At 36.5% G+C, this 103667-nt stretch overlaps 8 protein-coding genes, 1 long non-coding RNA gene and 1 other non-coding gene across 15 annotated transcripts; 4 read left to right on the plus strand and 6 right to left on the minus strand.

Annotated features, from left to right (window-relative positions):
• The first annotated feature begins 418 nt into the window (after positions 1-418).
• On the plus strand, positions 419-2632 carry LOC119991770 (exocyst complex component EXO70H1-like). The gene has a single exon (XM_038838218.1). It carries the CDS (start codon positions 542-544, stop codon positions 2456-2458), a length of 1917 nt encoding a protein of 638 aa, XP_038694146.1. The 5' UTR covers positions 419-541; the 3' UTR covers positions 2459-2632.
• Positions 2633-24306: 21674 nt separating this feature from the next.
• On the plus strand, positions 24307-26491 carry LOC119991065 (3-ketoacyl-CoA synthase 12-like). Its single transcript, XM_038837251.1, has one exon. The coding sequence runs from the start codon at positions 24483-24485 to the stop codon at positions 25878-25880; it is 1398 nt and encodes a 465-aa protein (XP_038693179.1). The 5' UTR covers positions 24307-24482; the 3' UTR covers positions 25881-26491.
• Positions 26492-32245: 5754 nt separating this feature from the next.
• Positions 32246-40009, minus strand: LOC119991843 (probable NOT transcription complex subunit VIP2). 2 transcript variants are annotated; one of them, XM_038838333.1, is made up of 15 exons: positions 39876-40009; positions 38586-38728; positions 37885-37993; positions 37633-37811; positions 37408-37456; positions 37075-37293; positions 35225-35437; positions 35037-35138; positions 34441-34529; positions 34111-34296; positions 33223-33648; positions 33078-33130; positions 32951-32992; positions 32658-32796; positions 32246-32543 (listed from the first exon to the last, which is right to left on the minus strand). In XM_038838333.1, exons 2-15 carry the CDS (start codon positions 38601-38603, stop codon positions 32484-32486), a joined length of 1884 nt encoding a protein of 627 aa, XP_038694261.1. In that variant the 5' UTR covers positions 38604-38728; positions 39876-40009; the 3' UTR covers positions 32246-32483. The 2 variants fall into 2 exon arrangements, with proteins under 2 accessions (XP_038694261.1, XP_038694260.1); XM_038838332.1 differs by having other exon boundaries at positions 37075-37456.
• On the plus strand, positions 37885-37965 carry LOC119992366. Its single transcript, XR_005466368.1, has one exon. It is a non-coding gene; the product is annotated as a small nucleolar RNA snoR35 (small nucleolar RNA).
• A 257-nt stretch (positions 40010-40266) lies between the features above and the next one.
• LOC119990910 lies at positions 40267-44620 on the minus strand. 2 transcript variants are annotated; one of them, XM_038837049.1, is made up of 4 exons: positions 44100-44620; positions 41539-43346; positions 41322-41440; positions 40267-41240 (listed from the first exon to the last, which is right to left on the minus strand). In XM_038837049.1, the coding sequence occupies exons 2-4, from the start codon at positions 43340-43342 to the stop codon at positions 40830-40832; spliced, it is 2334 nt and encodes a 777-aa protein (XP_038692977.1). In that variant the 5' UTR covers positions 43343-43346; positions 44100-44620; the 3' UTR covers positions 40267-40829. The 2 variants fall into 2 exon arrangements, with proteins under 2 accessions (XP_038692977.1, XP_038692976.1); XM_038837048.1 differs by lacking the exon at positions 44100-44620 and having other exon boundaries at positions 41539-43776.
• A 7074-nt stretch (positions 44621-51694) lies between these two features.
• On the minus strand, positions 51695-52135 carry LOC119991537. The gene has a single exon (XM_038837884.1). The coding sequence runs from the start codon at positions 52133-52135 to the stop codon at positions 51695-51697; it is 441 nt and encodes a 146-aa protein (XP_038693812.1).
• A 13124-nt stretch (positions 52136-65259) lies between these two features.
• Positions 65260-77168, plus strand: LOC119992162 (phototropin-1). 2 transcript variants are annotated; one of them, XM_038838826.1, is made up of 23 exons: positions 65260-65779; positions 66533-67259; positions 67371-67553; positions 68040-68131; positions 68755-69031; positions 69137-69368; positions 69471-69541; positions 69888-69994; positions 70189-70238; positions 70345-70449; positions 70805-70864; positions 70954-71043; positions 71286-71362; positions 71714-71798; positions 72342-72422; positions 72773-72876; positions 73310-73359; positions 74042-74148; positions 74254-74376; positions 75254-75305; positions 75912-76024; positions 76212-76352; positions 76614-77168. In XM_038838826.1, the coding sequence occupies exons 2-23, from the start codon at positions 66538-66540 to the stop codon at positions 76713-76715; spliced, it is 3024 nt and encodes a 1007-aa protein (XP_038694754.1). In that variant the 5' UTR covers positions 65260-65779; positions 66533-66537; the 3' UTR covers positions 76716-77168. The 2 variants fall into 2 exon arrangements, with proteins under 2 accessions (XP_038694754.1, XP_038694753.1); XM_038838825.1 differs by having other exon boundaries at positions 66536-67259.
• A 709-nt stretch (positions 77169-77877) lies between these two features.
• Positions 77878-96708, minus strand: LOC119991609 (DNA-directed RNA polymerase III subunit 1). 3 transcript variants are annotated; one of them, XM_038837967.1, is made up of 28 exons: positions 96565-96708; positions 96337-96431; positions 96097-96223; positions 95244-95423; positions 94365-94524; positions 93023-93204; positions 92618-92727; positions 92384-92483; positions 91114-91329; positions 90866-91017; positions 90637-90778; positions 90406-90546; positions 89935-90123; positions 88021-88234; positions 87404-87497; positions 85641-85875; positions 85305-85496; positions 84514-84612; positions 83176-83379; positions 82831-83097; positions 80970-81117; positions 80736-80887; positions 80180-80335; positions 79965-80087; positions 79754-79842; positions 78935-79139; positions 78614-78816; positions 77878-78361 (listed from the first exon to the last, which is right to left on the minus strand). In XM_038837967.1, the coding sequence occupies exons 2-28, from the start codon at positions 96414-96416 to the stop codon at positions 78310-78312; spliced, it is 4212 nt and encodes a 1403-aa protein (XP_038693895.1). In that variant the 5' UTR covers positions 96417-96431; positions 96565-96708; the 3' UTR covers positions 77878-78309. The 3 variants fall into 3 exon arrangements, with proteins under 3 accessions (XP_038693895.1, XP_038693896.1, XP_038693894.1); XM_038837968.1 differs by having other exon boundaries at positions 96514-96630; XM_038837966.1 differs by having other exon boundaries at positions 96337-96649.
• A 2946-nt stretch (positions 96709-99654) lies between these two features.
• On the minus strand, positions 99655-101796 carry LOC119991830. Its single transcript, XR_005466277.1, has 2 exons — positions 101737-101796; positions 99655-100482 (listed from the first exon to the last, which is right to left on the minus strand). It is a non-coding gene; the product is annotated as an uncharacterized LOC119991830 (long non-coding RNA).
• Positions 101797-101825: 29 nt separating this feature from the next.
• Positions 101826-103096, minus strand: LOC119991829. Its single transcript, XM_038838314.1, has 2 exons — positions 102844-103096; positions 101826-102378 (listed from the first exon to the last, which is right to left on the minus strand). Exon 2 carries the CDS (start codon positions 102369-102371, stop codon positions 101826-101828), a length of 546 nt encoding a protein of 181 aa, XP_038694242.1. The 5' UTR covers positions 102372-102378; positions 102844-103096.
• Between the last annotated feature and the right edge of the window lie 571 nt (positions 103097-103667).

A 103667-nucleotide genomic window follows, 5' to 3' on the forward strand; every position in this document is an offset into this window, starting at 1 on the left:
ACACGATGACGTTGACACATTTGAACTGGTTTACAGCATTCTCAGCGGTGACGCAAATGCACCAACTGATACAATAATAAAATTTACATTAATATATTGGACACTTTATAAAGAAAATTCAACATTGTGAGGAAGTTTCTTGCGCCCACACTACACAAACAACGACTCCATCAACAAACATAAACAAACACAAAAATTGACCTCACAATCTCCTTATTTGCTAGGCAAAGTCGTCATCCTTCCAATAACAGAATATAAAAAACTCTCCCTCCAACGAACGTAGTATCCAAACAACAAAAACAAAGCGAAAGTAATACCGCGTAGACTCCTCTTTACACGGTCAAACAAATTGTGTTCCTTAGAGGCTGCTCTCGCATAGTCCGGAGCTCAATCCTCCCTCTATAAATACCCCCATAACACTCTCACTCCCTCCCAAAACCGAAGCCCAAAATCACAAAGGCAGTAAAATCCAATCTTTCTCAAATCCCCGAAGCTTTCAACTTTTTTGTTATCCAAAAATTATCAAAGCCCAGAAAACGACATGCCGATGAAGGGAATGAGGAGCATGTTCTTCAAATCAACGTCTCCTTTCAACTCACCAGCGAGATCACCATTGCGCTTTAACTCTCCGGCTTTATCACCGGCGCGGCTCACCTTCTCCGAGACCTTAGTGGACGAGAACATCGAGAATGCACAAACGTTGATTAATAAATGGGAGTCGGATGCTTCTAGTTATGCAGACCACACCTCTCTCTTCTCCATGAACCGCCAAGAGTCTAGGCAGTATCTCGACTCCGTCAAGAACATTCAGTCCGCCATGAAATATATTGTTACGGAGAATTCCAACTCCGAGAAGCTTGTTCGGGCTCAGAATCTTATGCAGATTGGGATGAAACGGTTAGAGAAGGAGTTTTATTATATATTGAAAAACAATCGAGAGTATTTGGACCCAGAATCTGTTTCGACCAGATCATCGCTGACGCCGAGATCTAGTCTTTCTGAATTCGATGATGATTCAGAGGATGAGTTCAAATTCGCTACAAATTCGGTATCGGAGGATGTTGCTGGAGATTCGGTATCGGAGTTCGACCAAGTTTCGATGGCTGCCGCAACGGACTTGAAAGCCATTGCCAATTGCATGATTTCTTCTGGTTATGGTATGGAGTGTGTGAAGATTTACAAAATCGTTCGTAAATCAATTGTGGATGAGGCTATGTATCATCTTGGAGTTGAGATATTGACTTTCTCGCAACTTCAAAAGATGGACTGGGAGGTTGTGGAGATTAAGATCAAGACCTGGTTAAACGCAGTGAAATTTGCAGTCAAAACTATCTTCACCGGCGAGAGAATCCTCTGTGATCAAGTGTTCTCTGCTTCTCCGTCAGTCGCGGAGTCCGTCTTCATGGACATTTCACGTGAGGGAGCTATGGCTTTGTTTGTATTCCCTGAACATGTGGCCAAATGCAAGAAAAGTCCCGAGAAAATGTTCCGTACATTGGACCTATATGAAGCCATAGCAGATGTCTGGCCTGAGATTGAATCAATTTTTGCTTTCGAATCAACCTCTGCCATTCGATCACAGGCGGTTAATTCCCTGGTAAAGCTCGGTGAGGCGGTCCGCATGATGCTAACAGACTTCGAAGCAGCGATTCAGAAGGACAACTCCAGGAAGCCGGTCCCAAGCGGTGGCGTCCACCCTCTGACGCGCTACGTAATGAACTACCTCACCTTCCTTACAGATTACAGCGGAATCCTCACCGATATACTAGCCGATTGGCCGTTAACGGTGCAGTCTCCACTACCGGAAGCCTACTTTGGGAGTCCGGTGGCTGATGACAATATTTCGTCTCCAATCTCAATGAGACTGAGCTGGCTCGTACTCGTCTTGCTCTGCAAACTTGACGGGAAAGCAGAGCTCTACAAGGATGTAGCACTCTCGTATCTGTTTCTAGCCAATAATCTACAATACGTCGTCGTTAAGGTCCGAACATCGAACCTGAAGTTCCTATTGGGAGACGAATGGATTGGAAAGCACGAAGCGAAAGTGAAGCAATACGGAGCAAATTACGAGCGAATGGGGTGGAGCAAAGTATTAGCTTCATTACCGGAAAATCCAACGGCCGATATTTCGCTTCCGCAAGTCAAAGATCATTTCCGGAGATTCAATTTTGCATTTGAAGAGACCTACAAGAAGCAGAGCTCGTGGGTGGTTCCGGACTCTAAACTCCGAGACGAGATCAAAGTATCGGTGGCGAAGAAGCTTGTGCCGGCATATCGGGAATTTTACGCCAAGTATCGGACGGTGGTAAGGAAGGAAATTGGAAAAGAAGCATTGGTCAGATTTGCCCCTGATGATTTGGGAAATTACTTATCGGATCTATTCTATGGTACCGGGGGACCGGGGAGTGTTTCGTCGAATTCCAGTACTTCATCGTTTTCCTCCAAGGGCGGCCATTGAGCCGGTTTTTTGGAAGAATTGAATTGCCGGCTTAACGAATCTAAGAAGAACAATGAACACGTGCGTGTAAACAACTTTGACCGTTGAATCGGGTGTAAAGACATGGAATCACAACAGCTATTCTTTGATTATTCAATGTTTCAAATAAAATAAATGGCAATTCTTTTTCTCTAACATAACTGTCGCCAAGTTTTTTGGATATTCCGAAGTTGCCAAATCAAATGGTTGGAGGAGAATTGTAAAACATGCATTATACAATGAAATAGAAAAGTCCGCCTTAACAAAATGACAAAATGGAAAGGCCCAAAACCTTCTAGCATGAGCTTAGTAAACCCAGATTTTTTATTTTTTTAATGGAAAATAATTGAAGTATAATTAGCATAAGAAAATTAATGGTCATAAGAAATATCATTAGCATAAAACAAGATGAAGCTGAGGAGAAGTGATGAAGACTTTTCGTCTTCGAAGAAGTTGGGTTCAACTCTAAACAAATTTGAAGCAACCCAAACACATTAAGATTTGTTTGCTCTAGGTCAAGGCTCACACGGATTTGATCTTCCAAGTTAAATATCCTTGCTTAAGCATAGAAAATTAATGTTAATGTGTTAAGCTATGAGTTATATTTATCTATTGTGACTTCTCCCATTTTTGACGATGTGAGATCTTATCAAGCATAGGGCACACTTGAAGAAGAAGGGAAAAAAAAACCTCATCCATGGAGCTATCTTGTGAGCCCAAGGATTCGGGCAACTTTAGCCTTGTATTGCACTAGGCCTAAAAAGGTTGGCTGTGGACCTATACTCACTTTTGTGTGTTCTCCGCCCATCGGCAATGCTGTGGGCCTTCTAGTTTATGTTCCAAGTGATCTGTGTTTGTTATCGGATCGGATGACTTGCGTTGCGTTTGATCATCCGTGTTAGGTTTAGATTACGCGTTGGATTGTTTTGAATGTTGTGGGGAAATTGGGCCCATTGGACTTGGATGTACCATAAGTATTTTCTTTATGGAGGCCCTATAGGGTTTATTTTGAGTCTTTTCACATGACTGACCCCCTTACGAATTGGGCCTTAATTGAGGTGTTTTGTTGGAAATTGTTGTAGGAATTGGTAATTACACAATTTTAGAGCATCCACACAATGGGGGACACTTGAGAATACATCCTAAAATATCTCAAACTTTGTGCAATAATGGTATTCTCAAGCACTCCAATCCTATATATACCCACAATGAGACATGTTCTCAAGCACTCCAAAATACCTAAACTTACCTTCCTCTCTTTCATTTACGTAAGCGCTTCTCACTCAATAAAAGGAATGATGAATTAAGCCATTCTCCACAAATGGAGTGTGGACAAATGGTGTTTGAAGCATTTGAAATGCCTCCCATTGTGGATGCTCTTAGGTACGGGGATCGATTTTAGTTTCCTTCTCTCTCTATCCTTCTCTCTACAACAGTTTCCAACTCCTTTTGCATTGTTGGGGAGGAGGAGACAGAGATCTCTCAGATAAAAATATTAAAGTAAATGATTGCTAAGTCGAATAATAAAATAATCAAATTAAAAATGTTAAAGCAAACTTGTGGAAAAAAGTCAAAACGTGGATCCCATCTCTTTTTACACTTTATCAACTATCATGAGGGATCCACATGAATTTTTTTTTTTAAAAAAAAAATGGCAAACGCCATCCCAGAAAAATGATATCCTCTGTTTGGGAGAGCTATCCGTCTGTTTGGTGCAGCGAAAGCGAATCCGCTTCCATCTTCTGCTGCACCAAACGAGGTGCCCATGCCAGCTGATAAGCTTCTGGGATGGCGTTTGCCATTTATTTATTTTTTTTCAAAAAATTCACGTGGATCCCACATGATAGCTGATAAAGTGTAAACAGAGATGAGACCCACGTTTTGACTTTGTCCCACAAGTTTTACATTTTTTATTTTATTATTTTATTATTCGATTTAGAAGTCATTTACTTAATATTTTTATTAATTTAATGTATATTATTATTCTTCTTAACGTTTTTTAATTAAAAAATAATTTATATGATTATTAATATTTAAAATAATCATTTTAATTTTGATATAAAAACCTTTAATAATTTATACCTAAAATTAATTTTAATAAAAAAATATTTATTAGATTAAATTTAATATTAAATTTACTAAAAAATTTAATATAAAAATAATAAATCTAATATTATAATCCTTTTATTCCACAGCTTTTCCGCTAAAGTCAGTTTTTAGTTCACCAAACACCTCACAACATATTACACACCTTTAAGCTCAGTTTTTTTCCACAGCTTTTTCGCTAATATTGAAAATCAATCTTCCTGTTCTACCAAACGGACCCCATTGATAAGAACTAAGAAATATTGAATATCTTGCTGAACCGTAGACTTCAGATGTTGTGAATGCCTTATATCAATAGATGAGAACCATAGACTTCAATTGTTGTCAAAGCTCTATCTCAATAGATGAGAACCGTGTGCCTCCAGTTGTTGTCAAAGCTTGATGTTATCTCCAATGGTGATCTTATCTCAGACTTGTCTTGATAACAGCATGAGTGCATGGTTTTTCCACTAACCGAATCTAGTTGTTGAGCAAAGATTGTTTTATGTGAACCATCTTGCTTGCATGGTGTCGCAACCGGGGTCACGACGCGGACCGGCGTTGGAGGATGAAAAATGTTTAGAGTCGCCACCAATTGATTTAAGGTGCAATTGGACACCGTAAAAACCTGCGAACCAGAGAAAAGGGTACGGGGATCGATTGAGTGTGGGGAAGGTGTTAGGCACCCCACAACTCCCGTTTGAAAAACGGTTACCCGGATTAATCTAATGGCTATCTTATGGAAACTTGCTCTTTGCAAGATATAATTGTTTTGAGAAAAAGGTTGGTATGAAAAATACTATCAACTTATGATAGCTTTGAAAAAGGGTTTGAAATAACACTTATCAACTTATGATAGTGTTTGAAAAAAGGTTTGGAATATTACTATCAACTTATGATAGTTTTTATTTGGAGATACACTACCCACTTTTGGTAGATTTAATTTTAAACATCAATTTATGGTATAAATGATAAAATGCCCTACCAACTTTTGGTAAGTTTGATTTTAAATACCAACTTATGGTATAAATGATTATATGTACTACCAACTTTTGGTAGGTTTAATTTTCAATACCAACTTATGATGTAAATGATAAAATACTCTACCAACTTTTGGTAGGTTTAATTTTGAACACCAACTTATGGTATAAATGATTATTTGGAAAAAATGTCATTTGCCAATTTAATCCATTATTGCCAACTTATGGCAAATTCATAAATGAAATCAAATATGGTCCATAATCCAGATAAGTGAAATCAACTTATGATTTCCTTAATTGAAATGACAACATATCAAAGAATCAAGATTTGCACAAAACAGATTTTCAAACCACACATTGCGCACAGATTTTTCAACTCTGATTTCACCTATCAAATGAGGTCGAAATGCAACGAAATTTTATATACAATGTCACAACACCTCAATAAACACTATATCAAAATTTCAGAGCAAAATTCAAAGTTTAAAGCAGTCTGCTAATCTCGGACAGATTAGGGTCTTGAAAATCCTGCAGTTTGAAGTCCTTGATTGTAGAGGCTCGCATTGGAGAAGATTGTTGTAGCAAAAAAAAATAACAGGAAAGCTTGATGATTGATGAACTTGATAGCAAGAAGTTTCTCCCCTTTTCTTTCTCTCTTTTTCTTTCTCTCCCCCTAGCTCTCTATTTTTGCTCTCTTCCCTTAGCTCTCTCCCCTAGCTCTCTATCTTGCTCTCCTCCTTTAGCTCTCTCCCTTAGCTCTCTCCCTTAGCTCTCTCCCCTAGCTCTCTATCTTGCTCTCCTCCTTTAGCTCTCTCCCTTAGCTCTCTCCCTTAGCTCTCTCCCCTAGCTCTCTATCTTGCTCTCCTCCTTTAGCTCTCTCCCTTAGCTCTCTATTTATAGGAAATTAGGAGCTACCCATCCATTGAATGACCAACCATGGCAACCTAAGTGGAGTCACCACCATTGAATAACCAATTTGCACTAAGTAAGTGGATTCACCACCATTGAATGTAAATGGAGTCACCACCATTGAATTTAAGTGGAGTTGCACATCAATTTGCACTAAAATGATGGTGATGCATGGAATGATGTCAAGAGAGATATACATATATGTGTATATATGTATAGGTGGAAATAGTAATGGGTTTGACAAATCATGTGGTGGGCTTTCAAATGATAATCAAGACATTGGTCAAGATGGTAGTGGTCACAAGCAAATTAGTTCTTCATGAAATGGGCCAACAAATGTTGAATATAGGTTGGTATAAATTGGGCTAAGATATGAGTATTTGTGGGCTTAAGAATCCAAGAAAGAGAATATTTATGGGCTTATAGGTACAACAAATGTGTTTTTTGCATTTTTGTGTTTTTTCTCATTTTTGTATTTTTTGTATTTTAGCCGGACGAAAATCGGGTACTACAGCTGCCCCCCTTTGTATGTCTTTTATGAAATAAAAGGCAAACAAAGGTATAGTCAACCGAGCTTCGTACGAGAATTGAAATGCACGGGATCACTATGGCCATTCCCGGCTTGGCCAAATATTTGTGCAAGAAAATAAAGGGGCACGGGATCACAAGGCCATTCCCGGCTTGGCCAAATATTGGTGCAGGAAAATAAAGGGGCACGGGATCACAAGGCCATTCCCAGCTTGGCCAAATATTGGTGCAGGAAAATAAAGGGGCACGGGATCACAAGGCCATTCCCGGCTTGGCCAAATATTTGTGCAGGAAAATAAAGGGGCACGGGATCACAAGGCCATTCCCGGCTTGGCCAAATATTGGTGCAGGAAAATAAAGGGGCACGGGATCACAAGGCCATTCTCGGCTTGGCCAAATCTTTGTGCAAGAAAATAAAGGGGCACGGGATCACAAGGCCATTCCCGGCTTGGCCAAATATTTGTGCAAGAGAATAAAGGGGCACGGGATCACAAGGCCATTCCCGGCTTGGCCAAATATTTGTGCAAGAAAATAAAGGGGCACGGGATCACAAGGCCATTCCCGGCTTGGCCAAATATTGGTGCAGGAAAATAAAGGGGCACGGGATCACAAGGCCATTCCCGGCTTGGCCAAATATTGGTGCAGGAAAATAAAGGGGCACGGGATCACAAGGCCATTCCCGGCTTGGCCAAATATTTGTGCAAGAGAATAAAGGGGCACGGGATCACAAGGCCATTCCCGGCTTGGCCAATGTTTTTTTTAATCTTTGATTTTTTTTTTTGGTGAAAAGGTGCTCGGGATCACTGTAGCCATTCCCGGCTTGGCTGAAAATTTTTTATTTTTGATTTTTTTTATTGTGAAAAAGGTGCTCGGGATCATTGTAGCCATTCCCGACTTGGCTGGAAAAGAGTTTTTTGATTTTTTGAGAAAAAGGTGCTCGGGATCATTGTAGCCATTCCCGAATTGGCTGGAAAAGATTTTTTGATTTTTTTGATTTTTTGATTTTTTTTTTTTGAGAAAAAGATGCTTGGGATCATTATAGTCATTCCCGGCTTGCCTGGAAAATTTTTATTTATGCAGCGATGATGCATGCACTGACCTATTTTGCTCAATTATGAATGTCTCATGAATGAATGAATGCATGTTTTCTCAAGGCTTTGCCATCCTCCAACAAGCGCACAATTACGAATTGCTAAACCAAATTTGTTTCTCTGTTAGGGTTGACCTTCTGACTCACTGAGCTTTCAATGTATCTTCTCTAATCTGATTAGTGAAGGCCTTTTTCCATTCTGGATTCTAGCTCTTGGGCTATCTCTTTTCCTTTCCCAATGTGCATTCCCATAATCAAATGATTTTCCCTGAAATTTGCATGTTCGTACGCATCTGAGTTCAAAGCTACCCATTTATCTGAATTTCTTTATTCAATTTAATATTTTTTTTTTGCACGGCTTAGGAATGTGAGCTTCTCTTTCCTGCTAACACCTGCTTCAGCTTCAGGCTTTTCACTCAGATCCTTTCCAGCTTAGGATGCCAAAATCCATCAACTTCCTATCAAAAGTATTGTCCTGATGCACTCATTATATTTCCTGTCAAAACTTTGTCAGTGATAAATTCAAAAGTATAGCCATGCTTGTCAATTATTGAAAGCAAATGATAAATTTTTGGAGTATGAAATGAGAATTGAATTGGGATGTGGAAAAGGAGACAACAAGCAACAAAATTGAAGAAATGAATTTCCTCACAATTTGTTTCTTGGAGTATCAAATGAGAATTGAATTGAGATATGTAAAAGGAGACTACAAACCACAAAATTGAAGAAATGAATTTCCTCACAATTTTTATTGAAAAGGATGGGTGGTAATAAAATATTTTAGAATGAAATATGTACAAGAAATTAGGGAGGTCAAAGGCAAGAAGGACAAACCGAACTTATTCAAGATGAAATATGTGATAATTCAAAGATTGTACCAAAATTGCCCCAATTTTGGTGTGCACCCAATTAACAATAATCAAAACTGACTTGTATGAGGCTATCTCTGAACCTTCCATTTCTGCCAAACTAACACCTTAGCAAGGTAAAATATCTGATGGTATCAAGAGCACCCCAAAATCTACCCCAGTTTTGGGTGCATGTCCAATTAACTGATCTCCAACCCTTCAATTACGAAATTAATTTTGCACTCCCACCTATGTCAATGTGAGACAAGTTAACAGTCAACTCAGGCAATACTCATCAATTCAACAGATTCGTGATCCAACCATCTTGCAGCCCAAACTAAAATGCCCATAAGGGTTTTTTTTTCACTTTAGCAGAATTCTTCCTTTTTTTTCTTTTTTTTTTCCTATTTTTGCCTAGAGCGCCCTTGCGGGTTTTCACTCTAGCGGGAATTTTTTTTTTTTTTTTTTTCTACCAATAAAACTTAACAACTTTCTTGAAATTGTCCCGAATGTGCATTTTGAGGGGTTCAACTTCAACTAGCGTCTTCTCAACCTCTTGAACAAACTTTTCCAAGTTAATCATGTGATCTTCATCCTCACTTGGCTTGGCAATTATGTTATCCCCATGCACTTCAATCTCTTTATGCATCATATCATGAAACAGAATGACCTTGGTTTGCTGATAAGTATCTCCTGCATTTTTAGACCAAATGGCATGACTTCATAGCAAAAGGTATCACATAAAGTGATGAAAGTAATTTCCTCTTTATCTTCTAGTGCCATCGTGATCTGATTACAATCATCCTTCTTCAGTACTGGTGCAATATTTCCATATCATTCGGGGTATTTTACCACAGCAAGACATCCCGCATCAAATTGCTTCTTTATTTCATCTCTAATCTTCCAAGTTTGCACCAATTCAAATTTCCAACCCCAAATTAACAACCTCATCCATTTGAATTATCTTTTCTTTTTGATTAAACTTGTTTCAACATTTCTGACTATATCTCAGATTCATCCTCAATGTTCAAGTCAAACTCGACATTGTTAATGGGTGCCCCAAAATCTGGTTCATTCGGTTCATCTTTTCATTATCATCAATTTCAATCCTGTCAAAATGGAATTTGCAAGATTTGGAATTTGCAAGTGATAGACAAATAAAGGCAAATAAATGTGGGATGATGAATGTAACAAAGGCATCAAAAACACGGGAATTGGGCAAATAAATGTAGGAATGATGAGTGTAACAGAGCATCAAAAACATGAGAACTGGAAGCATTGAACATGCAAAAGCTGTACTAGAGAAATTTATCAAAGTAAAGTAAAGACATGCTCATTATTAAAACCCAATCAATGGCCGTGAGCTGGACCACAGATGGTAGTGCAGATGGATTTTACTCTTGAAGGCTGCTGACAGAATCTGGCAATTCCAAATTGGTCCAGTTACTGAGTTTAAAACATAACTCCCCAAAATTTCTAGTGTTTGGACTTCCGTACCATATCCATGACTGCGGCCAACATGTGCTCCAGCTTTTGCTGTCCCTCTTCTAGTGTTTGTAGCCCCATCTCTAGCCGGGCTATCGCTGCACGCATGCGATCTGATTGTGGAGATGCTGCAACTGCTGATGAGGAATCACTAGGTGGTGATACTGAGTGACCTTCTTGGGTCTGCTTCTTTCCAGCAGAAGTTGTTTTCAAATGGCTGATGCTCTGACGCCATGTCCTTCTTTCCAGCATGGTGACTTGATATCCCAAAGAGGCTCGAGGCCGAGGAGGTCGAATGCTTTTGAACAAAAGCAACCTTGTGATAAGCCGTGGGAAAAATAACTTCCCCACCTTTGTTGGCTTCTTCTCGACAAAATCCTTGGCTTTGAAGATCGTGGCCAGATAGATCTTCCCAATATCAAACCACTGCCCTTTATACATAGTAATAATCATACTGTTGGACAGGAATTTTATTCTAGGGTATAAAGAACACTGTCTATTCCATCTGCAACAGATCCAAGTTGTACTGTGATCTCAGTGATTGCTTCGTGCAATTTATCTGGGTCATGAGTACTTGCTTGTCTGCCCCATGACATATATCGAACACCTTGTATGGCATGCTTTGAAACCATAAGTTGCCTTTTGTAGTCTTGAACTTTGTCGGTTGCTTTTTTAAGTCTTCTTTTGATTTCCCTCAAAGCTTCTTGTAGAGATTCGATAGTTTCCTGGGGATCGTCTTCGTATTCGTCTTCCCTTATAGGGGAGAGGTTGAATCTGAGATCATTTCCACCTTCATCTTCTTTAGAAGTAGAACCTTCATCAGTTCTAGACCTTTTTGCAGGTGGAGAGTTAGGAGTATCCATCCTTGAAGATTTCTTGAGGAAGAAATTGGTTTCTGCTGATTCTTACTTTTGAATATTTATACGAATGGAATATGAAGGAAGTGTTGGACCAAGACTTAGCGTCTAGGTCAACATTGTGTTTTTGATGATTGTGAAGATGGAGACAGAGATGAAGATGGCTCAGAGAGAAAACACGCTTTTGCCAGAAATGATTGAGATTGAGATGAAGAAGAAGATGGCTCTGCATATGCGAAGACATTCGCGGTGCCTGTCACATCAGTACTCACTTTACTGTCACCTTCCACTGTTATTTTCCCGCTTGAGGACGAATTTTTTTCTTCCTACTTCTCTTTTCAACTAGATAATAATCAAAAAAACAAAACTGTCACACTCAACTGTTCATTTCCCCGCTTGAGAACGACTCTTTTCTCTTTTTTTCTTTTTTTTTTCTTTCCTTTTTTTCAACTAGATAAAATAAAAATAATAAAAGAATAAAAAAAAAACTGTCACACTCCCCGGGAAATTACGAATATCTGCACGGTGAGCTAGGGTACATAACGGACGGTCAGGATCTAATCCAAGCAGGATCTTTTAAACCGTCTGGTAAGAGATTCCAGCGATGGTGGAGAACATGGCTCTGATGGTGATGGTGGTAATGACCATAGATCACAAGTCTCCGGAAGCTTTCTCTTGTTGTTGATGCATCTCTCTTGGTTTCCATCTCTGGTCATGTAACCTTTCAAGCGCTTCACATCTGACAACTTCACTGGCTTTACAATAAAATCCTTTGCTCCTTCTCTCAAGCATCTGTTGATCGAGTCACTACGTTCTCAGATGACATGATTACCACTGGAATCTCTCTCAAGGCAGACGATCTCTTGATTTTCTTCAACAACTTGTATCTTGTCATTCCAGGAATACAGTAGTCGGTGATAATCAAATCCATCTTCAAACTATCAAACCCAACAGAACAATTATTCTCCTCGTGTAATCCCAGAAACTGAAGTACTATTTATTCCACTATCCACCGCAGTCACTTTACAGGAAGTAATCTTGAGCAACCTTTCAATGACCGTTCTATCAACAAGGTTGTCATCGATAGCCAAAACATGAATCTCCTCAGAATCAGACAAAGAATGATCCATTCCAACTCGATCAACAAGAAAATTAAGAGTCAATTTTCTCAAAACTGCCCCAGTATTTTTTGCTGTTCATTTTTCATTGTTTTATCAATTCACAACTGTAATCTTGTACTATAAGGATGGCAATGACATGAGTGAATTGGTATTTTTCTTTTTTCTTTCTTTTTTGTTTCTCATGCATGACTATGAACTTATTTAGTTTGACAATGACTGTGCCTACGTGAATGCATGAGAAGAAACCAATAATGGAAATTACAATTAAAAATGTGTAAAACAAAACATCAACGACAAATGAATAAATCACACAAAAATAGAATATGCCATTACACGGGGTAACCTAAATTTCTGGAGGTTTCGGACATGGATCTAGGGCTTTATAAAGTGCTTGGGTAAGTTTTTCTAACTATTCCGCGAGGTCCCAGATCATGTTGCTTTTAAAATCCCAACTATTGGGACAAAAGCTCCTCCCTTAACTTTTAAGGGAAGTCGATCCGGTGAGGATATCTTCCACTACCCATGCGGAGACGGAATCTCACGAGAATAGTGGTCAACCCTCTCTAATACTAAAGGTAGAGCCCAGCTGGTAGGCTACAGTGAGTGTAAATGTATGAGATGACAAATACTTTACCACAACAAAATAAATCAACATATCTGCCATATAAAGGAAACAAACAATTAATCATACAAAAAGAAGTAACCGTAGCCAATCAGTTTAATCATATGGGCTTGACCCTCTTAGGTTTAAAAACCTGGTGTCCCCAGCAGAGTCGCCAGTTGTCGCAACCGGGGTCACGACGCGGACCGGCGTTGGAGGATGAAAAATGTTTAGAGTCGCCACCAATTGATTTAAGGTGCAATTGGACACCGTAAAAACCTGCGAACCAGAGAAAAGGGTACGGGGATCGATTGAGTGTGGGGAAGGTGTTAGGCACCCCACAACTCCCGTTTGAAAAACGGTTACCCGGATTAATCTAATGGCTATCTTATGGAAACTTGCTCTTTGCAAGATATAATTGTTTTGAGAAAAAGGTTGGTATGAAAAATACTATCAACTTATGATAGCTTTGAAAAAGGGTTTGAAATAACACTTATCAACTTATGATAGTGTTTGAAAAAAGGTTTGGAATATTACTATCAACTTATGATAGTTTTTATTTGGAGATACACTACCCACTTTTGGTAGATTTAATTTTAAACATCAATTTATGGTATAAATGATAAAATGCCCTACCAACTTTTGGTAAGTTTGATTTTAAATACCAACTTATGGTATAAATGATTATATGTACTACCAACTTTTGGTAGGTTTAATTTTCAATACCAACTTATGATGTAAATGATAAAATACTCTACCAACTTTTGGTAGGTTTAATTTTGAACACCAACTTATGGTATAAATGATTATTTGGAAAAAATGTCATTTGCCAATTTAATCCATTATTGCCAACTTATGGCAAATTCATAAATGAAATCAAATATGGTCCATAATCCAGATAAGTGAAATCAACTTATGATTTCCTTAATTGAAATGACAACATATCAAAGAATCAAGATTTGCACAAAACAGATTTTCAAACCACACATTGCGCACAGATTTTTCAACTCTGATTTCACCTATCAAATGAGGTCGAAATGCAACGAAATTTTATATACAATGTCACAACACCTCAATAAACACTATATCAAAATTTCAGAGCAAAATTCAAAGTTTAAAGCAGTCTGCTAATCTCGGACAGATTAGGGTCTTGAAAATCCTGCAGTTTGAAGTCCTTGATTGTAGAGGCTCGCATTGGAGAAGATTGTTGTAGCAAAAAAAAATAACAGGAAAGCTTGATGATTGATGAACTTGATAGCAAGAAGTTTCTCCCCTTTTCTTTCTCTCTTTTTCTTTCTCTCCCCCTAGCTCTCTATTTTTGCTCTCTTCCCTTAGCTCTCTCCCCTAGCTCTCTATCTTGCTCTCCTCCTTTAGCTCTCTCCCTTAGCTCTCTCCCTTAGCTCTCTCCCCTAGCTCTCTATCTTGCTCTCCTCCTTTAGCTCTCTCCCTTAGCTCTCTCCCTTAGCTCTCTCCCCTAGCTCTCTATCTTGCTCTCCTCCTTTAGCTCTCTCCCTTAGCTCTCTATTTATAGGAAATTAGGAGCTACCCATCCATTGAATGACCAACCATGGCAACCTAAGTGGAGTCACCACCATTGAATAACCAATTTGCACTAAGTAAGTGGATTCACCACCATTGAATGTAAATGGAGTCACCACCATTGAATTTAAGTGGAGTTGCACATCAATTTGCACTAAAATGATGGTGATGCATGGAATGATGTCAAGAGAGATATACATATATGTGTATATATGTATAGGTGGAAATAGTAATGGGTTTGACAAATCATGTGGTGGGCTTTCAAATGATAATCAAGACATTGGTCAAGATGGTAGTGGTCACAAGCAAATTAGTTCTTCATGAAATGGGCCAACAAATGTTGAATATAGGTTGGTATAAATTGGGCTAAGATATGAGTATTTGTGGGCTTAAGAATCCAAGAAAGAGAATATTTATGGGCTTATAGGTACAACAAATGTGTTTTTTGCATTTTTGTGTTTTTTCTCATTTTTGTATTTTTTGTATTTTAGCCGGACGAAAATCGGGTACTACACATGGACTTATCACTTGACATAAGAGAGTCTCACTTGAACCCAACCTCTCACTAGGATTGCTTGACCTGACCATGTGTGTGGTAAATTCCTCCTTATCTCTCCTATCATCCTTATCACTCCTATAGTCTTCACACATTGCTTGTAGCATGGTACCATTATGACCATCTTGATTAATACTCTCACTCCATCTCCTACTTGATCTACTAGTTTATCTAAATAATGGCTTTTTTTAGTATTTATTTTTAGTTTTCTCATCCGAGTGCACAAAAAATCTTTTGATGGAGTTATTCCAGAGGCATTTGGCTTTGTGGATGCAGAATTCGGATTTTCTTACACTGATATATGACAGTCCATCTAAGATATTGTGCCTTTGGATGACCCTCCTTGGACCCACACACATTTATTTCAGAAAATAATCTCACTTCCCCCACTCGAACACATAACCCCATTCGACCCTCCTTGAACCCAGACTCGACATTGGCCTGAGGCTCCGATAACATGATAGAAATTATCATCCTCATTCGAGCCTTTATTTCAAAAGTTTGGGATCGGCTACACGAGTGTATGAGAATAAATGAATAATATAATTGACATAAATGAAGAATAAATAATAAAGTAGACAGAACACAAGACATAAAGTGATTCCGTCTCATGAAAGACCTACATCCACTACATCCATTGTAAAATCCTTTAGGCTAGATTTTCATTATATGTATTTAACTTATAAATCTCTATTTATAGCTAAATACAAAACAAACTTAAACTCATATATCTCAAATAGTCAACTAGTTTGATTGTCATCTTATCTCTAACATCCCCTTTAAACTCAAGATGTTCAAAATAACCACAATAGATTAAAAATTATGATTTTTGTTTCTGCAATCCCAATAGATTGAGAAATGGGAATACACTGCAACATCTCATCTCTCTTTCTTTTTCTTTTTTGGAGCGGTTAAATACACCATAATTTTTGTTAAATACAATATCATGTGTTAAATACAGTACCACAACATCATGCAGTTTTTATAAACACTAAGAACCGCATGAGTTGTTTCATGTGATTCTTGCCGACAGTTTATTGGACTTGGGTGGGATCTCTTTGTTTCCCTTCAGCAAAAGGTAACTATTGTGAGCTATTCACAGCAACCAAGCACCTGCTTTGATACTTTTGAACCATTAGATGAGTTCATACAATGGTTGAAACCAATGAATCTCATTCTCTGTAATTAGATCTTAAAGATGAATACAAAGAATAGGCATCTTTGAATTTTTACGTTTTTCCCCTTTGGTGTATCAACTTGTGAAGAATGAAAATTGCCAAGACAAATTTATGCAATCGGATGAATAACCGATTTTTCTTTTGTCAAGCATGCATTCTCATTTCTCAATCCGTGGATTTTTCTTTTAATTGTTTGGTCACCCGTTCCATATTTTTTTCATTCGGTATATTATTGAAACCCTATACGGCGAGGTCTGATTCTAGGTGAGAGGAACCGGACTTTATTCCCGGATTGGCTTGAGTTTGGGTTAGATTTGAGTTTCTTGATCACGTCTCAGTTGTCCTATACTTGTTTTATTATTAATGTAACTTTTTCTTTAAAAGAAGGTGATCATCTGATCCACGGCATGTAAAAGAAAGTTTCTTTAAAACACTCAAACCAACCAACTCCTTCCAATTTTGTTTAAACTTCTTAAGTAGATTAACTAGAAGAAATAAATTCGATGACCAAAATGTATAGTACCCTACACCATCGACATAACTATTGTATTAATGATCATTGCTGACTTTGTTATTAACCGCCCCTATATTTAATTAATAATGTTTATCCTCTTTAGAAGAAGAATCCTAGCTACATATATCTAATATCAACATGGTTCACTGCATATGTAATGTACGTAACATCCAACCAATTTTTACTGCTCATATTGTCCATGCAATTAAAAAGCGAAAATAATAAAGATTCTAGTAGTTGGTATCTCAGTTATCTCAACTATTGATTTGGATGCACATAATCTAAGTGAATTCGTGGGTTCTACAAGTCCCACATGATGCATATAAAATATTGTGCGTACAACTAAACAGTTGGGATCACTGTGATACTAGCTGCTGGGATCCCGATCATAACTGCCAACTAAACGAAAATGATAAATATCTCAACTGTTAGTATCTCAGTTATCTCTGCTGTTGATTTGGATGCACATAATCTAAGTGAATTCGTGGTTCCACATGTCCTACATGATGCATATGAAATCTTATGCGTAGAATTCAACAACTGAGATAACTGGGATATCCGCTGTTAGGATACTTATCATAACTGCAAACTAAGGGCGTGTTATGTATCAGTGGTTGAGCTATTAAGTGAAGACTTGACTCTCCGAACTTGGAAAATGAATATGGTCGATGATTTTGTATTGCTACTCATGACTTTCATTCTTCTCCTTATCTGACATACCTGAACCCTAAGGCATTAAGTTTGAAGACTTAGCAATTGGTCGATGGAGCGTTGGAGCTGTCTGTGGTTTTCAGCAGAATTGATTATGGTTGGTCTTGATTCTTAGACCATTCATGAACGTCATTGTAAATATTTTCAACATATATATTGTAACAAGGACTTGATCAACGACAATAATAACAAAGTAGTATTTCACGACCAAAGTTTTAAGTCAAAACAAGGTATTTATGATGAAAGCCACAAGTTGCTACTTTGCTTGCAAGTTAATCCTCCAACCATTAGTGCTAGCCAGATGTCAACGATGAGATATATGGTATCCGATTCTCCCTGACATTGTCATGAATGCTTAACGTACTACAGAGGCTAAACACTGTTATCATTAATTAGTAGGTGCACCATATAATTAACGCGCAATTTGACTATTAGGATTGTATATATATAGATAAGGCATATGTTGTTATCATGAAACAAACAGTAAGCATATAATTTTCAGAAATCCAAATCCAAATCCAAACATATATTGTCCGTTATGGATCATGAACTTACACAAATTTGTTCTTCATGAATTGTCATCAATGATTCTTAGACCTAGAAAACGCGTCCATGTGTGAGAGTTGCAAGTATATATCACTCGGTTGGAATTATGCGAATGCAATGTGAGATATCAGTATTGAGAATAATATTTCACATGCAAGTTGCATTGTTAGGCAAATGAACTGATCAAATGCGATCCATCTGCTTCAACAAGTCAACCAACTTGCCGTTGAAGTTCGGTCTAACATGCGTGTTGTGGGTCATTAGTATAGACAATACAATTAGCTAGATAGATTAGCATTAAAAACGACCTTACCATGCATGCATGGGAGTGTAAACAGTCAATTTTGATAATTTTTTCGGTATTTTAACAAGAATTTAACTGTTTTCTCAAATGGTTATTTCAGTTATTCGGTCGTTCTCACTAAATATTTGTTGAAAATAATCGATCATTTGATTTGATTTTTCGGGTAACTTTTTTACTGCCATAACCATGCATGATGAAGACACACAATCAATTTGCTCCTAAAATGTTGCCTTGCATTGTGAATATGAACTCATGATAACATTATAAGATCGTAAATAGTGAGTCCAATACATGCCCTCTCTCTTCCTCTATTACCTGATCATGATACTGTAAAACTATGTTGTATATTTAGTAGTAATATACACTAATAATACTGTGTTTTATTCATTATCTAAAACAGTAACACTTAAGGTAGCAATACAAACTAGTTGTAGTAATGGACTATACGAGAGAATTAAAAGTCAATATGTCCAAAAATGATGACCGTGACCGCGTGAAATTTATTTTGGGTACTTGATCAGACCGAATAGGTGGGCTCATACTAATATAGTCAACGTCTGCCAGACTGCCACAGTACTGTCGAATGTGATGGGCCCAATAATGTTGATGTAATTAGTCAAATTGAGACGTCCAAATGGATATGAGTTGGGAGGGTTACAATTCTTTTAGTTTTAATGGATTGTAATTCCCACTCAAAACTCTTTAAATCATGAATTTTTTTTGCCACAAATCTCATATTAAAGTTGAAGAGAGAGAATTTCGTATTTATAATTTAGGGTTTACGTTTTAAGGAGCAATGGGTCGTTGGTTGAGAATTGAGATGGTAAACTTGACTCTGATAATTTTTAGTCCAAATAGGAGGTCATGAGTTCAAATTTCATAAATGTTTTCATTATTGCAATTTACAAGATGAGTCCTTGTGCAGCTCAACGTGTGTGAATATCACCTTACGTTATCTTCTCACATAAAGCCTCGGCCCATGTCTCAATTGATCTATGATGAGAGTTATGAGATTTTTTCATGTGGTCCGGAATTTTTCAGTCTTTTATCTAATATTTATGTCAAATCACATTTAAGTCATTACCTAATTGAAAAGGGGAAAAGTCAAGATATTAGATACACAGATTTAAAGGGGGAGATGTGAGATAATTTTCTGAAATAAATTTATGTAGCAGTTCAAAGTGCATAAGTTCCTGTCAAAAAGATTGTGTGATCCTATATGTTGAGGCCAATTAAAAGTCAAGTTGAAGCATGCATGATGAGAATTCGTACGAGTAGGATCACAATTCACACCAACTGCTCTTATTAATTAGCCGATAAGGAGGTTGTGAAAGCAAATCAATAGCACTCTAAAAATCCAATTTTATTTTATTTTTTTTCAATCAAAGCCATTCGTCACTTCATTTATTGGTACTTAAACTCTCTCTCAATCCAATGTACTTTCTATGTCCCCAAGCCACGACGAGAGGCTATCTTTTCTCCATTGCAGATCTCGAAAGTGTCAAGTTGCACGTCACTGCTTTATGGGATAATGGCATGTCTAATCAAAAGAGGCAAATTATAATCAATCAGCTTAATGTAGTTAAGCTGATTGATTATAATGGCATGCCATAAGTGCACAATGCATGTTTAGTTGATATTCAACACTAAAAATTTACTTTTGTGGCATATTTTTTTTTAATTTATGTTGTATGTTCTTTAAACGACTAAAGCGAGACAACATAATTAGTAATGTGGTACAACCGAATTAATGTGACCATATATCCTGTTAAAAGTCTCACATAGATAAAAAGATGTGTGATATTCCTCTTTATAAGGACAAACTCATCCTTAACAATCAATTAAACATTTTCCTTCGTTTTGTGAGTTGAGCTTAGCCAACTTTTAGACTTACAAGAAACAAAATTGTGCGGACCCGATGTATTCACAGAAACTAGACAATCCCAAATGGATAATATACTTGATTGTATAGGGTGTGGTATATGTTTATTCTTTGGATATCTTTTGTGTTAATCAACAATGATAACATATAAACTTCATCTGTCGATATTTTTTGTGTTAACCGAGCACGATGCCGTATAAACATGTTGTTTTGACATTGGGTATAAACATAGACTATCAGGCCCGTGCGCCACCTAGATAAGATAATGTATACAACTGCCTTAAATTCCAAGTTGGGCACCCAAATATCATGTCACATGGGTTGGTCTTACCTCCAATTAAATTGCTTGCATGAATTTGAGAAAAGTGATTGATTAAAATTAAATAGCGGTGTTGCCACAAAACGCCGTCGTTTGAATATCTGACCTACTTAGTTGTACATATATTATATCGCCTTTAATCATATTGCATTATCTTGGCCGTCCTAAGATTTGGTAGAGCAACCACCATGAGTTGCTCTGTTACTGTCAAGCATATATTTATATATCTATATATTGCAAATTGTATTAATGTGTCATGAATGATTTGCATGTGTGAGTGTTACATCTCTTGTTTAATTCTTCATAGCCGGCCAATAAATAAGTGCAAAAACTTAGATGGGTATATATCGTAGCTCGTTATGGTGGATTTCGGTGCAATAGATACAAGTTACTCTTTCAAATTATGTATTATAGATAGAAGTTGCTTTTTCTAGTTTTGTGCCGTGAAAGGGGTTTTAATTTTACACACAAAAAATGATAACAGACAGAGGTCATAGAGCTTTACTAATTTATATATGAATAACGAAAACTAGAAATTTATACATATAAAGTACAAGATATCTTTATACAAAAAATTAATTTATATATCATATATAATGTTATCTTAATGAAAAAGAAGAAAAAACAAACATACGCTTTAAAATACATTTTAATTTGGAGCTTATTAGAGCTTTTAAGCTAACTTATAAACTAGCTTACTTGAGATGTTTGGTAGCGCTTATGCCCTCCGCTTATAAGTTTTGCCAAACAAGCACCTAGTCTTGTAGTTAGAACCGTTTTATTGGTCCTCTCATGGAAGCAAGGTTCTCAAAATCGATCTCTCGTGATCGAGGAGACAATTCATCGGATTTTGAATACGAATTGTAGTAGTTATCCATAGACTCACAAAGTATTGGGTTTGGTTGTGTTTAGTATTCTATGGAATAAGAGCGGGAATTAGAGAAGACATGTTATGAGGATCCGATTCCAAATTCAACACCAAACCACTCTAATCTATCCAAAGTATCCTGAACAAGAACAACAATTCCAAATAAGAACAAGACATGAGCAATACTCGAGTATAGTGACTGAAAAATGGATATATATTTGATTGAATAGAAGTTGCACGAAGAAGCCTTAATACAATCTCTAGATCAAAACCTGTGGTTAGGTTCCTCACTAGCCCAATTTGTTCAAAACAAGAGTACAATAAATCACTGAAATCTAAACAAAAACCTATGGTAGGATTCAAGTCTAGCCCAAGAAAATCAAAGCAAAAATACTCTGAAGTTCCGATTGAAACAATAGGTTTCCCCTGATGGTTGTGCCGTTTCTCAAATCTATTATCTGGATAAACCCCAAATCCTATTAGTCATGTTTTATTTATACTAACATAAGTTGCCCTAAAAATTGGTAGAACCGGTCATGAACTGACGCATGTCCATCTCACTTGGCCTTCTGCCTTGCCACCTCAATGCTTAGCCCGCTGATGAATACCCATCACACTGGATGAGGGCCCAAGTCTAGCATCACAAGTTTGAACCTAACTCTCTATTGAAAATCCAGGTTGACAATAGGAGCTTCCCCCCTTATAAGTTAGACTTCAAACCCACCATCTTCTAATGTGGGATTCTCATCACTCGCCCCTTGCTCCCTCCCGCCAAGGATATTCTTTCATTGGCATGGTCAGCTCCACACAAAGGAATCTTGGCGTCTAGCGACAGAAAGACTTTTCCTCTACTTACCTTGTCTGACAGGCTCTTGGGTTCTTCTGATAAGATTTCCCTCGTCAAGCCCAAAGGTTCGGTTGCTCACCAATCACCACTCAAGCTCAGAGGCGCCAAACTATTTCTGGGGTCCATCTTGACATGTGTATTTTGGTCATGACTCCCTATACCCGCCAAAGGATTATCATTAATGTGATAATATCTTTATTTTGGGACAAATATGTGTATTTTAAAAAGTCAATCCAACGATAGATACCTCTGTCGATATTGTTGTTTTTGGGGAAAATGCTAAACTTCCATAGATAACTTTGTCCATAAAGCTCCATAATCTAGTTGGCAGTACAAGTCAGATGCTAACTAGATCAGTTATCAGAAGCCAAACTATTTTTGGGATCCATCTTGACATGTGTATTTTGGTCATCACTCCCTATACCCGCCAAAGGATTATCATTAATGTGATAATATCTTTATTTTGGGACAAATATGTGTATTTTAAAAAGTCAATCCAACGGTAGATACCTTTGTCGATATTGTTGTTTTTGGGGAAAATGCTAAACTTCCATAGATAACTTTGTCCATAAAGCTCCATAATCTAGTTGGCAGTACAAGTCAGATGCCAACTAGATCAGTTGTCAGAAATAAGCTAGGTTTTCAAGCTTATTTTTCCCGCTTCTCTCTCATCTCTCACGTATTTCAAGACTTTATCTAAGATTTGCTTTTTTCTCTCTCCTACTTATCTTCATCTCATATATACTTTTTCTCTCTCATACTTATTTTTTTATCTCTCCTCCATGAGAGCCAAGACAACGCTTAAATCAATATGTAAGTATGACCACAATAATGTAATTAGAAATTATCAATGTGTAATTCCGAATTAAAATAATGTAATTATCCACTGTTGTATTGTAATCATTCTGTTTATGAGATATAATTAAGATAATATAATGTGTTAGTTATAAATTTGTCCAGTGTAATTGGACTTGCAAACAATGTAATTGCATATATATTGTCAAGAGCATCGAAAGAGGAAACAAATTTGATTCACACTAATATTTGTATGTTTTGAACGCAGTCTTTTTAATGATTCCATAGATTGTTATATAATTTTGAGAATACAATTTTTAATTATGACGTTAGAGCAATATATTGTGAACTGTGTAAGTATGATCATAATAATGTAATTAAAAATATCAATGTGTAATTACGCATTGGAATAACGTAATTAAAAATTGTTGTTTTATAATTAAAAGTTATCAATGTAATTACACATTGGAATAATGTAATTAAAACTATCAATGTGTAATATCAATTGGAATAATGTAATTATTCACTTCGAATAGAGTTTTGAACGTCCAAAGAAAGAGGAGAGCATCACAACTAGCTCTGAGGCAAAAATAACAAAAGTAGCAAAGACAAACATACCTACAACATGAAAGACCCTAAACACCAAAGCCACAAACCCACAACATGGAAGACCCCAAATAAACAAACCTACGACATGGGAGATCGACAACTCTTTGTTCCGTGATGAGATCCGCAACAACTGTCGTGAACGGAATACCGATTTCTCTGAGTAAATGAGTTTCATCATCTAGGGAGGCTGCGTAAATGGGTCTGAGTAAAGATTTATGAGAGTGAGAGATCAATATATGCTAGACAATCGAAAAAGAAGTGCTACCGCGATGGCCACCGTGAATGGAAGACCGATATGTATTGATGGTTTATGAGACAACTACAAAATGGGTTTCGTTGTTTGTTTGAGAGAAAGAGAGAGAGCGTGAAGAAAAATGACAGAGATTTGTTTTTTGAGAGAGAGAGTGTGTGAGAGAAAGAGAAAGATCTTTTATCTCATATTTTTTTTTTAAAATTGACACATCACTTGACCCATGTGACATGACAGGTGTATTATAGACAATTAGGGATGTTTGGTTATGTATAATTAGTACTACCATTTTTTTGTCCATCTGTCACATGCCTAAGGTGTGACGAAGTTGAATTTGTAATTAAGATTGACACGAAAGTCGCACAAAATTCAGTTGGTGGGGGTTGAGCGATTGAAATGGGTCTTAGCAAAATTCACTCTCTCTCTCACACACACCCTCCTCTTATAAATCTAAGCTTTTATGATTTTCCATCCAACCAAACAAAAGTTGTACACTTGTTGCAGAGCCATATAAACCTCTGCCTCTGTTTTTTTTCCCTTCTCTCACTCTCTCTGTCTCCTCATCTTCTTTTCTCTGATTTCAAATGGGGTTTCTGATGTTAATCTATGCATTCTTGGTCTTTCACTTCCTGTTCATGATCTGGAAGTGGGTTGATAGAAAAAGAGACCAAGAATGTTACATATTGGACTACGAATGCTATAAACCAAGTGATGATAGAATGGTCGATACAGAGTTCTCTGGAGACGTTATAAAGAGGAACAAAGCTCTGGGTCTCATTGAGTACAAGTTCCTCTTGAAAGCCATTGTGAGTTCTGGTATTGGAGAGCAAACCTACGCACCAAGAATCATGTTCGATGGCAGAGAAGAAAACCCAACTCTTCAAGATGGGATTATCGAGATGGAGGAATTCTTCCAAGATAGCATTCAAAAGCTTCTGACCAGGTCAGGCATTTCTGCTCAAGAAATCGATGTTCTTGTCGTTAATGTGTCAATGCTATCAGCAGTTCCTTCTTTATCTGCCATGATCGTGAATCACTACAAGATGAGAGACGACATCAAGGTGTTTAATCTCACCGGAATGGGTTGTAGTGCGAGTTTGATTTCTGTCAATATTGTTCAAAGCATTTTCAAATCTTACAAGAACAAGTACGCACTTGTTGTGACTTCAGAGTCTTTAAGTCCAAATTGGTATTCAGGGAACGACAGATCAATGATTCTTTCAAATTGTCTGTTTCGGACTGGTGGGTGTGCAGTTCTTTTGACAAACAATCGAGCTCTGAACCACAAACCCATGTTGAAGCTCAAGTGTCTGGTCAGAACCCACCACGGAGCCAAAGATGATTCTTACAACTGTTGCATTCAAACAGAGGATGAACAAGGAAGACAAGGGTTTCATCTCGGCAAGTCCCTCCCCAAATCCGCAACGCGAGCCCTCGTCGACAATCTGAGAGTCATAGCTCCCAAAATCCTGCCAATCTCGGAGCTGATTCGGTTCATGGTGGTCTCACTTGTTCGAAAATTGAGCACCATTAGCTCATCAACCAAAGGAGGGTCTAATTCTCCTAGGCCAGTGATTAATTTCAGAACTGGCGTTGACCACTTCTGTCTTCACACTGGCGGCAAGGCAGTGATCGATGGACTTGGTATGAGTCTTGAATTATGCGAGTATGATTTAGAGCCAGCAAGAATGACTCTGCATCGATTCGGGAACACATCGGCTAGCAGTCTGTGGTATGTTTTGGGGTACATGGAGGCGAAGAAGAGGATGAAGAAGGGAGATAGAGTGTTGATGATAAGCTTTGGTGCAGGGTTTAAATGCAACAGCTGTTTGTGGGAGGTGGTGAGAGACGACATGGGTGATGGACCAAATGTGTGGAAAGACAGCATTGATTGCTACCCACCAAAGACACTGGCTAACCCATTCATGCAGAAGTATGGCTGGATTAATGACGAAGACCCTTCAACATTCGTCATGCGTTAAATAAAATTCAAAAAAATAAACTGTGGAGTTGTTTTTTTTTTCCCTCGCTTTCTAAGAAGGTATTTTCTGTACACTATTATTCTCTTGTTCTTTCTTGGTATTATTGTTTCAAAAATGTTAGGGATCCCAATATATGAGATTTCAGTCATCCCAGTAATCAATCTTGGTCATTGATTGATGTAAGCGTAGGGGTCCACAAAACCTGATGCATATCAATCAAGGGACATAATTAATTACTGGGATGATTGAGATTCCATTTACTGGAATCCCTATCACTTCTGTTATTGTTTAGTCCCTTTGTGGATTTCATAGCCCAATAAGGTGAGAACGTATTGGAAGTCTAGATGTATTTTTTTTTAACAAATTCCGTCTCTTTTTTTTTAAATTAATTTTTTTTTGGGGTTTACAGATTTGATATTGGTATTGTTAATTCTTGAAGGAGGTATAAAGAATTCTAGTTGTTTGATAAAATTTCCTTTCTTTTGCTGCGTTTAAAAAAAAAGAAAGAAAGGAGATGACTTGGCATCACATAACTCATGAGATGAAAATGTTAAGACTTGTGAAATTCAAGGAGAATTGTAGAGTCCGGAATCGCGATTTTAGTGTTTTACACCCTGTACACAGCCCAAGTTGTTTATAAACCTCTCAATTGCAAAGCCGTGTTTGAAAAAATCGATATCAAAATCATATTGGTCAGTTGATTGATATACAGTATAATCGGTTCAATTGTTTCAACCGGCTTAGCGCCATAAAAATCATATATATGTATTGCAAAGGATACACATAAGAAAAATCAAAGTTGTTTTAGTGGTTAAACACACTGGTGCCAGCCTAGCTGGTTATCATTTGTGTATTTCTATCCGATGGACAGGGTTTGAATTCTTTGGGTAGAATTTGTGTGCAATTATGTGAGTGTCTGATGTGCCAGACAAAATAAAGTTGATTTAGTGGTTAAGACTTATGATATCCTATTCGAGTGTCCAAGTTCAATTATTACTAATTGTATTTTTAAAATATTTTTTCTACTCATACAACAAACATCTGACATCGAAAAATTGCAAGAATTTTACAACCATGACTCTTATAAATAAAGTATTAGGTTCTTGTAAAAGCCATTATTAAAAAAATCCTACTCATTTTGGAGATTTCGGATATTAATTAAATTTTTATTTTATTCGTCTATAAACTCAAAAATATATTTCAAAAAAATATATGTAAAACCAATTTAACACTGATTCAATATCGGTAAAATCGGCCCGTTAGACTGGTATTTGACCGGCACCATTTAGCTTGGTATTTTAAACCAGTATTTGACAGGCACGGTTCAACCTAGTACTTTAAGTTGAATCTTACTGGTGAGAGGTTGGATACCCGATTTAACCAATAATCCGATATTTAAAAAATTATTGTAAATGTCATTTTAAGAATAAAATCGTGTGCGCCTTGAGACTCAAAGTTGACAATACCTCTACAAATTAAAATCATGTAGGCCTCGAGGCCCAAAGTGCACTATAGTGTTATGAATTTTTTTGGGTTGGAGTTTCTTACCGTGAGCGAGACTCGCTTTTACACCCTGTATATAGCCTTGTTTTATGATATGCGTTAAATAATGGCTTATTTTAAAAGAATTACTTAACACCTAAAAGCTCTAAAGAAAGGAGAAGTTGTGTGAGCTAGAGGAGAGCATAGTGTACCAGTCGAGCTGGTATAATTGTATTTTTTTGGTACTTAGATAGTGGGTATATAAGGGTATAATCCCTGGCCAAATGTACTATTGAAATTCCTATATTGAAAACAACCGCAGACTTTGTGGACGTAGTCTTCTTGTCAAATCACGTAATTCCTTATGTTCTTCTTCATTCTCTTTATTGTTTTGTTGTTTTGTGTGTTGCTCTATTATATGATTGTTTGCGAAGACCAATTTTACAATAATGGACAATGTTAGAGACTTCCAAAATTTGACCCCCAAAAGTCCCCCAAATCTATGTGACATTAAAATAGTCATTGATTAAAAACACACATGTAGGATTCACTGGACATCTAACCCTTCACTTTAAATGTGGGTCTTTTGAAGGTCACTTTTTAAGGGTCTCAAGCATTATTTATGTTGTGCTTTGTATATAAATGCACGCATAACTGTACTATTTCTGTATGTGAATATATGTGGATTGATCCATATATAATTGTGTCTGGCTCCTACTTTCCAGACCAATGTGGTCCATGAAATCGCACTTCATTTTCATTGTTCAATATCAAAGCAGGCATAGAAAAACGGCTTCGTTTCTTTCTTGTGAATGGTGTTTGCGCAACTGGACTCTTAAAGTTGATTCCATTGGTGCATTGATTCGGACAAGAACTACACAGAAAATGAAACTATAAGAGAGAGGAGTTAATGCCTTGTTTGTCTCCGTTGCAATTGTTGTTGTCAAGACCAAAAAAAAAAAAAAAACAAAAGACAATAACGCCTGACCAGCTTTGCAGCTAAATTAAGAAGAGAACCTTCCATGAGTAATCTTTTTTCTTACATTTTCTAAGAAAATATTATCTTTCAAACGGACAATGTTAGAGATCTTCAAAATTTGACCTCCAAAAATTTCTCAAATTTATGTGATATTAAAATAACCATTGATTAAAAATATATATGTAAGATCCACTTCACATCCAACACTCCATATTAAATTAGGGTCTTTTAGAATGTCACTTTTCGAGGGTCTCAAACATTATCCCTTTTCAAATCCAATATATAGTAACTACAACTATGTATAGATATAAAAAGAAGCTATTATCATTATATAACTGTATTATAAGTCTTCTCAAAAAAAAACTGTATTATAAGAAGAAGCAGTAATTTTTATTTCAAAAAATTGTATTTATATTTTCATCGTTTTTATGAAACCAATCATATATTTTTGTCTAAAAAAAAATCAAATTCACCGTGAAAATTCTGGACCGTTAGAGCATCATTGTCATCAAAGCCTTTATCCCAAAAGTTTAGGATCGGCTAGATGAGTTTTTGAGAACATCAATAGGCATCTACCAACTGTATTCATTTTCTCTATTCATTTCTATCATAGACCATATATTCATCCGCTCCTACTAATTTAATATAATTTCTTATTACTTCACGTCATTTTTTTAGGTCTTCCTCGTCGCTCCATACTTTCTCCAATACAAATTCTCTCATTTCTTCTCACCATCGCACCGGTATCTCTATGTTGAACATGTTCATACCATCTCAAACGACTTGATACAAATTTGATTTTTGTTTGGGTCAAAAAATATACCGTTGGAATCGTAAATTCGATCAAAACAGTCATAATTGTTTTTTAAAAAAATAAATAAATAAATAAATATGGCTGTAATTTAAAGCCCTGACCCCGCAGACTCCACTCTCTATGTGCTTCAAGTGTTTGTTTGGAATCATTTAAGGATTTGAGCCACTTGCTGCAAAAGTCTGCAAAAAAATTTTCATGTCAAAGTGCAGTAAGGGCCCACTCTCTCTTAAACGATGTTTTTAGGTTTTGGGTAATAGTCATGGGATAATTCTACTTCCAATGTCAACCGACACCACATCTCAAATACATGCTCAAGCAAACGGCAATATTTGGACAGGTCATTTTAAAGTTCAAAGTCATTGGGTTGGTTTGAAAGTAAAATGGTAGCATATATGCTGTCTAAAATGTTGATATATATATGTATGTATGTATATTGAAATTCTATTTATCCACTAATTATATATTCCATGAGCTCTAGTTTTTGCTGTTTGTAATAAATTTTAAAAAGTTTGTCTTGAGTGAGCAAGATAGCAACTAGTGTTCAACATCCACCAAACACCAAAATAATGCGTTTCCATCTGTGACTGAAAAGACTGAAAATAGTAAGTTGAGTTGTGCCATTAATGAACGACCATTACAGGCTTGAAAGGACAACTAACAACCACCCTATAAACATCTCTTTGTCAATCATTAATGTCAGAAATCTGAACTCAAACACACCAATATCATTCGCTTTGGAGTTATTGGTTCACTTTGAATACATCAAGCCTGCATGATTTTATTCTTCTAAACCATCTCGCTTAACAATACTTGAGCCTAGAAAAAGACATTGGTTGGAGATGGGAGTTTTCCTCTCACACAACTCAATATTGTCCTCTTTGAGCTCCGATTCACTATGGATACATTGATTTTCCCTCAAGATTTTGTCATTTTTATGGGGTCATGTTGATGTATAAGGAGTAGAGTTTTGCTTATAAATCACTCAGTTGAGTTGGACTATAAATCGATGTAGGATTTAAGTCTTGCGCTCCCCACACTTGTGGGCTGAGTTATGTCAGATTCAACAAGTGGAGTAGATGTTACGTCCAATTGCACTGATTGTCCTAATACTATGTTAGAAATCTCAATCCTAACATTTTTTTGATAGGGAAGCGGGAGCGGGGACTCGAACTTGATACCATCCAATTTGAGTATATGTCTTAATCACCTCAGCCGAGGATAAATGGGTGGGAATTTCCCACACTGATAGGTATCAGGACAAATCTTCAAATACCCAACAGATATTTAGCGAGAACGGATAAGGAATTGTCTAACGAGTATGGGGTGGACAAAGAGGTCCTCACCCTGTGGACATCCCTAGGTAAGATGTACGAAGTAAATATTAGTTTTTGATTGTGTTTGGATTTGTGTCTTGGTTTTAAAGCCCGCTAACCCAATCAAGACAAAGCCAGCCTGACTATAACTTTTTTTTGAAAAATAACATGTTAATACCACTTTCAAAATTGTTGGACATCTAGATGCACTACAAAAACCTTTATCCCTTATAAGTCTAATTTTTAAAAAAATTCTTAAAATTTTTTTAATTTTTTATGATGCCACATTTACTCTTTTTTAAATTAGATTTACATATCATATCTCTCTTTCTCTCTCATTACTCATCTTTCTCTCTCTACTGCATCTCTGTCACAAAATCAAGTCTTTCTTTTTGGTGATCATTTTGGCCCTAATATGACTGGGCATTTTGCACCTCTGTCAAGGGAGTCCAACGATGGTGATGGTGTGGCGAACCGTCGTCAGAATCGGTCAGATCTAAAGCTTTTCCTCTCGGTGACAGCAGTTTTTCAAAACAGTAACATTAGTTAATGTTACTTTTTAAAACAATGGAATACAATATTAATGTTACTGTTAATGCTAATTGTGTTAATGTTAATAATGTTACTGTTACTGTTACTGTTAATATAATACTGTTAACGTTAACATTGTAATGTTTCTATTTCAAAACAGTAACATTAGTTTTATTGTGTGAAATTGCATTCACAAGAACTTGTTGATAACTCTTATTGTGTGAAATTGCATTCATGATACAGTAACATTAGTTTTAAATCCTAGTGTTAATGTTAATATTTCATGGCTAGCGTTAATGTTACTGTCTTAACATTACGCGACCAAAACGTGTCAACTTCGGATCTTGCTTTTTGGGTGGATTTGGACTGAGAGTGCTTGGGCCTTGTGCGTCTCGATGAGGAGAGTCCAACGGTGGTGGTGGTGTGGCGAACCATCACCGGAATCGACTGAATCTGAGACTTTTTCCTCTAGGTGGCTGTGACTTTCCGATTGTTTTTCGAACAAACGGATGGTTGTTGGTGGTGATGGAGGGTCAAAATATGTTCATGGTTTTGTGGCCTTCATTTTAGGTTAGATTCCAACAGGTTACGGCAAGGAGAGAGAGAGAGAGACGTAGTTGTTGTGGGAGGAAGAAGACATAGTAAGGGAAATAAAGTAATTAGCATACTAATGATACCTTAGAGAGAAAATTTTTTTGACTAAAGTTTCAAAAGTGGACCGACTTGGAATTTTCAGTAACTTTTTAAGCATTTCTTTAGTGTTTAATCATGGGCCGGGCCTGCGGAAAAAGGTGGGCTGGATCATTCAAGTTGCGCATGTAGCTGCCTAGCCAGAACGGGCTTGAAATGGGCCCAATGGAACTTTGGGCTGGATTTTTATTACCTAAGCATTAAAGCCCGGACTGGAAAATCAATATAAAGCCAGCCCAACCTGGGGAAAAATTTTCAAGCATATCTTTGTAGGTTGTTTATACAAGGGCCGGGGACTACATGTAAACCGGCCCTAAACCTTTTCTCATCGAATTATTGGTTGTATACCACCATCACCCACCATCAATCGGGTCCGATTCCGAAGATTCCAGCAACATGGAGTTTACCAAGTAGTTCAATTAACTTCTGATGCGCAACAAAAGGCGTACTTTTGATTAATCTACTGGCCGCCGTTTTTAGTATGCACTAATAGCTCACTGTTTGACAAGGGGCGCGGCAACCATACCGCCTAGATTACTCATTGGACACAACAATCTAGCTGTTGCAACAAGTTACATTTATTTTTCCTAGCCTGTAATCAGCCAGTAATCCAAATAAGATGCTTAGATGCATGAAATAAGAATGCTTGATTGACAATGACCACTATATGATAAGGGGGGGACAACTGCTAACAATCGACAAATTTCTGGAAAATATTAATGGTGCATGCTGACTTACGTTCTAATCAATGTTCAACAACCGAAAATGTACATTGTGAACTAGGAAAAAAATTGTTAATGCTGAGGTAGAGCCGGTCTCTTTTCCATCATCTCGTAATGGAGCACAAAATTATCCTGCATCCATGTTGCAAAACACCACAAACAAATGTAAAAACATAGGGAAAACGATTAAACTTGATAGAAATGTCAAATGAATGCAAAGGTAAGCGACAGGTATGAAGTCCAGACCTTGCGGACTATTTCAAACGCAATGGGATCAAAACAGTGGTAAGATCCCCTCTCGTAAGTGTTTGTCTTGACAAGTGGTTCGGCAACCCGTGAAAACCACAAATGATGCTCTTTGTGATATAACCATCCTCGATTTTGACTGCCAAACACAGGTAAAATGCAGAATAAATGATGCCACAATTCTTACTAATAAAATCAAGAATATTCATAATCATTGAAAATAAATGTGCATAAAGAAAGTTCAAAAGAAAACTAATAAATCATTTGTGAGGCCGGTGAGAAGTGAAGCATACAGTTCATTGGCAGCATACAGTTGCGCTTCATCTTTCGGCATGCTGCACCAAGGGGCAAGAGAATTAAGTTTTAAAAATCATAAAATGTGCACTATACAAACAAAAGTTATCAAAAAGAGAAACTAACCTGTAAAATATATAAAACAATGTATCATGAGAAAATTTTGTAAAATAGACTTGCTGCAACCACACAATAAAAAAAAATGAGCAATAAAAAAAATTGATAGTTAAATAGAAACTAAGAGGAAAGGAAAATATACGACAGAACACACATGTACAGGGGGTGGCTGCTTAGCATAATAACATTGAGGGACGGTGAACTCTGGATCACCCTTGGCCGGTTCATCAGACCATGGTGAACCAAAATTCTTGTGGAGATTCTCCGTTGAATTTAAGTTCAACCCAAGAGTTGTCAAATCAATTCCAAGAGCTAGTGAGGTTAGATCAGGATCGCTCATCCTGATAACACTCAACAGGCCAAGCAAACCAAAGGGATCCGGAATAGATTGCGCTGCCTGCATTGGTTTCATGCCTCCCTGGTCCCTAAAGGATCGACTTACGGCCGACATTTGTTGTAATCTGAACTGGGATGGATTCTGTTGTTGATACTGCTGAATAAGATGGTCATATGTACCAATACCGGAAACAGTGTTAGGAGAATTCAGAGGTCTTAGTCCCATTCCTGGAGGTCCACTGGCCTGAAACAAAGACGATAACAGACTAATATATTAACAGAAAGTTGTTAACACCAAAAGCCATAAATATCTTCAGTTTTGCAGCTTCTTTTTTTTTCCTTTAGAAAAAGTCAACTCCTGTGCACAAGGCTTATGCACTAAAGGCATGCTCGGGGAAGGGTAAGATATAGAGAGTCTTAGCCATGCATAGCAGAGACGCTAATTTAGGAAGTAAACCCAAGACCTCGAGGTTGCAGTGCAGCAACTTTACCACTAGGCCAACTGTTCACCCTTTCCCCTTCTCCTTTTAAAGCCAAAAATAATTTAGCCAGCAAAAGTTCCTTTAACAAAAACACAGATTTTAGCCAGCACAAGAGTTGAAAAGGCTCCAGCAATGTTATAAAGGTTAAGAAAAATTAAACAATAAAGCCTCTAGAAACAACCTCATTTAACTTGGAAGACATGTTCAAAACACCATATTTTCACCTGCGAATGATATGTCGAATTCGAAGATGGGAATATATCTGAGTTGTGGAGATGATCTTGATTGTTTACAGACGAAAAAGAGACACCACCACCACTGACAGACGGAGTATGTTGCTGTTGTTGTTGCTGCTGTGGACGATATGATGAAAAAGATCCTCCCAAGTTGAAGCCAGTAGATCTCCCCATCTGCAAATGGAGCATAGTGAGACAAGGCGCACACATAACCATAGCATCAGCACCTATACGTGCATTGAGTCCATGTAAATCCATAGCTTAGCAATGGATTATATGTATGGAGCTTCTTTTGTTCTTTCAAATTTAAAGACTTACAGAGAAATGTTGAGGTTGCATCATTGACATGGCATTATCATGAAGTTGTTCTTTCTGGTGCAAATCCATACCATAATCGGCATTACCACCTGAAAAAATCTAATGATATCGTAAAATGATGATTGGCTGAATTTTTTGAAAAGAGGCAACAGAACAATAGTTTATATGTAGAGCAAAAAGATCAGCATCCAAGGAAAGAATGCATTGGGCTTCAGCAATCATGATTGAAAGCATTTTAAATTCTAAGCCATCAAATTTAATAATATTGTGAAAACTTCTTTGCTTAGGCCAATGAGCTTTTTTTATTAAAAGATGCACTATTTGAAACTTCATAGAATGTTTATCAGACAACATTAAACAACACAGAAAAATAATTGTTTTTGTAATTCATTTCATAGATGTGAGCAAATATGTATAAACCTCAAAACTAAATGTAAACTTGTCAATATCCTCCAGCAAATACCTACTCAATACACACTCAAAAGTTTTCTCTGCTTGCTGGAAATAGATATGGAAAAGCGTAAACACACAAACACAAAAGAAAAAAAGTAAAAGTTGTATCATATCACCCACTACGTTAGTTGCCAAATGCGCACCTTTAAATCCAGGTAAAGCTGGGAAATCTTCATTTTGGATGCTGAACTCTTGGTTTTGTTGAACAATGCTACTGACTCCGAGACCCTGCTTTCTTAAAGAACCTGAAATTTTTCGTTTTCCAAATTACTTATGGTCAAACGAAAGAGTGGATTAACCAAAACCAAATCGCAAAATCTTTCTGAATTACCCAATTGTCCTTGAGGACCGCCTGCGGAATTAGGACGACTTGTCAACTGAGGAAAATCATTATTTATGTCAAAGGGTGAATTGTCATTAGAGTTCACATCATTCAACATGCCCATAGAGCTCAGATTGTTCACCGCTTGAACATGGCTTTGAGAGAGTGGCCCTCCAGCGCCGGAATAAGAATTGCCTAACATAGAAATTACCTGCGGAGATCCTGAGCGAAGAAAATCTCATTTACAAACATATGCAAATCATCACTTTAACCATATTATATGTGGGAACCTAATGTGCATGAATGTATGACACACCAAGAGTTCAGCATATAGGAAACACACATAAAAGACAGAAGTTAAATTACACTATCTCCACCATGATTGGTGATTGTAAGTAAACTCGTTGTATAGGAAACATAAAATTGTTGTGTCATCCCACTAGGATATCGATGATCCTGTATCAGCATATAAAATTCATGGCACCAAAATGATAAAATGCAACCCATAGGAATGTAAATATAGCTGATAGCAGTCAATAGAATAGCACATGAAATGCAAACAGTTTTAACAAGCCAAAAAGCAGTTGATCATCCATAATCCAACATGGCTTGACACCATGAGTCCAAAAACTACCATATAAGATGTAAATCATGGAGCACTCGTGTGACAAACACACTTTCTGTAATAGGGTTTGTGACGGATCCACATAGTCATCTGGTCACATGTTTCAACAGAATTTAAGCATGTGCTTTTCAGAGTAATATTTGATTGCATTGTTCCATCTAAAACAGGATATTCAGCACAACATATGACATACTCTAACTTCTAAGTCAACCAAATGGCCACAAACTTCTTCTTGTAAACTGGGCTCGAGAGGGGAGCGCCTAGCAGCGCTTTCTTGAAGCCACCTCACATGGAGGTTTGCTAGGCGCCCAGGTGCCTAAACACTCGTCTGAGATTCTAAGTTAACTAGAAGACCACATATAACAAAATGTGCTGGAATCATTCACTCATGACTCATGAGTCATAACAGAAACAAAAAATGATGTGCATTGTGGTTCAAAGCAAATGAATCCCAGAAGGCTTAAACCATTACATCCAGGACCTACTACGCCAAAAAAGAGAGACATTGACTATAAAGAAATCATTTATAAGTAATATCTCAAAATGTCGACAGTCCAATAAAGCCCAAGGAAGAGAGCAAGTTCATTACAAGAAAACAAACACAGCATTGTACAAAAAAAATTTAAAAACTATCACTTGATGATTTATGTCAACTGGCATAAGGAGAGAGATGAGAAGGTGGATGCAAAAGACACACATTTAATTGTATATAGAAGTGAAGTAGAGCTATAAGTGTTATCGAAATTAGTAAAAACATAAAACCAAATGCACTAAACTAGAAACAGGATAAAAGTCTACTTTTAAAAAACACAGATATAAAGCAGTGACATTTAGAATCCCGTAACAATATGTGGATTCTGAGAAAACAAGCATTGAGTATTAACAACCAAAAAGCCTCCTTTGAGAATCTTCAAGCCATTTATCCAGCACAACATCCCACTAACGTCTACAAAGACCTCATAAGAACTTTAAAGACTACATTGTACATGTCTTTTCCTCAAACATTCATAGAATTCATTAATTCAGCTGCTGTAAGGGTACACTAACTATGACCAAATGCTACCATGTTCAGTTTTCAAGAAGCACACTGAAAATTCTACAGTTAGAAAAAATTAAATTCATTTGCAAGCAAAGCACCCTCGAGCAAACGTCACATAATTTAAAATCCATGCAGTACAAGAGCATATATCTAACAATCCACATAGAATATAGCCACCAATTCAACCTAATATACCTTGTGGAAGCACTCCACTCATCAATCGATTTTGTCCTTGCATGCTTAAGCTTCCAGATCCGCTATTTGCACTGAGATTTAGGCGAGAAGTAAGTCCAGGAATAGATAATCCCCCACCAGAGCTTATGTTCCTCCCGATGTTGCCCCCACCAACCATGTTTCCCATTGAACTCGTAATCCTAGGACCTGCATTTCCCAAAATTGGGGAAACTCCCAATCCTGGAACAGCATTCCGGTTACCAATAGCAGCAGAGGTTGGAAGAATCCCAGGAATAGAAACACCAACTCCATTTGTGTTACTACTAAATCCAGGGTTTCCTACAACACTAATACCTCCTCTATTCGTGACTCCTGAATGTCCATGGGAGCTTCCATGAGATAACTGCTAGGTGGGAAAGAAAAAAAGAGTTGAGGACACAAAACAGAAATGCAACAAAGACAACAAACAATCACATCAATGATGCTGGAAAGCAATTAAATACACCAAAGCAAGACTACAAGTCAAACATTCCGTGTCAATCAAGCTGTGATAGTTACAAGGTATGAAGATCATGATACCTGAGAAAGAGCAACAGGAAGATTGTTGGACCCAAACCTTCCACTAGAGAGGCTCCCAGCAGGTTGTTGAACCCCACCAGAAGGCATGTTATTCATTGTTGAGTTTCTCGATGTAAGTGTACCTGGCATGCTTGGAACATTGAAGCTCCCATGAATGTTTTGCAACCCTTGAATGGGTCCTGCATAAGAAATCCACACATCCAATAAAATTTGAACAATAACCAAATAAGAACTGCAGCACAACCAACCCACCGCTATGGTGAAAAATAGGAGTGGCTGCACCAGACTGTCCAGAAAAGGATGTAGCAAAAGATCGTCCATTACTGTCCGGAAGATTTGAAGCTGATCCGTTTAGAGAAGACTACAATCAAAGGTGAATATCATATTGCAATTAAATGGATCAAAGCAGCAAGATGATTACAGTCAAGTAATCAATCTATAAATTTTAAGGACAAACGCCCAGGGAAAAAAAAACATAGCACACCCTTTATCAAATTATGAAGCGGGGCAATCACAATAAACTTATCATGTATTCATTGCAGAAATGTAAGCAGATGCTTCTAATGTTCTACATGTATCAAAGATAAGTCTGGTAGTTGTCTTGAAAATAGCAGTATCAGAGTGGTGCAATGTGCCATTATCGTTTAGGAAACATTACCACTTAGGAAAATCTAAATCAAAACATAAAATGCCACATCAGCCTCCAGATGAAATGATTCAAAGTTTACATATATTACCTCACGTTCACTAACACTACATGCAGACCCAAAGAAAAAAGACAAACAGGACATACACTAAAAAATACACAGCAAGATACGAAGGCTATTTTTATCTTCAGTCATCAGTATAAATAACTCGATACGACATCAACATTTTAACAACTAACAAAAGACAAGCGCATATTCAACCAATGGTTCTATACTCTAATAAAAGTTATAGATAAGTGACAATACATTAATTAACCCAGACATTGCACCAAGGTCAAAAGGTCATGCAAACAATCATTCCTCACTGAGAAGTAACCCTTCCTTGTCTTGACAGTCAATAAACAGAAGAAGACTGATTTGAAAAGCTTTTACTCAGTAACTTTTATAGCCTGAAAAAGGACAACACTATTATCAGAGATAAACTCTAAACACATTGGAAATAATGGAATAAAAAGCAGTAAGTCAAGTATATAACTAAACTTGAATGCGGCAAGCAACAAAAAAAACAAGAATTAAAGATTTATGATTATGATTTTAAAAGGAAGAAATGCATCCTTTTTAAATTACAAGAAGCAGAAATTGTAATATGATTTAAACAGCCAATTTATATACACCAGAACATGATTTCAGAGTCTGAAGTGGGTTTCCTATCATTTCCTCATAAATACGCATGGGAGAGACAGTCAACATACAGTTAAAAACTACTAACATGTTGGTAAAACAAAATTGGAGATACAATGATTACAGCTTGGATTCAAATACATGTTCCTTGATTGTTTCTCACTTATTTTATCTATGTAAAACTATTCGAATGAAAGGAATATAATTGAAGAATATAGCAAATACACCAGTAAATCCTAAAAAAAATGCCAGTACCAGTCCAAAGACAATATTGCTCGTTGGCAAAAGGGCCGTTAAACAAATGTCTCCATTAGACCACATAAATAACTATTCTTTCCAAAGAAATTCGCTTCACCACAAAAGCAATTATGATAAGATAAATCAAAAGTAGCAGAGATCATGTCTTATAATGTGCCAAACTAACTGAACTATCATTCAAACTTCCAATGGACTAGTCTCCAATTGTTACTAAAATCGAGTGAAACTCATTAACCTCTAGATTTCTCGATTGCTAAAGCAACAAATAAACAGATACACAGCAAGCCTCCAAAACAAACACTATTGAGCTTACTCCAGGTGAACTTTCGATTTTTATGAAAACATCAGGAACATGAAACGTCCGATTTTCTTTCTATGCTTCTCAGGTTTCTCAGCAACCAATCACAGTTTAAACGCATGATCACCACTGCCTAGGTCGGGGAAAAAATCCTAGATAAAAGCTCGTTATACTGTTAAATCAAAGAGTCCTCCAAAAACCCTAAACCATGGTAAAAACCCAAAATCGGCAGCAAACAATAAATGCGGCATGTTTAAGAGTGACAGGAACGAGAATCAATATATAAACCGGGAGCGAATTGAGATCGAACTTAGGATTAGCCGGAGATCAACTCGGGCGAGAGGAGAGAGCGATAGTACCTTGAAGGAGAGATCAGAGAGAGCTTGTTCGTGTGCGAGTCTGTGTGCCCTAGCGAGAAGTGAGAAGAGGGAAGAAGATGGGACAGACAGCCCCTTTGATGGAATTTATTAGTCGGATAATTTTTTTGTAAGAGTTGTGGGTCATGTATGTATGCGGCGCTACATATCGTCTTTATGGTGGTACCGCATATTTTTCCTTTTTATTTTACTTTACGAAGTGATAAAATTTTGTGCATGCGCATGATGACCCGAGCTTAACGAACATCAAATGTCAAAAAAAAAGTTTATATGGTGTAATTTTTGATTGGCAGGGAAAAAATGTTTGTAGGTTGGTCCAAGGCTCCAAGCTACTAGAGGCTAACACAAACAGAAATCAATGTTGTAAAAATCGTTAGTCGGACGCTAGGCGGTTCACGGGGACTAGGGATTAATCGGATTAATCGGGGACTAGTCGGGGATTAATCGTATTAATCGTTTTTGAGTTTTTTTAATTTAAAATATATATATATATAATCATATATATCCAATACCTATCATATTATCATATATAAATGTGTAAAAAAACAAAAAAAAACACTAAAACACAATATAAATGAATCAACCAAGACGCCAAGTGCTTTTCACTATTTCAGTTTTCTATATAATTAAATTTACATATAATAAAATGCATCAAAGCAACCAATTGGCAGCTAGCTTAGCCATGCAATCCAAGCAAAAATCCATTCATCGGACTCAAAAATCATCATAAATAAACTGCAATCCAATCAAAAATAAACTGCATCAAAGTAAAAATCCATTAAATCAATATAAGACTAAATCATAATCAAAAGTCCATTCAATACAATCAATATATCATTTAAGCTCAAAAGATCATCATAAATTATAATCATAAATCCATTCAAATCCAATAGTACACACACAAATTGCAAAAAACAAAAGAAGCAACATCACTCATCAGTCATCATTCTCAAATATATCATCTTGCTCCTCCACTAGAGGCACATCTCTTTCTTCATCGGACTCAAAGTCATATCCATCATCTTCTTCGGACGACTCCTCCGACACAAACTCTTCCTCATCAATTTCTCTTATATTCCTAGTGCTCCTTCTAGGTTGAAGCATTTCATCCGCTCCCACCGCTTGATCAAGTACCTCCCATGTTGCTCCGGTCACGGGATCAACATCACTCTCGTCATCAACACCATCAACCAACCAATGTTGAGCTTTAGTACAATCATCCGCTTGAAGGACATCTTTATCATTACTCACTCTTTGCTTCTTGTAAAGAAGTTTTGCATTGAATTGAACATACACCAAGTTGTTCAATCTTTCCGAGTCAAGTCTATTCCTCTTTTTAGTGTGCACCTACAAAATATTGTGATTGCCAATTAGATGAAAAAAAATACCAAAAACAATTATATAAAAAAAAAGGTCAAAGTCGCTTACCCCTTCGAATGTACTCCAATTCCTCTCACAACCCGATGAACTTGTGGTTAATGAGAGAATCCTAATTGCCATCTTCTTCAAATTTGGTGTACTACCACCATAGTTACTCCACCACCCAGCTAACATTCATTATGATAAAAAAAATAATACTAATCAATTCCCATTTATGAATAAAAAATTTAAAAAATGATCTAGGAGTTTAGAAGTTAAGACTTACCTGGATTGAACTCATTGACACCTTTACTTTCATAAGAAAAAATGGCTTGTTTTCTTCCAAACATTCCCTCCAATTTCTTATACTTGATCAATTCATCATCAGACACTATCCCCTGAGTGGTCAAATCATCGGGGAAGAACTTCTCCACACAATCAAGAAATGCTTCCATTATAGTTGCATCATCTCCTATATTTACCCTATTCTTTGCAAAGTAGTACGGATTAAGCAAGTAACCCACCAAGTGCAAAGAGGAATCAAGTCTTCCTTTGGATTTACTGTCAATTATGTCAAGTATCGGTTTATAATTCTTTTCAAGTCCACTACATACGTCTTCCTTGATCTCTCTTATCGCCGCTTGAAGTTCTCCATACAACCATGGCATAGATGGTCTGTCACTATCAACAAGACGAAGTACTTTCACCAATGGATGAAAAACAAGCAAACAAGAGTTCACAGACTTCCAAAAGGAAATGCTGACAACTGTCGCATATGCCAATTTTCCCTTTGCACTCTTAGAATGTGAATTCCGGGCCCATTCTTCTGAAGTAAACATATGTCGTAGTTGCTCCTTTTTCTCCACCAAACTTTGCAAACAAAGGTAATTAGTAGCAAAGCGTGTCACACCCGGTCGTACTATGTCACGTTTCTTTGTCATCTTTCTCATCATGCTTAGGGTTGAGTGATGTGCATATATGAATATGGTTAAGGCCCTTGCCTTATCAATTGCACTCTTGAACCTTGGAAGTTTACCAATTGCTTCAAGCATAAGATTCACAGTATGTGCGGCACAAGAAGTCCAAAATAAATTGGGTCTCTTCTTTTCCATCAAACTTGCAGCTGCCATGTTATTAGAAGCGTTATCCGTGACAACTTGCACCACCTTTTCCTGCCCTACATCTTCAATGCATTTGTCGACATAATCAAATATGTAGGTTCCCGTATGGGATGCATCGGAATCCTCCCTTGAGGAAATAAAAGAGATCATTTCCCTACAATGAACACACAAGTTCATAATGCTCCTTCTTTTACGGTCGGTCCAAGCATCAGTCATAATGGAACAACCGGAGATGCCCCACTCATCTTCATGCTTCTTTAGGGAGTTCTTAACTCTCGCAACCTCCGCTTTCAAACATGGACCACTCAATCGATATCGACTCGGCGTAGGTAGTCCTGGACCAAATTGCCCAATAGCCTCAGTCATTAGTTTGAAACTATCACTTTGAATGGCATTGAAAGCAATACCATTCTCAATGGCCCACCGTGCTATATATTGTTGCGTATCGATCACTTTCTTCTTGTCCATCAAGGCAACCAAACTAGCTTGCTTTGTAAATTTTGTAGAATCAGTGTTTGCTTGTGAATTAGTCTCCACAAATCTACCCATAGGCCCGTGATCAATTCTTCTCTTTGATCCCGTGACTTCCATATCCTCATCCATCTCCGTAGCACCACCGGATATTGAAACTTCATTTCTAAGTTCAGACTCTTCAATTTGCTTCTCTGTCTTTTTCTTATTCTTAACATCTAGTGCCTCAACACATGCCTTTATTGCCTCTTTACTGGCCTTATGACAAGCCCTCACATTGCCTGACCTACCGGCTACATGACATTTGAGCCGGTAGATGCCTCCGGACATAACTTTCGAGCATAACTTGCATTTGATTTTATCTAATGCACTAGCATCAACAAGTTCGCCAAACTCCCAACCAATATCACCGGATGCACGTTTCAATGCATTTTGAATGTTCACATCACTTGTGGCTTCACCAGCATTGGAATTAGAAGCAGCTGATGAAGTAGCCATATCCCTAAAAATACACAACAATAACATACTAAACTACGCGTAGGTCTCAACAGATCAAACAGAGAGAATTATAGAACTAAATCAATGATAATAAAGATTAAAAAAAAATCACAAGCAGAGTCACGAGTCTAACTGAACCAATGCATTGCACTAATAATTAATAAAAAAAAATCAAAGTATTCTTTCTTCATTGGCATTAAGCAAAAATTTTCATTTTCTGATATAGCAAGAGTTGGCCTAGTGGTGGCCTGCCCCTTATAACTTACACGAGGTGCAATGGTTCAATTTCCTCCTCTACAAAAAATTAATAACATAGCCCCACAATTTATCTCAAAAAAATTATGATGATTAACCAGATAAATTTCTAAATGAGCCAAGGAAAAAAAAACACAATCAACAGCAAAAATACATGGAAATGAAGCAATAAAGCAACTTTCAAGTCCTTAACTTCCATCACCACACAATTAAGTGAATTAACAAAGATCAGAGTATGCATAAATGTATAATATACAGAATGGAGTGGAACTAAGCAGGCCAAGATCACAAAGCACCAAGTAAAGTGAAGTTTAAAATTTAAATATTGGAGATTTGGAGTAAGTGCATTCAGAGCAGCGTTATAGACATTGAACATGATTGTGTATTTGTGTTTTCTAGTTTCTAGTTTCTACAATAATAAACTAACGTTAATGTCTTAATGATCACAAAATACTACAACTAACATTAAACTATTAAAGAGGGTAGAGCAATCTTGACTTACCTAGTTACCTATGGTGGTCCGGTGGAAGACCGGAAGGATTGTCGGATTGAAGATTCAAACAACTAACGAGCACCGGCTTGAAGTTTCAGTCAAGCACCGTGACCTTGCTGACCGGGTTGAAGATGCCGTGAGCGACTGAGCAGTGAGCCTGTGACCTAGGGTTGCAGACTGCCGTTTGATGCTGAAGAGCTGATGTCGGGGATGAACTGCGACATTTAATTTTTTTTCAAACAAATCTCCCCAAAACGACGTCGTTTTGGGGAGAAACATTTTTTTTTTAAAACAGATCTCCCCAAAACGACGTTGTTTTGGGGAGAAATTTTTAAAAAAAAATATCTTCCACCAAAACGACGTCGTTTTGGTGGAGTGGAGGCAAAAAAAAAATTACCTAATCGCCGATTAGGCCGATTAATCGGTGCCTAATCGGGTCACCGATTATGTGACCCGATTAGGCCATAATCGAGGCGGCGGTGGCCGCCTAGCGACTAGTCGGCCGATTAGTCGCCGACTAGGCCGCTTTTTGCAACAGTGACAGAAATAGGGCCTTTATTTGGAAAGGAAAGGAAAGGACAGGAAATGAAAGGGCTTACGTATAATATGAGGCTCAAATCTAAGGTGAACTTTATTTACACCATACTAATCACTCCCCAACTTTGGTCAATGTACCTTTGATCATATTTTTTTTAAGTATAAGATTAATACACCCCACTCTAAATCTGACTTGTAACCTATCTCTGGTATCCAATTCTTAATCTCCAAAATCCTCCCAACGTCCTTCGTCTGTCCCCATCGTTCTCAAGTAGCTCATGTGGATTCTCTCAAAATTTTGGAGCTGCTTTGGTGCAGATTTTGGAGTTGTTTTGTGCATATTTTTGGAGCTGATTATGAAGATTTTAGAGCTGTTTTGTGCTTAATTTTGGGGTTGCTTTGGTGTAGATTTTGGAGTTGTTTTGTGCACATTTTGGAGCTGATTTATGCAGATTTTGGATATGTTTTGGTACAATTTTTTTTGGAGTTGTTCAGTTTTTATTTACTTACTTACCCAAAAGAAGATCATTGTTTGCTATGTTTTTTGTCATTGGGATGTATTTAATAAATGTGTTAGCTTTTGATTATTTGGGGTGTGATTAGTTATTTTTTAATTTATATGGGATGTAGATATATTGAGGTGTAATTGGTAAAAACTGGGGTGTGAATAAAGCTCACCCAAATCTAAAGCAACAACATCACATCACTAGCCCAATCAATAGTAAGACCAAGCCTAACAACTAAGCGGGCCCAAACCCTTGATTTTTAGTCCTATTTTCTATGGAAACATGATGGGATATGAGGCCCAAGCATCTGTTGGCAAAATGAAGTCTGAATATGGAGTTAGAAGCAAAACTAGAGGCCTAGAAGACTGATTTAGAGGCATTTCATTTGGAATTAGGACAACACAAGAATTACATTGGATAGGGAAGATCGAGATTAATGGAGGAGTGGTTTCTGATAGAGACAATTCTGTTGTTAACAGAGACAATCAAGGTGGTGCAGTTATCACACCTTGATACGAATATCTCTTGATTTATTCTATGTAATATTTGTAATTATTCCTTCATTACTGTGATTTAGTTTCCATGTGTGTTAAGGAAACTCTTCACATGTACATGTATAGATGATTGACTCATATCATCAATACAATTACACAAGATTCAAACGAACCATTGAATTTTTCATGGTATCGGAGCTTGCTGTCTAGAACAGCCGATCCTCTCTTCTTTCTTCTTTTTTTTTTCTTCTCTACCTCCTTTAACTCTTTCTATCTCACCTTCAAGATGTCCAGCCCTTCATCACCCAAGTCTGGGTCAGAAACTTCTCACGGTAATACTGTTATTCCTACTATAATCACCAACTCTTCAATGTCCGAACCCTCTACTCCTCTTACCGGAAACTTAATCTCCCTCAATGCTTCATCTCAAATACAATTTAAGCTTAACAAAGATGGTGGAAACTATTCCTCCTGGAAGTCTCAGATGACCAATCTCCTATTTGGATACGGTCTCATCGGATATGTTGACGGATCCCTGGTGTGTCCAGACTCTGAACCGGATCGCCAACTATGGCTTCGCCAAGATCGACTGGCACTACTAGGTATGCAAGCCATGGTACACAGTTCTATTGGGCCAATGATTAACAATTGCAATAGTTCTTCTGAAGCATGGAACAAATTGGCGTCAAGCTATTCCAATCGATCCAATACTCGCATGCTTACACTCCTCTCAACATTAATGAACACAAAGAAAGAAGGCAAGTCGGTGACTGAATATATGAATCGCATCAAAGGCTTAGTTGAAGACTTAGCTCAAATTGGCCACTCTTTAAGTGATGCTGAAATAATGGTTCACACTCTCAATGGTCTGAGTGGTGAGTTCAAGGAACTAACGACTGCGGTTCGCATTCGTGACACTCCAATCACGTTTGAAGATTTGTTTGACAAGATGATAGATGAGGAACTTGTTCAAAAGCCCAATAACAAGGCTAGTGATGATATTCAAGTGACAGCCAATTTCACATCCAAAAGAGGCAACTTTAAGCCTCGTGGTGGGAGGAACAATCGAGGTGGCTACCATGGTGGCAATTCCCAATATTTTTCTGGTCACCAGATCCTTTCTCGCTATGGACAAAATCCTTACAAAGGCAACCATACACAAGGTAATCAGTCTTACTCGGGTTCATCTACTAATCAATCTTTTTCCTCTTCATGGCGCCCAAACAGTTATTTTTGCCAATCCCGAGTGGTATGCCAGTTGTATGACAAACCGGGACATACAGCAAAAACTTGTCGATCCAAGCCAAAGTCGTCTGCTCACTCTCAAGCTGGCAGCCCCAAGCCAACTATCTCGATGGTGACCAGAATTCATCATCAAACAATTGGGTTCTTGATTCTGGGGCTACTCATCACATAACATCTGATCTTCAAAGTCTTACCATGCCGTTTGATTATACTGGTGACAAAAGCGTAATGGTTGGCAATGGTAACAGTATCCCTATCTCTCATATTGGTTCTTCCATACTTCATTCACCCACAACCACATTTACACTCAACAAAAATACACACTGGATCTTCTTGCCAAAGCTCACATGCATCAAGCTAAAGCAATCTCTACTCCTATGTCCTCATATGAGTCTTTGTGTCTAAATGATGGATCCTCTCCTCATGATCCTACTGAATATCGTCGGGTCCTCGGCTCTCTTCAATATTTGTCACTCACTCGCCCGGATATCTCATATGCAGTCAACAAATTGGCACGGTTCATGCATCGACTCACTGCTCAACATTGGATTGCGGTAAAACGGGTACTACGCTATCTGCAAGGTACTCCTCACTATGGGTTGTTTCTCTCCAAAACCAAGCATTTGCGGATGCTGACTGGGCTGGCGATATTGACTCCTATGTGTCTACATCCGCCTATGTTGTTTACTTTGGGACTCACCCGATCAGTTGGAGCTCCAAGAAACAAACTACCGTTGCCCGGTCCTCCACGGAAGCTGAATATCGGGCCATAGCCTCCGCAACAGCTGAACTTAACTGGCTCACTCATCTGCTCACTGAACTTGGTCTTTCTCTGGCCAAGACGCCTATAGTTTATTGTGACAATGTTGGAGCCACTTATTTGTGTTCTAATCCAGTGTTTCACTCTCGTATGAAGCATATAGCACTTGATTTTCATTTTGTACGAGACCAGGTGGCCCAACGCACTCTTCGGGTTTCTCATGTGCATTCTGCGGATCAACTTGCTGATTCTCTTACCAAGCCACTTGCTCGCAAACTTTTTCTTGATCATTGGTTCAAGCTTCGCGTCCTACCAGGACAGCTACGCTTGCGGGGGCATGATAGAGACAATTCTGTTGTTAACAGAGACAATCAAGGTGGTGCAGTTATCACACCTTGATACGAATATCTCTTGATTTATTCTATGTAATATTTGTAATTATTCCTTCATTACCGTGATTTAGTTTCCATGTGTGTTAAGGAAACTCTTCACATGTACATGTATATATGATTGACTCATATCATCAATACAATTACACAAGATTCATACGAACTACTAAATTTTTTAGTTTCATGTATTGTTAATTTACTGGTGATGTGGTTGGTTGTCTTGTGATTTTCATTTTACTTTATAATTGGGTTTGCTATGCAAACTGAATCATCTGTTAGCAAATGCAATGCAAAATAGGGGAATTTTTCTTGATGAAAACAGTAACTACGATTACAGATGCAATGAAAATAATGGATTCTTAATGGAATTCGATTATAATGAGAAATATATTTCTCAGTGGTATTTCAAAAAAAAATGAAGTTATGGCCTATACATATACATTTATTTTTTTTGGTTTTTTGGTTTAAAACTACAAATAAAATTTCCACACCCAACGAGGAAACTAAAAACCGATGTTTATAAAATTCAGAAACAGAAACCACACACACAAAAAAAAATCCAAACCAAACCAAATAATTGTTTTTTTTTAGTTTGGTTGGTTTTTAACACCCCTAATCGGAGAGAGACCTCTTTTGTGTGCATGGGCAGAACCACCCGTGCCCAAGGTCCCCTTAAAAAAAAATTTATTAGTAAATTTGTTTAGTAGTAATATATATATAGATAAATTAAATAAGTTATTCAATAAATGTCCCCCCTTAACCCAATAAAAGGTTACATAATATGGGCTAGGATAATACATTAATAAAAAAAAAATTAATAAAATGAAGACTCAATTGAATAAGTCAGTCTAAAAGATGATCCAACTAATGATGATGATACATGTCTACATTAGCCCAATAAAAGATTAATCTTAAAAAGAGTCATTTGATTAGGTAGAAAAAATTTAAAAAATTAGCAATGCATTTATAGGATTCCATGAGATTGTGATCTTGCTGAGAAAATGGTAGTTGCAACAATGAATATCTTGGTGTATCCAGTGTATAAACTAATAACACTAACATTGACTTTTATCTTAATATTGATAAGTGATATATATATAACCCAAAAAAAATTCCGGGGCAGAATCCTCACGCAAAGTTTTTCTCCCCTAATATCCGATGCTGATTCCGCCCCTGTTTGTATGTGAGTCTGTGTCACAAACCTGTGGTGATTGGGGGCCATTTCTTCACGAAGAGTACCTCCCCCTGAGTAGTAATTAGCCGCCCCATTGAGGCCCGAACCAGACCACGCCGAAAAAGCATAGGCAATGCGTGTCTCCAAATGTTGCTTGGTCCAAACCCAAGCAATTGAGAAGGTAACTTGATGATTGGGCTTGTTGGACCTATCAATCAATCATTCGTACTGAATTCCTTGATGGGCCAGCTCCATTCTCTGGATAGTGTAACGTCCATTGTATTTGTTCATACTTAATAGAATGTAAAAAAAAAAAATAAAAAAAATGAAAGAAAACACTATAGAATTTTCAAAAAATTTATACTTATTTAAAAATTTAAAATACAATTTTGATGTATGTGTATACATGTATATTTATGATGCATAGACAGTGATAATTGTTGGGAGAGTTGGTGAGCATATTTTCCTACAGTTGGCATAAATATGATGCACTGGTTGTTGATTTTGATTAAAAAATTAATACAGTATTAATTTGGCGTGACTTTGTTAGATATGTGTGGGACCACGTGAAGGAAACAAATTATGAAGCAAATTCATATCGACTTTGTGGATTGAATTAAAGAGGAGTTTTTAATTGGTTTTGATTTCCTTTTGTTTGTGGTACACGGCAAGTTGGTTTACTATAAAATTAGAGAGTTGTTTGCAGAGTTAGTGCTGGGTCGATGTAGTGCCGAGGGAGCTGAGGGCAGAGCCGTGCGGGCATTGCAGTGGTAGGTTGTGTTGCCATGAGGAGGCTGTGCAGCTACCGGGTATGGTGTTGAAGCGGTGTTCAACGTGATTACGTTCATCATTAAGGAGAGAATCAAGAAAAAACATGTTTCAATATTGACAAAATCAAATTAAAAAAAATAATTAAGGAAAAAATTAACACAAGTTAAGAGATTATATTAAAGACCCCAAGAAATTAACACAAATTAGGAGATTATATCAAAGACCCCATGAGCCCCAAGGCCCATCTTTGACCTATGTATTATATATTGTAAGCAGTAGGACTTGAACGAAAAAATAATTAAGGAAAAAATTAACACAAGTTAACAGATTATATTAAAGACTCCAAGAAATTAACAGAAGTTAGGAGATTATATCAAAGACCCCATGAGCCCCAAGGCCCATCTTTGACCTATGTATTATATATTGTAAGCAGTAGGACTTGAACTTGGGTGGTTCTTAGGGTAGTCCAAAACCTTTATCATTCTACTGCCCTTCAATCTTTATACATATAACACATAAAAATTTCTTTTAAATATACTAAGAACATCAACAAAGATTAATATCACACATTACTCATTAGATTGGTATAACACAACTGAGTGATATTTAAGTAAATATCTTGCACTTTTCACACAAGGATGCATTTCCCGAGCTTAAGAACTAATGACAACGGCTCATCATGAGAAGAACAAATATGTGCGAGCTCGTAACTCAGAACGGATAATATCCTTGATTTGTTTTGGTTTGAATTTCCTACAATAAACCAACCACATTACAAGAAATCCCAATAATTGTTTGTGTTATGACATTACACGGTATATGCTAACCTCATTATAAAATTGATCAATGGCGTGCTAGAATCATCAAGTATGTGATTATGATGTGTAGTCTAACTAAGTACCAATAAATCCATATTAGTTCATCGTTTGTCGATATACCCAACAAATTAATCTTGCTTCCTAAGTTCCAAAAGCCAACAAAATTTGCTCTTTCAATAACCCAATTGAAATTAGACATATCTTACAGTGTATACTTAATGAATTATTATCATGAACAATTTCAATCCTAATTTAAACAGAGCTATGTTGAATCCATTGATAACCATACCAACATCCCGCTAGCTGCCCGCATGTGAATCACGGTTGTGTCTTTTTCTTTGACGCCCCTGGTTTAGTCTCCATGCACATGAATTAACTCGAGGCTTTCCTCTTTTTGAATGTCAGTGGGCCCGCCTGATGGCCTCATAAAAGTAACTTTGAAAAGTCGTACTGTAACCGTAAATCTTGCCTTCTTTGTTTAATTCGGTCAATCAGCCATACGTGCTCAACTGTTTGGTAAAATGAACAAAACAACAGTTCGGACAACGTACCGGACTGTCCGGACTTCCCTCAGTCCCTGACAACTAGCTAGAATCTTAGGTAGGCAATGAACAAATCCTAAACCGTCCAGTGCTATTAATGTCGTGATTCCAAAATGCTAACTTAACGGCTGTGATTAAAATCCATTTAAGCATTGGTGATTTTTCTTTAGAATCAATCAATTCAAAAGTAATCCCACACGGCCACACAGCACAGGACAGGCAATATTTCAGCGTCTGATCATGGACTGCATTTTTAAGAAACGAAAAAACAGGTCTAAAAATAAATAAGAGCCCAGAAATTAATAAATATGAAATATTTGATTATTGAATCAATTTTTATAAGATGTAGCCAGTACTATGATTAACTCTCATGTTCTCGTTTGATGATCAGCCACGTCGACTTTGGTGGTGCAAGCCAGCAATCGCTTGAAGATGGAGAACAGTCCAGCACAAGTCACCTCCTTCGCCCTCCTCAACACCAAGCACTTCCTTCTACATGGAATCCCATTTTTGCCCTTTCCAGTCTTCATCCTAATTGACTTGTTTTTCACCGTCTCTCTCGCTTTCCCAAAGGACTTCTTAGTCTTTTCCAGAACAGTCTCCTTTCTTGAGAACGTATAGCTCCTCAGGTACATTTGCCTGCACCAGACGCTGTCCACAACCCTAGGGTGCGCACCCGGTCCCCGGCGCATGTTAGGGTTCAAGAACTCCGCCTCGGATTCGGGCCACCTGTAGAGTCTCACGTAAGTCGGCCTGACAGGGAGACGAGCAACGTCTTCTATGCAGTCAGAGATGCACGGCGACGACATAGCGATCGAGAGTGTTTGGTACGGTCGCTTTGTGGTTATCGTTTTTTCAATTGGGCATAAAGGGCCGAAGTGCTGGATGCTCTTGGCATGATAGGGGATTATTTTGTGTATATGTATATATATACACATATGTATAAGTGCTTGTAGATGTCTAGTTTGGTCCATGCATTTTAATTGAGTGGCTGACTTAGGACTGTTGATGATGACTAAATCGAATTTGATTGTTCTATGTTCGCAGGCGAGGATTAGATTCGATGGATTGCTTAATCTCTTGACAAAAATGCCCCACTAACTAAAACAAAAGGTTGCTTAGTGGGATAGATATGTACATTTGCTTGTAACAAAATTAATTCTCACATATTATATCGTAACATTTCCTTTTATTTTCGTAAAATGAATCTATATTCTTAAGTGGTGAATGCAAACAATTGTTCTCGATCATACCAAAAATACCCCTACAATGAGATGCTAACATGTGTCGCCACATAGACTGAGTAACAGGAGGTTGGGTTGGGAAGCATCTTGGCCAACCCAGATGTCACCTCAGCATGTACTCTTTGGTATGGCCTTAACAAGCATAACCTCGAGAACCTCAGATGACCAAAACATCTCGGGATATCGAGGAGTGCTCATCACCGAACATGACGGAGATATACAAGAGATTTTTAAGGGATTCACCTCGGAAATCTCACCCGCAATAAAAGATAATTAATAATTCTAAATTCATATAAAAAGGACTTCCACTCAAGTAAATCTTTCTCACGCTCTCACTATTCAATACTAGTTAAAAAGAGAGCTCCAATCAATAAGCAATCTCAATGGTTTTATTGCCTACCAAACTAACTTGAGCATCAAAACGTCCCCCTGAGGTACACCTCGAGAACTTCAGAGTTCACATTTTATACCTGTTCAGATATAGAATAGCAACATCCCGATTCATAGTCTAATCAAGTAGAACCGAGTATTCAGTTATCGATGAGTTGAGGAGTTCGTCTGATTTTGCACGTCATATATCATTTTGGAACAACAACCTTTTAATCAATAGTCTGATTAATTGAGATGCCAGTGGAATCGATCCGATTTTGCACTTCTATCAGTTCTTGTTTTGTGGCAACATTTTTTGAGTTTATCCGAGCCAGCCATTTTTTATTGAGTAGTTTATACATACTACTAACCATTAATGGATGCCGTCTTGAATCTTGTTCTCAACGGCAATGGACAGGAATATGCAGTCAAGGATCCAAATAAACAAAATTAGCAAGAAAAACAAAAAGAACCAATATTTATATTGGATTGTGTGGCTGTTACCAAGTAATCAAAAGTTTTGTGATGAGCCCCTATCGGCTGCAAAATTAGAGGCACGATCAGAGAACCATGAAACAAATGGATGCCGTTTCTTTAAGTCTAAATTACCATTTTTCAAGCCCTGATTTCCTCCACTAGGCTAAAGGATGCTGCTACCAATTAATTATATTTATTTCGTGGATTGTTATTTGGTTTGAAACGTTTTCGTATGTATATATCTTATTTGATGTCCAGTTTACATAATAAAAAGAAGAGCTCAAGTGGCTTGTAGGAGGCTTTAGCCCAAAATTTCTTCAGGCCTGTGAACATTATCTGGGACCCATAAGGGTTTGCTGGGTTGACTTTGCCTTTAATAGCCATATCAATATTTTGGTGTTGGATCAGGCCCAAATAAATACGTACACAAATTCACGATACCTCCATTGGGCCCCCAACAAAACATTTACCTTTTAGAATGCATTTGGGGGGCTGCAATATGTGATGTAGTAGATTGCAGCCGTTACTTAAAATTGTTTTAATCTAAACCGTAGATTTCATCCAACGGTGTTAAATAAGGTAAACACCACTCCAAAAAAAAAAGAAGAAGAAGAAATTACACGCTTGGGTTCCAATTACAATCCTAGTATCTGAAGCACAACAAGTAATGTTACTTCCACAATTATTAAATACATCAATATTCCAGTTACAATCCTAGTCTCTAATCACAACAATGACTTTATTTGTCATAATTGATTCTACGTTTGATTGTAACAAAAATAAACGCAAATAAACACTTACAAAACAAAATTTTTGTTGATGCCGATTTCAGAGATGGGCTTAAATATGTGCAAATCAACAATTTCGCACCACGTCACCTTCAATGAAATATGAAAACTTTGAGAATATGTAGTTGATAATGTGTCCTACTTAGTTCGAGTATGGTAGAATTTGGTATTTTAGTTGGAAAATTAAAGAAATAAAGAAAAAGAAAGCATATGATATTTTATTTTATTTTTCTTGCATTAGTCTTGCTTCTTATTCTATCGTCTATTGGTTTGCCATAAATATTTGCTATTTCTTTATTATAATTATTCTTCAGATCTTTTAAATGTTGGTTTGAGTTTGTTTTTGCTATAATTTTTTATTATTTATCATAGTAAGCACCCGACTTCATATTGTATTTTTCCCCTTACTAAGAATGTTCCCCTCTCCTTTTCACATTCAAAGTTTTACTTCAAATAATCAAAGTGAGTTTGTAAGAGACTCTCAATGTCGTTTAAAATTCTTTGGAAACCCATATTCCTATTCATACATAGTCGCAATAGCCAAAAATGTTTATATCTTCTTCTTTTTTTAAATACCATTAACAATTACGTTCGCGGTTGAAATCAAACCTTGGGCATACAAATGTTTATATCTTGAAAAATAATAAACCATAAATTGAAGATAGTACATGTGATTACTTGAAAGTGCAAATGAAGAAAATACTCAACATTGTGCCTTTTTTATACAATGGTATGGTTTGATATCGTCAATAACAACGGCTTTGATTCAATAGATTTGCTTATTCGAATTGACGATGGCTACTTGCTTTGTTTGAAACTTGGATCTCCTATTCACTACAATTACATATTTAAGGAGTCCAGAAGGTTTCTTCTCATTGGAAACATATACTCTATTTGGTATCTGGGATATGCAGATATTACTGAGAATTTTTTTTCTCACTTTAAAGTTTAATCCGTTAATCTCTAAATACCACAATAGATTTATCAATTTTGAAAATAAAAATAAAAAATATAAACGAAATATATGTATCATCTTTTCTTCTTGAAAGATTATCCATTCCCACACTGTTTCATTCATTCATTAAAACCTAAAAACATATATAAATAAAAAAATAAAAAACTGCTAGGCTGAAAAATATATTTGGGTGGCCATGCACTCACAAGATTTAGAATACTTGGTCTAGACAATATAACATGTGATTCTGGTCATCAAAACAAATGGCAATCTCCTATGGCTGCTTTACTAGTCCCTTGCTGTTGCATCTTACCTTCGCCTTATAATTTGTATTCAAATAGATAGACATTGGAAACATCTACTTTAGTGATCACACCATGATATATACCCCTGATTTTTCAGAAAAGAAAAAAAGAAAAGATGAAATTCCTTTGGTTATCCAGTAAATATTTGGTGTAAACTTATAAAATATGGATGTAAGCTTATAGGGTTAAAATAGGTGGTGTAAACTTGGTAGTTTATGCGGTATAAATAAAATTTCTCATTAAATAGGTATTTACATATTGAATTAGAAACTTATAAATTTTCACACCAATTCTCTAAAAAACAAAGAAATTTTTACACGCAAAAAATTTTGTAAAGCATGATCGATTTTATTGAAAAAGTATTGAAGATGAAAGATAACGATTTACATAATGAATATATGAATAACTATCAGCTTCAACAATTCAAAAAAATATTATCGACATTGAAAAGAATGCTCATGTAGTAGAGGTAAGTTTTTTAGGTTGCTTCATATTATGTACGATCAAGCCAAACAAGAATCCTCTAGAACAAGAACTATTAGTTGCTTGGTTGTAAGTCAATGGTTCTGGAGGTTCTCTAGGGTCTGTCCTTGTAGGGTTCGTTTTCAGTGGCGTTGTGCAATTGCTTTTTCTCTCTTTCTTTTATCTTTTTTTTATTTGAGAAATATTTTTCTTAATGGGTTTCTTCCATTTTATGTGTACTGTAAGAACAATATGCACATAAAATAGACTTTTTTATTTGCATATTTTATTGATTTTTTAATATTTCTTCATTTAGCTTAGTTTTTTTGTATAACAATATAATTGTATTAACGAGTCATATATATTAATGATTTCAATAACAATAATATTAATTAATCATAAATTAGTTTATAATTTAATTGTGATTGATTCATAAATTAATAACTCAACTCACTATATTTTTGTTTGTCCAAACTCTAAACTACACATTACCTCACCTCACAACAGTTTTTTAAGTGACATCCCAAACACTTTTTGATATCACACTTCGTCTCATCTCATCACAGTTTTACACCTCGCACCATTTCATTAACAAGGGATCCAAAGCTTTTCCATGACCAATCCATTGAGCTTGTGTAATCACTTGATTCTACATTGGTCAAATAATTATAAAGGCACTTTGAACGAACAACAATATACCATAAGTTTTCTCTCAATTGTCTAATGCAAGTTATTAGTAGATTTAATTTGAAAACATTATAATGACACAATCTTATGTAAATGGAATAAATAAGGATTGAGTACCTTTACTTTGTCTACTTGGATGATTAAACCACTGAAATTTTATTTTTTTTCTTTCGCTTTAATCGGCTAATCTCGCAATACCACAATAAATTCATCAATTTTGAAAAAACAATGAAAATAACATATTAATATAAAAAAATTATATGCATCATCATTTCTTGAAAAATCATTTATTCACACTAATCTTATTCATTCACTAGGTAAAACCTAGAAACATATATAAAAAAGAAAAAAAAAACAAAGAAATATATTTGTGTACCCATACTCTAGAATCATAATTTTAGTGTTCATCTCAAGTCTCAACCCGCTCCATAAAATAGCAAATGATCATGAAAATGATTAAAAGGAGGACACACATGCAATCTTAATTAGTAAGTTGAAGATGATATACAATCAAATCAAAGACCTAATCAAAGATCATCTTCTTTTATATAAGAGTGAATCTCAATGCAAAGAGTAAATTCATCCAACCTCAATTGATAACATAATTCTTGTCATATTCTTCATCTTCTTGTTAATCTCAATTGAAAGCATGATTCTAATCTTCCTCTTCTTGTTCTTTGGGGTTGTTAACTGGAAAATTGTTGGCTCAATCCTGTAGGTGCCAAAAATGGTGTGGCACCACATCATCACATAATGACAAAACTAGTAGAACTATTTGGGTCTTCCCACTTAGACTACCACGATTAGGCCCAAATCCGAAAGCCCATCTGAGAGGCCCATATACAATCTTTACATCATTACTAAGTAAACATAACAGTAGTCTTACAATAAAGCTGTCACCCTTTCTGACATGTATTTGCAGGAGCTTTATGGCTTTACAGCCTGTTTGCTTTATCATTTGTACAATGACTGTTCCTTGACTGTTCCTTAGCAATATGGTACCAGGTTTCGAGTCGTCTGATGTGTTGGCGACCGTGTGTAGGCGCCAAGGCAGTGTGATGGCGCTATCTCGTATGAGCGCCATTGCATGAGCTACCTTTCTTGCAAAGTAGTTCTTGTCAGTCTAGTCTACAGCAAATATCTATAGGTGCAACAGACCTATATCTCCAGGTAAGACATTATCTCGTACATATTTCTCTTTATAGAATGTCGCCCACAATTCTACCCTCTCCTTTATCAACACCTGTTGTGATCATTTCGCACTACTACTTTATCCTACTTTTTGGTATTTGTCAACTCTGACACAGCCGATATGATAGACCTTTCAGTTACACTTCTTTCGTGCAAGTCGGTCCAATAAAATAGCTGGAAGGTGCACACAATTCCCGAGGTTGATACTTGTTTTCTTATAAATACCCCCTCTTTCGTATGGGAGGGGATCGAACACTTTTTACCCACAATACAGGAAAATACCCCAAGACAATATACTCAGACTAAACACCTAAGAACATAGCTGGTCTTTCACCTCCGACCGACTCTAACTTGATCGTCGGAGCCTCCACGACCGGCACCCCCCAATCCGGTTGAGGAGCTTTCACGGTTTTCTTTGTTGTGAAATCTGTAGGACTCAAGGTTGTGAACGGACCCCACAGAAAGACAAGTTGACCTTTCAATGATTGTAGAACTTTGCCCCTACAAATCCCCCAATGATGACTCTTATATTTCTGTTTTCTCTACTCACCATTGCTAACAATTAGAAACAAACACATTTTCAATCTCCTCCACCAAAACCATCCCAACATGTCTTCACTTTTAACACCAATTGGAAACAAGCACAGTACCTTCAACCTCCTCCACCCCAATTATCCCCACATGTCTTCACTTTGAACACCAATTGGAGACAAACATATTTTCAACCTCCTCCGCCCCAACCATCATCACATGGCTTCACTTTCAAAAAATTGATACATGTGTGGCCACCTACTGGCTACTGCTTGTAACACTGGTAGCATAACCTGCCAAACTCCTATCCCACAAGACTTCAAAATTCATGGGCTTTGACCCCACAATGAAAGGGATCGATTCATCCCGTCTAGATTCCTTCTTGTGTAAGGGGAGTTAAGCTTGTTCATACTGTGAATGTGAGTAATTGTTTATATTGTAAATGTGAGTAATTATCTACTTTAGTTGGTGTTTATCTATTTTTGGTTTATTATTTTCTCATTAATCTTTGTTTTTTTATACTATGTCATAGTCGTATCTCAGTTCTGTTTCATGGTACCATGCTCTCACATTATCCATTGTGGTTGGTATCCATTATTTGTTTATTAATTTATCATTAATCTTTGTTTTTTATATCATGTCACAGGTCAATAAGGATCTTCATACCAATGAGAATGCTCTCAATTTATATTGGCCAGAATATTTTTGTAATATGAATGAGAACACCATGGCAAATGCTCTACATATCCAACTGATCCAGTTGCGTACTTCAAACTGGCTTTGGATCTATTTGTTTCATCTGATCCTTATACTTGGCAAAGTGGAGCGGGTAAGCTATATATACTGCAGTTGACTCTCTCAATCTTCTTTTTACTAGATTTGGAATATTATAAGAGCTTGTTACAATTTAGTCACCGAAAGATATGACTTATTATAGTTTAGTCATCGAAAAAATTTTTCTTACAAAGTCGTTATCCTTTGTTTCAAAATGGGAAAATTCAGTGACCCGATAGATTTCACCCATTTTTTGTCAGGGTTCCCATTGATGTGGCAACCAGTCAAACATATTTTGGTCAATATCTACTTATGTGGCAACAAGCCCCCACTTAAAAATATCCAACCAAATTTTCTAAAAATAAAATTAATGAAAAAATGACCTATAATTACAAAAATAAAAAAAGTATTTGTCACTCTACGTCTCCTCTCTAACGTGTCTCTCTCGAAAACAGATTCGTCTGGAAGCCCAACTCTGGCGTCAAAATCAACGAAACCGTAACAACCATACTCACTTTCGCTTTCTTAATCGATTGTTAAAATACAGTCCTGGTTGATTTGTTATGCTTTGTATATAGCAAATTGGAGGAACTGAGGGAGGTTAAGGTTATACCTAGATATCATCGGAGTGTGTCCTCGAGGCAAAGGGACCAAGCAGAGCTTCAATAGATGGGTACCCCCTCATTGATTTCTTCACACAATTGAGATTCATGCTTCGTAGAAGATCAAGTAATCGTCAGCTTTGCTGGATCTGAACAACATCGGGCCCGCGATTGGAAGAGGTCGATTCATTCGCATTCTTTCTCCTCTGTTTCATGGTGAGAGAGACCAATCTCCTCAAAGCAAAGACGGCAAGAACAAACTTTGACCTCAATGTGTTGAACCATATTTTTATAAGTATCAACACTGGTAAAGAAATCAAATGAAGGAACCAGTTGTTTTCCCAAGCTTCTTTTGAAAATGGTTGAGTAAAAACACATAATCTAGGCTAGTTTAGGGCTTGACATCCCTCTTGAGGAAAAAAATTCTACGATACATGGTGGCCGGAGAAATGTAAATTTTCGAGAAAGGAAATTTTCCAAGAAAATGAAAGTAAGGGTGACAACGGTGTAATATTCATATTGCCACATCACTTTTTAAAAAATAGCTATATTGCCACATAAATATTTGTTGATAAAAAATTGTTGACTTAGTGCCACGTCAACAGGACACTAGACCGGAATTGTGCTTAATATGCCCGGGTGACTTAATTGTCTCATTTTGAAACATTAGATGACGACTTTGTAACAAAAGTTCTTTTGGTGACTAACTTGTAGCAAGCCATATCATTCGGTGCTGTAAAGTATAATTAACCCCATATTAAATCATTTGATAATATCAAATTTTAATGAAATTCCTTAAACACCTAAAGGGTCTCGAGTAAATCAAATAAATTGGCAAGGCTATCTTTGTCAATAAATATCATGCTCCTAACCCATTGCAGGGCCTTCAAAACGGAGCAAGAAGAAGGAGAATAAGCTCTCTTTTGAATGTCCATAATCGATTGGTCCTTGAATGTCCCTTGTGTGCACCTCTATTAAACTTGAGTATTGTGAAGATGTAATCAACATAGACTAGAGGTCGACATCAAACCGGGCCGATCGATCGGAATTTTTTAGGCCCACACCCAACCTGATCCCAATCCCGATTTTGAGCATCAGGCTTCGGGCTGAGTTTGGGGTTAAAAGACCCTCATTTGACTCTTACAAGTCTCAAAAAATGGCATGTATTCCTATAAACCCACCGAAAACCAAAAAACCTTTTAGTTGTACCGTTAATACCCATTCAAGCTATGCTATGCTCTCTGCTTCGTCCTACTCTCTCTCTGGATTTTCTCACTCTAGATCTTCAGTGTAAATAGTAAATCTAGGAAACCTACCGGATCTTTAACCTCCATATTTGTTTCCTTTTGGTATCTACACAAGTAACCATGTCGTATGTTTAAGGTGTGTCTATTATGATTTCTGACAATTGATTTGTTAATTTGCAGATGAATTCTCTTGTTTGTGTTTTTTAATCTTTTGAATTCTCCTGTTTGTGTTTGTGTTTATGTTTAAGGTGTGTTTGCAGATGATCTATTATGTTTGTGTTTGTTTACCATATTTGTGTTTTGTTCTCCTACTGATGATTGATGTGGTATTCATGTATTCGTGTAATTATTATGATTTTTAATGTTGTTTATCTATGTATTTCTAGTGGCTTTGTTGATCTACTCGGGCCGGGCTTCGGGCCAGTCCAAAATTGACCCAAGAGGTTAGGTTTCAGGCCAAATGGAGTCCAGGCCGCCCGAGACATAGGGTCAAGTTGCCCAGATTCGATGCAACTTTGGGTCTACGCCGGGCTCGAGCTGGGCCATAAGTCCACGGGCCAAATGGTGAGGCCAAAACATAGTCAATATAACATTTCTTTCCCATACGAACAAGATTATGATAGCAAACATCGGTGACCAAAACATTCAAAGCCGCATAACAAAGCAGTTGGGTAAATGATACATTTGGTCCCTCACAAATGGGCTGTGTAACAACTCAGTCCCTCACATTTCAAACGAAACAATTTGGTCACTGGTTTTTGTGACGTGTAACACAGTCAAGTTTTCTACTAGTTCGGTCAATCAATGCGCTAACATAGCAGCAAAAATTCAAAAAACCATTTTTTTAGTCAACCATTCTCACTTTCTTCTACATCATCTTCGATCGAGCACCATGATCTGTTCGTGCATTGGTTGAGGACTGAGTTTGATTTAGTATATGAGTTTACTTTAGTTTATGAGTTTAATTTGGTTTCTGGGTTTAATTTAGTTTCTCGCTTTGATTTGGTTTATGGGTTTGATCTCTCCTCTCTCTTTGTTTCTCTCTCTAATTGTTAGTATTTTTGGAAAAAAATACTAATTGAAAAAATTAGTATCTTTGACTTTTTATGACATGTTAACAATTTGATTGACCGAATTTGCATGAAAACTGACCGTGTTACATGTCACAAAGACTTCTGACCAAATTGTTACGTTTGAAACTTGAGGAATTGAGTTGTTACACAATCCATCTGTGAAGGACCAAATGTATCATTTACTCCAAAGTAGTTCTTTTTTACACTTTACACTGAACTTCGATGGGCAATGGTGCAAATATTTGTAGTATCCTCTAGTCTAAGTTCAGGTGGAATTTCAGACTTACTAATTGAAAGTTCTGGTGAATATATGCCTGTCATCACTGCTCCACATGTTAACATCAACATGATAAAGTTGAAGTTGAATTTATTATAGACGTTTAATCACATCAGATCACGTTTAGTAGCCCATGATAAAGTTGGCGTGGAGACAAATTTAGTCGAGTTGGGTTTCTTCGTTACCGGGTTACAGGCCCATCTATTGGCAAACAGCACAAACTTCTCCATGGATAGGTTTAGTCATATCCCCATTTTTTCTAAAGACACCCTGTCAATTGATTTTTACAAGGGATGATCAACTTAGATTGGGATGTCTTTAGAAAAAATCGGGGTGTGACTAAAGCTACCCTTTGCGTGTACATGCTAATGGGCCCAAAACAAAACAGGTAAGCCCATTGGTATCTTCAAACATTTTTTCTCCAAAATATATTTATTTTGTTTTAATGAATTATTTATTTTGTTTGGGTGAAGTGACAATTGCGTGTCTTGTACTGTGTGGTGGGTTGTATCAAGAAAAAGAAGTTACTTGGCCAACAGTGACCGTCGGATGTGACCCTTCACACCCCGAAACAGATGAAGATGAAGAAAGTTGTGGGGCCTACCCCCATATGGGTATACTTTATCTACATATCTTCTTCTCTGGCATCTTCATATCCATCTCTAATTGGTTCCCCACCCCACATGTAATCTTAATTTAAATATATTTCCCCAAACCATGGAGAATAATAAATTTCATGCCTGAAAAAAAAATTAAAAATATATATATATATAATAAGGTTTTCAGAACTTTAAGGTTGCATATAAATTTGCTTAATGTTCTGTTTATTCTTTTTTAAATACCATTGAGAAATTTACTTCTCATTGGAATTGAACCTTGGACAAGACATACTCATATATTTAACCCAATCGATTGTCAATCGAGTCATCTCTCGTTGGTATGTTATGTTTATTGTTAGTAGACAAAAACAATACATATTAATTAATATTAGTGTTAGTAGACAAAGACAATACAATTCCTATCAATATAAACTAGCTAACTCAAACAACATCCAACACCACATAAATGGATTTCATATAACTACAACGTGTCATTATTTTATGGCTTTTGGGAAACAAAAGTATGTTTTTACACCTAAAATGGACGTGAATGTTGCTTGATGAAATGATACTTATCTAACATCGCCTAACTTAAAGATTTGAAATAAGATTAACTATGATTAGTATATGCAAAAACATTGCCTTATATGAAAATATAATTTGTTTAAAGGAATCAATTTTGAAAAACGTCTATACTTCCGTAAAAAGCTTAGACAAATCACTGTATAAAATTTCGGGCTAAAAAAGTCTCTCTACTTTGCGTTTCAATCTTCGCTAGCTCTTATACAAGATTTATGTTAACATGGCGTTGATATGACAAAAAAAAATGTCGTTAAGTGTTAATTTTTTGATTTATTTTAATTTGTCATTTTAAGATCAAAAAATACATTGTACTTCAGATAAGAATCCATTTAGTCACTGTACTTTTAAAAAAGTGGGTCAAATGAGTATTTATGCAATAGACAATTCCACAATTTGTGAAGTTTGTGGTGGAATATGAGATTTCTAAGTTAAAACTCGAGATAAACTTGTACTTTTATGAGAAACGAAGTAGTTTCTAAGTTTTCCTATGATTTATTGCAGTTCCATATTAAAGAAGATGAAGATGAAGATGATGATTATGTACGTTTATGAGGTCACAGATGAAATTATTTGGTTTGTGAAGGAGATATAGGTGCAGTATGTGTTGGACCGATCGAATATGTATAAGACATGATTTAATTTAAAAAGGCTATGCGCAAAAAGAAAGGGCTCAAAGACTTAATTTTACGGATTTGTGCTATGTTACAAATATGTATTTGCATGGAAGCTCATTTGATTCACTTTTTTTTTAAAGTACAATGGCTTTATGAAGCTCTAGTACAATTTCCATTTTGATCTTAAAATAATACAAAAAATCAATGTCAAATATTTTACGACAATTTTTTGCCACATCAGCACTGTTTTAACAAAAATGTGATACCAAAAAAGGAGATTGATAAATAAAGTAGAGGGGCTTGTCTATTACTCTATTCCAAAATTTTATTCAGGGGTTTGTTTGAACTTTTAATGAAAATACAAGAGTTTTTTCAAAACTTATCCCTTTCTTTAAGGTTTTGTTTGGAACTTCGTATAGGATAATATAATTTTCCTATCCAATGTATAATTTAATCCTTGTATAAGTTGTTGTATAATTTAATCCTATCTGGTATTTAAAAATAATATGATATTAGACTTGTATAGTATAATATTTGTGATAATATGTATGGATTACCCCCAATTAAAGTGAGAGTGAGGGTTTTTTTTGTCATTTGATATGTTATTTTTTATATTAAACTTTTCGTATAAAATAAAAACGAGTTGGAAATGTTTTAATATTATACGGCCGGCATCGTATAAAAACCACTTTTGTATAAAGTTATACTATTGAGAGTATTTTAAAAATCGTCCAAACACCCGATAAATTCATTAAAAGATAATTTTATACGATACAGAGTCTTATCCGCTCATTCAAACGGAGCCTAAATGTACAATGAATAATGACACTTAACCGGTTCGACTGAGTTTAAATTAGATGATCATAATCAATGAATTATGCTTAGTGTTAGATCTCATAAAGTTAGGCATCCATCTAAGGAAAATGAAGAAATTATTTATGTGGTGGTAAGGTTTATTGGTCGATTAATGAGTTAAGATCCACACCAATCAATCAATTAAGTGGCCATGCTAGTTTTGGTGTTACTCTTTTCCAAGTTTCCTTATAAAACCAACATATCATTTTCAACAATTGCCAAGACGAGAGATTTTTTTTTTTACACTATTTTGTCATATTTATGTAACACAAATTATATGAATATCCCCAAAAGATTTGATATCACTCGTGAGACAAGAAGGCACAACAAGCGTTGTCGGACGAGACCTTCGGTCGGTAAAGCCTCTAACCCCCCTACGTGCTTCTCTGCTATATATCTTCTCTCTTCTGTTCCTCGCTTCTGTCCTCTTGACAACCCATTCCAGTCTGTAATCATCGCAACAAAGACAGATACTAAAAATTTTGGTTCAAGTTTTTTTAATTTCTCATTATTGGAGAGGCTGAGATCATAGAGTTTCTGAGGCATGGGTGTATGAGGCCAGTGCCATGTGAGTTTTAGGTGCGGCGGCATGGGAAGCCAAACCCCCCTGTTCGACAATCATTCTCTAATTTTCTTTTGAAATTAAATGCTGTTTCTGTTCCATAACTTCTCGTCGTCTATCTGATCCACCCCCTTATAAAAACCATCAAGTGGAGCTGATTAGTTTGCTCATTTTGTGTTCATCATCTGTTTGTCAAAAGGTTTCAGTTTCAGTTTCCTTTCCAGGACAAGAAAAGAAGACGACCCTGAATCGGGAATTGGTACGTTTTTTAATCGCCGACAATTTTTTTACTTGTTAAATCTTGAAAATCATTAGTATTTTCAACTAAAGTTAAGTCACAGGATTTGGATGAGATTAGTCTGACAAAACACTATGATGTTGTCATATTATTTTATAGATCATTTATTATATGTTAAAAGCATACAAGTAGAGAGCTTTACTTTTCAAACCAGCTAGGCACATGACTTTCCAAATAAATATCTCTAGTGTTTTCTGTTCTTAGACTCCATCATGCCATTATTGATACACCTAACTTGTATATACCCTGTGAGCTGTGACCAAACTGCCCTGAAAACTGATAGTTTCTCATTTCTCAATGCTCTAGGCTGTTTATTTAGTAAATCAAACCACTTCCATTGAACTTTTTACATTTCTTCTTAACCCATTACAAGACACCATAAACAGAGTTTCAGAATGTCACACTCCTTGTCCCAAGTTCATTGCCCCACATCGTGAAAACTTCACCGGAAACTTCCGTGCTGCAGTAATTCCACTTAGTGGGTCGACATCCACTTTCTCTCTGTCCTTTTCTGGGACATTATGGGAGTGAAACTATGTAAACCACACATTTTGTATGTCTGGTGTATGTTATGTGTGTACAAAGATGACGTATTTACACATACATTAGGCTATACAAGTTTATCTTATCGCAAGTAGAAACAAAATTGAATATTTTACACCATATCCACATATATTACGGAGTTTTGAAATTGCTACATATTGTTTATTCAAGCAGACATGGAATCGACAGACAAGACATCCAAGCAATCCTCTGTTAGTCCTCCCCTGTCAAGAGAGACTCGTGGATCACTCGAAGTATTCAATCCCTCCACTTTCTCAACCAGACCCAACAACTCGGCAAGTCGCTCACAGAAGCCCACGTGGCAGAGCTGGATAGAGGAACGCAACACTCATGAACCCGACCCGCCAAATCCCTCCTCGAATCCTGCTCCGGAGGGAGAAATCACTACCACCTCATGGATGGCACTCAAGGACTCAACCTCACAACCACCACCACCACCACTTATGCAAACAATCACCAAAGAACAAGAGAACCATCAGCAGAACCCGACGTCCAGTACTGAAGTATCCGGCGAAGCGGGCGTTGCTGCAAAGAGAGCTGCTGAATGGGGTTTAATGCTGAAAACGGATACTGAAACAGGGAAACCACGAGGGGTCAAGGTAAGGAATTCGGGTGGGGAAGAACCGAATAACAAACCCGGAACTTCGACTAGGACCTCAAACAACTCACTGCGGAGCTCCGGAGATTTATCTGACGACGGAGGGAATAATAGAGGGATTCCGAGGGTATCTGAGGACGTAAAAGACGCATTGTCGGCGTTCCAACAAACTTTCGTGGTATCGGACGCAACAAAACCCGATTACCCAATACTGTATGCCAGTGCCGGGTTCTTTAAGATGACTGGATATACTTCTAAGGAGGTCATCGGCAGAAACTGGTACGCTATAAACATTCCTCTGTTTCGTTTTTTTCCCTCTGTTTTGCATTTAACGGTAATAATTATCATAAGAAAGGGTACAGATGACATTTAACACTTGTTTGGGTCCAGTCGTTTCTTACAGGGTTCGGGTACCGACCCGGAGGATATGGCGAAGATTAGGGAGGCGTTGCAGCAAGGTACGAATTATTGTGGGAGATTATTGAATTATAAGAAAGATGGGACCCCGTTTTGGAATCTTCTTACCATTGCACCAATCAAGGATGACAATGGCAAAGTACTCAAATTTATCGGGTTAGTTTTGTCATTTCACCAGCATTTATTTATTATTATTGGTAACGGTCCGTTTTCCTAGTCTCACTCATACAAGGAGAATAATCACAACGCCCAGAACAAAAATTAGGGTTTAGGATCTTATGCTCGATTCTTGGGGCTGAAAGCATGGCCAGTGATTTGGAATGCGTTCCGAAACATACCACATGCGGAGCTGACAAGAGGGGACTAAATTGGACTCATGTCCCTTTCAGGCCAACTGGGATTTTGTACCCACATATTTGTGAAGCAGAAGCATTAATTTCTTGATATTAACGGGTTGCTTCTGGAATTTTTTTTTTTTTAAATTTTCTTGTTACGCACTCACTTTGTTTTACCATTTGATCGAGAATGGATGGTCATGAGATGAAAGAATTGAGAGGGAGTGGGAGGGGGAGTGTGTTAAGACTACTAGCTTGTCATGCACGACAAGTGCTCGACAATTTGACGTTTGATGATATGTGGCAGAATGCAAGTGGAGGTGAGCAAACACACGGAGGGGGCCAAGGATAAGATGGTTCGTCCCAACGGATTGCCAGAGTCTTTGATTCGTTATGATGGTATTGTCCCACATATATCCTATCCCTTTCTATCGCTTGCATACTTCTACCTGAAACTAAAATTTAATTTTTCCCCATGATTGGAATACTATACGGATCAATGCATGCAGACTGATATGCTGCTGATTGAGCTTTTTGTTCATCATCGCCTTAAACAGAAAATTGAACAAGTTAAATGTTATATATGGTTACTAATTATATCGACAGTGCATCTATCATGTTGTATGCCAAGTGAATGCACTTGATTGGCCACCCTAAATCGAACGAATATATTGTTGAATAAATGATCTATTAGTTTCATGAAAAACAAACTCAGAATATGTATTTGATGGGGGTTTCAATAGTGTAAATTCAGGGAGGCCTAAAATTTCTAGTGTAGAAATATTCATCATTAATGTTTCCTTGATTTATTTCGTATCACATGACTATGACGGCCAACACTTGTTAGAGTGGCTAATTCTACTGTCTAATAATACGTGTGACTCAAGTATATGCATTCAACGAAATACTTAATTCTCCAAAGTTGATCAATTTTATGTGGTAAGATAAACATGTGTCATATGCTAGTATTTAATGTTATTCACACTGAATTGATTGATAAACGTCAATAACTTGCTGTACAGCACGTCAGAAAGAGATGGCTACTAGCTCAGTAACTGAGCTTGTTCAGGCCGTGAAGAGACCTAGAGCACTCAGTGAATCAGCAAACCGCCCGTTCATCAGAAAATCACAAGGCAATGCTGAAGAAGAAACGACAGCGGGAGCCACTGGAAGGCGAAAGTCAGAGGTTCTGGTCCCGAATAGAAGGAACTCACATGGAGGCACTAGACCCTCTATGCACCAAATCAGTGAGGTGCCAGAAAAGAAACCAAAAAAGACAAGCCGTCTATCTTTCATGGGGTATAATCTCTTGTTTTGAATTAATAATATAGTCACAAAATCAGTTGAGAAATACTTATATTGTTAGATGCTCAATTACATATGCTAATTGTGCACATGCTTCAGGATGATGAGGAAGAGTACTCAGTCCAAAGCTGAGGATACATTTGAAAATCATATGTATGTGGATGACGATGATGATGAAGATGATGAGAGTGATGATGATGCAAGGCCACATAGTGTTGAAGACAAAGTAAGAAAGAAGGAAATGAGAAAGGGTATCGATCTTGCTACCACGCTAGAACGTATAGAGAAGAACTTTGTCATCACTGATCCCAGGCTGCCTGATAATCCAATTGTAAGCCTTATGCCGTAACATTCGTATTGTTCTATTCTACTGAAAGGACATTTATACATTCTGTGTTTCTAACAATGTGCCTTTTGGTTTTTGGATTTTTAGATATTTGCTTCTGACAGCTTCTTGGAGTTAACCGAATACAGTCGTGAAGAAATCTTGGGAAGGAACTGCAGGTATTTGTCTAAATTACTGAGTCTCTTAATTTACACGATGACTCTAGAATCATTAGAAATTTTCTTGTGTGGATTAAAAGTTTGGCTTTTAAATTTCTAAAAAGTTTGAAGCATCAACAAAAGATGGTTTTGGAATCCTGAACCAAAAGATTTCTTAGTTTCACTACCTACAATTCAACCTTGTGCGCATTTTGAATTTTGACAAGTACCATCTGCATTTGATTTATAGAAAAAATAAATGGACCTATTGGTAGATGCTTCAACGTGGATTTTCTTGCCTATTCGAACGAAAAAGATATTAGGAGATGATATTTCGTATACCCTAACATGTGTTTGAACCTTGTAGATTCTTACAAGGACCTGAAACTGATCCAGCCACTGTGAGGAAGATAAGGGATGCCATTGATAACCAAAAAGATGTTACTGTGCAGCTTATTAACTACACAAAGAGTGGTATGCTTACTGTTTCACTTTCAAGCATTCCATAATGGAAGGATAACTTAGATTAATAAATGCACACAGTTGACTCATAACACACCATTACTTTATACTCATATTTATCTTGCTGGGGAATGTTCTGTATCCAGGTCCTTGTACTTATCTTTATACCAATTATAAATAGTTAATGTCTATTTAACGTAATCCAGGCAAGAAGTTCTGGAATCTGTTCCATCTTCAGCCTATGCGTGACCAGAAGGTACTATTCTGTCGTGAAAAGTTTTAACTCAAATCATATTGAGCAAGCAGATGCAGATAACTGTTAAATTCGTGAATGACTTAGAAAATTTATTTTGTTTGAGCAGGGTGAGGTGCAATATTTTATTGGAGTCCAACTAGATGGCAGTGCACATATTGAGCCACTTAACAATTGTATAGCTGAGGCCAATGCAAAAGAGGGTGAAGAACTGGTCTGAACTTTCTTCACTTGCCTCATCTATTTCCTTCTTATTTGCTTTTGTTTTTCGGAGTTTTAATCTCAATTGATATGTTGAACTAGATGTCTGAAGTTTTTTAGAAAGCATGTTGATATTTTTTTTCCATTACCCAATTGATACTACTCTGTCATGGTCATTTAACATTGATGGTACTAAAATTTCCCAACCGCGAGTGAATAAATTTTATACATTTGAGAACATCTTGTTAGGTGTCCAAATATTCTGACCTCAATTGTTTGGGATCTAAGTTTCATTAAGGTCTTATTAAGTTGAGGCATTGATATCTGCCAGTCTATTTTAACATGTGTGCTTTGACATCCCCTATCAGGTGAAACAAACAGCAGAAAACGTTGATGATGCAGTGAGAGAACTTCCGGATGCCAATTTGGTAACTACTTTCAAATGTCTAATTACATCTTCCAGGAAGCTTTATGTCTATCAAATTATAACCATGACAACGGGTTTTATTACCTGCAGAAACCAGAAGATTTATGGAAAAACCACTCAAAAATGGTTTACCCAAAACCTCATAGGAGGGATAGCCCCTCTTGGAAAGCTATTCAAAAGGTATCTATTCTTTAGATGGATGTATATTGTAAAGATGAGAATCATGAGTTGGCATTCTAAGACCTTAATGGTTTATTAGACAATGCTTGGCATCCACTAGTATTTTGATGTACATGATATTATAATATTATATATTACATTTATCCTTTTTTCCTTATGAATATGTCTGATAACAATACATTATTATATTAAGTATTAACTAGTCCATTTTACCAAATTGGCTCACTAATGTAAACCTGCAGATTCTAGATGGTGGCGAGCAGATAGATCTGAAACATTTTAGGCCAGTTAAACCATTGGGATCTGGTGATACCGGCAGGTTTGTTGTTTGTTTGTTTGTTTTTTTTTTTTCTTTTTCTGATTTCAATTATGAATTTGATGAAATTCTTTTAGTAATTGAATCTACAAATTGAGGGTATATATTATGAAAAAGGATGAGTTCTATGATTTCATTGAAAAGCGAAATGTATGCTTATAATATTCTGGGTAATCTTACCTATAATTTTTTGAATTAAGGTGTACCATAATCATCAAAATCACAAGAACTAAGGTCTACCCTTTATTTTTGTGACTTTTAATCAAGATCTTTACTTCTAGTCTTGTAATCTTAAACCATCTCTTACTGTGTATATCTTGGAGATGTAATCTCACTTATTGATTTTCATTGCAGTGTTCATTTAGTGGAACTAAGTGGAACAGGACATCATTTTGCCATGAAAGCCATGGATAAGGGTGTCATGCTAAACCGTAACAAGGTATTGATATTAGTTTCCACACCCACTTTTCTTGTCTCCTATTTGTCAGATCTCAACTTTCCTGTAAGGACTATGCATGGATATAGTACGTATGACACCATAATGCATAATCTATTGACTACCTATGGTCATTGATGCTACTTGACATGATTGAGCGAATTTGTGAACTTTGTTCCATTGAATAACAACTAATTTTTTACCTTTCCTCTGGTTTCTGTTCTCTATGCTTGTGTTCAACTTAACAAAATCTTGGGATGAGCTTGCATGTAGGATCTAGAAGAAGGTCTACTAATAGGAATGACATCAGGCTATGTCCAAGCTATTTTTGAGTCCTATGGCTTCATAAATTGGATTATTGATGGAATGAACTTTTATGTTTGCATTTTAGTGGCTTTTGCTTTTCCATCCCTTTTTTTTTTCTTTCCTTTGAAGCTTCTTTTGTCATTTACTGGAGAGTCCATATGGCTATTATATGTTTTAATTATTTGCTACTGACAATTCCTTTATGTAGTTATACTTGAAGTCTTTTTTCCTTTGCTGCAGGTGCATAGAGCTTGTGCTGAGAGAGAAATACTTGACATGCTGGATCATCCTTTTCTTCCTGCATTGTATGCTTCCTTTCAGGTCAGAAAATGGAACATAATAAATAACGGAAATGTGTACAATGATCTAACTTGATGGTTACTAGTTCTGGAGTGCTGTGATCCACATTAGTTGAACCAATACAGCAATACTTTATATCTTAATCGAGAATGCCTATGAGTTTCAAATGCCACAGCCAAAAAAAGAGAAGTTTTTTCTATGCAAAATTGCATCTCCTAGATGCATGTAACTATGATGTATCCAACATTTGCTCGTTTCAACCTTTTGCATGTACTATTTTCTATGTTTCGAGTTAACTTTGATGAAAACAAGACGCTGATTGTATGGAATTCTGATGTGATTATGATGCATCTACGTGTTGGACACCACAGACCAAGACACATATTTGTCTGATCACTGATTACTACCCTGGTGGAGAACTGTTCATGCTTTTGGACAGGCAACCTAGGAAGGTCCTGAAGGAAGATGCTGTCAGGTAATGGTAACTGTTTGCTACTCCTTTACAAGTAAAATAAAAATCAGAGAACCTTTAGGTCCATTAAGATGATTGCTTTGCACTCATGCTTCTAGAATTTATCATAATCGCATAAGTTTTGATCATACGTACTTTGAAAGTTGAGGTGAATACCTTAACTCCTTTAAAATTTGTTTTGATCATTCGATTGCATTCTATAAATAATGGTTGAAAATGACTGAATGGGAAAATAATCAAATATGCCCCCATATTGCTACTTTTTATCCCTTGGCACTAGTAAGTTTTTCATTTATATTTCACTTTAATTTTGCACAATGGTATCAGGTCAGAAGACATTATTCTTTGCCAATATTGTCATTTCTAATTATAGTTGAGGGTTAATAACTTCTGAATTGGAATTAAAACTTACCGTAGAATTTGGCATTGATTGTAGGTTTTATGCTGCCGAAGTAGTTGTTGCGTTGGAGTACCTTCACTGCCAAGGTAGTCATGAGTTAATCATCAGCATTTTCTTTATGAAAAAATCTATTTGAATGAAGAAAAAAATGCCTGTATTTATTTCTCCTGATACCAACATATGGTGGAACTTTGCTGCTTGCTTATCAACAAGTTCAAAAAAATTGCACTTGCACTTCTGGATACTGGATTTCTTCTCCTATTTTTGTGGAGACTGCAATGATAAATACATCACCCGTGTGCTCAAAGTGTATATACAGAAAAAAAAATGCCTCTTTATTTTATCATGCTCAACTTTTATTTTGATAAATTTTATGTATAATCCATCTTTTCATGCATGCAAATGAAGTTTTTCTCTCTAGACAAATAACACTCCAGAATTCCAGATATCCTGTACAGTCTGAAAACTGCAGGATTTTCTACCCTTTGTAATTACCTAATTGACAGGCGACCATCTGGTCCTGTAGTAGAGTTGCACGAGTGCAACCTGGATGTCCTAGGTTCTATTCCTGGAAATAACATCTCCACATATTATTTGGGGGGGGGGGGGTAAGGTCTGCGTACATCATACCTTTCCCTGACCCACCACTGCAGGAGTTTTGTGTAATTAGGATTAAAGGGTCAAATCGTGTTTGTTACGTCTGAGCACCGATGTGTTCCCCAACTTGTTCTATATCTTTATTAATTTCTTTTCTTGCTTCCCTTATAGGGATAATTTACAGGGACTTGAAGCCTGAAAATGTTTTACTCCAAAGCGATGGGCATGTGTCATTGACTGATTTTGATCTTTCATGCTTGACATCGTGCAGACCTGAGGCATATCATCTATCTCAACTTCGTTTGTATGATTCATTCAATAGTTTTTTGTCATCCTAAAAAACAATGATGATAATATTATCTGTGGATAAAATTGTTTTGCAGATTTTGATTCCAACTACAAACGAAAAGAAAAAACACCAGAAACATCAACCAAAGCCGGTTTTCATTGCTGAACCCATGAGAGCATCAAATTCTTTTGTTGGGACTGAAGAGTACATTGCTCCAGTCAGTTATTCTTTCAAATCTCATTTTACTTGCATATCGTAAATAATATGCATCTAACATCTTTTTATTTAATATAAAATTTCGGCAAATTTTGAGAATCATTTTTATGTGTTTGCCTTAACCTCCCTCAACTGTGTTAAAGTTTCTGTTGTGATTGTTGCTGCCCCTGGTGCTGCTTAGTGCTTATCTATATTCAAATTATCCCGAGTGTCTAAAGTGTTTATGCCAAAGCATAGCATGTCCTCCGTATTCCATTATCCACTTGTCTTCTTTTGTTGGGAGATACTGTATTATCAGTTAATGAAAACTATTCAAACTCCCTGTCCCCACTGTTTGCCTACTGGCTAAAGATCGTAAGCTGTCATTCTTTAAGCTGCACAATCAATTTTGAAATTCAAGTTCTCATGCCTTCAATTTATCTTATTTTTAGTCATACTGAGCAGGAAAACCTCGTTTGTTAATTATAGTGTGGAAGATTGTTCAAATGATCTGGATCTTATTTCATACATGCTGGAAATGGACCTGTCAATGATGTTTGAAACAAAGATTTTTCTAGGAGTCGAAGTCTTGACATTTCAGTTCCGATCTGGAATCTGATGTCTGGTGAAGCTGAAGAATCTATTAAAAGAAGTTTGTGTCTTGAGGTGTTTAATGTGGGATAAAGGGCACTTCACTTCTTCTTACCAGGGCAAAGAAGTAACTTTGCTGTGTCTAAACTCTAATACCATCTAAAGCCACCCTGCTTGGTTTCCTATGATAACTCTCGTTTGTTTCCTTACCAGCAGTGGCAGTTCTCTTGAAAATTAAATTTGCATTAGTTTTTGAAAATTTTAGATTGTGTGCCACTCTGATATGCCTTTTATCCTAATCTTGACAGGAGATAATAACTGGGCAGGGTCATACCAGTGCAGTGGACTGGTGGGCTCTAGGTGAGTTTGTGTGACACTAAAACACATAATTTCTTTCAGAAAAGTGTTCCTATACACAATTTAATTTTCTCATTTTGGAAATTTTAAAGTTAATATCATAATTTTTTTGATAACAAACGAACATGTGGCCCAATGGTAAAGGTCACAAATTCAACCCTCGGAAACACTCTCTGCATATTATGTGGGGGAAGACTGTGTACATCTTGCCTATCCCCGACCCCATCCACTACAGGAGCCTTGCGGACGGGAGTTGTTTATTTTTTAATCATAATTCTTTGATAGAAAAAGACACTATTTTTCTCTAGGGTGCTTGGCATCAGCTACGAATAATGTTGAAAATGCTGCTGCTAATATTATACTGTTATTTTGAAAACTGTAACCAAAAACTGGAAGCGGATAATGATGGAATTTTCTTTATCCTTGGTGATCGTGTTGGTGCTAAAAACTTGCCATTTACATATGTGGTGCATATAACTGACATGATGGAAATGTAGACCTCTCAGAACTTGGATGACTTTAATTGTGGGAAATAATGGTTTATTATGTGGTCTTTGTTCCAACCCAGCTTTGTTGCTATAATAAACGTTGTCTCCAATCTCTCTCCAGGCATCCTGCTATATGAAATGTTTTATGGATATACACCTTTCAGAGGGAAGACAAGGCAAAAGACATTTGCCAATGTTCTTCACAAAGATCTCAAATTTCATGGAAGTATACCGGTAAGTCTTCCAAAATTTTCATTCTTCACTTATTTGTCATTTATAATTGGGTTACTGTTACAGCACAAAATTGCCATATGCTTGGCTTGCACACCTAAGTGAAATTGTTGGAGTTATAATTAGATGATTAAAATTTCACGTTTCCAATAAGTTTAAGCCGTTACATTCAAGTTTTATCATGGTGCAGGTTAGTCTCCAAGCAAAGCAACTGATGTATCGGCTGTTGCACAGAGATCCCAAAAACAGATTGGGTTCACAAGAAGGAGCTAATGAGATTAAGAGACATCCATTCTTCAAGGGTGTCAACTGGGCTCTGGTCCGCTGCATGGTAAAGGCTTTGTCACATTATGCTTCAGTTAAAGATTATAGCTCAAACATATTACCATGGCTCATAATGGTGGAAACTGGAAACTGCTCTCATTTTCCAGTAGATATACAGGAATCAGTAACCCTTGCCAACCAATTCACAAATGACTATCCAAATTTTTATGCTCTTGGACTCCAAAAAGTCTCTGCTATTCGAACTTACTTCCATTTTTGTATTGCTATTAATATGACTACGACTACTGACATGTACATCATTGTACAGGATCCTCCTAAGCTGGACGCTCCTCTATTCGAGACAAAAGATGAAAAGAATGCTATGCATGTGGATCCCGGACTGCTTGATTTGCAGATCAATGTTTTCTGAGAGGTCTTAATCTACTCAGTTAAGGAAATATGTTTGCTTCGGATGAAGCTGTGTTTGCAGCATAGAGTGCATTTGTTGCACGACAACCAGGAAGCTCAATGAAAGACTCCACGAAGCCGGAATGATTCCCGTTGATTTGTTCTTCTTTTTCTGTTGGTGTGTGTGTGATTCACTGCTGGCATTCTCATTGACGGCAAAGCCCACAAGCTGCTTTATCAGATGTCCTCTGAAGGGAACAGCCCAGAGTCTGGTTTAAGAAGGAATTTGTGGTGATCCTTTATTTGAATGGTCTTCTTTGTAAATTTGTGGAATGTTGTAATGTACTGTATAAGCTTTGTTCCTCCAAAAAACTTTCATTAGTTTGGCAAACTCAACAATGTTTTGCATATTTACTGTTAGTTCTCGACTTTCCCAGCTATGCGTAATTGGGAAAAACGACTTTTCAGTGTTCCAGATCCTCCCTCCTGAGAAAATACATAATTCCACGAGAATTAATTCGAGCATTTTCAAGGTGCTGGTTTCGCAATTCCTTGGCCTCTACTGTTCCAGATCCTCCCTTCCCATCCCGGGAAAATCTATAAAAACCCTCTAAAATCTTGAATCACCAGACTTTTCTGAAAGTTCCATATTCCAAGTGTAGAGGTTTTGTAAATGTAACAATGTAGGGCATAATCGAATAAGTGCAAGAATTCCTTAAAAGGTTTAAGGATTACTAATCCTTCTTTTAGAAATCGAATGGATTCCAATGGCTTTTTTTCTTCTTATTTCCTGATCACTTGAAGCAATCTTCACTGGGTAATGAAACTTTTAAAGAGTGCAATTGTACAAATGCAATTGCAGGACCGAAGAATGGATTGCGCATGTCACCCTCTTTCCAACTTCATTTTGAATGTTAAAACTCTTCTTTTTTTCAAAGAAAAATTATATTTTAATATGAAAATCAACTTACTAGAAAAATCATTCCTCCATCCTAACATGTTCACGCTATATGAATGCCTACAACATTGATTGAATTGACACTCTGTTAATCATATTGATCATACTCTGGTTGCTACACATCACAGCCTCGCTAAGAATGACAAAAGTTGAATTTTGCTTATACCAAAATGGCAGGTTAGAATCTTAAGTATACTAGGATTAACATTTAAATAATCTCAGCAAGTGAAAATAAATATTATCAATATATGATTTCAAAATTGCGAACTTGCGATGGTACAAATTGTATTTTATAAAACATAATGTACAGTGAAACAATATAATAAAGCTGGTAAACTAACCCATTGAATTTATTGAGCTTTACTATGCAGTTTCTTGGCTTGTTTATTAAACAAGCCTTGTGGGATTCGCTTGTTTATTTGAGTGAATTAATTAAGCTTAAGCCAAGGCTTCAATGAATAGTTCGCGAACAACTTGCCATGGCCCTGTTAATTTCACATGACTCACCAACATATGCTCTCCCATCTCTGCACATCTTCATCCAGGATCAAAACTAGGCTAATGGCGATGGAGATTCAAACGTTGGGATTATCAGCAAGTCTAACTGGATAATCTTCAATCTAACTTGATCATCTTTAGAAACTAACACAGCGTAAACTCAAGATAAAATAGGATCTGACCCATAAGTCAACATTGGAGTTGAATCTACTCTGCAGACACAGATAAACAAACAGAACAAGTTAGCATAAGCTTTTGAAAAGGTCCCAAATCAGTTATCATTTTCAGCGTGTATTCAAATCCAATTCCAGAAGGTATTACTTTGTTGCCAGCGGAACCCATAGAAATAAGAACCTACGTTTTAATCACATTAATTCTTCATTTTTTTAGTGTTTAGCATTAGGATACAGTGGTGAGTAAAAAAATGCCTTATATACAATAGTGATTACATAATCTTTTCTTACCTTTGCATGACTTTGATTATTCCTGTGCCAATCTGCATTGGAATGCCCATGATTATGCATTCACTTACTCCCTCAATCTTGTCATCCCTCCCATTTACAGAAGCACTGAAAAGGTGATCTGATGTTCTCTCGAATGAAGCCAGCATCAATATGCTTTTACCCATCTTTTGAACGCCAAATCTTGTGATTCCAAGCACTTCACCCTGTTACATAAGATTAACAAGAACTTTTCCTATAAATTGCAGATCCGAAGCATCAAAGAAAAAATCCACATTAATGGTGTTGACAGAACGTAATACAATGTTTAGATAAATAACTAACCCTAGATGTCATAACATCTGCCAAAAGCATCATATGACGTATATCAATGCTCATTCCATGACATTCCATGGTTTGCTTTATCTCATCGATAATACACTTTCTTGCAGCTTCAATTCCAAGTATCTGCTGCACTTCAATGACGTGATTACTCTTTGTATTACGCCCGTCTACTCCTTCTGTACCCATCACATCTTGAAGACCATTGCTGAGAACATGCATCATAAATAATAAACATTAGGAAAGAAAAAAAAAATAGAACTTCGACATTGTGGAATGCTATAGATACATGTATAATTAAAAAATGTGATAGTTAATCAAATCACAAACAAGACTCCAATAATTTAATGCTCCGCTGTGCAACTCGTTGAAGATCAACTAAAATATCTATTTGTTTCAGACATAGAAAGCATATTAGCTTCTTTTGAAAGGGCTTCAACTTAATGGTAAATGACTAAAGGAAAACGCTTGAAACCCCCAAAAAGTGACCCCAAAAGACCCCAATTAATGTGGAGTGTTGGATGTTAAGTGGGCTCTACATGTGTGTTTTTAATCAACGGTTATTTTAATGCCACATAGATTTGAGGGTCTTTTGGGGGTACGTAGCAAAGACTAAATTTGAAGGTAAACAATTTAAGTTTTCGAAAAAGAGTTACAACTCCTCCAAATAAATAGATGAGACGAAAACTATAAAATAGTGGGGGTAAGGAAATGAAAATTTTTTTTTTGAGTTGATTTTCACATTAAAATAATTTGTGTTCGCAAGAAGTGCATGGAGAATTGCAGTCAAGAAGACCAAAGTAAGCTTCATGATAAACTAACCCTTCTACCAAAACATTGAATCTCTGGATCTCTTCACCCTTCTTTTTCTCTTTCTCAGCAATAACAGCACGTTCGACACTTTTTATACCCTGATAATCCAAAGGTTACAGTGTGAGTAGACATCACCTACCAAGAGTTCAAGCTATATAAAGATAACACGACATTATTGAGAAGCTTGCAATAAATTTCTAAAAACTACTGGAAATCTTACCTTCACATTAATAAACGGAAGCACACTTTTAAGAGAGTGGAGTTGAAAATGGACTCCACTTTTACCAGCTTCAGCTTTAGGAGGTAAAACTTCCAACTTATAAACATCCAAAACCCTAACACACTGCAGATTATGATGGCCAAAGAGAGATTGAGAAAAACAAAGAAAAACCTCAAAAATGTAAAACAACTAAAACCACCAAATAAAACTCACACCTCTGCATTCAGGTTTATTCTTGGAGTCTGTAAAATTGATTCCCTTACAGTATTTGCATCAATACACAACTGTGCATCCTGAATTATTTCCATGTCAAGTGTGATGACTATTGATGCTAATCTCGAAGTCATAACAATCTTGATACTCTTCGCAACCTATATAAAAAAAAATCATCATAGAGGAAATATTAGAAGGATGGGAGGAAAACTATGCCCTTATCAATATAAACCTGAAAAGAGGAAAATACAATATAAAGAGAAATTAAGAGTTTTCTAGGCCCAAGAAGTAACAAATTTGTAAAAGATCCCAAGGTCTCACAAATCTACGAAAGAAAAAGGTAGCTACTGGGCAGTATAAAGAAGAAGAAGACTAAGCGACAGTGATCAATAGCAATGACAAAAGGAACCAGCATCAGTCATTCCAAACATCTGAAATATGGTCAGCATACAAGATTACTGTCAACTTAATATTGAAACATAATAAACATGTTTTTCAAAGGACTAATTGCATCAATAAGACAATAGTTATATTTCTCAAAAAGAATTTGAAGCCTACCTGCCCCAAAACTGTTTTCTCAATTCGACCTTTCACCATTCGTGCAGCATTTATGTTATCACCATGTTCAAGTTCTGCAGTAATTATGGGAGTGCTGATTTTTTTAGCTCCATTAATAATTTCTTTAATACGAGGAACTCCCTGTGTTATATCTAACACATAGTTAACGAATCAACATAGATTGGATTCAAAGATAGCTATATCTCAAACAATGAAGGCGATCAACAAGGATACTCATGCTGGCAACTCCAGCAAAGTGAAAGGTTTTCAGTGTCATTTGTGTCCCTGGTTCTCCAATACTTTGAGCTCCAATCGCTCCAATGGCAGTTCCAGCTTCGACTCTTTTTGCACGATATCGTGTGAAGCAAGTCTCCAGAAAAACCTGTAACATTATCAATGTAAGTATTAGATCTATGAAAATTCTTACGTACGTTAATTTGAAACTTTCTTCGTCAAAGTAATTTGCTTCACACACAAATAAAATTTCTCCATTGAAGGCCTAAACCTTGAATTGCTTTGATATATTATACTTCATCAAAGTTTTTAAAAAGAAAGGTTTGAATCATATTTTGTTTCAATAGACTATATAGATAACTAAAAACTTCGGCAATATATGATGTCATAAAGGCTGTCCATGAATATTTCAAAAGCCATTAAAAGAATTTGACAAGTTTCGGCACATACAAGAATTCATGTGCACTCCACAATCTGCAACAATAGTTCCCAACAGAGGAGAGGGGAAAAAAAAGTCTCAAAAATATTGGGGGAAGGAGAAATCAAGAGAAATTCAAAGGAACAGAACAAATGGGTAGATTAAAAGCCTTTAAATGTGTTAAGATTAATTACTTTGCCATTCAACCCAATAAGTTAACTTGTTAGGTTGGGACGTTTCACATCATTTATACTATATTCTAACAAAATGATTACATATTAGTCAAAAGTATTACTAATCCAACTTCTCTAGATCAAAACTACGAGGAATGGCCAAATTTGGTTCACAATAGGATCAGTCGTAAGTGCAAGGTCCCATCCTACAATGGGCATAGATTAATAACCTAATATTGAATATATGGTAGACCATATATTTAATGTGCAAGGTGCCATTTGGTTTGTTGGTGTTCGTTTTAAAGAACCTTTCCAAGGTTGCGCCTCATTATCCTCAATTCTCATTTTTTTTAAAACTAGACATGTTAATAAGATGATATGATACTTCAAGAATAGATGTTGGCCTCCAAGAGACAGAGAAAAAAATCTCAAGCCAAAGCCAAGTATCTAAGATAATCCTTGTCATGCGGCCATTAGAATTTAAAAATCTTATTCCTATTATACCTAACCCTTTTTCTAATCTCACCAAGAATCTAAACTAAACTAGAAGATAACAAGAGGAAATAATTAACATAAAATAACGACTCCAACTAAGCAACTTTGCTTGAATTGAAGGGGATAAGAATTAAGTCAGGAGGGTTAAGATGAAGAACCCTTCTCCACCTTCCTTGGTTCGGAGGGTATTGTCTAAGTGGAGCTAAGTAGAGGGTGAACTTCCCACCGTTTAACCATCAAAAAGTCATATTTTGTAACCCCAGATTTGGGAGGTAAGTGAGGCAAAAAAAAAAATTTTTGAGTTTCACAATTACCCTTCCTGAAAATAAAAGGAATTTTTTTAGGGGTATCTATGTAAAACACAACCTTGCTCTCCCTTTACTTAACCCTTAATCCAAGCAAAAGTTAACAATCATCACTCAATTAACTTCTCCTCCTTCCCAAGTAAGAGTAAAACCTCTCCTTAACCCTCCCTCTCTCTTCCCCACTTGACTCTTCCCTACTCAACCCCAATTAACTCTCCATTTTCCAATCCAAGTAGACCCTAAAGGACTGTGACCATTTTACAGCCTTTCTACCTTTTGAACAACTAAAACCTTAAACCTAATTAGATCAAATCATAAACATAGTTCTCCTGCCATTTTTCATAAACAAATTTGCCTACCACTTCAATCTATTTAGACCATGTGTGAAGCATTGAGAAAGAAATAAGAGGAGAAGAGAAGCACATGTACCTGTAGAAAACAAATATTTATGAAAAAGACAACAAAATTACCTTCAGCTGTTTCTGGGTGACCCCAGATATTTTATTGGCAATTTCTTCTAGAACCTCAGATTTTTCTCCAACAGAATTTTTCTTGAAACACTCTATTGTGTGTTTTGATTCTCTCAAATGATTTTCCAAAAAGCCTCGTAGAGATTTTTTGAAGGCCTCGGAACAACCGTCACCTAAATATTTTTCATGTTCTGATAGTTGTTCTTCTACTATATCAGAGATATTGTCAACTGATAGAAATCGATCTTCTTTAGCTGGACATGTAGCCTGTAATGGACATCTTTATCATATCAACCCACAAATCAATAGTGCAAAAATCACAAAACAAAGGGCAGAATTCCGAACCTTGACTTTCATTAACAATCGGTCAAAATTTAAAGGAAAGCCATTCTTCCCTTCCATAGCAGCAGGATCCATGCCATCATCTCCATAAAAAAATTGTACAATGCCACCACTTGCATTTCGCACAGTGTCATCATATTGAATGGATAAGTCCTCCAACGCTTTCATCAGTCTACGAGACATGTACCCAGTATCAGCAGTTTTCACCTGCATGAGATGATATTTTAACAACAATGTCCTTTTAGGTTTGAGAAATTTTTGGAGATATACAAATAGCTCAACAGTAATTTTGGTACTTAATTTGTTATTTCGAACTTCTATTAAGTTTGACTGGCTTTTGTTTCACTTGAAAGGGGATGTGTCGACTTCATTTAAAGCTTAAGAGGGTAAGTGTCCAATTTGTTTTGTAAATAGAAGGGGGCATCTGTCTTTCGATGAAACCTCAAGGGAGGTGACAGTATTGTACTATTCTAAAATTGAGGTGTTTAAGGCCTTAGGCAACAACATAAAATTGAGTTTTATTTAAATGAGGCAAATCTGCATCTGACGTTTGCATGAAATAAATCATTCTTACTGAATGGATTAAGTAATATCAAAGTGCTTTATCATTCAAAACTCAAAAGAACGTTTAAACTTTATGATATTCCCCCTTCTGAATAGAAGTTTCTGTATCTAAAACAAAGGATCACTACCAACTATCAAAATCTTGTATTGTCATATATTTTTAATTAAAATATATTATTAAATAAAAGCACCAATGAGGTGTCACCCAAACAACAAAAAATTAGACACAATGTAGGATGGTTTGGAAATGCGATTGACTAAGAAAAGAACATTATCCAACAAAAACCATTTATTTGAATTTCCTATATATGGAGTTCATTAGTTGTCGGACAATCAATACCTCAGAAAGCAAAGGCAATTGAAAATTTTCTTAATTTAATTTATGTTTTAGCGTATCAATTCACTAACTCACATCAATTCTACCTGCATGTGGCTTCAATGGCTTGACCATACATGTACTACACATATTATAGGTAGCCTCTTAGCCATGGACATAGGTGTCTTAGTTAATTGCTATTCGGTCTACAGGTTCTATTATGAAAGTTTAAATTGTATCTAATGGTGTTATGCACTCATTTATATCAATAACTATTGGTCTGGAAGAGAACAACACTGTTAGTAACTAAAACAAATCACCGATTTCCTATTAAAGCTCATAAGAGCATAACTCAACTATACACCACAACAAACCAAGTGGTAAATTCACAGAAAAAGAACGATGACAACACTTCCCACCTTAAATGGTCAAAGAAAAAAAGCGAGAGAGTTTAGACATACAGCTGTATCAACAAGGCCTTCTCGCCCTGCCATTGTATGAAAGAAGAACTCTGTTGCTGTCAGGCCACTATAAAATGAATTAGCAACAAAGCCCTTGGCCTGCATAAAATTTAAGAAAGAAAATTCGTTCAATGCCTCGCAAGTTTGTGCTTTACTATTCAACTAGAATTTAGAAATTCTTACATGCCAGATTCATTACTGACCAATAGAATGAATCAGAAATTGGCTCCCTTTTGTGAAGTTTAAGAAGTCCTACCATAGATACCACAGTTATGAACTTATAATCATATTCTACACAGCCTGATTTGGCTGTATAAATTCGCTAACATATGAATTTTCCAGGCCAAGAAAATACCATAAACAACAATTTTCAGTAAAGAACAGGCTAGAGTAAATTTATGAGGACTCTGTTAGAACCCTTTCACAACTCGAAGATTTAAGTTTGGTTGCTAAAAAAGTCTAGAACGAAGTAATTTATGGCCAGCACACCCATATGCCCGATATCCACCAAAAAAAAAAAAACCATTTGTTCGAATAATACATGTATCTACTCAATAAGTTCTCTTAACTGGAAATAGGAATCAAACATCTCTTTAATATTGAGCTTCAATTTGCTTTTGACAAAACAAAGTCTAAATTGTTTAAATTATTCGCACTATATGGTTTGCAAGAAATTAATTACATTATCATAACATGTAAGCACTAAAAGTTCATATGGTTAAATTGCCGAAAAGAAATATAAAGAAAATTAAGATAATGAAAAATAACCTCCAAAAGGGTACAGAACTCACAGCAGGCGTTTTGGATTTTCTAGGGAAATGAGGAAGGCTCCGTTCTATGAATCCATTTGGAGCACGATGACCCCCAACCGACTGCTGACCAACACATGCAACCATTTGGCTAATATTAATAGGAGATCCTTTGGAGCCACATTGAGACATAATCAAGGGGCTGTTTCTCCAATGCAATGTTTCCATGCATACCTGAGAAAAATAGGAACAAAATACAGCATAAGATAGGTCCTAAACACGGATGATAATTTAACCTTAAAAATAATAAAATACAAGCAGGATTACCATTCATGTATTCATATAGGAATTTCTACATAAACACGACAAGATTCATACCCGTGCAGTTAAATCTCGAATTTTATTCAATATGCCAGATATTTCCGCTTCAAGTGTTTGAGCAGCATCACAACCAGGTTGAAGTTTTAGCTTTCCTTCATTGAAGTCGTGTATTTTCCGATCACACTTTCGATAATTAACCAAAAGCGTATTCCCTTTTTCCTCATTAAGTTTTTCTTTTGGCTGAACGTCATCAATCCCAATTGAAAAACCATGATTCCCAATCCATCGAGCGCTGCCAAACCATCATATTGAAAATGTTTCATCAAAAAAGTTGTAGAGTTTATAGTGTTGTTTAATGTGCAACTTTGATTCAGGAAACAATTATATACTCATAGGAGACCACAAACAGTGGTTTCCAAGGAACAAAAATTGAATTAAAAAATGTTTGCAAATTGAGATCACCAACAAACAAGATAAGATAACAAGCAAAGTTTTAAAGGGGAACCACTACAGTTACTGGCACTAGAAAGCTATTATCATTCAGGTCGCCACTTTACTTCATATAGTTTTTTTTCCAGCACTTCAAAAGAAAAAATGCATATCAAAGTTAGTTTTAGCTTGACCTCAAACATATATGAAAATAAAGTATAGCCACTAAAAGAAGATGGCATGCCCAACCATATATGTGAGGCAGAAGATTAGTTGAAGCACTAATTTCAATAGGATTTCATGATTGACTAACAGAAGTATGCTCTACTCTCGCATAGCATCAATGGTGCCTAAGATTCATGCTAGAATGAGGGTAGAAGCCCAGGCCATCATCGCTCAGAATAACTTGAAAGGTTGAGCATGTTGGCTGGAGAAGGCTTTCAGACAGTATTTTCTCTCAATCTTTCAATGATCAACAAGCTTCATCTGAATTGAGCATGCCACAACATACACGAGGGGTTTTATCTTCAAGGTACACGATTAAGGGCTTACTAGTAGAAAAATGCCAACTAATTTTCTCTAATGGATTCGAGTAGCCAACCCCAAAATGTTTGGGATAACAGCTTGGCCATGATGAAACAGGTGGTGACCTCTCTCTATTTTTCTCACTCTCAACTAAAAATATGCACTTTCAAACTCCTTGAAAAGGTATGCTGTGCGAATGCATCATCCCAACATTCAACTGATTTTATCATAAGGATTAAACCACCTAATGCAGCTCATCGAAGAATTCTGCGGAGCAAGATGATCAAAACAGTAAATACACACGTGCAAAATATTAGTGGCAGCAATTCAAGTCAAATTCCAATCAAAAGTAATAATTTAGATTAACCCTGGGTTTATTGCTCTACAATAAACTATGATAGATGTTGGCACTGCATTGATAATTACATTGGTGGAGCTGTTAGTCAGAACATAAACCCCAATATTTGTAGGTAACCAAAAGAAATTGAATAATAAGATTGATTGCGGAATTTTCCAAACCAAAGAGGCAATGGCATAATGGCGTAAGCATATGAGATGTAACTGAACAAAGAAGAAAAATGCAAAGATTCACAGAATTACTGAAACTAATCAAATAGAACTCACAATAAGCCCCATTGGTAAAGTTACTAAACAGCAACCTTGAGGTCATGAGACCAAACCACGGGAAACAGCACTAAGCTATGTGGTGGTAAGGCTGTCAACCTCTTTGAGGTTTAGCAAACCCACCACCACCGCAGAAGCCTTCAGCTCATTAGGAGTTGTTTGACCCATACAATCAACAAGACCTCACACTGCATTGCACATCAAAATGAAGAAATCAACAGAGAACCATGGTGGCCATTTACCTCAACTTAGCCAGCCGAGTCATGCAAGTTGCCGCAGCGTGTGCCTTGTAGTCTCTAAGAAGAACAGAGTAAAGTCCGTCCTTGTTTCCATTTCCTGGAATGGAAGTTCAAAGTATTGCCATTTGCAAAAAATAAATAATTGACCAAGCTCACTTAGCAGAACTAATAATGAGAATAAGTAACTTCAACATCCTTGAGTCCTATTAGAAAATTAAATTCTAAGAGTTTGATCTCAATAGCAAAAGAGAACAAAGCCCAGAAAAGTTATGTTAAATCTTTTTGAGAAGTAATAATTCGTTAGAATAGCACAATGGAGTTGCATGGACACAGTTTACCGCACACAAGATATAACCCTTGTGCCATAGAAAGAATTCAAAATAACAAGACCAATCAACAAACACAAATTTTTAGAATCAAATACAAGGTAATGTATAACTATGATAGAGGAACATCTCTCAAGCACTAAAATAAATTATAAATGCAAAGGAAAGAATGGATATATCATTCATTTCAGAGGTATTGAACATCCAAGGAAATAAGTGCATCAGAACAAAACATTCCTGAATTACTCAAAAGCAGACATTTGCAAGAGAATTAGATACAAAGAGAGAGCTTACCCAAAGTAGCCTTCCCCAATTGTCCAGATATTAGCTCACTATTCTTGAAATAAACAAACCCATCATTAGGACACATTGTTTCCCTTTCTCTTTCTCCCTTTTCTGGCTTACTGTAGTTTTTTTCTTTTACGGTCAAATTCAGGTACACTTTCAAACTTGCACGTGGACGTAGAAGTATGGTAAACAACTGCTTACCAGTCCAAAGCTCAACTGGCTGTATAAATTTGCATGCAAATCAAATATTTGTTTTAAGAAAATACATATATATACAGCAAGCAGGACTAGAAAAATATATCAGATCATATTCCTAAGAGTGCATGATGTCCAATCTAGTTTCTAGAGCTTAAACAGACGCAACACAAATGACGGCCCATAAATAGTGACAAATCTATAACTTAAATTCCAACAATAAGATTGTTAAAACTGGGAATCTACATAGGATTAGTCAGACGGCCACAAGAATTAAGCCAAATAATAGAACCACGAATTGAAAACTTTTATTGATCGGGAGAAGTAACATATTGAAATGAAGGTGGATGCTATAAATTTCATTAATTTCAAAATCTAAAACTCAAACTGAAGGAATGCCCATGAGAACTTCAACACAACAGTATTAGAACTAAAGTTGCACTAAAAAAGTGAACTCCAATGCCAAAAAAACTAGGAAATTTGTTAATGTACGTCAATATTAATCTCTTCGTTTCTGAGGGCTTGGATGATGATGATTTCATATTTTATAATTGTTTAATGTAATACTCGTTTTCGAACACAATTTAATTGCAATATCCTTACAACTTACAATCCTTATATTGTTTCTACTACATTTCTTTATATTAGAACTTCAGACCTTACATATAATTTACATTTAAAGCACTCAACTGAATTTTAACAAATAGAATATTATGTTAAATAAGATTGCATAATATTCCATAATCTAATGATATACAATACTTAAATTTTATTCCAACTACATGTATGTGTAGGTGTGGCCATGTAGAATTTGTGTGACGGATTCTCACTTATTTCTCATATGGATTCAAGTACTCAATCCCAACATATTACCAGGGTTAGAAGGCGTAATTTAAAATATAAAGGACGCCGCATGGCCATTCCTCCAACCGAGTGAGAATGCAGCCAGCAAGGTGGAATAAAGGGGGGCATATGAATGGCCATTGAACCCTCCAATATGGCAACATGGTAATGGTCATGTATGGCCATTCCGTCCAAAGTGGAGAATCATAGCATAACAGATAGACATGTGAAAATTTACTCTGAAGCATAAACTCGTTGCAATTTATTTAGTTGCTCTGGGATAATTTTGTAATTCGTGGCTCATGGTGTGTAGCTCAGGCCTGTAATATCTGTTTATAGTGATATCTCAACCCCCCCCCCCCCCCAAAAAAAAAAAACAACTCCTCTCCTTCTACTCCAACTACAAGAGGTTCGCTCAATACAATGCAAGTTCGGATCATTCTCCAATTAATCTACAATCAGCTTCCATTGCAACATCCCACTTTTGGTATGGACAACGTCCATGGGTCCAAAATTATAAACCTGACCAAATTGATAAAGCTTCACATATCTTAATCAATAGGGGACAATATGCTCTTTAGGGATACTTGGAGAACTCGGCAATCACTTGAAGTTTTCCTAGGTCTTTTTATGTCATAATGTAAGTCATAAGCCCTAGTATAATTTGTCTTGTTCTCTCTTCAGGGGTGCTAGATGAGAATTGAGATCCCCTAATGTACTCTTCTCTTATATATAATACGACCATGAATTATCAAAAAAAAAACAGAGAGTAAGTTCGTTTTCAGTTACTAATTGTCCCGAATGGAAGATGATAAAAAGCATGGCCTAATCACCAGGTGAAGATGAGAAAATTAAACTTTGAGTATTTGAAGAGCATCTGACCTTAAATATTGCAGGTGTCGGCAAATCGATATGATCCATGCCATCGCCCATATAAGAACACATAAGTGAAAAGTTCGCACGATCATAGAATGTGTCCTTCCTTGTTATGAGAAATGATGACGTCAGAAAATCTTGAGTGGAAGCAACCAAGATCTCTCCATTTTTTGGTGTGCACAAATTGTTTTGGACCTGTAGAACTCACATAAAATCTTACAAGTCATGGAGGGATGATGCGCATTCCAGAAAAAATTATGAGATTCTCAAAACATGCAAATTAGTTTTTTTATTAGTCTTCAGAAAAAGTAAGTGAAAATGGAGAAAAAAAATCCATGCAGTTATGTAAAAAAAACAATTGAGCAAATAAAATGGTAAGAAACAGCAACCAAAAAAACACTGTAAAGCAAACTCTAAAGGAATTGACAAATATTTACAGGCATCTATCTACATGATAGAGAGCTTTAAAGTTTATACCCCCATTAACATAAGAGCCTCTGTCCTAGCCTCTTCTGTTTGAGGGACATGCAAATTCATCTCGTCACCATCAAAATCAGCATTATAAGGGTTGCAAACGGATTCATTAAATCTCAACGTTCTCCAGGGCATAATCCTAGCCTGTATGCACAACAAAAATATGCAATTAAAAAAACATGAAAATAATAATTTTGAATGACACAATTCATATCAAAATTTAAATACTATCACCCTGTGGCACATTATAGACATTCGATGCAGGCTAGGTTGTCGATTGAAAAGAACAATGTCCCCATCTTCCAAATTCCTGTCAACTATCCAACCAATTTTAAGTTCGTCAGCTAGCCGCTTCCTGTAGTCCATGAATAGGTAACTGCAGCAAAAACAATAGTTAATCTTGCAACGTTAAAAGAACAAGCCATTATTCATATGTGAATTGAAAAAGATTAGAAATATGAACTGTGGTTGTGAATTATCGGATTTTCTGACTGTTTTTGCACCAGGGTATTTCCAAGTGCCATTACGGACACACTGCCTTAGCTTCTCAATATTGTGACAGGAAACACGTTCAGGATATGATAAAAGCTTAGCCATGTGGATGGGAATCGCCACCTGAACTGAATAAATCCGGTAAGGGAGAAGCAAACAAATAAAAAACAAACAAAAAACTAAAACTAGCCCACATGTCATTGTAGTAAGGTGCCTAACCTCAGTAATTTTCAGATTCGGGTCAGGTGATATAACTGTCCTGCCGGTATACTCAACACGCTTTCCAGATAGGTTCCCCCGAAAGCGTCCTTGCTTCCCTTTAAGGCGCTGAACTAGACCACTCAACGGCTTCGTAACTTGCATGTGATATGGAACACCACGAACATCACTATTAATATACTGTGCAAACTCAAATTGAAGTGTATCCCAACTTGCCTAAACAAAAAATTTAAGCATTAGAGTACAAAATAATCTGCAGAACTAAAATTAATATATATGATCTCATTTGGACACAAAAGAAGTAAACATTAGTGGGAACATAATTTTCCCAAAAATATATGGATTATTTATCTCTCATCCATCCTTTAATATGTGCCTTAAGTCCCTTCTTCATTGTTGCTATTTCTTTTTTAAAAGGAAAAAAAAGTGGACTGAAAGGAGGGCACTGGCACTGCCAAGGTATTAAAAAGAACAGGTCATCCACGCTAGAGAAATTTATAGTGGAATGGTAGAAGTAATATATTTAAATTGTTAACCCCTATAATAAATTTAAGGTGTTATAAGTGGGGGTTCACCACTAAGTCCATTAGTAGAACATACATTTTAATAACCATGAGGTCATGGTTTCAAGTCCCCCAAAAAAGTGGTCTGCTAAATAATGAACATATAAAAGACTATTTAAAATACTATTTGTGCTTAATATATTACATTAATAATATAATTTACATAATATGAATCCTCAAGATACTACTTATTTTTCACAAGATTGATTTGAAGAAAGCTGGGGAGCTTTTTTTTCATTTTGAAATAAGGGAAACCGTGTGTTTTAACAGGTAAACCGTGGACACAAGTACTAATTAAATAGTGACTTTTTTCTCCATGCAATGGAGACTCCAAACAAGGTCTCCAAACTGGAAGTATTCACCCCTTGCCAACTCATTCATTACCCAAGGGCCAAAAAAGCTTGGAAACTTAGATTAGGGTCAAAACAAAAGTCTAGATTATTAAAGCTCTGCTCGGATTACCCTTTAGGAAATGAACCGAGCCTACCCAGAACAATCAGCTTGCTCAGCTTGTTTGCACCCTATTGATTCTTATATTTACGCTAACAGTTGTGAATCACATCCAATAACATTATCAGCAAAAAAATCGACAGACCAAGGATTAACAGCCTTGAAATCTTTGGTGTTCATTCTCATACTTCTATTAATTATTAGTTGATCAACATAAGGGATAGGAAAGAGAGGGGTATGTGAAACAAATGCTATACCAGAGATTTTAATGCAGTACTTGTTTCCAGTAACTCTTGATGAAGGGTAGCATTTGCTTCAATAATTCGTTTCAACCTTTCTGTAATGTCATTTTCATTGCTGCAGATGTAGAAAATGGAGATATTCTTACATCACTTGTGATTTCAACACCACTAAGCCAAAACAAAATATAGTCTATAACGAGATTAGAAAATAAATCAATGAAAAAGCTTCAATATGGAAGATGAATAAACCTTTGTGATCCATCCATCAAAACAGATGGTCGAATAACTGTAGGCGGAACAGCAATAACTGTTATAATGAGTTTCTCTGGTCGTTCTGAGATATAAAGCAATTCGCAGTCCTGTTTCAAAATTAAAATGAAGAAAATTTTGTATCACTGAGAAAATATGTCCAGAAAACAAGACATTTCTGTAACCAAAAAAAACGCATTGTTTCATCTTCTGTTTGAAAGATAGGAAAAAAAGAAATGTGCACCCATCCTATATCTCAAACAAGTAAAATTAAAATTTTCGACCTTTTGAATCTTGCTCCCCTGTAATTTCTGCTGGGTTGCACCCCCTTGGTGCTTGAATAAAATTCTTTTCCAATAAAAAAAAAGTAAAATTAAAATCTGAGAAGGAAGAATCGAGGGTAACCTCATTAGAAATTTTTCTAAAAAGAGAGAGCACTGTGACTGGGTTAAGCATGTAAGTAGCAGCACTAAGGGGCTCCTTGGTGTGAGAAAGTGCAGCAAACCTACATTCTTTATCATTCTCATCACTTGATTTTGAACGATCATGAATAATACCCAGGGCAGATACACCCTTCTTCACTTTACCTGATAGCATTTGCATATAAAAATTGATGTTACCCAACTGCAAGTCTGCAACTCATAAAGTTGTAAGACAGTAAGACCCTAACAAGACACAAAGACATTTCATGATCTAGTATCTTCATCTTTTCACATTTATAGAGATTAAAACAAAATTTTGAAAATCTTAGCCCTTCAAAAAGGTTTTACAATCATACTAACAAAATATTTCATAGAAAGATTTGAATCATATATGACTCCAACTCACATAAACCCATTACACTTGTTCACAAATTTCGCCTCTTATCTTATTCCATAATGGGTTACCTCTAAAAGTTGAATAATACATGAATCGATAAAAAGCTTCAACCAAAACATCATTCCTATACCCTGCAACTCTGTAACAGTGCAGGTAATTGGGGTAATGACCAATTACACTATCTAGGTCGACACCTATTCCACCAAACACCAAGTGTAGACCTTTAATTAATATAGACATTTTCTTATTCTACAACATCTATTTTTAAATCTCCTTCTATAAGTATTGTTTACAAGAAATCATTCATTCAGAGTTCAGATACAAGCCATTTTTCAGTTTTGCTCTATGAATGGTAACCTTGTCAAAAAAAAGAAGGAGAAATGCCAAACAATTAGTTACAAAAATATCACTGAAGGAAAGTAGGAAAACAATACGTATAAGCTAGTACATAAAATACAGACTAGAAAATGGGTCAGCACAGGGAATGCCGATTGAAGGAAAGTAGGCAAACAATACATATAAGCTAGTATATAAAATATATACTAGAAAATGGGCCAGCACAGGGAATGCCTCGGCTCACCCAAGAGCCTAGGCACGCCTGAGGCCCTGAGCACACCCTTGAAAACACTGACCAATGCAGAACTATATTTCCTTAAACAACAAGGTACAAGATAATGTTAGTCATTGTCTAATCATGACATGAGTAGGGGAGGAGAGAATATCATCACAATCAAAGAAAGCACAGAGCTCAGTTGGGACTTGAATTGCAAGGCAATGTGGAAGAGACATCCCACAGAAAATATTTAGTGTTCACATAAGTACCACATTTTAAGAAGTATGCATGCTGATGAGCACACAAACAAGAAACATTCGTTCTAGTTCAAATAACGCTGTTAGCACCAAATCATGATAAAGGTAGAAGCCAAACCATTTATATAGCCGCACCTCGAGCACTTTACAATGGTATTACACTTCTTTACCACCAATTTCATCAATTCAGTCTTCCTCAAAGGCTCCACCTTTGGGCTTCTCATTTTCTTCAAATAATCTTTACGTAGGTTTTCCTCCAAAAGTATACGAGAACAGGACTGAAAAACTTTAGCCACTTAGAACCAATATGACCAATAGGATTAGACAAGGCAAAACAGTAATGCTTTATCAAACCGAAAGTAGAAAAAGAAGACAAAGACACAAAATGTAGCATTGCCAACCATCCCTAGCACCCCACATCAGTTATCCTACCCTTCTAAAAGTAAGAAGTCATTTCCCTATTCGCTCCAAACAACTAAAAAGTCATCAATGGAAATTCCATATTTTTTTTCGTTTTATATGAATTGATAATGGAAGCCCAAGCTTTCAGTTCCTTCTATGCTACCACCCCAGAAAAACAACCCTCCACAGCGGACGAGGTTTCAAGTGATTCTAATCAGATAACAGAATGAGGTAAGTCTGTGATGCTTCTGCACGTGCATGCATTTGTACATGAGGAACTCGCATCATAACTTTAAAGGTCTTAAGATAAAAAACCAATAGCACTTGGGCGACTCATCCCATACTCAGATAAACTTATCAAAACATTGGGAGCTCAAGTTCTTTTCCACTCAAAAAAATGTGAGCTCAATTTGAGAAAGTCTAGCATGAATGATGATCTAAACTTGGGTTACCCTTAATGCAGTTCAACAAAATATAATTGAATAATGAATATTCTCTTAGTGATTCATGCTTAAGCTTCCTATAGGTAAGGTCTCATTCTACAACCATATAAGTTTATATATACACAAATAACAAAATTCGATCCCAACATTACCTTACAAATGCACTTCAAGATGTCCAAAATCATACTTAAATATCCAACATTGTAGACAGGTAGAGCAAGGCTCAAATATCCATAATGCCCCGGACATTGTGCAAAGTCTCCATGACATGTTGCACATATCCAACCTTTGTCTCCTGTACCCTTATTCGGTGGACCCTTATTCGGTGGACCCTGAAATCCATAAAAGATAACATTTTCATTCTCATTTTAAGGGAAAAAATGAACCAGCAAAACTAAACTGCGAATAGACCATCACAAAACCAGACACCATGGGTTAAAAAGAATGCAAACTTCAAATCGATTAAAAAAGTAAATTATTTTTAATAGAGAATGATGTCATATGCATCAACTTAGAAATAGTAATTATTGGAAATAAAAGCTACTACTTCATACATTTCATCCTCTCTGTTCCATTTGGAGGGAAATAAAGCATAAAGATGGAAGAAGGACCTTCGTTTCACTTCTACTGAGTTTATTAAGTGCCGGAAAATGAAGAGAAAAATCAGAAGATGTTTCATCCGGTTTACTATAGTGAAGAAAATGAAGGGAAAAATGATTAGGGAGTGGAAAGGATGGAAGAGAGGTATCCAAATTTGAGAGAAGAAAATTGGATTGCTCTATTGTTCGCATAATCATCTTACTTCTCATCTAAAAAGGATTCTCCCAATCCTCACCCTCTCAAAACAATTAATTTGATGATGTTAGGGATGGATTCCTTCCTCCCTATCTCCTCCTTCCATTTTCTTTCCTAACAAACAAGCAATTACTTATCTTCCATGCCGCTTTCCATCAAATCAAGACAAACACAAAAAGAAAGAACACATAAGAAAGAGAAAGATAATACCATGCGAAGATCCAACAAACCGCCTTCTATCGGTTCAGAAGAACCGTAGTATCTGCCTTGATATACTTGCACTTCGGCAGCCTTTAGAATGTCCGATCCCGAGAACATGGAGAACTGCATGCTTTTTCTGCAGACAGAAAACAAAATTGAATACTGTAAAACAAAAGGCAACACCGTTTATCTATCATTACATAAGAATGAGAAAACTCCAATTGAAGCATAGAAAGGGCAGCATCTCACATTCTGCGCGGGCCTAAATCCTCCACGTACGGCCGCTTCGTGAACACGATGTCTTCCGATTTTTGTTTACTCTGCGCCATAATCTCTGACCAACACTGCACAGCATCAAAAGCCTCATAAACTTCAGATCATTGGAGAAATTAGAGAGGTAAGAAGTGAAGTAAGAGGTAAACACACATCCTCAAACGAGGGTGATCAGTGAAAGACACGGAAGATGTGCGGTTTCACCTTCTGGAGGTAGGGTTTAGCACACGAGCTTTTTGGGAATGCGTTTGTGATAAAAGGCGGTTCAAGCTTGGGGTAGGGTTTAAGCTTGATCGGCGGACGAGCTTTTTCCTTTTATTGGGGGTTTTCGGACTCACTGCTCTCCTGTGAACCGAATAAAACCACCGCCGTCGACCGGTCCATAACAAGGTTAAATTAAAATTTAAGAAGCACTGGTCGCCTGGGCCTTAGAGCCTCCACAATGGTGAGGAGTAATTCAACACTTGAAACACCTAAAAATTTGTGCAAAATTTGTGTTTTCAAGTTTTTGTATAACATACACCCATAATGGAACCAAGTCTCAAGAGCTATAAAATAAATAAACTACCAACTACCAACCTATCATTCCCTCCATCTTTGCCTCCTAGTTGGAATAGTATACGGTAATAGAAATTTTGTATTGATACAACTGTAAATTTTTACAGTTGGTTATTAATAAAATTTTATTAATTATTAAAATGTGCCTTAATTTTCAATTAAATCTATACCACCAATAATGATGACACAAGTTTTAATTGTTTTAATCGAGGGAATCTCTATTATGTGTTTGTATTGTCGATATTCACTCATGGTCATAATAGAAATTATTCATGCCAATGAATTTAAAATTCATTTGAGCCAATGTCCTTCAAAGCCATCATTGCATTATATTCCCTTCGTTCATAATTTATCTTTATAAAATTCATAGTTTTATACATTTGTGCAACATCCTAGTTGTGTCATCTCTTTTACCCAATTAAATGGCAGGTCCATCAAATTGGCGTTTTCAATCACAATTTATGGAGGATTTTATGTCTCTACAACAAGAAGAGCTCCACGACATTTCCTTGCTTGAGCATGTGCTTGCAGAAGTAGAGGAGCCCGAGCCCGAGCCCGAGCCACCACGAATTAATACACAAACTTTCATTAATAGAGATCGTACAAAAGCGCATGAGGATCTGTTCAAAAAATACTTCGATGTTGACTGTATTTACCCACCACGCATGTTTCGACATCGGTTTTGAATGAGAATTGAGTTGTTCCATCGGATCCGAATCGACTTAGAAACAACTCAACCATACTTTCAGCTGAGATATGATTGCACAAGTAGGGCTGGGTTTTCTTCAATCCAAAAAATTACAACAACATTGTGGATTTTGGCTTACGACAATCCAATTGATCGTGAGGATGAAGCTCTATGTATTGTACAGACTACAACTTTAGAAACAGTTCGTATATTTTGCAAAACTATTATCGAGTTGTACTCAGATCAATACTTACGAGCTTCGAATCAAAGAGACATTTCTTGTTTGCTAGAAGAAAATAAGGCTCGTGGTTTTCCTGGTATGATTGGTTCATTAGATTGTATGCATTGGGAATGGCGTAACTGTCCCAATGCTTGGCACGGTCAATAAGTTGGACACTATGGTAGACCTACCATGGTCCTAGAGGTTGTTGCATCTCAAGACCTTCGGATTTGGCATTCATTCTTCGGTATGCCTAGTACATATAATGATATATATGTTTTAGATCACTCACCTCTCTTCGACAGGTTCATCCGATGTCAGACTCCAAACATTCCGTATGAAGTAAATGGTAGGGTATACCATATTCCGTACTTCCTCACTGATTGCATATACCCTCACTATGCAACATTGATACAATCGATCAAGCACCCAAGGACCCAAAAGGAGAAACATTTTGCAAAAAAAACAAGAAGTGGCCCGCAAGGATATGGAACGAGCTTTTGAGGTGTTGCAAGCAAAATGGGCGATAACTCAAGGACCCGTACGATTATGGGATGAAGAAACTATTACAAACATCTTGAATTGTTGCATTATACTGCATAACATGATAATTGAGGATGAGAGGCATGCTAATATCGAGCCTTGGCAACCTGTAGCTAGTGAAATTATACCAGATGGTTTACTGGAGCATGACGAGCAACTACTAGGATGCTTCATACGCTCACGTATGGAACAAGTACGTGATCGGTCCATTAACGGTATGCTTAGGCATGACTTAATAGAAAATTTATGGTCCAACTTTGGGGGAGAAAATACCCTCATGTAAACTTTATATTATTTAACACAATAATGATGGGGTATGGACCTCAACTATTGTTATATATATAGTACGTAAATCAATTAATTATGGTAGTCTTTGAATATTGATAAACCCCATGAACTAAGAAATTCAATATCCAGTGACCAAAATTCAACTTAGCATACATGTTTTGTTCAACAGAAAAGACCAGTGACCAAAATCCAACTCACATACAATAGAAGTACAAAACAAGTTCAGCTATTTTGTGCAATAATTAACAAAATCCATCAAGCATACTACAAACATCCATCAACCCTTATTGTTAGCTTACAAATTCATAATTTTGAGAAATAGTGCAATTAAATAAGTACATTATTCCACCCAATAGTAATCCATCAAGCAGACTACAAACATTACTAAAAGGCTGTCAAATAGTGCAAGTAATAATGAAGGGATACCATGCAAGCACATGTTCACAAATGCATGGAAGAGTCCAAACAGATAGTGCACACAGTATCACTGCTTGTTGTTTAAGTACGATCCTCCATTGACTCAGCATCATCAAACCTACTCTCGAGGTTGCATGGATTAATGTTATTCCCTTGCATTTCATCATGAATTCTTGCTGAAGCTCTAGGTGAGAATTCCATAGCTTAAATGCCTGTTAAAAATAACGATAACATATTAATATAACAACCTGAAATCCCACCAAAAAAACCATGTACAATTAATAATATTGGGTTGTATTCACTATTCACTTCTATATTTGTTCCCTTCGAAAAGCCAAAAAAAATGATAGAATGTCTCAAGTGAGCAGGAAATGGTTGGCATTATGGCCTTCAAAGAGTTAACCATGCATTTCTAATGAATTTTGTGATAACGCAAGATCAATAGTTGCATTTGTGTTCTGCTATAGTACCATGACAAATTACAAAATCTGGGGCCAATTGGTTCCCTCAATCTATAATTGCAATGTGTAGTGGGTTTGAGTAAGTGTTTGAAAATGAAAGCAACAATTGAAAGAACAAGGACAAACAAAACCACAACAATTGAAAGCAACAACTTCCAACAGTCATAATTATCAAAATCCATAATTCATATTTCATTGACAAGCGGCATGTAATATATGTAACATATCATAACAAGTATATGATGCTTAGGTTGGTGCTCTTTGTCCAACTCATCAAGCTGCCTCATTCTAGCAATGACTTTAGCAGCAACCTGATCTGTAGGGAGTTCTGGCATCAAGGACAGCAAATCCTTCTCAGTATTCACTAGATCTTTCGTTATTTGTATACCCTTTTGAATCTCCTCAAGCTTAGCAAACTTAATAGCATGGAACTGTCGCTCTTCATTTATTTGTTTCATTGATTATAATCTTGACTAAGATTTCTGCTTCCAAGCACAGATGATTGAATGCAATCTTTCACTTGCAGCATCAGAGGCTTGGGAGCTTGTACCCACAGAACGACGGCGTTTATCCTTTGCAGATTTTTGCCCTAATGGTCGTTCAATATGCCTTTCCAATGGGACGTGAGGAGGCTGTGAATTTTCGGAAGCAGTGTTGCGTGTACCAGATGTAGGGGTTGTAGGCATGCTAATATTATTGCTAGACTCACCTATGCCATCCAAACCTGGACGTGAAGATACAGAAAGATTGACTGATGGCATTCTGGATAGAGTGCTTGATGCTTGTAGTCCAGAATTTGCAGGCCTACCTCTTCTACCGTCTCCTCGGTTTTGTCATTCATCGATGGAAAGATGTCATTTTGTGTATTTGCGTAGTTCTTCCCAACAATGGATTAACTTGAAATCCCGGCCATGGTCACTTTTAAAAAGAATATAGCATGCTCCCCACTACAAGAGTCAAAAGCATCAATGTTAAATTTGTAGCTAGAAATAAGTGAAACACGAGCAAAAGCATCAATTTACATACAAAGCGAAAGCGAAAAAAGAATATGAGTTCTCATATGAAAATGCATTTATTCAATTAAAGTCCATTGGTTAGGAACTGATGTTATATTTTGTTTTGGAAAAAAACCAAACCATAAACCAATCAAATACTTGACTAATATTTGATTAGATTCGCTGACTATTTAAAGAAACTTTGGCCTTTTCAGGCCTCCATTTTGTTTTCCAACTTTTGCAGAACAAGGTTTATATAAGATGCAACTGCGATAAGATGCCAAACTCTGCAACCTCAATCTATATATATATATATATATATATATATATATATATATATATACAGGAATTCTCCTATGTGGACCAAAAGTGTGGACCAAGTTTGTGGACCAAAATCCAATGGTTGTAATCAATCACAACATAAGTGGGGGCCACACATTTATTATGGGACCCATCATATCTATGGTTGAAAAACAAGTCCACAAACTTGGTCCACACTTTTGGTCCACATAGGAAAATTTATATATATATATATATATATATATATATATATATATATATATATAACAAACCACTCTGCATTATCGAGATTACAAAAATGACACTAATATCAAGCTTATACGTTTTGGCTTTTCATATAGGTAAATATGAAATAGGATATGATACCTCACAAATATTATATATATAATCTGTTTCCATATTGCACCATCTCCCTATGTTTAATCCTAATAGTCACAAAGTGGTCCTCAATTACTAACTTTAGGGTCAGTTTAAGAAATCTAAAGTAGACTCAATACAAATACAACTCTAGGATTTGAAAATTGACAAAATGGCTAGACTTCAATAACAATAATGTATATATTGTACTTTCTCTTCATACCCAATATTCTTGACAATTAAGCAAATAAGGGAATTGAAAATTCTTGTGGCGTGATCATCAAAAACAGAGACGATTAACAAGAGAAATTGAATATCATATCCATAATTATAAGATACAGAGACAATTGACTTCCTTTGTCATATGACTCAGTAAGCTTAAATCCAGAAAATATATTACATAATTTCACCATTCTACATCAATGGTTTATTATTAGTATCAGTCCATTGACATACAATATACTAAGTTTAACCAACATAACTACCAGAAAATAATCTAACAGAAAACAATCCAACATATGAGTAACCATTAAATGAATGGAAGAGTACCTCATCATTTGGGTAGTCTCGCTGCCCCTATTTCTATGCACCCGCGTTACGATAGCCCTCCACTTGGTTACATCACATTGAATCAAAGCCTATCTATTCTCACAAGCCCGTTGGGGACGTTCTGTCCCATGCACACCCTGTTTGAATTCTTTCCAAATGGATAACCAGCAAGCATCATGAGCTTGACCATTCCCCACAATTGGGTCCTCAGAAATACGAATCCAAGATTGACATAGTGCCACATCCTCATTAATTTTCCAGTTTGGGGATTTTCGGTTTGTAGCTTGTGTGGAACGTGAAGTATTTTGAGTTGAAGGGGGTTGGGCTTCAGAGTATGAATGGTTAACTACTGTATTAGTATGTGTGTTGGGGCACGAGGAGGAATGAGGATCTACTGGTTGGTATTCGGTGTTGGAAACACCTCCTAAGAAGTTATTGAAAGGATTATGATGTGTGAGAAATTGTTGTTGATAGAATTGTGCAAACGCTGCTGCTTGAGCGGGATGCATTGAGGGCGAGGCGAAAGGGAATTCAGTTGGCCATTGGATAGGATTGGAAGAAAACATTTGGGGGTTATTTTCGCTATCATTTTCTTTAGAGCGGAGATGCTGTTGGGAGGGAGGTGGGGGATCCATTTCGTATCTGATGCTTCAGCAACGCAATCAATAAATAACATAAAATCAAATCACAAGAATAATATATGACGTTGAACTAATTCAAATGGTGATTCCAGAAATCAATAGCACATGGACAATAATATGAATTAAAATAAAATCAATGAAGCATCAATATATGAAAAACCATTTTAAAAACACACTGGATTGAGCATGATAGTGATATAGATCAAATATATCTAAGAGAAAACACCATCAAACAAAACCTTGGAATCTGACCAACTATCGATTGCATAAGAGGGGTAATGTGGTTACTGCCTAAATCTCACCCAAAAGAAGGAAATCAATGTGGACAGATTAAATCTAACCCAAAAGAAGGATATCAATGCCGATCAATTTAGGGCAAAAGCCAATTCGTGCAGATACTGAAGAATAAACATGAACTTTACTCACAGGTAGATACGAAATGGAAGATATTGATGAAGATACTCACTTGAAGAAGAAGTGGCACGATGAATCGACGAAGGGAGATGGTATTCTTCTTCGCGTATTGTTGGAAGAGAAGGATAGGAGACGGAGGCAAAGAGGGATATTGTTGTAGGTTTGTCAAAAAAAAAATGACAAGTGGCATGTCTTGATTGGATATTGAGTTTATTGTACATCAACTATCTCATACTTCTTCACTCAAGTATTGCTAAAATTATCAGGGAACACCACATGTTTTCAAGTATGCAAAAATGACCCATTGTGAGACTCTAGTGTTGAACTTTACCAAGAAAGTGTGTTTCAAGTGTGATTTAACAAGACCATTGTGGAGGCTCTTATGGGGGACATTACTTTCTGATGTTTTGTGGTAACTAAGAGTGTAAGACTCGAGCATTGTCAAGACATTATTGACAAGTCTAGGCGTTGTCCGGCCCAAACCAGAATACCAGTAACATCCAATCGTGGAAATTTCAGTGGTCCCGTCCATGTGAAAAACTGGACCAAAAACCGTTCATCTATAAACCGTTAAATACCTTAAGTTGACTTTGATCAATGTCATGTGTCAATTAAATAGGTGAACGGATTTAGAATATGGACGAGACAATAAACGATCCCTCCAACAGTGACCGACCGCTAAATCAGAGATTTAATATGAATCCTAACATATCGAACAGATTAAGAGGATCAATATTTTAAACACTGCTTTGTGATTACATGTTGGTAATTGATCTTGAGACTAATTTAAGCATGAGAGCGTTTGCGGTCAAACCACAGTCATCACATTCACTGAACTTTGTCCAACGTAGCTCCAGCCGAACAAATCAGAAGTTT

The sequence above is a fragment of the Tripterygium wilfordii genome, chromosome 22, assembly GCF_013401445.1.
Source record: "Tripterygium wilfordii isolate XIE 37 chromosome 22, ASM1340144v1, whole genome shotgun sequence".
Lineage (NCBI taxonomy): Eukaryota > Viridiplantae > Streptophyta > Magnoliopsida > Celastrales > Celastraceae > Tripterygium > Tripterygium wilfordii.

Coding starts and splice junctions, on each gene's coding strand:
- LOC119990910 (XM_038837048.1), bottom strand. CDS start 43,369: ATGTTATTGTTGTGTATTTTTAGGGATATGGCTACTTCATCAGCTGCT. Junction 41,441..41,538: donor TGTCAATGAGTTCAATCCAG/GTAAGTCTTAAC, acceptor AATGAATGTTAG/CTGGGTGGTGGAGTAACTAT. Junction 41,241..41,321: donor ATTGGAGTACATTCGAAGGG/GTAAGCGACTTT, acceptor AATATTTTGTAG/GTGCACACTAAAAAGAGGAA.
- LOC119991537 (XM_038837884.1), bottom strand. CDS start 52,135: ATGTCGTCGCCGTGCATCTCTGACTGCATAGAAGACGTTGCTCGTCTC.
- LOC119992162 (XM_038838826.1), top strand. CDS start 66,538: ATGGAATCGACAGACAAGACATCCAAGCAATCCTCTGTTAGTCCTCCC. Junction 68,132..68,754: donor GTCTTTGATTCGTTATGATG/GTATTGTCCCAC, acceptor CTTGCTGTACAG/CACGTCAGAAAGAGATGGCT. Junction 70,450..70,804: donor CAAAAGAGGGTGAAGAACTG/GTCTGAACTTTC, acceptor ATCCCCTATCAG/GTGAAACAAACAGCAGAAAA.
- LOC119991770 (XM_038838218.1), top strand. CDS start 542: ATGCCGATGAAGGGAATGAGGAGCATGTTCTTCAAATCAACGTCTCCT.
- LOC119991065 (XM_038837251.1), top strand. CDS start 24,483: ATGGGGTTTCTGATGTTAATCTATGCATTCTTGGTCTTTCACTTCCTG.
- LOC119991843 (XM_038838332.1), bottom strand. Junction 37,812..37,884: donor TCCTATTTTTCACCATAGCG/GTGGGTTGGTTG, acceptor TTTCTTATGCAG/GACCCATTCAAGGGTTGCAA. Junction 35,139..35,224: donor CGGTCCTCAAGGACAATTGG/GTAATTCAGAAA, acceptor GAAAAATTTCAG/GTTCTTTAAGAAAGCAGGGT.
- LOC119991609 (XM_038837967.1), bottom strand. CDS start 96,416: ATGGCGCAGAGTAAACAAAAATCGGAAGACATCGTGTTCACGAAGCGG. Junction 94,525..95,243: donor TCTTGAAGTGCATTTGTAAG/GTAATGTTGGGA, acceptor AAAGTTTTTCAG/TCCTGTTCTCGTATACTTTT. Junction 85,876..87,403: donor ACTCGGCTGGCTAAGTTGAG/GTAAATGGCCAC, acceptor ATGGTTTGGCAG/CGCTCGATGGATTGGGAATC.
- LOC119991829 (XM_038838314.1), bottom strand. CDS start 102,371: ATGGATCCCCCACCTCCCTCCCAACAGCATCTCCGCTCTAAAGAAAAT.